At 35.0% G+C, this 144,179-nt stretch overlaps 2 pseudogenes; both read left to right on the forward strand.

Moving 5' to 3' along the window:
• The first annotated feature begins 26,968 nt into the window (after window positions 1-26,968).
• Window positions 26,969-103,193, forward strand: LOC149142943 (alpha-bisabolene synthase-like; annotated as a pseudogene).
• LOC149142944 (alpha-bisabolene synthase pseudogene) lies at window positions 28,937-29,423 on the forward strand (annotated as a pseudogene).
• Window positions 103,194-144,179: the final 40,986 nt, after the last annotated feature.

A 144,179-nucleotide genomic window follows, 5' to 3' on the forward strand; every position in this document is an offset into this window, starting at 1 on the left:
AACTTCTATTGTTGCCCCCCCTTGACTTATGAGAATTTTGGTCAAATCTCCTTTCGTGTTGTGAATCTTCTCTCTGATTGATGCTTTTATTGTTCCTACCTCTTCCTCTTGATTTTAATCCTCTTCTTCCTCATGACATAGAAGCCTATAATTTGAATGCATTTTCAAAAGATTCCTCATTCATGTTTATTTGTGATTCATGGGATAACAAGGTTGTAACATGGTTGACCATGGATCACCATGGTTGTCATAATGTGACGTTGGACTAAGAGACAATATTTCTCACAATCTGACCATGGTTGACTTTCATCCCTTGGGTTTATAATCAATTTGGTTTTTAGTTCTAATCCCTTAGGTTTATTATTTCCTCCAGTTTATAATATTTATCTTAAAATTTATACACCTTGAGCTTATAATATTAATCCCTTGAATTTAATATTATTTCCTTAGATTTATAAATTTATTTATAAATTTTAAATTGAAATATAATTATAATTTAAATGTTCATGTAAAGTAACATTATTTCTTTTCTTTTTTCTTTTTGACTTTAAATTTAAATAAACATCAATAAAAAGTTAATTTAAAATTTAAATAAATACTTTTTTGCTTTAAATTTACATTTTTAAAATTAAAATAATTATTACATAAATAATAAAAAAATTGATGTTAATTTTAAATTAATAACAATAGTTTTATCTTGTGGCTTATTTTAAACTAAAACAGCTTATTTTTTTTTGTAATTTTGAATATTAAAATATAATTACTATATACCTTCAAGTTATGAAGCCTAAAATGAACATTTATGAAAACTAAAATGAACATTGTGTGAAATTTCTAAAGTATTATAATCATCCTTTCAAAGAACGATTGTGCTAAACATAACAAGGTTATTTGTGATTTAAATCAATAGAGTATTAACTAAAGTGATTTTAAAGATGGCACTATGTCATATCTATCACCTTAAATTTGACAACTATTTAAAAATATATATATTTTTGAAGTGGACTTCTTTTTCATTGCCCTGTACCGAAGAAGATACGAAATTTGTTATTATCTTTCAAAAAAGTTTTTACAACCTATTTTTTAACGACAGATCTCGTCTTTCCATTAATTTTTAAAAATCATTTTAAAAATCATTTTTTTCGTCTCTTCAGGTTTAATATATTTTTAAAAAGAATCAATGCCGGTACATCCACCTGGGATTGATATAGAGTTGCCTATCTGCAAAATATTTAGCTTTCATACACTTATATTTTTCTATTTCCAATGTAATAAAAAACTATAATTTAAGCCATGATTATACCCGTTTCTATAAAAGAGATGAGGTCCAAAGACTTTCTTTTTCCTAATAACATAGACCAAATCTATTTTACTTCGTTTTATTTTATATAATTTATATAATATAATACTATATATAGTAATATAAATAAATAAATGTTTTATCTAATTTATATAATATAATACTCTATATATAGTAATATAAATAAATAAATGTAATTTTATTTTATGCATATTGCAATAAAATAAATTTAAATATAGAAATGTGATTTATATTTTTTATTAAGATTCATGTAACTATAGAAATTAAAATAATAATTGATCTATGTAATCATTATATTTAAAATATTATATTTAAATTTAATTAATATATATAAATTAATATTTATATATATATAATATGATAATAGTTTCTATAGGAAAATAATGAAAATTCAGGTATTATTCGAAAGAATTCAAATGAAGTTTTTGGAAATTCAAATTACAACTATTAAGTTTTAGAATTTTTAAGTGCTACAAGGGTTTTAGATACTACTTAACCTACTTCAATATAAACCATAATTCAAACACTCAGTGGGATTTCTTAAAAAAAATCATTAGAGAAAAAGTGGCCATCCTTAGTCAACCCCCTATATATATGTGTGGGTGTGTAATCACATATATTATTAACACAACCACATTAAGAAAATGTGATTGATATATGCAAAAGCCTATAGTTATGATTATTATTATTAATTACAACATCTCATGGATCTGGAGGGACAGTCGCATTCACTCTTTTCCTTTATCGCTTAGCATATTAGGCATACGAAGGGACACAGTCACATTCACTCTTTAACTTTCTCTACATTCCATGAGTAGCAATCATTTTGACGAAGCTTTACCGTGCATTAGGTGGATAATTGATTCCAACACTTTAAGAATGTCTCGCATATGGTATGACCGCAATCTTTGTCTCACATATGAGCTGAGATGAAAAGAATGCACAAAAAAGGAGCAAGGTAACCATCATTACTGAAGTCATGTTACCTAAATACTCATTCTTCACTAAACATATCCACAAATCGTTATCTCAAAACTAGATTTACCCATGGTAGGACTAATTTCATAATTCAAAATTTCAGGATTTGAGGACTAATTTCATAATTCGACTGTACGGCAACCTCAATCGACTCGCATGGCTAACCTAAAATAGACATCGATGGATTTTTCCTTAATCTTTTCTCTCAAGCTGACAAATTTGGAATGTTCATCTAGGGCACGAGAATCCTACCATAATCTCTTAATACCTTATGTATGGGAGGAAGTAATGAGATGCGTCAAATAAAACCATAAGGAAGGAGCGATTCTTGGTTGGAAACACATACACGGGCTCCTGGACTCTGGAAATTAGGCGATCAGTGAGGTTGAGCTTGTGAATAGTTTCCTTAATAACAGTGCTGAAAAACTATTCGGTGATAGGAGGTTTTAGACAGTAGGCTATGCGAAAAACAAATCCACACTCGCCGCATCTTCCTACCTTGCGAGGTTGCTAGGGCATGGTGTCCAATAGTGAAAACATATTATTATGCAGATCGTCTGGATCTATGGCTCCAAGAAATTGCATTTATCAATAATTTTGGAAGCTATGTTGGAGTGGACTGAAGAGGACTATAAAAAACATTCCATCCAATTAAATCTGCATTACAAACACCACCCTAGACAGCTCTCACAGGTGCATACGTTTCCACTTACTCTCCTCTTGTTAAGTTTTTCTTATTTCCATTATGAGTACTTCTCCTCACTTTTCTAAACCCCCCTCTAGGAAAGGGAGACCAAGTAACATTACCCTAGAAAGTATTTATGAGTACATTGAATCTTTAGAAAGATGAAGAGAAGAAAGAGAAAATCATTTTAAGCTAGAACTAACTACCATGTTTGACAGTAACAACAAATCGTTATAAAATAAAATACTCTCACTCAAGGCTGAACTCCAAGGGACGAAAGGTAGAATTCAAGAAATTGAACATATCAAACAAGAAATGGTTAAAGAAAATGACACTTTGAAAAGCGCGATTAAAAATATAAAAGAACAACTACATAGTAATTCAGCCCTGAATAATACAGAGAATAAATTAAATATTGAACCCATAAAAGAATAAACTAATAAACTAATTGTTTTCGATCATGAGCGCCACAAAAGATACGTACACCTTATAATTTCTGATATAAAAGAACAAAATAATGAAGACACATTAGAACTAGTTAAAGAAGAATTAAAGACAAAATCTCAAATCCAAACAACTTATCTCACCGAAGAAATAAGGGTAGGAAATATACTTGAGCATAAACATAGACTAATCTGTGTCAAGGTCAGTTGTAATGATCATAAATTAGATATACTTAGGAAATCCCCAAGCCTAAAAGGAATGTGAATCTTTATAAATGATGATCTCATTCTAGAAGACCAAGTTGAACTTAGGAAAGAAGTATAAAATATCAAGGAGGCAAGAAAAGAGAGGAAATGGGCAATCATTAGGAATAAAAAAGTTATTATTAGAGATGAGTCCCAAACACAAGTGATAAATAGGGAATAGCATCACTCTGAATCCTCTTCTGAAATTGTCATGGTTTTCCATTATGTAGAGGTCCTATGTTAACTTGGATCCCGAGTGATATTGATCTTACTCGTTTAGTTGAAACTTGGTAGCATGACGAATCTAGAGTCCCTCACCTTGAAGGGTTCACTCTTTGGTCTGTCTGGAATAAGAAATCCTCCAGGATAGGTTTTGGTGGTATAGCTTGTTATATTAGGGAGTATGTTTCCTCTCACATCTGACTTCATAAAAATGACCCCTTCAACTAGTACATTTGGATTGAGATCTATGATTCTACAACCAATAGGATTTTTCCTGTGATCTATTATTTCGCCCTTATCAACTCTACATCTTACAAGAAAAACAACCTCAATAATAATTTTCCTTTCAATAACTTACAAAAATACATCTACAACTTAAGGAATGAGGGCAATATCCTTTTTCTTGGGGAATTTAATGCTCGAACTTCTACTAACTAAGTTATTATGTTAAGTAACAACTCTAACCCTAACCCCTTGTGGCTTGATGAAGATGGTAACTTAGCCAATATATTTAAGAGAAAATATGAAGACATAATTGAGAACTTATTCGGCACTGAACTCCTTAAACTTTGTATTTCCCAAGACCTAATTATTTGTAATGTTATTAATAAATGGCCTCTCTCTAGTCAGATGACCTGTCTCCATGGGCTGGGTAGCAGTGTCATGGATTATGCGATTTATGACATCCATTTCCTCAACCATATTACAAACGTTGGTATGAGCCTGACTCTGACCACAGACGTTTTTATTTATCCCTCAATCTTTCTATGCAGGAGAACAATGAAAGCAACAGTCACATTCACTTCAATAGAAGTATGGTTGACCTTTTCATAAAATATTTGGAAAAGGATTTAGGCTCCCAAACTTATAATAACAACATTCCTAAAATCTATTACCATTTTACTACTACCCCTTCCACCACCATTAGAAAATTCTCTACTAAGACTTCGTATAAGAAAAATAATAGCACTTCCAATCCTTGGTATGACAAAGACTATAAAATTGCCAGGAAGGCAATCAGAGATGCCCCTAATGAAATCACTAAGCTCCAAAGTATAACTATATACAAATCTCTCATTAAGAGGAAGAAGAGGTCATATATTAATAAGAGACAATACAATCTTCTCCACCTTTCTAATGTTGCACCTAGAAAGTTTTGGCGGAATGTGCTTGTTCATAAAACTAAATATAATCATTATATCCCCCTAGAAAATTGGGATAACTATCTTAAGAAGTATAACTCTTCGAACACCATGGCCATCATATTAAACACTCCTATTAAGGATGATAATTTTTATTTAGAAGACATTGAGTCTATGATTAATAAACTCACTAATGGGAAAGCCAAGGATATTGAAGGTTACCAAGCTCAAATCTTTAAAATGGGAAAATCTATCTTCATTCCTCATCTCCACAAGCTTCTCAATTTGGTTGTATAGCACGGATTCCCTAAGCTTTGGATGCAAAGCCTTATTGTGCCTATCTTTAAAAATGGGGACAAAAGTGTTCCCTCTAACTACATGACCATTATGATTATCCACATCCTAGCCCAGCTTTATGGGCTCATTCTGGAAAAAAAGCTTAGCCTTTGGCTTGAGAACTAGGGTAAAAGAGCTAAAGGGCAAGTTGGTTTTAGGAGACATCACTTGACCATCGACCACCTTTTCACTCTTAGGATCATCACAGATGAATGTCTCCTAAAACTCCCACATGCGCCTCAAGTGTGTATGTCATCAAGATGCACAGTCTTGGCTCAACCTTTGGGGGATTAAGGAGGAGATCATCATGGGAAGCAAGGACAGTATCAAAGATACTATTACCTCCAGTTTTAAGGATAAGATGTGGGATGCTAAGGAGTTGGAGGGTAAAAGGAAGCTAAGGTACTACAAGGAGGTGATCAACCCCACCCTTGATAACCAGAATTATCTCCCTATGTTGACTAGCACTAAGAAGAAAATGAACATCTCTAAGATTAGAACTAACTCTCATGACTTCCCGAGTGAGACCGGGAGGTGGTCTACTCCCAAGACTCTTTGGGATGATAGAATTTGTCATATTTGTGATACTAAGAAGGTGGAAGATGAAAAGAACTTATTTTTAGACTACTCGACTCTTGCCCACATCCACTCTCAATTCCCTATCATTAGTCACACCTCCAACCTTCTTGACTTATTAAGACAACCCAACTATAGTGATCTTGGAATGCTTCTTTGATAGACCACATTGGTCTTAGTGGACATTAATCATCATCATCATCAATATTATTATTTTTATTGTTAATTAAACTTAATAACATTATTAATTAATTAATAGTAATAATAATTCATTCATTCATTATAATAAATTAATTAATTAAATAATTCATTTTTATTTCATTCATTCATTAAATGATTAATTAATTCATTTATTATTAATATAAAAGTTGTTAATTAAATTTAGTAGTATTATTAATTAATTAATATTAATAAGAAATAATTAATTTTTAAATAAAATTCAAAATATTTATTATTTTTTTAAATTATGTTAAAAATAGTAAATTAATTTAATTTGATTCATCAAATTAATAAAAATATGATAAATTTTAAATATCAAAATTCTTAATGATGAATAATATTTTTAATGTTTGAATATATAGGTGGGCAAGCATAGAAAGATGATGACCCAAAAGTGGCAATGGGGTCATTGGGAATGTATAGACGCAAGAAAACGTGCACCTTGATAGAAAACACACATGTGATTGGGCATCCATGTTTGGCAAGGATCAACCTGCCAATCAAGACGCCAACTCAACATCTTATTCTTTAACATATTGGGGCCACAGAATGATTTTTAGGAGATATTGGGAAAAAATGTTGATTCTGAATCTACATCGAACACCAAATCAACACCATACATTATCTATGGATTTTAGGTAACCATTCATTTTTTTTTAATTTGATTTAAAATTGGAAAAAATACCTAAATAGTACCCTAAACACTATCACTATATTGAACTGCAGCAATATGGAACATAATAAAACTCAAACCCACCATCAGAAAACCAAAATTTAGAGCAACCAAACTTGAACCAAGAATCAAGAAATCCAAGTGATGAAATTGATGCATTCTTGGCTACTTTGAGGTCACAAATTCAAGATGTCCTAATCACCAAAGAAACTTCACAATTGTTGCTTACAAGTTCAAAAAGTCAACTGTATCATCCATCTTCAAATCTCAAATCCAGTTAACCAATATTTCTAATTACAGGGATAGAACGTATGGACAAAACAAAACTAGTATGAGTAAAGACCAAATCAAATACCTCAGCATTATTAAACAAGGTTTCTTTTCTTTGTTCATTAACCCAAGAACTAACCAACCTTTACTAGTTGACAAAAATTTCATTTATATGGACTGGTACACTCACCAACCATTTTTAGACCATTGGATCGATAGGTGGTTTATAGTATTTGATAAACCTCTCTGTAATTATAGTGAGGTACCTCTATATTTTTTGAGGAATTTATGGTCTTGGTTCTATCTAGGACTCCACGTCAACTACTTTGACATGCGATAATTCTAGCTGTTGGGTTTTGGGTCCACATAGGATAAACAAAATCCTATGTGAAAACTAGCACTAGGTCCTTGTCCACCTAGTCAACGGCTTAACCCCCCTATTCAACATCCTCTGGTAATTAACAACATTATGAAACCCATACAAAAATACCACGTTTAATCAGACCTGGGTGCAACATGGTAGGTTGGTAGCATCATCGCACCAGGAGCCACACATAGTTGATGTTGAGTGAGGGATTGGCCCATCCACTATTATAGCACAAGTTGAAAAGAATGGCCCACATGGAAGCTCACTTGAGCCTCATACATGTACTGTCTACAAAAAAATGTGTTATGGGAGCAATAATATATATATATATATATATAGAGAGAGAGAGAGAGAGAGAGAGAGAGAGATGTTGTTTGAAGTTGTTATGCCCTCATAAGACTTCTCCCACCCCTAGATATGCATTAGTGCTAGTTTCTGCACTAATATTGCAGTTGATATTGCTTACTCATTTTGTGTACTGCATAGTCAACTATTGTGAATTAAAACCATCCCTCCTTGCACAAATTTTGCATGTTTACTCCATAATATATATTCTTTTAGGTTGGGTACAATTTTAGTGTCTATTTAATTTTTTTTATAGACTATGATGAAACTAGGTGAGGAGCCAACCCCACCTGGGGTAGACATCTGTTCCTCTTCCCAGGTGGGGCTGGCTCCTCACCTGGTGTCATCGTAGTCTATAAAAAAATTAAACAATAACCACAATTATACCCAACCTAAAAGAATATATATTATGGAGTAAAAACATGCCAAATTTTTGCAAGGAGGGATAGTTTTAATTCACTATAGTTGACTATGCAGTACAAAAAATGAGTAAGCAACGTCAACTGCAATATTAGTGGCAGAAACTAGCACTAATGCATATCTAGGGGTGGGAGGGGTCTTATGAGGGCATACCAACTTCAAACAATATCAATATATATATATATATATATATATATATATCACCTCCCACCCCTAGATATGCATTATTGCTAGTTTCTGCCACTAATATTGCAGTTGACATTGCTTACTCATTTTGTATACTACATAGTCAACTATAGTGAATTAAAACTATCCCTCCTTGCAAAAACTTGTCATATTTTTACTCCACAATATATATTATTTTAGGTTGGCTATAATTTTAGTGTTTGTTTAATTTTTTTATAGACTACGAATGACACTAGGTGAGGAGCCAACCCCACCTAGGGTAGACATATGCTCCTATTTCTAGGTGTCATGTGTCAAATTAGATTTTGTTTAAATTTTGATTTCAATATTATATTTCGGTTTACTATTTGAAATATTAAAAATCTATATACATGTTCTTTTGTTTTCTCATTTTTCCATTCTTACCCCTACATATCATTCACCACCATCCACTATTTTCCCATTAGTTATCCATCATAATCATCACATTTCAACAATGTTCGGAATGTAGCGTACCTCGACTTGGAAGCTTCAATAATTAGTATGAAACAAGGTTGTTTATCATCATTTATCTCCACCACATTTTCCATCCCATCTACCCACAAGTACTACATCCATAGACCATATGGTAGCACCACCAATACCCTCCGAACTCCATTTTCCCTTTGCCCCCCCCCACCCCATTTCAACTACCATTGTTCTATATCCGATTGTTTCTCTAGATAGAACCCATTTTGTCCCTTGACCATAAATGCATGATGATAGTTTAGCGGATGTAATAGTAGATGTTGCCTCTATGCAGGTTGTGAAACCAACTGTACCATCCCGCTAATGAATATCCGTCATTGAGGGAGACATTCATGGTGAGATAATTCATTGATGATTAGTTTTATTTATGATGAAATAAAATGATATTTTTTCTTTTATTCTTTATGACGATTTTAGGCATTATGAGCGAATTATAGCCCTGCTCTAATTGGAGCCACCCGTTTTGTGGAAAATTCTATTGTTATTCCTACCTTCCTCGACTGATCCCATTTTGGTTAGACTCCATTGTTTGTTAGTCTTGCTCTCAGTGAATTCTTCCATAAAATAAATCTAGAATATTATGTGTCATATGGTAGTCTCTCTACATGCTTCAAAAATTGAGTGACTACCTTCCTACAATCTTTGTCCAGGATTGATTCCTATAATTACAATTTCCTTCTTTTTGGGTAAATTGGATTGGAAGAAGTTTGACACTCTACATCCACAAATTGTAGTTTGCGAAGAGGAAAACCTCCCATCCAAGGCACATGCAGCACCAACATTATCTAGAAGTCATGACTCGCTCTTCCATTAACCGGTGCGTTGATAGCTCCTACCACAGTAGTTTCATTTCAATATGAATATTAGACCCAAGAATATATATTATGAATTGTGTATTGAGATACATTGTTGAATACTGCAATGTTATGCATTTTGAATTTTATTAATGGTGTAACGCCCCCTCCCACATTTACTCGCTTTAACAAGATCTCCAGGGTAAACATGAGTTGATTGCTACTATCACATGACCTAAATTCCAATTTCTAGTGATGGAAGTGGGGACTACAAAACAACAACTTATTGGCATCCCTTAGTGACTACAGATCACTCAAAATCCTATCAACCATCCCAAGTGATCAATCCCTAAGTTGGAACTCTTTTTCACTGACTTAACACCCAAATCACGCCCTTGACACTTTGTGCATGCATTTATGAGGCTCCAACCACACCCATAAGCCTACCTACATGCAGTTATGACACAAATTCCTTAGTTCAGTGCATCCGTTCATGCTATCTACACCACTTTTTTAGGATAGATTCCAGAACGCTATCCAGAACTGCTTGAAACATTCTAGAATTGTGACAATGACGGTAACAATGCTAAACAATCAAAAATTGAGAAAGATCTTGACCAATACATGTCTAATGCAAGATATACATTTTGTCAAACAAATGGAAAACATATAAGCTATAGGTAATGAATGCATATCTGATCATAAACCCTCAAAATTCATCTGAGAATCACCTAGAGGCTCAATTCCCTCTCAAGATAGATGAAACAACACTTGTTATGCCATGCATTTATTAACCATCCAGTAACTTATCAAATCATGAACAAAAGCCATAGCTAGAGTACATCATAAAACTATGCATATAACCAATATATAACCATAATATAAATTATGACAAACCAGACATAATGTCACCATAACAACCAGTACAAGTGTTCATGGATCACAATAGGAAAATAGTTAATATTAACATATGGAAATTCCAACCAAGTCAGGGACTTCCATGCACCACCTGACCATAGATTGGGTTAAACCACATCTCTCTTTCTGCTAATCACCAGTGCACCATATTGTAAGCATGAATGTGGGATAATAATGATCAAACCAAAATAAAACCAACCAGTGCTTCTAGAGGCCAAACCACCTCAACCCTCTAGCACAATGATATCACCTATACAGTCCAAAAATAACTAAAATAAACTTGTTTGGTCTCTAACCAAGTTGTCCAATGCTCCACGAACTAGTAACTCAACCCACAACCTCCATGGAACCTGAGTTGTTTCAGGGCTGTAGAGCGTTTGTCCCAACCCACAGGCTCTAGGGACTAGTAACTCAACTGACAACCTCTAATGAACCCATGTTGTTCCGGGGCTCCAGAGAAGTTGTTCCAACCCAAGGCAATAGGAAATATGAGAAATAATCAGAAAAGCAAATGGGGAACCCACTACACCATGGTCATCTAGGAAATGGCAAGGCAAGGTTGAAACCACTGTCAATCTAGGCAAAATCTCCATGCAAATGAAAACACAAAACCAAGGAACCAAATGCGTATACCATGCATCCAAAAACTAGCAATGAAATCACACATGCAATCTATTACCTACAAAGTAAGCATATTGTAGCTATTGATCCAACTGTCTCCTTGCACTTTCTTACTTTCCTTGCTTGCTTTCTTCAAATCTACGTGAATGCTAGAGTGCTCCAAGTTTGCAAGAGTATGAGAGAATGAGAGTTTGGAAGGATAAAGTGAAAACTGAACTAAATAAAAGTTAAGCCAAAATATAAACCAAAAGTTGTGAACTATTTCTTTGTGCCCTTTTTTTTTATCTTTGATGTCTCCTTTTTCTTCATTTTCCTCTAATTTCCCTTGTAGGCAAATTTGTGTCTCTTCACCCTACTTTTCTCTTATTTTTCTTTATTTTCATATTTAAAAGTCATGTATTGCCTCTTTTACTTTGCCAATTCCCATAGCCATAAATAAACCACAAGTGATGCTCACTATAATTTTTTCCCACCATTCAACTTGGAATACGTGTCGCATGACCTTGGTCTGATTTTATTTACATGGAAAATCAACCAGTGGTTGTTATAGATGGCATGGTTGTGCGTTGAAGTTTGAGTTGTGGGTTTTATTATATGTGGGTTGAGTTTTGTATTGAACATTGAGTTATGTGAATTATAGTTGAACATTAAAGTTTTATGTGTTAAGCCTTGAATGCCAAAGTAGTGAGTGTTGTATTGGAGCTGGTATGTGCATCAAACTCTAGTATGTTCATTTAACATATTTCTCTCCACATTGAATTGTGTGGGTAACCCCTGCATTGAAGGTATTTGACATATATGGTTTGTTCTCTATGTATACAATGGCATTGGTACATATTATATGTTGGTTAGAAATCTCTATATGCGCTAGTGCGGTAAGTGTTGAGATCTTGTAGATTCCATGGGATCTATTGGCAAAGCACTAGACTTGAATGAGTTAACACAAAGTATGATTGGGAATATGTGATGTTAATTTTTATTTTGAATATATATTTTATGTTGGTAATTTCGTAATAAACTAGACATCTCTTATTCTTGCAAAGAATCAAAGAGAGCCAGTCACATGCAGTGGAGCCCTCAAACGGAAAACAAAAATAGAGTCATGAAATATAAAAGTCTCCATGTTAGTCATTCCAAATGCTGCATAATGTAATATTGGCCTAGCCTCATCAAGGGAGAAATATTTTTGCACTTTAGTCATTTTAATGTTATATCAAAGGAACAAAAAAATTTGAATTATCCAGAAGTCTAGTCAATTGTGTCTCTACCTGTGATTAATCGAACTTGTGCCATTCATATTAATATTTCATAAAATTCTGACAACTTCACTCTATGTGTCTAACGATATTTTATTCCTAGAGTTGTCACCTCACTTTACATGTACAACGACCTTTTATTCCTGGACTTGTCCATTGGACTAGATTTTTGTTGGATGCCAAAGAACATACCTCTATGACGGAAACTCCAGGAGAGTCAATAAATTTTTGGAGGTGCCAGAAATTCCATTATGATGCCTTCACTAAAGGTATGCCTACAAGTAGGCTTATTTCAATACAAGGGCATAGTTTGGTTATAACTGTAAGAAGTTAATTCATGCATTATCATTTTCTTTGTCAGGTTATGTTTTTACTTTACATTATGCTATTGTAATTAACCATCTGAATAATCTTATTAAGAAAGGAGAAAAGTGCTTTATGTCGCCAAAAATTATTCTATATTGGAAAAATAAAAAATTCAACAGAATATGACATCTCATTTTTCAGTTTGTATTATTACAAAAATGGCTAGATTTCATGGAGCATCAGAGTTACTAAATCCTCTAATACTCTACATTGATGGTATGGTAGAAGTTAGTGAAGTCACTCTCAGAGAAATTCAAACCTATGTGAAGGATGCATATGAAAAGTGAATTTTCAATTTGAATCAAAACTACAACGAGATGAGCTATAGCAACATAGACATCATTATGAACTTATTTTTGTTTATGATAATACTATGTTTGAGTTTGAGATGGACTCCCATCAACTATCAGAAAAGGATGAAATCAATGAAGTTAAGATTCGCAATTAGTGCCCACCGTAGGAAGAGATTTGCATGAAAATTTTCATGTTCAATCTGTACTTCCCAAGCCCATCATCAGACCTTTGGAAGAGATTTCCAATAAAATAAGAAAAAGAAGTCTTGGATATGACAAGGATGCGTGCTTTCATACTCCAAACTATTCCAATCCCATTCAATTCCAAAGTGTTGGGTTCCTTCATGGTGGTTCATCTTCACCTATTTATGTTCCTCTTACACAACAACATATTTTCAAATGGAAACATCATAATCGAGTTGGCCATGTGAAAGATAATTAATTTTATATTCACCCATGTGAGCATTGTCGTCATCACACTCACCATTCAAATAGATGCTTCAGAAATAAGCCTACTGCAACAATGAAGATTCACCTTAGATCGGTCACATATTGGAAATGGGCTTCAATAGCCAAGAGGATATTTTGATCATATCATAGCATTTTTTCTCGAGTATTAAAAAGTATTGTAGTTGAGTTTACTTCATCTTCTGACCTTGTATATGATAGGGGGGAACAGACGATCATCTACAAGCTTCAAATATACATCAAAGGAGGCTGAGTTGAAACTTGAACCAATTGTCTGAGCCTATAGCCAAAGACAACCATACCCAGATTCAGAGTTGTATCCAAAGACAGAGTCCCCTGGGCATTCCTTTGGTTGGTGACCTTTCTAAATCCACCGTACGTTGAGACCTCCATTTTTAGGTTGAGGGTTTCCCTTTTTTCCGCAGGTTGAGACCTCCCTTTTTGAGATTGATGGTCTCCCTCCTCGAAGAATTAGGGACACCTCCTTTAGCAGAATACTAACAACTTATTTCCATATTTGGAGCTGTTACATGAACTGCACTAAGCATTCTAGGTTGAGACCCCAATGGTCTCCCTTTTCAAAAAAATAGAGAGCACTTCCTCTAGTAGAAGACTTTAGCTTCTTGCCAGATTTGGAAGAGTTCCAAGAACCGCACTAAGAATTCCAGTGTTGATGGTCATCCTTAAACCATCACTGATTGAGACCTCAAGTTCTCCCACCTTATACCTTTATCTCGATGAGAAAATTCAGCGTATTGTTGTCATGCATTATTATATTTTTGTATTATATCTCTCTTCTTGGACTCATATATTCCCCTTCAAATTAAGGGGGTGAATGTTGGACACCTAATCTACTAAGGGTTGTGGTGTGGAATGTGAAAGGTATTTGGAGTCGAAGAGACCACTTGGATTATGGAAACCAAGGGACATTATACAATCTATAATGTACATTATTGTGAATAGTAATGTATTAAATACTTATATTAATTTGTTGCATATTTTTTGTGCATGTGTTTAACAAAAGAGGTTGGGGGTGTGGATGAGGATGACACCCTTGTGACTAAGTATATCATCTTCAATGAGTTCCTTGGGATTGAATTATAAAGTATTAATTTGTAAGTGTATAGTTTATTATGGAAAAAAGACTAATGAGAATGTTGTTTCTTTGTGCAATCCCCATGAAAGAAAACATATCCCAAAAGAAAAGAAAAAATGAGCTCTTTCTTCTAGTAAGAGGAGAAAGATATTTCATTACATTTTAGTTGGTTTATTTTTTTTTAATTCCTTTAAACATTTTTAATTTATTTTTTAAATTTTTCTGGTTTGGAAAAGATGTTCTTCTTAATTATTTAATTTCTTAGATTTTTTTTCATGTTTTTCATTATTTTATTTTATTACATCATTTTATAAGAGTTTCTTTTAATGATATTTTGTTCACCAATGATGATTTTATAAGTCACAGCTATAAATATATTGCACTTTTAGTGCCCCAATAAAAATGGGGCAAGTTGTCTTATGCTAAGATCTCAAAAGAGTTATACTTTTAGCCTTTAAACATTTTCTCTTGGTAGAATGACTCATTGATTTAGATGTTGATTTTACATCTTTTTTAGTCATGATATTTGGATTATGGTTGAAATTTGTTGAAATTTTAAGGTTTTTTGTGCTTTATTTGGTTTAATTCCATGGTTGGGAAATGTCAGAATTTCAAAGATTTTTGGAGTCATGCTATTTTATCTTTAACACCATGGTTGAATTTTATTGGAATTTTAAGATTTTTCATGATCATGATTTTGGTTTTTACTGCCATGAATGAAAAATGTTGGAATTTTGATCCAAACAAAGGGTAACACAACACCACTTTTCAATTTTGTGGTTTTTTTTCATGTTTTTTTGTTTAACAGAATGGGATATTTTGGGCTAGATCTCTCGTTTTGATGTCATAATTCTCGTTAGGTTGGTAACATTATTTGTATTGTTGAAAGTGTTTTGACTGGGTTTTTAAGGACATATTAATTAGGAATATTCCTAGTGGCACATGTGGTTGATGATCCTAAACAAATTGTAACAAGTTTTATCCCTTAGGGCACACTTCTCCAAGCGTATACCAAATCTAAAAATCACTTTATTACAATAATTAATGTAATAGAAATATGATTTTTATATTCAAGTTCTATAATATAGCTTGATAATTTTAGCCCTATGTTATATCAAATCAACATGAATGATAAATATTCGAAATTAATTAATCATGAAGGCATTACAAGAAGGAAAATCAAATTTGCAATCACACAATTTTGGCTAGAAAGATACTTTATACATATATAGAAGAAATGAAATACATGTGAACGAATTTGTCAAAAAATGGGTATAGTTCCCTTTTAACATTAGTAATATAAAATCATGAAAACCCCAACCACCAGTAAATATCCACAAAAATCTAACATCAACACCAACAAGTCCTCCCTTGGATTCAACAAGTTTTTATCACATACGCTCTTCACACTCACATTGCTTTCTTCCTTAGGGTTTACAAACCCTGTCCATCTTGCATCACACAAGTGGATGGAAAGACGAATCTAGTCCTAGTCTCCATATATGCTTGTCTATAGTAGGGTTTGTGTACTCAAGTCCTTGTCCTTCAACTCTTGCATTAACATAAGCAACAACCTTCCATGGAATATCACGAAAGATATAACAACCAACTTCTATTCTAAGAAAGACATCTCACTATGCTTAAGACTCATCAATTTCATCTCACCGTGAAATTTCCTAACCTCACATCCCATAAGAACAAGGTTTTAAAATAATTCAAGGTGTTATCTCCACATTGCATGTCTTTTAGTAGGTTAGAAAATCTAATAGTGTAATAAGATATATCATTGTCATGATCGGGTATCATACCAAATCCATGTCCTTCTCTAGGGTCTACATGCATATTATTAAATGATAACATCAAATGATCAAACCTAAAATTCACATAAAATAAACCAAAACATCTTTCTCTCCCCTTTTCTTATTATAGGGTTTTCTCATGCACCCTAATTTCATACTAATAGGGTTACCTCTTTAGCTTGAGGTCTTTCTCTTTGCAAGACTTTCCTAATACAATGCAATGAATATGATGAAAAAATATACAACGACTTTGTCCTCCTTAGATATGCAATAGGTGATTGAGGCTAACATAATAAGGGCATAATTCCATACAAGTTAAAACCCATCCAATCATGATCCTCCTTGGGTTCAACACCCTCCTCTATGATGGTGCACTCTCTAACAAGTTGTTATTCCAACACTTCCTCTTCCACGGTTTACTATCCAAGTGTCGTCATGCAAGATGATTCTCCTCTAACTATGATCCACATGTCCCCAATGCTATTTTCATTTTATTAATAGATTTATAACCACATTTTACCACATTAATAAGCCCCCCATTGTTTTGGGTAGCTTAATTATTTTACTAAATGCTCATTTTTTCCCACTACATTTCCATTCACATCATAAAAATATATTGTCATGCACTAGCTATATTTGTCAATAATTGCCCAAATACATGTAAGAGAAATTGTTGGGTTTGCAGATGGGGAGTGTTATACCTATCATCCCTCCCCTGCAATAGTGGCTTCCTTATTATTCTTTCTCATATATGATAATTAATGTACTACTATAAATCACTTAATAAGAAGTTACACAAAATTACACCATTTTATGCATTCGAAAGGAGGATCTTGTTGTTGCTATATTATGTGTGTAATAAATTTTCCAATTTCTTTTAATGGTTTATACCATACAATATTTTCATTCTAATACTCACATATGCCTTCCCATGCAAGGTCTATTCTACAATCTACCCTTATGTCATATTCATGCATGTCCCATATAATTATGATACCATACCACTCAACTATTATTGCAATGTCATGGAACATGTTACTTGAGCCACTTTCACCTTAACCTAGATGTGGGACCTCACTAAGATGTCTAGTACCTAGGTGGGTTCCTTCGATACCTTCTCTCGTTGGTCTCTATTCCTTCACATATTTTGTCCAAGAGTGTAAAAACGAAAACGAGTAGCAAAAATTATTTTTGTAAGATTTGGAAATGGTTTTAGTCCAAGGCCCATGCGATCACAATACGCATGATTGCTCGAGTGGGTGTTTTACAAAATCCATACCCTTGTGAAAAAAATTCATTGGCCTTTACTAAGAAAAAACATGGCTTTAAAGTACCTCGATAAATCATTTTTTTCCTATGAAATCCTAAGAAGGGAGTGCCCCTAGATGTAACTTAGTGAGGAGAGTCAAACAAAATTGAGAGACTACCAATCTAAGTCCAAATTTGTATTTTTTGGCTAGTTGCGTCTCACTAGCTCCAGCCATTCAAGACATATTGTGAATTTTATTTGTGGGTATAAAAATCAACCAAGTATAAAAAATTATTTCCCTAATATTTTTAAAGTGTGTTTGGCCAAGGCCCATGTGTGCACGCTATTCATGATTTCTCAAGCAAATGTTTTTCAAAATCCACCTCTTTATACAAAATCTGCATTGGTCTTTATTGAACAAAACCATATCTTCAAAGATCCTTAATAAATAAAGTTTCCGCATGGAATCTTAAGATCGGGCATGACGCTATCTCTCACATGGTATTAGGATTCCAACAAAATCAACAATTTTCCTATCTGGGTCCCAATTTGTATTTTATGGCTAGCTACATCTCACTTGCTAGAGCCACTCAGGGACATATTGTGAATTTTGTCCCTGGGCATGAAAACCAAATCAAGCTACAAAAATAAGTTTTGTAAAATTTAAGGGTTGTGTTTGGGAATGGCCTATAAGATCACACTACCCACAATTTCTCGAGCTAGTATTTCGCAAAATCCAACCCATTTTGCAAAATTTACATTGATTTTTACTAAACAAAACCCTAGGTCTGAAGATCTTCAAATAAATCAAATTTTTAACTATGGAGTCTCATGAGGGGGCATCCCTAGCTATAACAATGTGTGAATATTCCAACAAAATCGATGGTTTTCCCATCCAAGTCTCAATTTGAATTTTATGGTGAGCTTTAAGTTGATTCCAAGTGTCATTTGGGGACATACCATGATTTTTTTCTATTGGTGTAAAAACCAAATCAAGTGGTAGAAACAAGTTTCATAATATAATGCATTTGTGTTTTGACAAGGTCCACATGAGCACACTACCCATGATGCCTCATGTCATCATTTTGGAAAATTCAACCATTTATGGAAATGTTGGATTAATCCTTACTGAAAAAACCCTAACATCGAATATTCTCAAATAAATCAATTTTTGACCTACGAAGCCATGAGGGAAGGGTTATCATAGTTATAATTTAGTGTTAGGAGTCCAACAGAACCATCAACTTTCCCATTTGATTCCAAATTTGATTTTTATGGTGAGTTGCAACTCACTTCCAAGATCCATTTAAGGAAAATTTGTAATTTATTTTTGGGTTTCTAAAAACAAAAACCGAGATGCAAAAAGGGGTTTTGTGAGATTAAGCATTTGTGCTTATCCAAGGCCCATATGAGTGTGCTAACCATGATAAATCGAGTGTGTTTTGAAAATCCAACCCATTGTCCAAATTTTGCATTAATTTGTATTGAACAAAACCTAGCTTTGAAGATCCTCAAATAACTCAATTTTCAACCTATGGTGTCATAGGGGGAGTGGGGTGTCCCTAATTATAACCCAATTCTAGGAGTCCAATGGAACTAATAATTTTTCCATTCAAGTCCCAGTTTGAATTTTATGGTGATTTGAAACCTGCTTCCAAGAGGCATTTAGGGACATATTATGAATTTTGTCTAGGTGTACAAAAAAAACCTACAAGTAGAGATGGTTTTTGTAAGCTCAATAATTTTTGTTTGGCTAGGGGTCATGTAGAACACTATCCACAACAAATTGAGCAAGAATTTTTCAAAATCCAATCCCTTGTGCAAATTTTGCATTGATATTTGTTAGAAAGAAACCTAGCTTTTAATATCATCAAATAAAACATTTTTTTACTGATGGAGTCATTATGGGCAAGGGGGAAGTGTCCCTAGTTGTAATCCAATGTTAGGAGTCCAACAAAAATGATCGTTTTTCCATCCTAGTTCTCGGTTTGAATTTTATGGCAAATTGTAATTCACTTCCAAGAGATAGCTAGGGACGTACTATGAATTTTTTCCATGGGAAAAAAATAGAAAAACAACAAAATTGAGTTTTTTTATCTTTGAAAATTGTGCTTCTGCAAAGGCCCATGTGAGCATACTACCCATGATCTCTCAAGTGATTTTTTTTCAAATTCAAACCCATTTTAAAAAAATTGCATTGGTCTTTACTAAACAAAACCTAGCTTTGGAGATCCTAAAATAAATCATTTTTTATTGATGGAGTCCTAGGAGGTGGCTGTCCCTAGTTGTAATCTAGTGCCATGTGTCTAATGGAATTGTTAGTTTTCTCACCTGAGTCTTGATTTTAATTTTATGGTGAGTTGCAACTCGCTTCTAAGACCTATTTAAGGACATGTTCTGAATATTTTCTAAGGGTATAAAAAACAAACCAAGCAATAGAAATAAGTCTCATAAGATCATGCATTTTTATCTGGCCAAGGGCCGTGTGAGCACACTACCCATGATTTATCGAGAAATCATTTTGAAAAATCCAACCACCTTAGAAAATGTTGCATTAATCTCTACTAAAAAATTCCTATCTCTGAATATTTGTCAATAGATAAATTTTCAACCTATGGTGTCATGTGGGGGTGGAGGGGGGGGGGGGGGGGGGGGGGGGCGGTGGGGTGGGTTTCCATAACTATAAATAGTTGTTGGGTGTCAAATGAAATGGAAGATTTCCCCACCCAAATCCTAGTTTTAATTTTATCATGAGTTGCAACTCACTTCCAAAATTCATTTAGGAACAATTTGTGATTTTTTTCTAGTGGTATAAAAACCAAACCAAGTTGTAGAAATGAGTTTCATAGGCTCAAGAATTTGTGTTTGTCCAAGGGCCATGTGAGCATGCTATGAAAGATCACTCGAGTAAACATTTCATAGGCTCAAGAATTTGTGTTTGTCCAAGGGCCATGTGAGCACACTATGTAAGATCACTCGAGTAAACATTTTGCAAAATCCAAGCCCTTATGAAAATTTTGTATTGATCTTTAATGAGAAAAATCATAGTTTTGAATATCCTCAAATAAATCATTTTTTTACCTATGAAGTCATAGGGGGTAGGGAGTGTCACTAGTTATAACCCATGCTAGAAGTGAAACAAAAATGATAGTTTCCCAATTTGAGAATCGATTTGAATTTTAGATTTACTTGCAGCTTGCTTCTAAGATCCTTCGAGGGACATATAATGAATTTTTTCTAGGGGTATAAAAACCAAACCAATTAGCAGAAGTGACTTTTGCAAGATCAAACATTCATTTTTGACTAAGGATAAGAAGAGCACACTGCCCATGATTTCTTCACCAATAATTTTACATAATCCAACCCCTTGTGCAAATTTTATATTGAGCTTTAGTTAAAAAAACCCTAACTCAGAATATCCTCAAATAAATCAATTTTTGACCGATAGAGTCATGGGAGATTGTCCCTAGTTGTAACTATATGTTAGGAGTCTAACAAAACTGAAAATTTCTCCATTTGAGTACCATTTTGAATTTTATTGTAAGTTGCAACTTGCTTCCAAGACACATTTAGGCACATAGGATTTTTTCGCAGGTATGAAAGCCAAACAGAACAGAAAAAATTAGTTTTTTAAGCTCAAGCATTTGTGTTTGGCTAATTCCCATGTGAGCGCACTACGCATAATCACTCGAGTAAGCATTTTTCAAAATCCAACTCCTTGTTCAAATCTTGCATTTATCTTTATTAAACGAAACCCTCTATCTAAAGGTCCTCAAATAAATCAATTTTTGATCTATAGAGGCATAGGAGGAGGTGTCCATAGTTGTAACTTGGTGCCAAGGGTCCAAAAAAATGGAAATTTTTCCCATTTGATTCCCATTTTGAATTTTACGATGAGTTTCAACTTGCTTTGAATACCCACATAGGGACATATTGTGAATTTTGTCTTTGGGTATAAAAACAAACCAAATAGTAGAAATGAGTTTCATAAACTCTAGCATTTCCATTTGGCCAAGGCATATCCAAGCACACAATCCACGATCACTCAAGCTAGTTGTGGGGATCAAAGTTAAAATAAATTTGGAGATTTACATAAAAGTGGAAAACTCATTATGCAATTTGAAAACCCTATTTTTGTGAAATTTGAAAACCCTCATTTTTTGGATTTTGAAATCCTTCATAATGGAATATGGAAAATCAGACATAGTCAGTTCAAATTTGAGTTCATTATTAGAAAATGAAATTAAACACAACATATTGACCTTGCACCATAACTTAGTAATATCTGACGATGTATATTGAAGTGGAATTTGAAAACCCTAGTTTTGTGCAATTTGAAAACCTTATCTTTGTGGAATTTGAAAACTCTAGTAAGATGGAATTTGATGGAATGAAATTGTATGGATGAAATTGTTCTTTATACAATTTTGACTAATTTATACCAAACAAGTCATCATATACACCCATAAGTGACACACATAACTAACATAGTTAAGTGATTTCCCATACTAAATGTCCATAAGTGATACTCTTCAAAGTGAGACACATAGTCAACATCCCACAAGACACCTAGCATAAACAATTTGGTTCATGATACACCATATTAGGTGTCACATATAAGTGATGCACCTTAAATAATATGACATGAGTGATGCACATAAGCAATTAACAATGACCATTGACACATATTCTTTGATTCACATAAGGGATGCACCATAAGTGAAACATAATTAATGTTCTTACATGAGACACCTAATTCACACCTGATAAGAAACACGCGTTCTAAATTGATCATTGTATATATATATAACTTTCAATTTAAATTTAAAAAGAAATTACTTAGAAGACAAATAATAATAATAATAATAATATATATTCAAATAAAAAAATAAAAATGACAAAGCAATACCCATTAATAAGTTATTCTAAATTTGATTATTTATCTATATAATTTTCAATTTAAATATTAAAATAAATTAGTTTGAAGACAAAATATAATAATAAGCTATATATTTTTCAATAAAATATTATGTTCTTATTAATATCACCACTAAATGTCCATTGTGAATAATTTCATATATATATATATATATATATATATATATAATAATTACTCTATGATTTATATAATTTAAATTACACCCTATTAACTTTATTAATTAATGCATTAATAATAATAACTATAACCTAAAAATTAATTATAATACAATTATTATATCTATTTTTATTAATTAATATATTAACTTAAGATTACAAATCATTTTTATAATAAATATTATTTGTAAAATATAGAAACCCATCTAAAACATACACCTAAAAGAGACCTTCCATATATATAAAATATACATAACAATTTAAACAAAAAATGATTTATGTGACATTAATCAGGCCACACTCAACTTTAATGCTCCACAATTGTAATATAAAAAATATTATAAAATAATATTAAATAAAAAAGTAAGTACAAAAATAAAAATATTTTTTAAAGAATAGATGGTACACTATAATAATTATAGTACATATGTCATGTCATTATAGTACATATTGATATAATAAGGATTGTACAAATTGTACACATGTCATTTTTACATATTTTTCTTAAATTTATAATTTTTAAAATAATTTTTTTGTCCAAAAATTGAAAAATAAAGCCTATAAAAATGGTCTATTAAATAATTTAGACCAATCAAAAATAGAAATTTTGAATTTAAAAAATTCTAAAAAGAATTTTAATTTTGGGAAAAATCAATTTAATATAATATTTTTTTAGAAACTTTATAAAACTTTCCAAAAAAATTATAAAACAAAAATTCAATGCATTTTTAATTGTAAAGTGATTACAATATAACCTGGTATAATAATTTTTTCTTGATTTTTCACTACCCATGCTATGCCATTTTTGAAATTCATAAATGATGTTTCCAAGCCACATTCATCATAAACACCATTGTTTAGAGATCTAAAAGATAAGCTAAGAACCATACTCAATGTGTTTATTTGCTGCAAACTATAAAAGTCAAGTGTCTCAATTTGACATGCTACAAACTCTTTGTTTCATTAGTTTGACCAACAAAAGCATGTAACACGGGGGATTTACTAGGGGAGCAATACCATACCACGTGCATTCATATTGGGGGGATATATATTGAGAAAAAAATGACATAATATATTGGGGCATACATAGGGGGTAAAAGGTTTCTATATTGACAAGTAGAAAAAATTGAACTCAAAATTAATGAAAAAAAAAGGAGATAAAAAATGTTAAGGAAAAAATGGATACCTACAATATCTAGTGAAATTAGGGTTTTTGTTAATTAGGAAGGTGTTTTGGGTTCGTATTGGTAGGAGGTTAAATAATGTCACTTTTAGAAATATTTTCCAATATGTAGTCAAATTAAGAGTATTGTTTAGTAATTGAATTTGATAAAATTAGAAAACATATACAACTTATCACAAACATCAACATATCTAGTAAGCACACGATTGAATGTTTTCATAAAATATTTTATTACAAAATGGATGGACTAAATTTCTATAATATTAGGTTATATAGTGGAGAACAAGAAAATTTGTACTTAGAATTAGTAAAGGATAAACATAATTTATCATACCAATTTCAACATAAATGCCACTAGGATTACAGATACAATACATTATTACCCCTTAATATAGATTTAAAAAAAAAAAAAATCATAAATTTTGTCTATATTTAAGATATTAAACAATGAAGATAATAGAAATAAGTTTCATAAGATCATGCATTTTTATCTGGCCAAGGTCTGTGTGAGCACACTACCCATGATTTATCAAGAGATCATTTTGAAAAATCCAACCACCTTAGAAAATGTTGCATTAATCTCTACTAAAAAATTTCCTATCTCTGAATATTTGTAAATAGATAAATTTTCAACCTATGGTGTCATGGGGAGAGGGCGGAGGTAGGGGTTTCCAAAACTATAACTAGTTGTTGAGTGTTAAATGAAATGGAAAATTTCCCCACCCAAATCCTAGTTTTATTTCTATCATGAGTTGCAACTCACTTCCAAAATTCATTTAGGAACAATTTGTGATTTTTTTCTAGTGGTATAAAAACCAAACCAATTTGTAGAAATGAGTTTCATAGGCTCAAGAATTTGTGTTTGTCCGAGGGCCATGTGAGCACACTATGCAAGATCACTCGAGTAAACATTTTGCAAAATCCAAGCCCTTATGAAAATTTTGTATTGATCTTTAATGAGAAAAATCATAGTTTTGAATATCCTCAAATAAATCATTTTTTTACCTATGAAGTCATAGGGGGTAGGGAGTGTCACTAGTTATAACCCATGCTAGAAGTGAAACAAAATGATAGTTTCCCAATTTGAGAATCAATTTGAATTTTAGAGTTACTTGCAACTTGCTTCTAAGATCCTTCGAGGGACATAGTGAATTTTTTCTAGGGGTATAAAAACCAAACTAATTAGCAGAAATGAGTTTTGCAAGATTCAAACATTCATTTTTGGCTAGGGATAAGAAGATCACAAGATTCAAACATTCATTTTTGGCTAGGGATAAGAAGCTCACACTGCCCATGATTTCTTCACCAATAATTTTACATAATCCAACCCCTTGTGCAAATTTTACATTGATCTTTAGTTTAAAAAACCCTAACTCTGAATATCCTCAAATAAATCAATTTTTGACCTATAGAGTCATGGGAGATTGTCCCTAGCTGTAACTCTATGTTAGGAGTCTAACAAAACTAAAAATTTCTCCATTTGAGTACGATTTTGAATTTTATTGTAAGTTGCAACTTGCTTCCAAGAGACATTTAGGGACATAGGATTTTTTTCGCATGTATGAAAACCAAACTGAATAGAAAAAATGAGTTTTCTAAGCTCAAGCATTTGTATTTGGCTAATTCCCATGTGAGCGCACTACGCATAATCACTTGAGTGAGCATTTTTCAAAATCTAACTCCTTGTTCAAATCTTGCATTTATCTTTATTAAACAAAACCCTCTATCTAAAGATCCTCAAATAAATCAATTTTTGATCTATAGAGGCCTAGGAGGAGGTGTCCATAGTTGTAACCTGGTGCCAAGGGTCCAATGAAATGAAAATTTTTCCCATTTGATTCCCATTTTGAATTTTAGGATGAGTTTCAACTTGCTTTGAATACCCATATAAGGACATATTGTGAATTTTGTCTTTAGGTATAAAAACAAACCAAATAATAGAAATCAGTTTCATAAACTCTAGCATTTCCATTTGGCCAAGGCATATCCAAGCACACAATCCACGATCACTCAAGCTACTTGTGGGGATCAAAGTTAAAATAAATTTGGAGATTTACATAAAGTAATTATACCGGCAGATTAAGGGTGTTAATATTATTTTAATTACTAAAGTTTGGATTTGGAAATATGACATTGAAGTAGAACAATAAGAGAAAAACTGTGCGGGAAATTTAGCTGAAGGACGTTATGATATAAGTTATAGCTCGAAATAGCAAAGCGTGATTTCAAAACTAGAATTCCTAGATTTTGCTTCTAGTCGCGTGACGAAATGAATGACATAGGAATAGGCGAGTGAGTGGCAATGCGATGAGAATGGCGCGTAAAATAATTACGTCGTGCCCCTCGACTTTGATTTGAAAATAACAAAAGAAATGTTTCAATCTCGTGCGCAGAAAATAATTCACAAATGGACAAACTCGACTTTGATTTAATAATACCAAAAGAAATGTTTCAATCTCGTGGGCAGGAAATAATTTATAATCTTGGATATTCATATAAACTCTCACCTAATTTATCATCGTCACCATTAATACCCTTAGGCATTTAGCGCAGCAGTGACGTCAGTTAATGATGGTGATCGATTAATGCTATAAAGGTGGAAATAGGAACTTCCCCATTAATATTCGTATAAACTCTCCCCTTGGGAATTTAGCGAAGCAGTGACGTCAGTTACGTAATTTAAGCCTATTTACGGTACTTTCCTTTTGTCCGCTTCGCGTGCAACTTACTTCCATGATTCTATTTCTCAAGCGTTGGCCCTCTATATATAGATAGTACTAAAGTTGTCAGTCAAGTTCAAATCAGTGTATCTAGAAGCCAAGCCAATCAATCAAAAATTTGTTTGCCATTACAACTCTGCATTTAATTAGTCTTAGCCACTTCCAAGAATTTCAAATGGCTAGCGTTTCTGTTAAAGCGGGAGCAGCTTCTACGGTGTCTTGTGGATTGGCCAGCAACAACTTGATCCGAAGGATGGCCAATCCTCATCCCAATGTTTGGGGTTATGACTTCGTACATTCTCTTAAATCGCCTTACAATGTCAGTAAATTCTTTGTCTCATTCAATTCACTGCACAATTTTTCTATAACCATTTTATAGCATTTCATTTCTGATCAAATGAATTATACATAATTGTAACGCTGATCATGACTATGCACGCGACGTGCATCATTAGACGGCTGGGGCGGATGGCTTTCGCTCCCCCCAGCTGGGATCGAATCCTGCGGCAGTGTTTCTGTGGACCGCGTTTTGGTCATCTGCTGGCTTCGGCCATATGCTGTAAAAATCTGTTGGCTTCGACCCTATGTTGTAAAAATCTGCTGGCCTCGACCATATGTTGATTTTCCCTCTGAAAAAAAAAATGCTGATCATGACCAGTGATTATTGGATTGTGTCATTTGAACAGGATTCTAGTTACAGAGAACGTGCGGAGACACTTATTAGCGAGCTTAAGGTGATGCTTAGTGCTGCGATTGGAGGTGGAGAATCAATGATTACTCCATCTGTTTATGACACATCATGGGTAGCCAGGGCGCCTTCCATTGATGGCTCTGCTTGCCCTCAATTTCCCCAGACAGTTGAATGGATTTTGAAAAATCAATTAAAAGATGGTTCATGGGGGACTGAGTCGCACTTTCCATTATCCGACCGCCTGCTTGCCACTCTTTCATGTGTGCTTGCACTCCATAAATGGAAAGTTGCGGATGTGCAAGTAGAGCAGGGTAAGAATTAATAGAATTAATGAGCAACTTGTAGGATTTCAGATCATCATCATAAGTGTTTTTAATTAATCTATTCACATAATCACTGATTTTTATTTTTAAGTTTTTAGGGTTTGGAATCGATTTACACTAATCTTATCTCTATAAAAATCTCTAAAACTCAGTGTAAAAAAATATAAACAATATAAAAACAAGTCTCACCACCCACCAACTTCAATTTCATACTTCAAATCCATTTACAATATCCGCACACTTATACTATTATAGAACTTGCAACAACCTGATGATGTAATTTCCATTAATCTAGACCCTGATGTGCATGGTAATGTATGCAGGTATTGAATTTATAAAGAAAAATATGCAAGTAATAAAGGACGAAGGAGATCAAGACAACTTCGTCACATATTTTGAGATCATTTTTCCTTCTTTGTTGAGAGAAGCTCAATTTCTCCACCTCGCACTTCCTTACGACCTGCCTTATATACGTCTGCTGCAAACGAAACGGCAGAAGAGATTAGCCAAGTCAGAGTTCCTCCTCCTAATTCATGTATTGTTTATTTAACACAAAAATTGTACCATATTTCTTGCCATGCATATTCTAATAAATGGATGTTAATTTTGGTTCGCAGTCTCTCGAGGGACGAAATTCATGGCGGAACATTGTTGTCATCTTTGGAGGGCATACAAGATATGGTCGACTGGGAAGCAATAGTTGATGTTCAAAGCCAAGATGGGTCTTTCTCAGGCTCACCTGCTTCTACTGCCTGCGTCTTCATGCACACTAGAGACATGAAATGCCTTGAGTTCTTGAACAGCGTGCTGACTAAGTTTGGCAGTAGTTCTGGTAAGTATTACCTGAGCCTGTCACCACCATTTTCCGTTTACTTCATTTTAAAATATTGATTTATTACCCCTTCCTTTTTCTGTTTAATTTTCACATTTTAATATATTGATTTTATCCCTCCACACTCCAGTTCCATGCCTGTATCTAGTAGATCTGATGGAACGCCTCCTGATCGTGGATAATGTTGAACGCCTTGGAATCGACAGACATTTTGAGAAGGAAATCAAGGAACCCTGTATTAATTGAATAACATGGGGTTTGATACTGATTTTTATATTAATATCTGGATCCATTGATATGGAACAGTGGGAGGATTATCTTGTGGGTTATTACGAAGAAGCTGAGTGGTTAGCTGCTGAGTATGTGCCATCACTTCCATCGGTCAACGTATACTTCTGCTGAGTGGAGTGTTGATAATGGACGGGCAACTGCTGTCGCAAGAGGCGTTGGAGAAAGTGGACTATCAGGGAGACGTGTTCTTACAGAGCTGAATAACCTCGTATCTCACCTGGCGGATGACACAAAGACATATAAAGCCGAGAAGGCTCGTGGAGAATTGGCTTCCAGCGTTGAATGTTACATGAAAGATCACCGTGGATGTAAAGAAGAGGAGGCTCTGAATCACATCTATGGCATTCTCGAGGCGGCAGTGAAAGAGCTGACAAGGGAGTTTCTGAAGGCCGACGATCATGTGCCATTGGCGTGCAAGAAGATGATTGATGAGACGAGGCTGACGATGGCGATATTCAAGGACGGAGATGGGTTTCCAAATGGCAAGAGCTAACCAGCCATACATTGGGTATTAAATGCCCCTATGTAGGCTGGCCAGCTATGTATGTCATGGAGGCACATCATAAACTCCGACGGAAGACCACGGAGACCTTTCCGGCAGCCGGTGCGGGACCCACCATACGACCCAAAACATAATAACATAATTCCAAAACTGCATTTCGCGCGCCAGAACGAAATCGTGACCTAGCCGAAACTCTGCAACCCAGAACCACTGTGCTCTGCAACCCACAACCCGCCGGACTGAAGCGCTGCAACCCGCAATCACTGTGCTCTGCAACCCGCAACCCACCGGACTGAAGCGCTGCAACCCGCAATCACTGTGCTCTGCAACCCGCAACCCGCCGGACTGAAGCGCTGCAACCCGCCGGACTGAAGCTCTGTTCAACCGAGGACATACATCTTCCCCTCAGCAGGCTGGTTCATACACATAAACTTTGGTAGGTATGCAGTATAGGTTTACGGATTTACAGTTTCTTGCAGAGTAAATGCACAGGAATTAAAATGCTGCAGCCTCGGCGGCCAAATGCCTTTATTAACATGCCGAGGATTGCAATGCATGGTTTCTTTTCTTCTGGCAGTGTACAGAAATTCGAAAATTTAATTTCAGAATTCTCTTCGACTTCCGGCTTATATATTTTATCTACTGTGTTTTCTTGATTCAAAAGAAATGTTTAGCCAAAAATTTACAGATCCAGAAGGGATTTTGCAGTTAAAAAGAATCCAAACAGAATAAGAAGCAAAATGTGTACTGCAATTCGAAACCATAGTAATATGAAATCATAACCTTCCAAATATACAGTAATAATATTGATAGTAAAAGTGAGATCACTTTCTGTATTATCAGCAGTGCTCACATAACACATTAATAAAAATAGTCGAAATGCCATCTTCAAAATCTCATCTTAAACAAAATAATTTTCATTTTTTTTTTAATTTTAATTCTTTAGAGTTAATATTTATTGGGATGTGAATTAATAATCTCTCACAAGCCATCAATCCAAAATTCTATAAACATCTACCTTGGCTTATAACATTCTGTGGCCAAATCTGGCATATAACAAGTTCAGATTACATTCCTTAGGTCACGTACTGATATATCTGGTTATTTTGATATATGCAGGCTTTGGTCATTAAGAAACCTTCCTTGCTTTTACATTATGTGAAGAATACTGGCATTTCTACATTTAACATGCATTCATCCCAACATACAAAGTGACAAGTTCCTGCCCCATAGGATTTCTCCATCCATATATAAAATTAAACACATTCGAGTTAAAGTTTGTTCTATATGCCCAAAGTCTTATCACTGATATTTGATTTTCTGTTATTTTTCAAGGATGTGCATTCAGACTTGAGGTAGCATAAAAATAATCAATTTCAATCAGGATATTTTGTCATGTTAAAGTATTCTGACATGAATCTATTTTGTTGTTGTCACTATGCAGTGCTTATAAGCCCACGGAATGGTGGAAAAGTGGACACTGTGCATTGAAGTATCATGCCGCCCCAATCCGGGTCCAGCATCTTTAAAAATTGTCCTTCACAATGGGGCAAAAAATCATGTGATTTATAGAATATGGGAAGTGCAGGGAAAGACAACCAATAACGAAGCATACTACATTACACTTGTTGCAGGTTTAAAAGAGGCAAAACACAATGGGGTGAATAACATAACAGTGCTGACAAACTCAGAATTAATCTGTAATCACATGGAAGGCATCTACAATGTTCGCGCAGACAATTTGAAGCCCCTCTACAGAGAGGCAAAAATCTGGAGTGCTCGATTTAATTCTTTTTCGATAAAGCACGTTGCGGAGATCCATAAAATCTCTACTGATCTAATGGTTGGAGCAATCTCAAGTGTAGATGCAGGTGCCAGAGATGATTCAGGATCATCGTTCATTCCACTGGCAAACATTGATCAGCATCAATATAGGTCTCGACTATGTGTATACACCATGGTTGTCATTTTTATTGGGATTCTCATACCGTGGTTCTTTCAGTAAAGTACTCGTTAATGTACTTTTTTTTGGTTTTGTAATATCATTCACCTTAGATGTCCAATCATGTCATAACTGAATTCATGTGTCCAATTATGTACATTATATTTGAGGTGAACTAATTATTCTTAACCTACTGGTGATTCTGAAGGCCATCCACAAGTTGGCAAATGTGTGGATCAATGCTTTCAGTGCATATGAATATGTGAATGTTTGATTGGTTTTAATTATGTCCATTTAATATTTTTCAAACTTGACTAGACTACTATTGGACATGGAATTATAACTCCTCAGCTTAATAATATGTATGCACAATCTTCTTCAAGCATCATTCATGATTGCCTATTAATACTTGGAGGGTACCAAAGGCTCATAGTTACCTTGTTATCTACACCTGTTAATTCCTTCCACATACTTGCAGCTGCTCCATAAAACAACACAACTATCTGCTCAAGCAATCTGATTTCCTTCATTTGAAGCATTTTTGTTGAGTAGGGTTTGCAACACACAAGCAATTCTAGGTAATGTATCCTTTCTTTTCCTTGCTTTCCATACTATATGCACTCACCACATATTTATTTCCTTCAACTTGTTGCTTGACACGAAGTTGGAATCCTTAACACCTACATATAAACTTAGAATGCTGATCACTTGGAACATGTAAGTATTAATTCTCTTTTTGTTTCTTTAAGGACAACTGTTTTATAGCCAGGTTCAAGCATGTTTGCAAACCTCTGGTCGTCTAATGATAACCATTCTTCGACATTTGGGTGAGACAACCGTCACAACTGAACTTTAGTAACATTCATGTTAGACCTCTTATTTCTTGTAGGTTAATCAACCTCCATGCATAATTACGCTACACTCTCAGTGCATGGATGCTCACATTATCATGGAATAGCATTAATGATCCACAACTTCGTTAGAATAAATTTATGCAAGAATACATTTCATACATAGAGACTACTCACTTAGCTCAAAGAGTCCACTTATTTCCTTTCAACGTGTCAATTTACTTGTTCTTCCTAGAAGTGGGGAAACAGCAACCAAATGGTAATAGTTTGTTTACCTTCAATGGCAATCTTCCCTGATCTTGCTGGTTCTTCATGAAATGTTTTCCAAAGGGGTAAGACTACACACTCAAAAGAAGCATGAAAATGCATCATAAATTCGTATGTGTCATATAATAAGAAAATACATGATAGCCTGTGAAAAGGCTCATGCTCAAGTGAGATAAACAATGGATCGGATTAGCTATTGATGAGGCCAAAACATACAAATTGTCAACTCTTAAATCAGAATTCTAATCTAGGTAAGAAAGAACAGAAAAGGCTTCCTTCTCTGTCCAAACACAGAGTCATGTCTTGTGCAGAGGCCCCACAATCTGCTCTAATACCACATTGAAAAACATCGTAAGCACCAAAAATGAAAAGAGGGGCATTGCATTTATGTCTTCAAATAATAGAGCCTATAGATAGTTGAAATATGTTCATAACCTTTATTGCAGTTACATAGTTCCTTCATGTCATTACCTATTTCTGACCTAATTTTACACTATCATTACCCACTAAATTAAATAAATTTGAATGTTCAACTGCTCTGCCAAAATAAAAGTTATATTCACCTATCTGTTATTTTGTGAAATAAGATAGGAAATTTTTTGAGTTATAAAGATGAGCAGTGTTCAAGGCAAGCGCAGAGCATTACACATGGATGTGCTTTATGAATAGAAACCCTGAAAACATAAGCAGAATCATAATATGTATTGAATCTGTTAGATGCGAATGAGTTGTAGCAAAAGAAGCTTCATTTAATTGGAGCAGTGGTAACCATAATTCAATGCTTGTGTAAAATATTTGTATGGTTATTGTATTTTAGGTATATCGTTTTGCACATATTTCTAATGTCTCTCTTCAAAGATGTACTATTTTATCATTGATGTAACATATAAACTCGTTAATATGCTGCTATGGTATGTTGGATGCTATTTTTCTTGAAGTTTTTGGCAGAGGATGTTGTTTTTAATATATTGTCCTGTGCACACCACTTGTGTCTCTATTAAACTATATGCTTATTTCCATTGTATATCACATTTATCTATGCCATCATTCCACACAGAATTCTGAAAGATAAATCTGTACCATGTTGGAGGCCTCTATCATTCCACAATGTATAAACTTCTTACTACGGTATGTTGGGTGCTGTTTTTCTCTTGATGTTGTTTCTGGCGCACGAAATAAAAAGTAGTGTAATGCTAAATCAAAAACCATAATAAGATGGCATTTTAATAAAAAAGTAGTGTAATGCAACCCATTCACTTGTAGGTTATTATGGATTACATTATGATTCATAAAACCAGCACATTGGATGCTACGTTTCTTGATGTCATTTTTGGTGTTTTGGTGCGCACAATATAAATTGTGCAATGTTAAATCAAAAACCATAATAAAATGACGTTATATCAATAGTAACCACAGATTTTCTAGTTTAATTACTTGATGCTTCTTTGTTACAATAGTCCAGCAGCAATCCATTTTCCCTGGTCTGTGTGAGGTCATTCATGGATTACATAAAATATGAATCGTCAAAATATAATAAAATCCATTCTTAATAGTTTTTTTAATGACAAAGCACCCCATGGATCCAATCAAATTAATGTGAAACCAACTGTGTAACGTAATACACTATTCAACCATTTTGACTTTTTTACTTCAGAAGTAGCAGTTGATCATAAATATTCTTGCTTCAACTGAAAGCGGGTTTATGATTGATATGGTATATCATTCTTCCTTTTATAATCTTAAACATGCAGAAACATAGAAAAAAATGCACCATACACAGTAATTTCAATTACATACTGACAATACGATCAAAGAGATCAGCTATAAAATCTATAAAATGAAGGTTAAAATAATTTGCAATGGAGCATCCATTGCAGTGATTATCATAATCGATTGTTTAACCACTGTTTAATTGAAATTATATGTTCACCGAATCAGGTAATTCCTTTCCCACCAACCAATGTAACTTTGCTCCATTGCAGTGATTATCAATCCACACTTCTTAAAGGCAAATGGTGCAAGTGCAGACAGCAAGTTAGCATAAAGCATTGCCAACAAATTTCACCAACCACTAAGAAGTTCAAGTTATTCAAAACTGTCCCAAGAGATTCACACATAATTTCTCACTGAATCAGGTTCTAAAAGGAATTATGTTCCCTGTCAACCTTTTAAATTCGCAAGATTTTCGAAACTGCTCTGTAATTTTCTGAATTGCTTTGCTTTGTATACCGCTTGAATATCCATCCACGTTCATCAGATACTCACCAGAAGAATATCCATCCTCGGCCTTGGAAATGACACACACATCTGCAAATGTTTATGGGATATGTGATTTTCGTGGTACATGTTTAAAGGCAACATTATAGAGTTGTGTATAAAGGATCCATGAACTACCTGCAGTGGTCCCAAGCTAAAGGTGAGAAAGTCATTAAATGATGACAACTTTGTAGAGGAGCATGGTGGGCCCCAGTATTGTAGCAATAATGCTACAACTCCTGGAACTCCCTTCTTTAATTTTATCAACCCGGTAGTTCGTAACAAACTTGGAAGCGACGGTGCTGTATGCACAAGTACTAGCTCTTGCCGCAGCTGTCACTTGGTCAGCTGGCACAAGTCCGCTAGGGGCTCAAGCCAACTTCTATGAGCTCTTAGAAGAAGATTTTTAACTGATGGACGAAAGCTAACTCAAAGGAAGCTAATCTACTTGCGGAAAGAAACTGAAAGCCAAAAAGAAACACAAACCCTAGCAAACCCTAATTCTACCAGCTAGTCCTACCGATGCAAAGGAGAGCATGCAAACTACCGAAAGAGATGCCATTACTTCTAAGAAGTTAAAATGCATGTGTCTAAGTTATCAATATCTGAAGAAAACATCTTTTTGTATTTTTGTTTAAGTTATTAGAATTATCATGCATGTGCTTTTAACTAGTTTTCCACTGTGCAGGGATGGATCAAGGGATGAAATGCTTTGGGAAAGGTTGGGATGCTACAGAGAGGGTTTAAGGGATCCCTAACATTCTTTCTGAGAGTTTCACAAAGTCTGGATGACATGCAGCCGTGTTTATGAACTTCTACAGGAAGTCTGCAGGGGTTTCTACAGGATGTTCTGCAATTCTTCTACAGGATGTTTCAAAATGGGATGTTTGAGGATGGATGGTTGATGGAAGATGCATGGATGGTTATGGAGGTAGGATGGGGGTCTGAAGTGACCCAGGAACTGATGGATGGAGTGGTGAGATGATGTGGAAGGATGACTTGCATCAACGAAGGTGTAGGCAATGGAAAAGCAAGAAGGTAGGGTTTCGTGGCAAAAGAGCAGATGGGAGATGAGGAAACAGACTTGGTGATGGAGGAGCTGATCTAGACGAGGCTCAGATGAACGAGGAGGTGATGAAGGTGATAGAGATGCCCTGCACAATGCTCATTCAAACGAATCAATGAATCCTTGTAAACAAACCAAGTCCTAGCTAACTTAATCCAACTGTCAATGAAATGAATAAACAACAACTTTGTTTGGAAAGAGAACCATGTACATCACGTGAGTAAGAACATTCAAAAAGATCTAACTGCATGACAAACTCCTACCAATCGATTCTAACCATAAAAAGCTACTTTAACCATCACAAAAAACCAAAATAAAAAAGCAAGATCTAAGAGCAGATTTCATTTTAAGAACGCAGCAAACACATAAAGATAAACAAGGGAGGTACTGAGCGCTTGAGATGGGCCCAACCCCAAGAGCTACAGCCTCCCAAGAGAGATTTAGAGCTGGTGCAAAGCTGGATTCATCTTTATTAATCAAGAATGAAGAGTTACATCAAAACTGTCCACAAGGAGAGCTTGAGAATGAGCTGAAAGCAAAGCTAGTCTATTGCACACAAATCGAATTACAAAATGACTACAACAAAGCTATGAAATGACTAATTACTAGCTACTATCTACTGGCTAACTAGCTAACCAAATTGACTAACTGAAATGAGGCCTTAAGCCCTCTTATTTATACAAATTGAGGACCCAACAGTCCTCCTAAAATTTAGGGACTTGGCTGCCCAAAACTTGTAGTTAACAGCAGTCCTACTTGACTTGCTTGGCTGCCCTTGTGCTCATTGATTTGGTGGCCTTTGAACTCTGAGCTGATGGTGGAGAATTCGAGGTAAGGGCCCATAAATGAGGGGGACACCTTCCTACAAATCCTCTAGCTTGTTCTCCCACGAATTTGGCTGCCAAGTGCTCATTAAGACCTTCAATTTTGTCTCCAAGTTGACCAAAAAGGCTACACAAAGCACCCATTAGACTTGTTGGCATAATGACTAACCAAATTCACTCTATTAACATAAATATAATCAAAAACATGCAATAAACTAATGAGAATGGTGGATTAAGTCAAATTAGGAGGTTGAATGAGCCCAAATAATTGTACATTTTTGGGGCTCATCATCACCCCCCTACTAAAAGTGTTGCTCATCCTCTGAGCAACCAATCTCTCTCCTCGTCTTTGATGGCCCTGGTGGCTTCTTTGGCTAACATCTCGGCTGATTTCTCCTTTGGCTTCCCTCTTTTCAAACTTCCTGTAGAAACAGTTCGCTGGCTTCCTATAGAAACAGTCCTCTATCTTCCTGTAGAAGCAGTCTGCTAACTATTCTCTGTCTTCCTGTAGAAACAGACAACACCATTGTATCCTACTTGGCTGTGGGCGATTCTCCTTTCAGCTTGGCTGCTTGCAACTCTGAGCTAGTGCGATTTGATTAAGGAATATTTGAATGAGTGAGGATTTAATGAGGAGGATCTATCTCCTATGATCTCTCCTCCTTATCTCATTCAAGTTCCTGCTCTTAATTAGCCAAAACTGCCATGATTTTCTCCCAAAAACTCAATGACGAGGCTCATCAATATGCTGATAGGCCTGATGGATATGCTGAGAAACAAATTGGTGGTGGTGTAGAGGCTGGTACTTGAGGCCTTGGACTATGATATGTTCGCCATGCAACTGAACCTTCTTCCATCTCTCTTTATACCATTCAAGCTCTGCCATGCTACTTTGTTTTACGCTTAATTCAATGGCTAGCTTGTCAACATTTGTGTTATACCCTTTTTCAGCTTCTCTAGCTTTTCGTAGGGCCAGCTGTGCATGATCATTCTGAGCTCCAACGTCAATAGCTTCAAGCTGCAATAAAATACCCCTCTAAGTGCCGGTGCATTTTGATCTTTGCAGAGGCATTCTTTCCAGCACACAATAACTTCATATACAGGGTGATATTGGAAAATGAAGTAGCAGTATTCCCGAGTAGCAGATGGACACAATAAGATAAATCCAATGTTTTTATAAGTCCACATGGCTGAGACGTTTTGTTCAGCATAGGAAGGCACCTTGAAGATTCTGGGAGATATTTCAGATTTGAAAAAGTTCAAATCAGATTTTGAACAGGGTGCATAATTATACCAGCTTACAGAGGAGCACTTCCATGAGACTTTTGACCTTTCTTTTCTTTTTCCTTTTTTGTTGTTTTTGAATCAAAGTCAGAGTCTAAACCAACACATATATTTCAATACGTATGGTGCAAGCCCTGCAAACAAATCAACAGTCATGGTGGATTATAATACATGTAGAAAACACAAATATGAGCATTTTATTTTATTGGTGTTGTTCTTGTATGATTGGGCAGATTTGAAGTTGAAGAGACACTGTTTTGAGAGAAGTGGATGCCGTTTTCCCATCAGTTCCAGATCAAAAAATGAAAGGCATCTTTATGTTGGTCTATGTAGCCCCTGATTTCACATGTCTAGGTGCAGTTCTTTAACCAATTTATATGGTATTTGAGTGCTGTTTGAAGAGGAGCATATGAGGCGCTTTTTGGAAGACCAAGCACAATATCTTCACCAGGAGATGAGGCACATCTGATAGGAGTTATAACCAGCAGCCTGGGCACATTTCCCAGGGTTGTTATGTGCCTTAGTTACAACATAAAAGGGAGCATTCTTAACCATTGTTTCTGATGCCTGCTGACTGGGTAGAGGGAGCGCACTACTTCAGATCTGCTTTACCCATTTGCTGTGATGCCTCTTGTTTCAGGCATTAAAACTGATTCTATTAGCAAGTGTTTTTCAAGCAAATTCATGCATGGTCACCCTCCAATTCAAAACAACTCAATTCACCACTCTTTTGAAGTATATCATACATGGAAGAGTGTGTTCGATCCTACCTTTCTCGGGACTCCAAATTTGATGAAGAAAAGTCCGGGCTTCTCTGGTCCAGAATGTTGTGCCATACTTCCTGTAGGAGACCCCACCCGTTTGCTGTAGAATGCTATTCTACCTTTGATTGAGCCCGATACACTAGAGAAATTCGAACCAGGCCGCAAAGCTCCATGGAGGTTGATAGGTTAACCGATTGTGGGAGCAGAGGATGCATACTTCAGCTAAGAATGTCACAAATGCAAATTAATCAGCGGATGGTGAGAGTCAGCCGAGCAATTTTTTAATTACGGCATGATTTGTGGTGAGGGAGTGAAGTGGCCAAGTGTACGTGGCCACATGCAACTAGAAGTTTTGTTCCTGAACTCTGTGTTTTCCCCCTGTAATCACTGCCGTGAATTGAACTGAAGTTTAAACAACCAACACTCCTTGTTGCTTTAATTTTCACGTAAGTCAGCTATCCACGTGTACTGCGTGACTTCCAGCTGAGTGCTAGAGAAGACAATCGGTTGAGCCTTGCTAATCCGTGGCTTAATTCCACCATTCCATCAATTCATGCAGTTTTCAAATTAAATTTATGCAATAGAAGAATGAGTTTGTCACATACCTCGAAGTTGAATGGCTGCCGTGAGCTGCTGTGGCCTGTCATTGCTGCATGCATTGGTTTTTCTGATTGCATGTGGCTTGGCTGCTAATATTTGATTGCTTTTCCTTGTGCAGGTGTCCTCTGGCCGGATCTGAGCTGCATGCAATTGTTTCCACGTTCAGATCTGCACCTTCAAGCTGCTGCTGCTGCATGGTCACAAAACCAGAACTTGTTTTCGCCATTGCTCTCAAACGGTAAACCGGATTGATCTGAAACTCGGTGAGCATGTTCCTATCATCATTATGCATCTCCCATAACAAAATCATGATCAATGGATGCACGGATTTCGAGAAAAATGGAAAATGGCTGAAGATTTCAGAGGTCGATTTATCGGAAACCGTGCATCGAAATCGGCTGAAACTGCGTGGGTAGGTTACCATCACTCACATGCATATCCCCATGAAACAGGTTTTGAAACGGATGCACGGATATGGAGAAAATGAAAAAATGGCTGATGGTGATGGAAGCTGATTTCTTGGAAACCGTGCACTAGAATTGGCTGAAACTGCTCAAGCATGTTTCCATCACCCTTGTACAATTCCCCATAAAACGGTTTGTCAAATGGATGCATGGTTTTCAAGTTATGGCAAAAACAAATTTTGTTCTATGGATTTTTGCTTCAAGGCACTTTGCATGTGTTTGCATGGAAGGGAAAACTGAGCTTGGGCTATGATGCAGGTATGGAGATGATGGAGGAGGAGTTGGAAGATTGCATGAGGACTTCTGAACCCTTGAGGAAGCTACCATGTTCGCCAAACCACTTTTTGAAATCCATGTCTAGTTTCCCACAATTTCTACAGGAAGTTCCTGTAGAAGCACAATGAGAAGCACAAGGAGGTGGAAAAAATGATGGAGAAAGACAAGGGATGGACACACAAGTGCTTGTAGGCCTAATCAACAGATTCCCACCATCAAATTCCATTTTAGACTTGAATTTGGTTCGTCCAAATGTTCTACAGGATGTTTCCTGTAGAAATACAGAGCTTCCTGTAGAAGGCACAAGAAAGATTCCTTTAACCTTGATTTGAGTGCTCCTCCTGTCATGAAACGTCCTTCTTGCAACCTGCAATTAGCCAATGGAAATTAGTTTTATTTTATTTTTCTTTTTCTCTTTTTTTTTTTTGAAAAACAACTAGGGCGCCTCATGGAGGTTTTCACCCTAATTGCCTGCCCTGGGCGCCTCCAAGGGAGGTTTTCACCCAGAGATCTTATTCTCTTTTCTCTTTTTTTCCAACACATTGACCGCCTCATGGAGGTTTTCAATCAATGAGCCAATCTAAGGCGCCTCCGAGAAGGTTTTCACCTTAGATTTCTATTTTCCTCTTTTTTCATTTTTTTTTTTTTTTTTTTTTTTTTTTTTTTTTTCTCTACCCTACCCTACTTGAAAAACAAAATCATTTTCAAGTATAAGAATACTTCCAATGGAGCCATGTGCACATCGAGATTAGAGAAAAAATGATGTGAAGGCTCGAAATGCATGCTTGGACAAGTATCCAGATCTCAGAGACCAAATGATCTGGCGTTGAAGGGATCAAACAAAGCTGAGGAAGAGAGTACTGCTGCAACTTAGTGACTGTCTGGAACCATGTCTCAATATAGCTTTGATATCTTTGGTCCTTTTGCTGATCTAGATCATTCTTCATGTCACCTTCTATCATGACCTTCTCATCTTCCTCTTTTTGCTGATCTTTCTCTTGAATACATGGAAGATTTGATGGTAACCATGAGGAAGCTTTCTTGATCTCTGATTCTGATCTCTTCTCTTCATCAAGTGCAGCCCATGGTTCTTTGATCTCCTCTTTTGAATCTTCTTTTGCTGGATGTGATTCTTCAATGCTTTCAAGATGATCTCTTTTTTGCAATTCTTTTCCTGAGCTATGGTGAAGATCACTGAGCTCAAAAGGAGTCATTTGCACATGTTGTGCCTCAGCTTTGCAATTGGGTTGAGCTGCTCCATGGTATGGTTTTTGAAATGGTGGTATGGGTAGTTGAGTGGAGGTGTGAAATTGAGATGGAGATGGATGGCATTATGGTTGGGTAGGCATTTGGGGTTGCCTTGGTGGAGGAGGAGGCGATGGTTGTGGATGAGCAGGTGGTGGAGGATAATGAGCGGGATGAGAGTTGTACTGGGGCCTCCACTCCTGATAAGGTGCATTCCACTAAGGCTGTGGTTGAGCATAAGAGTGAAATGAATGAGCAACTGGTAGGGCATAATATGGATCTGTGAAGGAACAAGGAGAATATGACCAAGGAGGAGGTGTAGACCAGGAAGGATGAGCAGGGGTACCCCAAGAAGACATGAAAGTGGCTTGATAGGGGTCATAATAGGTCTCGGATATCCCTTGCATTTCCTGCTAATAAGATCTAGGTTCATGTGGCCTCCTTTGGTTCATATAATAGAGTGATTCAGTGGCTCCTTTGGCTCTCTGATATGCAGCTTTGATTCTGGGTAAGGAAGGGCACTGATCTGTAGGATGGTATTCTTCACAGACAAAACACACTTCTATGGAGTACAATGGACATTCGTTCCTAGGATGCTTTCAAGTGCACCTAGGACAAAAAATGGCCAAAGCCCTCTTGGCTTCTTCTTGCCTCTTTTGGATCTGCAAGGTATCCAGTTGCATGGAAAGAAACTGCCTCATATCACTCTTGAAGCCTTTGATCTGATTTTCAAATTCGTCTTTGGACAAGATGTTGCTCCCAACATTTCTGCTTGTAGCCATTCGCTCCAGAGGAATGGTTTCTTCTTCTTCTTCCCTAGAGGTTCTTTAAATATGCCTTGATGTCCACCCAGGGGTTCTTCAATCACAACCATCGAAGAAGAGAGAATCTTGGCTGTGTGAAGCAGTGGGGGCGTTGTGCAATCATTTTTCTAACTTATCTCTACTCCTACAAAGCATGAAATGAAATCTTTTTGGTTGATTTTTTTATTTTTCTACTTCTACCTGAAAAACTGAAATAGATTGAACTGCAACTAACTATCTTGCTGAAACGAAAATGCGGAATTGAAATGAAAGCAGGAAAGGACTAATCTATTGGCTCAAATGAAATTTCAAGAATGAAATGCTAGTCTACGCTTGCAGAATTGAAATTCTAATCTACGCTTGCAGAAATGAAATTGCGGAATTGAAATGCTAATCTATGAAAGCGGGAAATGCTAATCTATGAAAGCGGGAAATGCTAATCTACTTTTGTATAAATGAAATTGCATAATGGAAATGAAATAAACTACTTAGCAGAAGATTGTAGTGGAAAATAGAAGAAAATCGACAATCACCAATACTCTGACGCTTCCCCGGCAACGGCGCCAAAAAGATGGTGGGCCCCAGTATTGTAGCAATAATGCTACAACTCTTGGAACTCCCTTCTTTAATTTTATCAACCCGGTAGTTCGTAACAAACTTGGAAGCGACGGTGCTGTATGCACAAGTACTAGCTCTTGCCACAGCTGTCACTTGGTCAGCTGGCACAAGTCCGCTAGGGGCTCAAGCCAACTTCTATGAGCTCTTAGAAGAAGCTTTTTAACTGATGGACGAAAGCTAACTCAAAGGAAGCTAATCTACTTGCGGAAAGAAACTGAAAGCCAAAAAGAAACACAAACCCTAGCAAACCCTAATTCTACCAGCTAGTCCTACCGATGCAAAGGAGAGCATGCAAACTACCGAAAGAGATGCCATTACTTCTAAGAAGTTAAAATGCATGTGTCTAAGTTATCAATATCTGAAGAAAACATCTTTTTGTATTTTTGTTTAAGTTATTAGAATTATCATGCATGTGCTTTTAACTAGTTTTCCACTGTGCAGGGATGGATCAAGGGATGAAATGCTTTGGGAAAGGTTGGGATGGTACAGAGAGGGTCTAAGGGATCCCTAACATTCTTTCTGAGAGTTTCACAAAGTCTGGATGACATGCAGCCGTGTTTATGAACTTCTACAGGAAGTCTGCAGGGGTTTCTACAGGATGTTCTGCAATTCTTCTACAGGATGTTTCAAAATGGGATGTTTGAGGATGGATGGTTGATGGAAGATGCATGGATGGTTATGGAGGTAGGATGGGGGTCTGAAGTGACCCAGGAACTGATGGATGGAGTGGTGAGATGATGTGGAAGGCTGACTTGCATCAACGAAGGTGTAGGCAATGGAAAAGCAAGAAGGTAGGGTTTCGTGGCAAAAGAGCAGATGGGAGATGAGGAAACAGACTTGGTGATGGAGGAGCTAATCTAGACGAGGCTCAGATGAACGAGGAAGTGATGAAGGTGATAGAGATGCCCTGCACAATGCTCATTCAAACGAATCAATGAATCCTTGCAAACAAATCAAGTCCTAGCTAACTTAATCCAACTGTCAATGAAATGAATAAACAACAGCTTTGTTTGGAAAGAGAACCATGTACATCACGTGAGTAAGAACATTCAAAAAGATCTAACTGCATGACAAACTCCTACCAATCGATTCTAACCATAAAAAGCTACTTTAACCATCACAAACAACCAAAATAACAAAGCAAGATCTAAGAGCAGATTTCATTTTAAGAACGCAGCAAACACATAAAGATAAACAAGGGAGGTACTGAGCGCTTGAGATGGGCCCAACCCTAAGAGCTACAGCCTCCCAAGAGAGATTTAGAGCTGGTGCAAAGCTGCATTCATCTTTATTAATCAAGAATGAAGAGTTACATCAAAACTGTCCACAAGGAGAGCTTGAGAATGAGCAGAAAGCAAAGCTAGTCTATCGCACACAAATTGAATTACAAAATGACTACAACAAAGCTATGAAATGACTAATTACTAGCTACTATCTACTGGATAACTAGCTAACCAAATTGACTAACTGAAATGAGGCCTTAAGCCCTCTTATTTATACAAATTGAGGACCCAACAGTCCTCCTAAAATTTAGTGACTTGGCTGCCCAAGACTTGTAGTTAACTGCAGTCCTACTTGACTTGCTTGGCTGCCCTTGTGCTCATTGATTTGGTGGCCTTTGAACTCCGAGCTGATGGTGGAGAATTCGAGGTAAGGGCCCATAAATGAGGGGGACACCTTCCTGCAAATCCTCTAGCTTGTTCTCCCACGAATTTGGCTGCCAAGTGCTCATTAAGACCTTCAATTTTGTCTCCAAGTTGACCAAAAAGGCTACACAAAGCACCCATTAGACTTGTTGGCATAATGACTAACCAAATTCACTCTATTAACATAAATATAATAAAAAACATGCAATAAACTAATGAGAATGGTGGATTAAGTCAAATTAGGAGGTTGAATGAGCCCAAATAATTGTACATTTTTGGGGCTCATCAGAGCAGCAGCAAATAAGTAATGGAATTGGAATGCTGCAAATCAGAATAATTAACTCTTAAAGACAGAAATTAAGGAGCCCTGCGGTGCATTGCAGCCATTTTGGATTGCATAAAAGCGGTACCTTTAATGATATTATTATGAATAGCAATTGTTGGGGATGGTTTCATGCATTGCTGTTGCAGTTAAAGTTGCTTGGTCTTATTTCAGTTTTTAATGCGGTTGCCACAGTGGTTGAAGGAGCATTGCCAAGCCAAAGAACAGTAACCTCAATGGAGAAGCAATGCAGGAGTGTTAATAGTAATAAATGTTATGGGTGGTGTATTTGAGTGTATCTATGTATCATTTCAGTGCAGAAGAGAGCAGGTAAAAGATGGATATCAAACTTAAATGGCTGTTGGAATGAGTAGATTTTATGTTATGCTCAGTTTGGAACTTGAATGCCTCAGATTAGAAGATCCAGGACATCCTTTAGATTTTAGTTTCTAAGAGGGTCTATCACCATGCAAATAATAATAATATAAACTAGAAACTGTGTAATCAATGGTTTTCCATCCCATGCATTAATCTCTGAATGTGTCACTAGCAAAAAACATTGATTGCATCCAATGGACATTTTTGTCCTAATAGCTGAAGAGATGAAAACGACCTTGAATGAATAGCATAACCAGAGTTTTTTAGAACGTGGTTAGACCTTCAAAGGGCTAACCAGAAGAATATTTGCTGAGATTATGAAATTTGTAAATATAATGTTAACACTGAACAATAGACCTAGCTTATGTGAACTAGAAATTGGTACATGTACAGCTCTTTTACAACATAATGGGTCCTTTCTTAGGAAACCCCATCTCTGTAGTCTGTATAAACCTTGGAAATGTACAGAGATTGAAAATGGAGATACATGCTTATAACCAGAAAATCAATGAATCTGGTGATAAATTCTCAATAAATCAAAGATGGAGGGCCAAATCAGGTTGTGAATCAACCAGCATTCCAGAAGACTGCCTAACTGGAGACCTTGGAGACTGAAACCCTACATTCAAATCTGGTGGAATCGAATTTGAAAATTCAGATGTCTGTTGAGAAGGTTGTTTTGAAGGTAAAGACTTCCATAGTTGTTTTTGAGATTGGGATGTATCAGCTCCCATTGGTATCTGCCTGCAATTAAAAGGACTCTGTGTGGTTGAATTTGGCAATTCTAACATCGAGTTTACACCTCCCTGAGAAGTGGCATGAGATGACAGATTCTAAGGATGCATCCAGCTCAGCTGTGAATGCATATACAGAGGCATGTCCATGGGTGCCTGCTGTTGAATAAATTGAGGAACACTACTAGAAATGCCTGATAGTTTTGTATCACCATATGGTTCCCTGGCCACACAATTGGAATTACCATCCAACCTTCTATCAAAACCAGTGCTGCCAGAAGTTTTTGTCTGGACACTTGAAACAGGTTGCACATGTTCAGCTGGTTTGGTAGATGCCCATTGCATAAGTCGGTTACTTCTGGAGACAATCTCAAGCAATTTTGACTGGGATACATCTGAGGTAAATTTTGCACCTGCCAGATTGACTTCACTGGATTTAACAATTGATGAAGCTGATTTCAACTCACTCTGTTTGACTCCTTGCAAAGGCGTTTGGAAATTTATATTGTTGGCTGACTGTGAACTCATAGATAGAGGAACAGGTAACCCAGTAGATTGAGACAGAGATACTAGTCCTGTAGATTGAGAAATTGTTGCCACACTCGACAGTGCAGAGGCTTGATCATTTGTTGCTTGATTAGCTGCACAAAGATTTAATTTAGCCTTGGTTGCAGTAAAGTCACTTGAAACTGTACTTGTCTGAGCCAAGGTATGTTGATCCTTGATCTCCTCACGCAATAACAAAGCACCAGGAGGAGCTTCAGCTGTAACAAAAAAGAAAAAAACACGTTGTTATGCAATCGCATTGAAGGCAATGAAGATAATAATATTTTGAATTTCACATTAAATGGTAGATCAATTAATATTTCCATAACAGTATTTTGCAAAATAGAACCTTGTACCCTTCTAGATGTGTGGTCCAGATTGATTTCTTTTGTAGAAGAAATCTCCAATTGTTCATTCAGGCTTCTTTTCCTTCCACGACACCGTCCAACCTTTAGAAACTGTGGTCCATATTTTCTTGATTTCAACGCAGGAACACTTTGCCCCCCTTTTTTTTGTTGGGCTCAAGAAACTATGTTGCCTCTTGGTAGTGACCTTGGATGGAGTTAGAACATCAAATTTCTTATTATTGTACTCTTGGCTGACATTTTTTACCAATTTATTTATTGCATATCCCTGCTCCAAAGATTTGGGTGTTATTTGTAATAAACCCCTCAATATCTTATGAGTTGATGACATCACAAGTTCAATTTCCTCATCGATTGTTCGGGCACTATCTTGCCTTACAATGGTTGAATCAGTGGAAGGAGAAGCTGGAAGGCTCATTTCAATTTCTGGGCTCATTGCAAACGATTCATTTAAATCAAGTAAATATCCAGGTCTTTCTGTAATAGACTTATAGACATTAGGCAATTCATTGCCACTTGAAACCTTACTAGTCACTACCATCTCAACTTTTAGAATATGCTTGCAAATATTGCCATTTAGGGCCCATTTGCAATTACAAAAGTGTAGGTTCTTCCCTTTATAGATGACATGATACCATGTATCACGAGTTGCCGTAGTTTGGCTACGAACCAAATACTCACTTTCCTTGTTTCCATCAGCCATACAATCTTCATCTGGGATATTCTTTGCTTTGCACTTACTTAAATTTATTTGTTGCTCAATTTTTGAAGCTCGGACAAAACCAACATTTTTTAGACGTTGCATGTGAATGTAATACAACTCAACCTTTTTTAATAAAAGGTGCAACAACCAATCCACCCTTCTATGGGACGCATTATTCTTCTCACAGAGGTACCTTTGCTTTAGATACCGGTTATAAGATTCGATAGCATTATTAGTATCCTGGTTGGAATGTGGGAAGTCCCTATATGCTTTTGCCCACATATCTGGAAAAAAAACATATATTAGATGCGAAAAAACAATAGAAAATGGTGAATTACAAAATAAATTGATAAAATGCAACCTTAGGAAACTTACATAGCTTGTTGTTGTTTAACCAGTTGGTTGCAAAATAATCCAAAAACACATTTTCTTCTTTGAATTCATCAAAGAAACTTTGAATTTCATGTTGCACAGATGCATCATCTTCACACGAATGCATGATTAATTCCAGAGCATGGAAGATACGGACTTTATTTTCCTTTCCCCTGACTTTCGTTCCAACATTTTTCAACCAGGCTCTACGGACATGCCATACACACAACAATAGTGTACAGTTTGTGCAAGTCCTGAAATAATATAACATTATAAGAGAATATCCTTGAACATTATTGCTTTTTAGCTCTTCTAAAAAGAAAAAACTGGTTCACCTTAATGCCTCGATTTCTGTTGCTGCATCATCTGTGATGACAGCTCGGACATGCCAATCTGGGTTTTCCTTTTTCCCATTTGCAAATAATTGCGACATCCATTTACAAATATCAGGAGTACCATTCCGTGATGATATTACCCATGCCACTGGAATCCCATTGTGATGATCATAAAAAGCCATTATGGTGTACAGTTGATACTGCATTACAATAAGAAAACAAGATTATAAGCATATAAGAGGACAACATTGAAATAAAGTAGAATAAATGAAGTTTTGGTAAATATGTTTACCCCATATTTGTTAGTGCTAAAAGTGGAGTCCATTGATAACATGTTGTTGTGTGAGTATCTCACCATCATTGAAAGCATCCACTTAGTTTGTATGCCTATAATGAAAGGAATGTTTTTAACAACATCTTGTTGTTGGTAGAAGAAAAAGCTCTCTGGGCACTCACTAACCCAACAATCCACACTCATTGGATCATTTTCATGCTTCACATACTCTATCCTCTTGATATTATTGTACATGTTTGACACATCCTTTCTTGTCATGAAAGAATCTCGAGGTGCCCATGTGAAAAGCTCACCAGATCCATACCTTAAATCAAAGATAAATTTTTCCCAGATCATCGTAGCATTAAAACCATCACGAACCAAATCTTCAACAATAGTTCGTATATGCTGTGTTAAATGCGGCGCAAAATTGAATTTCTTGGGCATGTCATTTGCCTCATTTCCATGACAAACCACATTTTTGTCATCAATATGTCTGCATGCTGTATATATTAGAACGGCATCATTTGGTCTAATAGCAAGTCGTCACATAATAAAGTGACACTGACAACCAACTTTGATGCTGTGATGTGGAAGACGTTTCTTAGTTGTGGATCCAGGTTCAGCCACATTGCTGGATTGTACACGATTTGGACCATAGTCACACCTATATATGTGATAAAAAATTCACCAAAAATTAAATAAAATATTTATGCATGTTTGACATAGTGAACTTAAAATCAAAATTATATATATATATATATATATATATATATATATATATATATATATATATATATATATATATATATATATATATATATATATATAGAGAGAGAGAGAGAGAGAGAGAGAGAAAGAGAGAGACTCACACAACATATTCTAGATATGTTGAATAATTTGTCCTCTTGATATCCTTCACATCTTTAATTTTTCGAATTTTAGCAACAAATTGAGTAGGTGCGGGTTCCCTCATTTTCTCTCCCCTTATAAAATCCTCAAGTCGACAATATAGAATAATTGCGACTTGGTCTCCTGCTACTTCTGTCCATGTCAAATCTTCCGTTGAAAACTCTATCATCCCTTCTGGGTCCTCAACCTCCAACTCATTGATCAATTCCCACTTCCTCATTCTTCAAATCCCTATACAAATGAGGGAACACGAATATTGACTAAACATATGGGCAACAGTTCATACTATGAATATTGAACACCACTTGAAATGCAATTTTTTGTAGTTTGTAGAATTTACACTGAAGACCCCACCAGATATAAACACATTTACATCATAATTCCCTATCTCCCCTTCAATATTTCCTACCCATGCACAAAACATTATTATAGACTTTCAAATGCTTCATCTTGGTATAATCAATACATTGCTGAAAGAAACATAATAACATGCAAAATCTGTTGCAAAGAAAAAACTGTTATACAACTTTAATCAGTTTGTTCCACTTTGTTATGCTCAGATGAAGTCCAAAACAATTACATAACAAAGTGTCCATATGATATGCATGTTATTTTTTTAGAAGCTTATGATTGAATATCCTAATGGAGAGTACGCTTTAACTGGCATTGCATTCAAGGGCTGGCAGTTAAGATTACAGCTGGGCTTGGCATTTTTGGGAAAGATGTAGAATCTTTCAAAATTGTAGCCAAGTGGTTAAGCTGGCTATTTTTGCCTACACAAGGCGGGACAACTTGTATATTTCTTGATATATATTTGTTCAGTAGTGAAATATAAGATACATCATCTACAATTCACTTGAAGCACATTCTTGTGAAGCACATTCCTGTGACCTCCAAGTTCGAGACCATAAACTTTTATAATGGCTATTCTAATCTCTGGGGTCCTCAGCATCAGCAAGTGTCAGAGGATGAGTCCTCTACCACAATTTGGCTTGACAACTCTTCAGGTTAATTTTGTTTGGTTTATCCTTCGGTAGAATAACTAATTTTTGCATGAAATGTGATGCAGTCTAAAGAGTGTTTGTCTCCCTCCCTGACCTTGGATGTTAGCCATGGTTTTGGATTCTCCTTAACTCATCAGTTAGCTCTGGTATTCTTTCTGATCCAAGAGATCTGCTGTTGAATAATTTCAGGTAGTGGATTCAAGTCTTTGGAGGCCTATAAGTCCGGATTCTTCAGTGCTGCTATTAAGCTACAGGCAGGTTATATAGCTGGAGTCATCGCAACACTCTATGTAAGTTGCATTTCAGCGTTAAATTATATTTTCCTGGAACTTGGTTTGTTGATGAGGATTGTTGCTAAGTTCTCTAAGTTCATTCTCAGTGGCTGCCCTATTTCAGACTCCACATGCTCAGCCTCATTCTCCAATTCTCTCATTTCAACTGGAACAAGAGGCCTAACGAGCCAAGAGAGATCGAGGATGAAGTCAATTCAGAGAAACAATTTGGTTTACAACTAATGCAAGGACCGAGAACGCTATCCCACTCACCTGCCTAGATATAAATTTGTGAGAGACTAGAGTTTGAATCTTGAAAACCATTCTCTGTTTATTTATGGCCATCTATAATATAGGCCGTTGAAGAGTGCTTCTGTATGGGTGTGTAAGGAAATTTTCCATTGCAGCTGGTGAAATAAATTTGCAGCTCATGGAGTACAGATGCCCAAAGCTCCATAGGAGTTGGGTTGAAATAGTTGATTTCCTTATTGTTGGTAATTGCTTGGAGGGCTATGTAAAACTTGTCCGGTGATGTGTTCAGTGCATGAAAACAGTTTGATCTTTAATTCAAAGACTACTGAAGAAGGCTCTTCCAGTAGTTATGTTTTGTATGCCAAACCCACACAAACCCAAAATGCGAGTGATAAAGGCTAGAAAAATGAAAAAGGAAGAGTTTTATTTTATTATGAAAGTAAGATGCTTTGATTTTGTAAGATTCGAGTGCACCTTGACTACCTACAGAAACCTAGTTTTACTATATTGTAGATGCTGGCAAAAGAGTTCAGTGACTCAAAGATCTGAAAACCATTTTTTATGCAATTTTCTTATCCACTGTGCTACGGTATTTTATCATGCAACATACACATCTATAAAAATCTGATCTTTCTTTTCGAATGTAGATGCAAACAGACCAGCACCTGGTTGGGCTAAACTGCATAGAATTGCACTAGGTGCTGCAAGGGGTCTAGCGTACCTTCACACTTGCTTGGAAACGCTTATCATACATGGCAATCTCAAGTCCAAGAACATACTCATAGATGATAATTATGAGGCCCATCTTTCTGACTTTGGTCTTCACTTACTTATGAATCCGGGTACAAAACTGGCAATGCTAGAAGCTTCTGCTTCTCAAGGTTATAAAGCACCTGAACTGCTCAAGATGAACAAGGCAAACACAAAAACAGATATTTATAGTTTTGGTATTATATTACTTGAAATTCTCACTGGCAGAAGACCAATTGAAAGGGACTCATCCAATCAAATTATTGGTCTACCAACAGTTGTGAAGAATGCAGTGCTTGAAGAAAGGATTTTAGATCTCTTTGACCTTTCCATTCTGGGAGGAGGAATGAGAAGCCCGATGGATGAAGGGCTCCTTCGAGTTCTTCAGCTTGCAATGGGTTGCTGTGCACCTTCTCCCTTTGTTAGACCAGATATCAAAGAGGTGATAAGACAACTTGAGAAGATTTACCCTCTTCCTCAGTCCCCTACATATTCTCTTTCTTCACATTACACTTCGGATGATAGAAGCAGTAGAGAATTTGTGTTGTAATGGAGAGAGGCAAAATGGCATTGGTTTATCCCTATACATATTTTTTGGAATTTATATTGAAACCTACCATGCCTCAGCTAGCGGAGCAAAATGAAGGATATTTCTGTTATTTGAGAGGTAAATCCAACATCACCGAGGATTATTTGCTTTGGGGATTTTCACCTACCAAAGTTTCTATTTTGAAAAGTTTTGGGAGCCTTAAAAATATTTCAAGGATTTGAATATAGATGTAGATTGTGATTTCTTAGAAATCCATACTGTTGAATATAGATGTAGATTGTGATTTCTTAGAAATCCATACTGTTGATTATGGGCAAATCCTTGAAATATTACATCTTGTTGATTGACAAGAAAATTACACCAAAATTCAAAGTTAGTATATAGAAAAATTAATCTTTAGAACTACTCCTCCATATGGAAGGATCATATGCCCTTCTGAAAGAGGTCTATATTCCACAAATGCCTTCAACAAAGCCAAGTTTTGTTGTTTCTTTTATGATAACTCCAAATTTCTGTAAAAGGTATAGTTTCATAAATTTAGTGGCTTCAGAGTAAATTTGTTTTGCAAATGTGCAACTAAAAGTGTAAAGTGCAGATTTTATATACAAGTTTAATTTTGGATCGTCCCAAAAATAACTGAACCTCAAAATAAATATCATGTGAATCTCAGAATGAATGGTGCCTCTCAATCTCCACCTGAATTATGGTGTGCTAAATAGGTTAAGAAGGCATTAAGGTGGAAATCTGAAACTTTTGCTATGTTCAAGGGAAGGTTGCTTGAAGAGACTTGGATACCTTGGAGTTGGTTTGTATTTCAGCACAGAGAAGTTACCAGATTGAGAAATGGGAAACTGAACAGAGTGAAAAATCAGGCTAGAGGGTTTCGTGAGATAAGAAATATGAACCCTCATCCACATATGTTATGCATATAAAATCGATTAGTTCTGTTCCGATGAAGTGTCAAGATGGGAACAGGACTAAGATCGGGAATGAGATCCATTTGATGTCCTTGCCATCGAACCCGATTGCTTGTTTGGCAAGTTTTGTCACAGTAAGTACCTTCATAGTGTTCATCCCAAAATGGAGGAATCGTTTTTTGGTAATTTGGACCAAAGGAATCATGTTCTCAATGGTGGGCATCCAAGAACCCCTTTCTATCAAGCGTTCCTGAAACTAGCGAAGCCGGTGTGGCTTGTGCATAGACGGGCATTCTGCTTTGATCCCAAGGTCAATATTTTTCAGGTCAGGAAAGGCACCGACTTCTCTGAGGTGTATATGCGATTCCTGTATTCTACAGGGATTTGGCCACTTTTGGCTGAGCTGGCCTGCGAGTTCAGCTGGTTTTCGCGAATCTGCTGGGTAGTGCAGGGTTTTAGCGGCAGGAAGGCTTGTGGAGGGCATTGGATACCAGTTGTAGCGCAGAACTGGCATCTGCAGCTAGGTCCATGGAGAAATGTAAAAGCAAGATTTAGGGTTCACGTATGACCCATTCTCAGGATGTAGGGTTCACGTAGGGTTTACAACTTTCCTGTGCCCCTGAAATCCAAAATCTTTAAAACAGATTTAAAACAAAATGAATGTTTTATGTCCAGAAGATTCTCTAAATACAGATCTAAGTATGGTTTAAAACCACGATTTGTCATTTGCAGAGACGGATATGGCACCAGGAATATACCAGGAGGTAACAGAGATTTCGCGCAGTCGTTTGCAGAGACGGATATGGCACCAGGAATATACCAGGAGGTAACAGAGCTCTTGCGCAGTCGGTTGCAGCGCTTCAGTCCGGCGGGTTGCGGGTTGCAGAGCACAGTGATTGCGGGTTGTAGTGCTTCAGTCCGGCGGGTTGTGGGTTGCAGAGCACAGTGGTTCTGGGTTGCAGAGTTTCGGCTGGGTCACGATTTCGTTCTGGCGCGCGAAATGCAGTTTTGGAATTATGTTATTATGTTTTGGGCCGTATGGTGGGTCCCGCACCGGCTGCCGGAAAGGTCTCCGTGGTCGCCCGCCGGAGTTTATGATGTGCCTCCATGACATACATAGCTGGCCAGCCTACATAGGGGCATTTAATACCCAATGTATGGTTGGTTAGCTCTTGCCTTTCCAAATGGGAGGTGAAGGATCACATCAAAGAGTGTCTTATCGAACCGCTCCCACTCTAACGGACTGATATGACAATGATTGATTCGATGTAGAGGCTGTGGAGAGAAAACAAATAATTCCGTGTTGTATCGTGGAATTTCCCGTTCCTTCTCTTTCTAAAGCCATCGTTACCTTTCCATATATATCCGAAAGCCATTGTTAGCCTTCCACATAAACCTTCCCGTATGAAATATCATGCTAATGATTAATTTATTTTGTATGCTGGGCGATGTGAATCAATTACAAAATAGGAAAGAATATTAAATCAATCATGCTCATTATCAGTAGAATTACATAAATAATAAATAAATGTCGTTAATAAATGATTATAAATATATAATAATTATATTTATAAATACACATTAATACTTATATAAATCTATATAAACTTCTATATATAGTATTTTCTATTTATATATATGAAATGTACATTATTGTATACAGCGGTATATTAATGTATTTAAATATGAATTAATATATTAATGCATTTAAATGTATATTGTGTATTAATGTATGTATATTATTGTTATGCACACTAATGTATATTAATTAAAATACATTGATATATAGTAATGTATATTAACATACATTAATTTATTAGCAAAACCACATTAAAAATATTAATGTGGTTGATATAGCTAAGGGCTTTATTTGTATATACTAATGAAAAATTTATAACAATAAAAATAACAAGGGATTAATACCAAAAATGTTGGGGTTTATAATCCCTTGAGTTTTAATATTAATATCTTGGATTTATAACCCCTTGGGTTTATAATATCAATCCCTTGGGTTTAATATAAAACTAGAAGGGATTATAAACTGGAGGTAGCAATATTAACCCAAGGAATTAACACAAAAAATCAAAGGAATTATAAACCCAAGGGAATAATATTAATACAAGGGATTAATACTAAAAACCTTGAGGTTTATAATGTGTTAGTAAATGTGGTTGATATATGTCAATTATTATGATTATTATTACTATTATTATAATTATAATTATAATTGTTATTATTACTACTATTAATTAATATTATTAGTAATAAAGCTAAGGAAATAATACTAAGGGGTTAATACTAAACCCTATGAATAATATTACACCCTAGGAAGGTGAACCCTTAGATTAATATACCCAATGGATTAATATTATAAACTAAAGGTTATAATAAGCCCAGGGAATTAATACTAAAAACCCAAGGGATTATAAACCCAAGGAAGAAATATTAAGACTAAGGGATCAACCCACGGGATTAATGTTATAAACCATATGTATATAAAAGCTAAGATAAATACTATAAACCCTAAAATAAACATGGTTGACTATGTTTTACCATGGTTGATTTTCATATTGATACAATATTTGTCACAATGTGACATTTTCTTGTGGTTTCTCATGGTTGATTTTCATATTGAGACAATCTTTTTCACAATGTTACAATGAACCATGGTTCCACATGGTTGATTATGAATATAAACCCTAAAGATTTATATTAAACCCTAGGGTTAATATTATAAACCTTATGAATAATATTATACCCTAGGAATATGAACCCTTATATTCATAAACCCAAGGGATTCATTCTAAAATGCCAGGGTATTATAAACCCAAGGGAACAATATTAAACCTAAGGGATTAATATTATAAACTCAAGGTATATAAACCCTAAGATAAATATTATAAATCCAAGGGAATAACAAGCCCAAGGGATAAATATTAAAAACAAAAGGGAATACAATACCAAGGGAATAATATAAAATCCATGCGATAACTACTATAAACCCAAGATATATAAACACTAAGAAAAATATTATAAACCCTAAAATATACATGGTTGACCATGGTTTATTTTCATATTAACAAAATCTCTGTGATAATGTGACGCTGGACTATGGTTAATTATGATTGGTTTTCATACTGACACAACATTTCTCACAATGCAAAATTGGACACTCGTTGACTATGGTTGATTTTCATATTGAGACAATATTTGTCACAATGTGATTTTGGCTCATGGACCTGAGGGATAAACCAAAAAAAATACAATTATAAACCTTAGGTATATAAATCCTAATATGAATACTATAAACCCCGAAATAAACATGGTTGAGCATGCTTTACCATGGTTTATTTTCATTTTGAGACAATCTTTCTCATAGTGTGACATTGGACCATGGTTGTGCATGGTTGACCATCATTATAAACCTAAGGGATTTATATTAAACCTTAGGATTAATATTATAAACTTTATGAATGCTATTATACCCTAGGAATATGAACCCGTAGATTGATAAACCCAAGGGATTGATATTATAAACCCAAGGGATTAATACTAAAAATCGAAAGGATTATAAACCTAAGGGAATAATATTAAACCCAAGGGATAAGTGTTATAAATCTAAGGCATATAAACCCCAAGATAAAAACTACAAACCCTAAAATAAACATGATTAACCATGGTTGACGACAACTCATTTTCATATTGACAAAAATTTTGTCACAATGGGATGTTTGATTATGGTTGACCATGATTTATTTTAATATTGAGACAACCTTTCTCACAATGTGATGTTGGACTATGGTTGACCATGTTTATTTTCATATTGAGACAACCTTTCTCACAATGCGACGTTGGACTATGCTTGACCATGGTTGACTATGGTTGATTTTCAGGTTGAGAGAATCTTTGGGTTTAATATCATTCCCTTGGATTTATAATCCCCTGGGTTTTTACTATTAATCTGTTGGGTTTACTATTTCGTTGCGTTAATAATATTTACCATCCATAGTTTTAATTATGCTTTGGTTTCGTGTCATACAATTTCTACATTGTCTATTTATAAACCATATTTCATTATATAATTCATGAGAAGTATTACTTTTAAGGAATAAATATTCTTCTGCCTTTTTAGAAGTATAGTTTTCACCTTTTTCGTTAAGATAAATTTTGTTCTTTCTGCATGCATGTACATAATGACCCATCTTATTACAATAATAGCACTTGATTTTTCATTTCTCATACCTTTGATATGATTTTAAACTTCTATTGCTTCCCCTCCTTGAATTGTGAGGATTTTGATCAAATCTCCTTTCTTGTTGTGAATATTTTCTCCGATTGTTGCTTCTATTGTTCCTACCTCTTCTTCTTGATTTTGGTCCTCTTCTTCCTCATGACATAGAAGCCTCTAAGTTGAATGCATTTCTGAAATATTCTTCATGCTTGTTTATTTGTGATTCATGGGATAACAATGTTGGAACATGGTTGACCATGGATGACCATGGTTGTCACAATGTGACATTGGACCAAGAGGAAGTATTTGCCATAATGTGACAATGGTTATTGACCATGGTTGACCATGGGATTAATATTATAAACCCTCGGTATATAAACCATAAGATAAATAATATAAACCGTAAAATAAACATGATTGGCCATGTTTTACCATGGTTGATTTTCATATTGAGGCAATCTTTGTCACAATGTGACATTTGACCATGGTTGACCACAGTTGTTTTTCATATTGAGACAATCATTTTCACAATGTGACAATGAAACATGGTTGTTCATGGTTGACCATGATTATAAACCTAAGGGATTTATATTTAACCTTATTATATTAAACCAAATGGATAAATATTATAAACCCAAGGTATCTAAACCCTAAGATAAATACTATAAACCCAAAAATAAACATGGTTGACCATGGTTGATTTTCATATTGACAAACTATTTGTCACAATGTGATATTGGACTATGGCTCACCATGATTGATTTTCATGGTGGGACAACCTTTCTCACAATTCAATGTTGGACAATGCCTGACCATGTTTGACCATGGTTGATTTTCATATTGAGACAATCCTTGTTAATTCGCGACATTGAGCCATGGACCCAAGGGATTAATATTATAAACCCTAGGTATGTTAAACTTAAGACAAATGTCATAAACCCAAAAATAAACATGGTTGACCATTTTTTACCATCGTTGATTTTTGTATTGAGACAATATTTATCACAATGCACATTTGACCATGGTTGACCATGGTTGATTTTCATATTGAGACAATCTTTGTTACAATGTGGCAATGGACCGTAGTTGTGTATGGTTGATCATGAATATAGACCCTAGGGATTTATATTAAACGTTAGGATTAATATTATAAACCTTATGAATAATATTATACCCTAGAAATATGAACTCTTATATTGATAAACCTCATGGATTGATATTAAAAAAACGAAGGGATGAATTCTAAAACCCCAAGGTACTTTAAACCCAAGGGAACACTATCAAACCTAAGGGATTAATATTATAAACTCAAGGTATATAAACTCTAAGATAAATATTAAAAGTCCATTGGAATAAGATGCCTAAGGGATGAATAATTAAAACCCAAGGGAATAATATTAAACCCAAGAGATAAATATTATAAACCTAAAGTATATAAACCCTAAGATAAGTATTATAAACCCAAAGTATATAAACCCTAAGATAAATATTATAAACCAAAAAATAAACATGGTTGACCATGGTTGATTTTCATATTAACAAAATATTTGTCATGATGTGACGCTGGACTATGGTTAACCATGATTGGTTTCCATATTCAGACAACATTTCTCACAATGCGACATTGGAAAATGGTTGACCAAGGTTGATTTTCATATTGAGACAATCTTTGTCACAATGTGAAATTGGACCATGGCCCCAAGGGATAAACCCAACTGATTAAAATTATAAACACCAGGTATATAAACCCTAAGAAAAATACTATAAACCCTAAAAGAAACATGGTTTAGCATGTTTTACCATGGTTTATTTTCATATTGAGACAATCTTTCTCACAATATGACATCAGACCCTGGTTGTGCATGGTTGACCGTGATTATAAATCCAAGGGATTTATATTTGTAGAAAATCCACGTAGATGCAAGCTGATAATTGTAACATGCTAAAACAATATACTTGAATATACTTTACCTATTGCGGAAACCAATTATGATCGCGAAATCACAAAGTAAGAAAGAGAAAGAATTTCAATCGTACACAACATAAATATTTTATGGGGAATGCCACAACTAAAAACCTTGTTATCTTTATTTTACATAAGTCAGAAAATATGAGAATATTACAATTCTTTTCTCAGGCTTGAGAAACATGTGCACTATCTCTACCTATCTCACTGATTCCTAGATAAGCCTCGCTCAATACTTAACGAATTTTCTACCCTCTAGGATCCTCATTTCCTTGCATTGTTTCCTTGGGTAATTAGGCCCTATTAATTAGGGAGATTCCTAACCATAAATATCCAATTCATCTAAGGTCTTCCTTTGACTTCATGCACCACTTGCACAATTTGGATGATTATACAAATGATAGTACACTACCCTTGAACTCCAATCTGAATCGAGTGTTTATCAGAACTAACATGCATGAGTTATTTATGAGTGAATCATCAGTTAATTGGTTTAACACATGAAGTGACATCCCACTGTCTAACCTCATACTACGATTGACCATGGTTGATGATGGTTGACCAGGGTTGATCATGGTTGACTGTGGTTGACCATGGTGGACTATGGTTGATTTTCATATTGAGACAATCTTTGTGTTTAATATCATTCCCTTGGGTTTATAAGCCCTTGGGTTTTTACTATTAATATGTTGGGTTTATATTCCCTTGGGTTTATAATACTTATCATCCATAGTTTTAATTATGATTTGGTTTCCTTTCTCAAGAATTTCATCAGATAATTCTTGAGAAGTATTACATGTAAGGAATGAATATTCTTCTCACTTTTCAGAAGTATATTTTGCACCTTTTTCGTTAAGATAAACTTTGTTTTTTCTGCATTCATGTACATAATGACCCATCTTATTACAATAATAACACTTAATTTTTTATTTTTCATACCTTTGATATGATTGCAAACTTCTATTGTTGCCCCCCTTGAGTTATGAGAATTTTGATCAAATCTCCTTTCTTGTTGTGAATCTTCTCTCTCATTGTTGCTTCTATTGTCTCTACCTCTTCCTCTTGATTTTTATCCTCTTCTTCCTCATGACATAGAAGCCTATAATTTGAATGCATTTTCGAAAGATTCCTCATTCATGTTTATTTGTGATTCATGGGATAACAAGGTTGGAACATGGTTGACCACGGATGACCATGGTTGTCACAATGTGACGTTGGACTAAGAGACAATATTTCTCACAATCTGACTATGGTTGACTTTCATCCCTTGGGTTTATAATCAATTTGGTTTTTAGTTCTAATCCCTTAGGTTTATTATTTCTTCCGGTTTATAATATTTATCTTAAAATTTATACACCTTGAGATTATAATATTAATCCCTTGAATTTAATATCATTTCCTTGGGTTTATAAATTTTATTTATAAATTTCAAATAGAAATATAATTATAATTTAAATGTTCATGTAAAATAACATTATTTCTTTTTTCTTCTTTTTCACTTTTTAACTTTAAATTTAAATAAACATTACTAAAAGTTAATTTAAAATTTAAATAAATATTTTTTCCTTTACATTTAATTTTTAAAATTAAAATAATTATTACATAAATAATAAAAAAATTGATTTTAATTTTAAATTAATAAGCATAGTTATATCTTCTGGCTTATTTTAAACTAAAACAGCTAATTGTTTTTTTTTTAATTTGACAACTATTTAAACAATATATATTTCTGAAGTGGACTTCTTTTTCATTGCCCTGTACCGAAGAAGATGCGAAATTTGTTATGTACCGAAGAAGATCTCCTGTACGGATTAAAACTATATAAATTTTGTGTAACTGATTCATGTAACCGTAGGAGCTCACTGAATTTAAACACCATGATCGTCACGATCTCGTCTTTCCATTAATTTTTAAAAATCAATTGATTTTTAAAATCAAATTTTTCGTCTCTTCCGATTTAATATATTAAAAAAAATCAACGCCTATACATCCACCTGTGTTTTAAAATCAATTTTTTCGTCTCTTCAGATTTAATATATTTAAAAAAAAAATCAACGCCTATACATGGAGACGGTAGGAACTGATTCATGTAACCGTAGGAGCTGACTGAATTTAAACACCATCATCGTCGCGATCTCGTCTTTCCATTTAATATATTTAAAAAAAAAATCAACGCCTATACATCCACCTGGGATTGATATAGAGATACCTGGGATTGATATAGAGATGCCTATCTGCAAAATATTTAGCTGTCATACACTTGTATTTTTCTATTTCTAAGGTCTTTCTTTTTTCTAATAACATAGACCAATTCTATATTACTTCGTTTTATTTTATATAATTTATATAATATAATACTCTATATATATAGTAATATAAATGAATAAATGTAAATATAGAAATGTGATATATATTTTTATTAAGATTCATGTAACTATATAAATTAAAATAATATTTGATGTATGTAATCATTATATTTTAAAATATTATATTTAAATTTAATTAATATATATATATATATATATATATAATTAATATGATAATAATTTTTATAGGAAAATAAAGAAAATACAGGTATTATTCGAAAAAATTTAAAGGAAGTTTTCAGAAATTCAAATTACAACTATTACGGCTGTTCTCCAATCCGTTCGCAGCTGGCAGAGGTTGTTACGGCTGTGGCAGAGGATGTTACGGCTGTCCCAGTAAATGAAGAGCTGCACGCAGGATCTGATCAGGATGGCATTCATGTTAATGGGTCAGCGGGGTTAGATCTACGCGGAGGCTCGGATGAGATGTTAGACGGAGAGAGATCGCGCTGGTCCAGTTTTCGTTACGTACGTAGTGATCGGGCCGCTGGTGAAGTGAAATCGATGTTTCCAAATGCATTTCTCCTGGAAAGTGCTGCGGTGGATAAGGGGAGCATTTCGGTTGGCAATGATACCGTGTGTAGCCCTGTAAGTTATAATGACCCTCATTCGCGCAGGAATGGATTAAGTGTTAGTGCTATTGCGAATAGAGAAACGATTAAACATAATATTATTAAAGATTGTGATAATAGGAATATAGATGTAAATATGAATAGTAATGAAAATAAAGTCGATTCTACGAATTGTAATTTTATTAAAGTTTGTAATACTAATAATAATCGGAGTAATAAAGTTTTGGGTGGGATTGATACCGTTTGTTGTAAGTCTGATAAAGGGAGCCTTTCCGTTGGCAATGATACCGTGTGTAGCCCTTCGAGTGATGATGACCTGTCGCGCAGGAATGTATTAAGTGTTAATGCGAATAGAGAATTGATTAATCATAATATTATTAAAGATTGTGATAATAGGAATATAGATGTAAATAGCATTGGTAATAAAAATGAAGTCGATTCTACTAATTGTAATGTTATTAAAGTTTGTAATATTAATAGTAATCGTAGTAATAAAGTTTTGGGTGGGATTGATACCGTTTTTTGTAAGTCTGATATTATGGGTAGATCGGGGGAAAATTCGAGTTCCCTACCTAGGGGCAATAAGGTGGTGAATATGTCGAGCTTTTCCTTTCCGCCTGCGGTTTTTAATCTTTTAGGTAAAGGTCTTAATTTTGCCTTAGCACCTAGAAAAATCCCGATTGAGGACATCATTTGCGATGTTGAATTTGGTATTAAGAACCTTCCTGATAAGATTAAAGACACGATTAGGCAAGATTGTGCCGTTACCCTGAGGAGAGCTAAGCCTCCCCGTAGCAATATCAGCAAGGCTGAGTTTGAGGCTTTGAAGAGCTTGAACGGTAATCGTGATGTTGTGGTCTTGAAAGCGGATAAAGGTGGGGCTGCCGTTATCATGGATAGAAAGGATTACAGAAGTAAGATGCTTGACCATCTTTGTAATAGTGGGAGTTATAAGAAGCTTTCGAAGAATCCCCTCAAGAAGGTTTCCAGAGCGGTCGCTCTTGCAATCAAGTCGTGCAATTCCACGATTCCTCTTGCCCAGAAACTTATTGAGGGAAACCCCATCACTCCTAGGATTTATGGTCTCCCTAAGATCCATAAGGATGGGGTCCCCCTAAGACCCATTGTCAATACCATCGGTGGTCCGACTTACCTCCTGGCCAAGTTCCTCGCTGCAAAGTTGAGACCCTTGGTTGGGAAAACTGAGTCCTTTGTAAAAGACTCAGCTTCGTTTATTGAGGATCTTAAGAAAATTAGTCTTGAGCCCGAGGACATTTTGGTAAGTTTCGACGTGGTCTCTCTTTATACTTGCATTCCTATCGATGAGGCAATGATGGTTATTAATAAGCTAACTGACCCTGATACGGCTAAGTTGGTTGAGCTTTGCCTTACCTCTACCTTTTTCAGCTTCGAGGGAGAATTCTATGAGCAGACTTGCGGAGTTGCCATGGGCTCCCCCTTGTCCCCTGTCGTGGCTAATCTCTTCATGGAGGAGTTTGAGTCTAAGGCTTTGGCCTCCTCTCGCCTCTTACCAAAGCTTTGGAAGAGATTCGTTGATGACACGGGTGTTGTCTGGTCTCATGGTCCTGACGAGCTGGATCGTTTCTTCCATCACCTCAATAACCAATCCGCCGCCATTAAATTCACAATGGAAAAAGAAGATAATGGCTGTCTTCCGTTCTTGGATGTTCTCATCTCTAAGAAAGTGGATGGTTCCTTTTCTCATCAGGTGTATAGAAAGAAGACGCATACTGAGCAATACTTGCATGCTTCGTCGCATCATTTCCCTGCTCAGAAGTTAGGGGTTCTTAGCACGCTTGCCACCCGTGCTGTTAGAATTTCGGATAAGGAGAGCCTGGAGAAGGAGAAGGCTCACCTCCTAGAAGTCTTTGAGAAGAACGGTTTCAATAGGCACCTCGGTCAAAAAGCCTTCCTCAGGGCCAAGAAGGAGCCTTCTATCCGTAAGGTTCCTAATGATCGTATCATGGGTGTGAACATCCCTTACATCCAAGGAACCACGGACAGGATTGCGAGGATTCTGAAGAAGTATGGTGTTACCACAACTTTTAGACCTCTCAAGACTATCCGTGGCTCCCTCAGGTCTGTAAAAGACCCGATTGACCCTAAGGACATGAAAGGGGTCTATGTAATTCCCTGTTCCTGTGGGACCCCTTATATTGGTGAGACTGGTCGCTCTATCAATCAGCGGATTAGCGAGCATTCGGCTGACTTAAGACATGGTAGGACCAAGTCCTCTGCCCTGGCTGAGCATGCAGGGAAAACTATGCATCATGTATGTATAGAGGATGCTCAAGTCATTGCCAAAGTTGCGCATTTTCACCATCGCAAATTTAGAGAGGCCCTGGAGATCGAGAAAAGGCCGAACAATCTTAATAGGGATGATGGCTGGAAGATTAGTAGTTGTTGGGTCCCAGCCTTATCTTCCTAGCCTTTTTGCTTTGTCTTAGGGTTTCTGTCTCCCCCTTCCTTCAATTTTTCTTTTGGCTGATTTGTCCATTATTATGGAGCGTTCTAGTCTTTAATTAGTTAGAAATTAGTTTCGGGCGAATTAATGTATTATCCTTAACCCGTTTCCATTGATTTGATTTCTTCCTTAATTTCATTATTTATACATTTATTATTATTTCTAGTATAGCCTTAGAATTGGGTCTTCCCTTTAACTATTGCCTAAAAAAACCCTTTTTAGACCTTATAAAGAATAATATATTTCCTAATGACCTAAGTAAATATTGGACCATCAATATCGGACTTTACCTAGTATATCTTAATTCTATGAATGATAATGTTTTGTTTGAAATTGTAAATTATTAAGTAGATATAGATTTGTTATAAACATATATTATTTAATGAACCTTTATATTTAATAAGGAATAGGATGTATTTTAAAGAACTAAATAGTGAGGGATCTAGCTTACCAATGGACCATTGAATGATTATTTCACAAGTTCCTAGTGTAACTAAATTATAAAAGAATAGTGATTTATTATCATTCTAAATAGTATTGGAATAATATCGAATAGAAATTATTTATTATTTATTATGAGATATAATGAACATTATAATTAAAATAATAATATATTAATAACATAATGAACTTTAATCTTTTTGAAATAAATGAATACTGATTAGATAATGTTTATTAATAGATATTTGACCATTAGGTGTAAAGGATAAAATTGGTTATACTATTAGTAAAAAAAAAAAAAAAAAGAGCTTTATCAACCCTATAGGTAATAATATATTTACCTAAGGGCTTATTTACCTTTAATTTTCCTATTAAAAAGTATTGAAACATTATTTTAAATTATGATGTACCAACAAAATTAGTTATGCTAGTGGACTTTACCTAATATATCTAAATTCTAGGAATAATGATGCTTGAAATTATAAATTATTAAGATTTTAATAAACATATATTATTTTTATTTTAATGAACCTTTATATTATGAAATAATAATGATTTATTAACTTAAATAATATTAAATATAGATTATTTATTATATGTTATGGGATATAATGACCATTATAATTTAAATAATAATATTTGGATTCCCTTAGGATTTGAGATATTAATATATCTAATTAAGCTATTTATAAAAATATTAATTATCGAATTTTGTGGTTGACCAGGATCATTGGGTCAAAATTTAGCCGTTAGCATTATAGCTGTTGGAGTCTCTGCACACTCTATTTAATCAAGCATAATCCAGATTGGTGCTTCAACTTGTCCTGACGATGAACCACACTGGTTGGTTCGAAACGCGTCGACAAAAGATTGTTTATGTGATTTTGCCGAAGATATCTAAACAACTATTAAGTTTTAGAATTTTTAAGTGCTACAATGGTTTTAGATGCTATTTAACCTATTTCAATATAAACAATGATTCAAACACTCCCTTAGTCAGATTTCTTAAAAATCAATAGAGAAAAGGTGGCCATCCTTAATCAACCCCCTATATATATATGTGTGGGTGTGTAATCACATATATTACTAACACAACCACATTAAAAAAATGTGATTGATATACCCAAAAGCCTATAGTTATGATTATGATTATTAATTACAACATCTCACGGATCCGGAGGGACAGTCACATTCACTCTTCTCCTTTATCGCTTAGCATCTTAGGCATACGAAGGGACACAGTCATATTCACTTGTTACGTTTCTCTACATTCCACGAGTAGCAACCGTTTTGACGAAGCTTTACCTTGCGTTAGGTGGATAATTGATTCCAGCACTTTAGGAGTGTCTCGCATAAGGTATGACCGCAATCTTTGTCTCGCATATGAGTTGAGATGAAAAGAATGCACAAAAAAGGAGCAAGGTAACCATCATTACTGAAGTCATGTTACCTAAATGCTCGTTATTCACTAAACATATCCACAAACCGTTATCTCAAAACCAGATTTACCCATGGTAGGACTAATTTCATAATTCAAAATTTTAGGATTTGAGGAGTAATTTCAAAATTTGACTGTACGGCAACCTCAACCGACTCGCATGGTTCATCAAAAATAGACATCGATGGATTTTTCCTTCATCTCTTCTCTCAAGTTGACAAATTTGGAATGTTCATCTAGGGCACAAGAATAATACCATAATCTCTTAATACCTGATATATGGGAGGAAGTAACGAGATTCATCAAATAAAACCATAAGGAAGGAGGGATTCTTGGTTGGAAACAAATACATGGGCTCCTGGACTCTGTGAATTAGGCCATTAGTGAGGTTGAGCCTGTGAATAGTTTCCTTAATAACAGTTCTGAAAAACTCACCGCATCTTCCTACCTTGCAAGGTTGCTCGGGCATGGTGTCTAATAGTCAAAAGATATTATTCTGCAGATTGTCTGGATCTATGGTTCCAAGAAATTGCATTTATGCATAATTTTGGAAGCTCTGTTGGAGTGTATCGAATAGGACTATAAAAAACATTCCATCCAATTAAATATGCATTACAAACACCACTCTAGACAGCTCTCTCAGGTGCATACATTTCCTCTTACTCTCCTCTTGTTAACTTTTTCTTATTTCCATTATGATTACTTCTCCTCACTTTTCTAAACCCCCCTCTAGGAAAGGGAGACCAAGTAACATTACCCTAGAAAGTATTTATGAGTACGTTGAATCTTTAGAAACATGAAGAGAAGAAAGAGAAAATCATTTTAAGCTAGAATCAACTACCATGTTTGACAGTAACCATAAATCATTATAAAATAAAATACTCTCACTCAAGACTGAACTCCAAGGAATGAAAGGTAGAATTCAAGAAATTGAACATAGCAAACAAGAAATGGTTAAAGAAAATTACACTCTATAAAATGAGATTAAAAATATAAAAGAACAACTACATAGTAATTCAGCCCTAGATAATATAGAGAATAAATTAGATATTGAACCCAATGAAAGAATAAATTTATAAACTAATTGTTCTCAATCATAAGCGCCACAAAAGCGGCGTACACCTTATAATTTCTGATATAAAAGAACAAAATAATGAAGACACATTAGAACCAGTTAAAGAAGAATTAAAGACAAAATCTCAAATCTAGACGACTTATCTCACCGAAGAAATAAGGGTAGGAAATATACTTGAGCATAAACATAGACTAATCTGTGTCAAGGTCAGTTGTAATGACCATAAATTATATATACTTAGGAAATCCCCAAGCCTAAAAGGAACGCGAATCTTTATAAATGATGATCTCATTCTAGAAGACCAAGTTGAACTTAGGAAAGAAGTATAAAATATCAAGGAGGCAAGAAAAGAGAGGAAATGGGCAGTCATTAGGAATCAAAAAGTTATTATTAGAGATGAGTCCCAAACACGAGTGATAAATAGGGAATAGCATCACTTTGAATCCTCTTCCAGAATTGTCATGGATTTCTATTGTGTAGAGGTCCTATGTTAACTTGGATCCCGAGTATGACGGCTAAACGCCTACAGACAGGAACGCCCATCAGCAAAGCCACCAAGCATTGGAGGCTTGCCAAAGCTACGGAAAACATAGCAGAGCTCATTACGGAGATGAAAGGTTTAACCTTCCAGACAATCAGGAGAAAGGCGAATGGTCTAGCTGACCATTTGGCAAACTATGGAGCAGACAACCCAAACATTGCCATGGACAGGTGCTGGCCGGAGATCGACGACCCAATCATAAAGGAAGCATGCGAACAGCTGGCAGCGAAGGATTTAATCCAGGCTACCCAACCTTAATCGGGGAAGGCACTTGGCCCCGGTCTCGGAATCGCAAGGAAATCGGCAGGGATTATCAGCCCAAGTCTCTCTATGGGATGATTGGACATATGAAAAGGTGGAGCTCCTGGCGGCAGCTGCTCTCGCAGATGGGCGATCATCACGATTCAAGAGACGGGATCCATTACATCAGATACCGTCCTATCAGTACGTATGGTGAGGGTAAATGTGCAACTTGATAGAACACACGCACGTGCTTGGGCATCCAAGTTCACCAAGGATCGACCTGCCAATCAAGATGCCAACTCGACATCTTATTCTTTAACACATTGGGGCCACACAATGATTTTTAGGAGATATTGGGAAAAACTGTTGATTCCGAATCTACATCGAACAACAAATCAACACCATACATTATCTATGGATTTTAGGTAACCATTCATTTTTTTTAATTTGATTTAAAATTGAAAAAAATACCTAAATAGTACCCTAAGCACTATCACTATATTGAACTGCAGCAATATGGAACATAATGAAACTCAAACCCACCATCACAAAACCAAAATTTAGAGCAACCAAACTTGAACCAAGAATCAAGAAATCCAAGTGATGAAATTGATGCATTCTTGGCTACTTTGAGGTCACAAATTCAAGATATCCAAATCACCAAAGAAACTTCACAATTGTTTCTTGCAAGTGCAAAAAGTCAATTGTATCATCCATCTCCAAATCTCAAATCTAGTTAATGAATATTTCTAATTATAGGGATAGAATGTATGAACAAAACAAATCTAGTATGAATAAAGACCAAATCAAATACTTCAACATTATTAAACAAGGTTTCTTGTCTTTGTTCATTAACCCAAGAACTATCCAACCTTTACTAGTTGACAAAAACTGCATTTATATGGACTGGTACACTTATCAACCATTTTTAGACCATTGGATCCATAGGTGGTTTATAGTATTTGATAAACCTGTCTGTAATTATAGTGAGGTACCTCTATATTTTTTGAGGAATATATGGTCGTGGTTTTAGCTAGGACTCCACGACAACTACTTTGACATGCGATAAGTCTAGCAATTGGGTTTTGGGTCCGCATAGGATGGACAAAATCCTATGTGCAAACTAGCACTAGGTCCTTGTCCACCTAGTCAAAGGCTTAACCTCCCTATTCAACATCCTCTGGAAATTAACAACATTATGAAACCCATACAAAAATACGGTGTTTAATCAGACCTGAGTGCAGCATGGTAGGTTGGTAGCATCATCGCACAAGGAGCTACCAATAGTTGATGTTGAGTGAGGGATTGGACCATCCCCTGTTATAGCACAAGTTGAAAAGAATAGCCCACATGGAAGCTCACTTGAGCCTCATACATGTACTGTCTACGAAAAATGTTTTATGGGATCAATAATATATATATATATATATATTTGTGTGTGTGTGTGTGTGTGTGTTTTGAAGTTGTTATGCCCTCATAAGACTCCTCCCACCCCTAGATATGCATTAGTGCTAGTTTCTGCCACTAATATTGCAGTTGATATTGCTTACTCATTTTCTGTACTACATAGTCAACTATTGTGAATTAAAACTATCCCTCCTTGCACAAATTTGGCATGTTTTTACTCCATAATATATATTCTTTTAGGTTGGGTACAATTGTAGTGTCTATTTTTTTTTTTTATATAGACTATGATGAAACTAGGTGAGGAGCCAACCCCACCTGTGGTAGACATATGTTCCTCTTCCCAGGTGGGGCTGGCTCCTCACCTGGTGTCATCGTAGTCTATAAAAAAATTAAACAAGAACCACAATTATACCCAACCTAAAAGAATATATATTATGGAGTAAAAACATGCCAAATTTTTGCAAGGAGGGATAGTTTTAATTCACCGTAGTTGACTATGCAGTACACAAAATGAGTAAGCAATGTCAACTGCAATATTAGTGGCAAAAACTAGCACTAATGCATTATTGCTAGTTTTTGCCACTAATGTTGCAGTTGACATTGCTTACTCATTTTGTGTATTGCATAGTCAACTATAGTGAATTAAAACTATCCCTCCTTGTCAAAAACTTGTCATATTTTTACTCCACAATATATATTATTTTAGGTTGGGTATAATTTTAGTGTTTGTTTGATTTTTTTATAGACTACGAATGACACTAGGTGAGGAGTCAACCCCACCTGGGGTAGACATATGTTCCTCTTTCTAGGTGTCATGTGTCAAATTAGATTTTTTTTAAATTTTGATTTCAATATTATATTTTGGTTTACTGTTTGAAATATTAAAAATGTATATACATGTTCTTTTGTTTTCTCATTTTTCCATTCTTAACCCTATGTATCATTCACCACCATCCACTATTTTCCCATTAGTTATCCATCATAATCATCACATTTCAGCAATGTTTGGTCTGTAGCATACCTTGACTTGGAAGCTTCAATAATTAGTACGACCCAAGGTTGTTTATCATCATTTTGTTGGGTGTGGATCCTGATTATCTTCTATATTCAAAGGTATCGCCACATTGGACCCCAGTTCGAAATGGGGGCGGCAACGCCGCCCGTAAAATATTCGCTGTAGGGGGGGTCCAGGGTGGGCGGTTGTGACCTTTGGGAGCCCCCCCCCCCCTGGCGGGGGGTTCGGGAGCAGCGCCTCCGAAGCTAAAAACAACTGTAAAATTGCCTTGTAAAAGTATAGTAATTTCTAGTCAATCTGGGCCGTTCATTAGGCAGATGATCTGAGGGTAGAACTTATGTTTAGTTTAGGGCTTTTTGCCCTAGAAGGAAACCCCTCTCTTTGTATGAGGGAATTGTATTTGAGGCTATGTGATAGATGTGTATTCTGTGAGTGGGAAATAGAGAGGTGAGACTGTGAGAGAAAACAGAGGATATTACAGCGGATCTGCTGTAGGTTGTGTCTCTTCATTTTGCTGGATAATAGAAAGGAAGGACTGGCTATTCGTGGTGGACGTAGCCCAAACTGGGTGAACCACGTATATCTGTGTCTCTCTTGTTTTATGCGCTTTCTGTGTTTATATTTCTGCAATATTTTATGTGCTCCATTGCTCCATAATATATAATTTTCTAACTGGTATCAGAGCCGAAGGTCTATTTGGCTAATAAAATCGCAGGAAAGAAGGGTTCCTGGTTCGAGTTGGAGCGATGGCGAAAGATGGTAAGTTTAGGGTCGAGAAATTTAATGGCCAAAAATTCTCGTTGTGGAAGATGGAGATGGAAGATTATCTGTATCAGAAAGATCTATACCTACCATTGGGCGGAAAATCAAATATGCCGACGAGTATGACAGACGAAGAATGGAACCTTCTCGATAGAAAGGCACTTGGAACAATACGGTTGTGCCTTGCTGCGTCAGTCACCTTCAACATTTCGAAAGAAACCATGATAGAGGGTTTGATTCAGACGTTGTGAAAACTATATGAAAAACCCTCGACCTCAAACAAGGTATTTCATATGAAACAGTTATTTAATATGAAGATGTCGGAAGGTGGATTTGTTGCAGACCATTTAAATTATTTTAATACAGTTACAAGTCAGTTAAGTTCTGTAGGGGTAAACTTTGATGATGAAGTTAGAGCTCTGTTATTCTTGTGATCATTACTAGAAAGTTGGAATAGTTTGGTAATGGCCATTAGTAACTCCGTTTCTGGATCTAGTACTTTAAAGTTTGATGATGTTGTCGGTGCTATCCTTAGCAAGGAAATGCGACGGAAAAGTTCCGGTGAGACATCAGGAAATGCTTTGAGTGCAGAGTCTAGAGGAAGAAAAATGGAAAGAGGAAAGAGCTCAGGATATCGCAGTAAATCAAGGAAAGGCAGATCCAAGTCCAGATCGGGGATATTGTGCTGTAAATGTGGAAAGAAAGGACACCTAAAGAAAGACTGTAGATATCAGAAGGGAAAAGAAGGAGATGCATAGCAAGAAAGCAATCATGAAGCAAATGTGACAGGTGAGGTGTTACAAGATGCTCTGATTCTTTCTTTCGAAAATATTACTGATTCCTGGGTGGTAGATTCAGGGGCTTCATTCCATGCCACAACTGATAAGAAATACTTTCATGACTATGTTCAAGGAGATTTTGGACAAGTTCGTCTGGGTGATGATAAACCCTCTAAAATCGTTGGAATGGGTAAGGTTCTTGTAAAACAGCAGAATGGAAACCAATGGCTATTAAAGGAGGTAAGGCATGTTCCAGATCTAAAGAAAAATCTGATTTCAACAGCGCAGTTAGGTGGTGAAGGTTGTGTGACAACTTTCACAGATAAAGCTTGGAAGGTCACCAAAGGAGCCTTGGTAATAGAAAAAGGTGAAAAGGTTGGTACATTGTATTTATGCAATGGTATTTCTAACTCTGTTAATGCTTTAACTTCCAGAGGAGCAGATGCAGCATTATGGCATCATAGGCTCGGACACATGAGTGAAAAGGGGATGAAGATTCTTCACTCAAGGAATTTGTTGCCGGGTTTGAAGAATGTTGATTTGGACTTTTGTGAGAATTGCATTTATGGAAAACAGAAGAGAGTCAGATTTCTCAGAGTTGGGAAAGAAAAGAAGAATGAAAAATTAGAGCTTGTGCATACAGATGTATGGGGACCTACTCAGGTATCATCTCTCTATGGCTCTCGTTATTATGTTACTTTTATTGATGATGCAACTAGAAAAACTTGGATTTATTGTATTAAGAATAAATCTGATGTATTTGATACTTTCAAGAAATGGAAAGCATTGGTTGAGATTGAGACAGGAAAGAAATTGAAGTGTCTTAGATCAGACAATGGAGGTGAATATTGCAACAAAGAGTTTGATAGGTACTGTTCAGAGCATGGAATTTGTAGAGAGAAGACAGTTCCAAGAACAGCACAAGAAAATGGTGTGTCAGAAAGGATGATCAAGACAATCATGGAGCGTGCAAGGTGCATGAGATTGCATGCAGGATTGCCTTTACAGTTTTGGGAAGATGCTGTAGATACTGTTTATCTAATAAACAAAGGGCCTTCAAGTTCCTTGGATGGTGGTGTTCCAAAGGAAGCATGGACAAGTAAAAGGTAAACTACTCTATTTTAAAGCCTTTTGGTTGTGAGGCCTTTGTCCATATTGATAAAGAAAATAGAACAAAGCATGAGGCAAAGTCAAAGAAATGTACCTTTATTGGATATGGTGTTAAGGATTTTGGTTATCGCTTATATGATTACGAAAATCACAAAATCATTAGGAGCAGAGATGTAATATTCAATGAAAAGGTCTTCTATAAGAATCCGTTGTAGGAAAAGAAACAGGAAAAGGAAAACAAGGAATATGCAGTTCTTGATGAAATCACTGAAAAGGTAAAGGTGCCTGAAAATAATAATAATCAACAACCACAACAAAAAAAAACCACCACAACAACAACATGCACCCCAAACACCTGAAAGTGGTGTTAGAAGATCTACCAGGATAAGTAGACCCCCTGAACGATACTCTCCTTCATTATATTATTTATTGTTGACTGATTCCGGTGAACCCGAATGTTATGAAGAAGCAATGCAGGTTGAAAGCAAGAAGAAGTGGGAGGTAGCCATGGAAGAAGAGATGGAATCCTTAATGCATAAGCAGACTTGGGATTTAGTCAGGTTGCCTGTAGGAAAAACTACATTGAAGAATAAATGGGTTTACAGGCTGAAGGAAGAAGATGGAGGAAAACAGAGGTATAAAGCTAGACTTGTTGTGAAGGGGTTTGCACAGAAGAAAGGTATTTATTTTGATGAAATATTTTCTCCTGTTGTTAAAATGACTTCATCAGAACTATTTTAAGTCTTGTAGCAACTAAAGATTTGCATCTTGAGCAGTTAGATGTAAAGACAACCTTTCTCCATGGGGATTTGGAGGAAGAGATATATATGCAGCAGCCACAAGGATATGAGGTGAAAGGGAAGGAGAAACTAGTGTGCAGGTTGAAGAAGAGCTTGTATGGCTTAAAACAGGCTCCAAGGCAGTGGTATCTAAAATTTGATAAGTTTATGTCCGAACAAGGTTATACTAGATGTCACTCTGATCATTGTGTTTATTTGAAAAAGCAAAATGATGGCAACTATATTATATTGTTATTGTATGTAGATGACATGCTTGTTGCAGGATCTAACATGAAGGAAATAAATGTGCTCAAAAGAAAATTGGCAAATTCATTTGCAATGAAGGATTTGGGAGCTTCAAAACAAATCCTTGGTATGAGAATAACTAGAGACAGGAAAAATCGTAAATTAACATTGTCTCAGAATGAGTACATACAAAAGGTGTTGAAAAGATTTAACATGCACAATGCAAAACCAGTTAGTACACCTTTTGCTAGCCATTTCAAACTTAGCAAGGAAATGTGCCCAAAGACCCAAGAAGACATGGATTATATGTCTAAAGTTCTATATGCATCAGCAGTTGGAAGCTTAATGTATGCAAAGGTATCGCCACATTGGACCCCAGTTCGAAATGGGGGCGGCAATGCCGCCCGTAAAATATTCGCTGTAGGGGGGGTCCAAGGGGGGCAGTTGCGACCTTTGGGAGTCCCCCCCTGGCGGGGGGTTCGGGGGTAGCGCCCCCGAAGCTAAAAACATCTGTAAAATTTCCTTGTAAAAGTATAGTAATTTCTAGTCAATCTGGGTCGTTCATTAGGCGGATGATCTGCCGGTAGAACTTGTGTTTAGTTTAGGGTTTTTTGCCCTAGAAGGCAACCCCTCTCTTTGTATGAGGGCATTGTGTTTGAGGCTGTGTGATAGATGTGTATTCTGTGAGTGGGAAATAGAGAGGTGAGACTGTGAGAGAAAATAGAGGATATTACAGCGGATCTGCTGTAGGTTGTGTCGCTTCATTTTGCTGGATAATAGAAAGGAAGGACTGGCTGTTCGGGGTGGACGTAGCCCAAACTAGGTGAACCACGTATATCTGTGTCTCTCTTGTTTTATGCGCTTTCTGTGTTTATATTTATGCAATATTTTATGTGCTCCATTGCTCCATAATATATAATTTTCTAACACATTTATCTCCACCACATTTTCCATCCCATCTACCCACAAGGGCTACATCCATAGACCATATGGTAGCACCACCAATACCCTCCGAACTCCATTTTCCCTCTGCCCCCCCACCCCATTTCAACTACCATTGTTCCATATCCAATTATTTCTCTAGATAGTTCCCATTTTGTCCCTTGACCATAAACGCATGACAGTAGTTTAGTGGATGCAATAGTAGATGTTGCCTCTATGTAGGTTGTGAAACCAACTGTACCATCCCGCTAATGAATATCCGTCATTGAGGGAGATATTCATGGTGAGATAATTCGTTGATGATTTGTTTTATTTATGATGAAATAAAATGAGTTTTTTTCTTTTATTATCATGATGATTTTAGGCATTATTAGCAAATAATAGCCCTGCTCTAATTTGAGCCACTCGTTTTGTGGAAAATTATACTATTATTCCTACCTTCCTCGACTGATACCATTTTGGTGAGACTCCATTGTTTGTTAGTCTTGCACTCAGTGAATTCTTCCATAAAATAAAGATAGAATATTATGTGTCATATGGCAGTCTCTCTACATGCTTCAAAAATTGAGTGACTACCTCCCTACAATCTTTGTCCAGGATTGATTCCTATAATTACAATTTCCTTCTTTTTGGGTAAATTGGATTCGAAGAAGATTAACACTCTACATCCACAAATTGCAGTTTGTGAAGAGGAAAACCTCCCATCCAAGGCACATGTAGCACCAACATTGTCTAGAAGTCATGACTCGCTCTTCCGTTAACTGATGCATTGATAACTCCTACCACAGTAGTTTCATTTCAATATGAATATTAGACCCAAGAATATTTATTATGAATTGTGTATTGAGATACATTTTTGAATACTTCAATGCTATGCATTTTGAATTTTATTAATGGTGTAACGCCCCCTCCCACATTTACTAACTTTAACAAGATCTCCAAGGTAAACATGAGCTAATTGCTACTATGACATGACCTAAACTCCCATTTTCAGTGATGGAAGTGGGGACTACAAACCAACAACTTATTGGAATCCCTTAGTGGCTACAGATCACTGAAAATCCTATCAACCATCCCAAGTGATCAATCCCTAAGATGGAACTCTTTTTCACTGACTTAACACCCCAATCATGCCCCAGACACTTTGTGGATGCATTTATGAGGCTCCAACCACACCCATAAGCCTGCCTACATGCAGTTATGACACAAATTCCTTAGTTCAGTGCATCCGTTCACGGGATCTATGCAAAATTTTTAGGATAGATTCTAGAACACTATCTAGAACTTCCTGAAACATTCTAGAATCATGACAATGATGATAACAATGCTAAACAATCAAAACTTGAACAAGATCTTGACCAATACATGTCTAATGCAAGATATACATCTTGTCAAACAAATGGAAAACATATAAACTATAGGTAATGAATGCATATCTGATCATAAACTCTCAAAATTCATCTGAGAATCAACTAGAAGGCTCAATTCCCTCCCAAGATAGATGAAACAACACTTGTTATCCCATGCATTTATTAACCATCTAGTAACTTATCAAATCATGAACAAAAGCCATAGCTAGAGCACATCATAAAACTATGCATATAACAAATATATAACCATAATAGAAATTATGACAAACTAGACATAATATCACCATAACAACCAGTACAAGTGTTCATGGATCACAATAGGAAAATAGTTAATATTAACATATGGAAATTCCAACCAAGTCTGGGACTTCCATGCACCACCTGACCATAGATTGGGCTAAACCACATATCTCTTTCAGCTAATCACAAATGCACCATATTGTAAGCATGAATGTGGGATAATAATGATCAAACCAAAATGAAACTAATCAGTGCTTCTAGATGCCAAAGCACCTCAATCCGCTAACACAATGATCTCACCTATATGGTCCAAAAATAACTAAAATAAACTAGTTTTGTCTCTGACCAAGTTGTCCAATGCTCCAAGAACTAGTAACTCAACCCATAACCTCCATGGAACCTGAGTTGTTTCAGGGCTGTAGAGCATTTGTCCCAACCCACAGGCTCTAGGGACTAGTAACTCAACCGAAAACCTCTAATGAACCAATGTTGTTCTGGGACACCAGAGAAGTTGTTCCAACCTAAGGCAATAGGAAATCTGAGAAATAATCAGAAAACCAAATGGGAACCTACTACACCTTGGTTATCTAGGAAATGGTAAGGCAAGGTTGAAACCACTATCAATCCAGGCAAAATCTCCATGCAAATGAAAAAACAAAACCAAGGATCCAAATGCATATACCATGCATCCAAAAACTAGCAATGAAATCAAACATGAAATCTATTACCTACAAAGTAAGCATATTGTAGCTATTGATCCAACTGTCTCCTTGCACTTTCTTACTTTCCTTGCTTGCTTTGTTCAAATATATGTGAATGCTAGAGTGCTCCAAGTTTGCAAGAGTATGAGAGAACGAGAGTTTGGAAGGATAAAGTGAAAACTAAACTAACTAAAATCTAAGCCAAAATATAAACCAAAAGTTGTGAACTCTTTCTTTATGCCCTTTTTTTATCATTGATGTCTCCTTTTTCTTCATTTTCCTCTAATTTCCCTTATAGGCATATTTGTGTCTCTTCACCTTAAATTTCTCTTAATTTTCTTTATTTTCATATTTAAAAGTCATGTATTGCCTCTTTTACTTTGCCAATTTCCATAGCCATAAAGAAACCACAAGTGATGCTCACTATAATTTTTTTCCCACCATTCAACTTGGAATACGTGTCCCATGAGCTTGGTGTGATTTTATTTACATGGAAGATCAACCAGGGGTTGTTATAGATGGCATGGTTGTTCGTTGAAGTTTGAGTTGTGGGTTTTATTATATGTGCATTGAGTTTTGTATTGAACATTGAGTTATGTGAATTATAGTTGAACACTGAAGTTTTATGTGTTAAGCCTTGAATGCCAAAGTAGTGAGTGTTGTATTGGAGTTGGTATGTGCATCAAACTCTAGTATGTTCATTTAACATATTTCTCTCCGCATTGAATTGTGTGGGTAACCCCTGCGTTGAATGTATTTGACATATATGGTTTTTTCTCTATGTATACATTGGCATTGGTACATATTATATGTTGGTTAGAAATCTCTATATGCGCTAGTGCGGTAAGTGTCGAGATCTTGTAGATTCCATGGGATCTGTTGGCAAAGCACTAGACTTCAATGTGTTAAAACAAAGTATAATTGGGAATATGTGATGGTAATTTTTATTTTGAATATATATTTTGTGTTGGTAATTTCACAATAACCTAGACATCTCTTATTCTTCCAAAGAATCAAAGAGAGTCAGTCACATGCAGTGGAGCCCTCAAACGGAAAACAAAAATAGAGTCGTGAAATATAAAAGTCTCCATGTTAGTCATTCTAAATATTGCATAATGTAATATTGGCCTAGCCTCATCAAGGGAGAAATATTGTTGAACTTTAGTCATTTTAATTTTATATCAAAGGAACAAAAAAATTTGAATTATCCAGAAGTCTAGTCAATTGTGTCTCTACCTGTGATTAATCGAACTTGCGTCATTCATATTAATATTTCATAAATTTTGACAACTTCACTCTATGTGTCCAACGATGTTTTCTTCCTAGAGTTGTCACCTCACTTTACATGTACAACGACATTTTGTTCCTGGACTTGTCCATTGGACTGGATTTTTGTTGGATGCTAAAGAATATACCTCTATGATGGAAACTCCAAGAGGGTCAATAAATTTTTGGAGAAGCCAGAAATTCCATTATGATGCCTTCACTAAAGGTATGCCTGCAGGTAGGCTTATTTCAATACACGGGCATAGTTTGGTTCTAACTGTAAGAAGTTAATTCATGCATTATCATTTTCTTTGTCAGGTTATGTTTTTTACTTTACATTATTCTATTGTAATTAACTTTCTGAATAATCTTATTAAGAAAGGAGAAAAGTGCTTTATGTTGCCAACAATTATTCTATATTGGAAAAATAAAAAATTCAACAGAATATGACATCTCATTGGAATCTCATTTTTCAGTTTGTATTATTACAAACATGGATAGATTTCATGAAGCATCAGAGTTACTAAATACTCTAACACTCTACATTGTTGATGGTATGGTAGAAGTCAATGAAGTCACTCTCACAGACATTCAAACCTATGTGAAGTATGCACATGAAAAGATGAATTTTCAATTTGGATCACAACTACAACGAGATGAGCTATAGCAACATAGACATCATTATGAACTTCTTTTTGTTTAGAATAATCCTCTGTTTGAGTTTGAGATGGACTCCCATCAACTGTTAGAAAGGGATGAAATCAATGAAGTTAAGAGTCACAATTAGTGCCCACTGTAGGAAGAGATTTTCATGAAAATTTTCATGTTCAGTCTGTACTTCCCAAGCCCATCATCAGACCTTTGAAAGAGATTTCCAATAACATAAGAAAAAGCAGTCTTGGATATGACAAGGATGCGTGCTTTCATACTCCAAACTATTCCAATCCCATTCAATTCCAAAGTGTTGGGTTCCTTCATGATGGTTCATCTTCACCAATTTATGTTCCTCTTACACAACACCATATTTTCAAATGGAAGCATTGTAATCGAGTTGGCCATGTGAAAGATAATTATTTTTATATTCACCCATGTGAGCATTGTCGTCATCACACTCACCATTCAAATAGATGCTTCAGAAATAAGCCTACTGCAACAATAAAGATTCACCTTAGATTGGTCACATATTGGAAATGGGCTTCAATAGCCAAGAGGATATTTGGATCATATCATAGCATTTTTTCTTGAGTATTAAAAAGTATTATAGTTGAGTTTACTTCATCTTCTCACCTTGTATATGATAGGGGGGAACTACTGATCATCTACAAGCTTCAAATATACATCAAACGAGGTTGAGTTGAAACTTGAACCAATTGTCTGAGCCTACAGCCAAAGACAACCATACCTAGATTCAGAGTTGTATCCAAAGACAAAGAGTCCCCTGGGCATGCCTTTGGTTGGTGACCTTTCTAAATCCACCGTACGTTGAGACCTCCCTTTTTGAGGTTGATGGTCTCCCTCCTCAAAGCATTAGGGACAGCTCCTCTAGCAGAATACTAACAACTTATTTCCATATTTGGAGTTGTTACATGAATTGCACTAAGCATTCTAGGTTGAGACCCTAATGGTCTCCCTTTTCAAAAAACTAGAGAGCACTTCCTCTAGCAGAAGACTTTAGCTTCTTGCCAGATTTAGAAGAGTTCCAAGAACCGCACTAAGAATTCCAAGTGTTGGTGGTCATCCTTAAACCATCACTGATTGAGACCTCGAGTTGTCCCACCTTATACCTCTATCTCGATGAGAAAAATCAGCGTATTGTTTTCATGCATTATTATATTTTTGTATTATATCTCTCTTCTTGGACTCATATATTCCCCTTCAAATTAAGAGGGTGAATGTTGGACACCTAATTTACTAAGGGTCGTGGTGTGGAATGTGAAAGGTATTTGGAGTCCAAGATACCACTTGGATTATTGAAACCAAGGGACATTATACAATCTATAATGTATATTATTGTGAATAGTAATGTATTAAATACTTATATTAATTTGTTGCATACTTTTTGTGCATGTTTTTAACAAAAGAGGTCGGGGGTGTGGATGAGGATGACACCCTTGTGACTAAGTATACCATTTTCAATCAGTTCCTTGGGATTGAATTAGAAAGTATTACTTTGTAAGTGTATACTTTATTATGGAAAAAAGACTAATGAGAATATTGTTTCTTTGTGCAATCCCCATTGAAAGAAAACATATCCCAAAAGAAAAGAAAAAATGATCTCTTTCTTCTAGTAAGAGGAGAAAGATATTTCATTACATTTTAGTTAGTTTATTTTTTTTAATTGCTTTAAACATTTTTAATTTATTTTTTAAATTTTTCAAGTTTGGAAAAGATGTTCTTCTTAATTATTTAATTTCTTAGAATTTCTTTTTTTTTTGCATGTTTTCCATTATTTTATTTTATTTTGCATTACATCATTTTAGAAGAGTTTCTTTTCATGATATTTTGCTCACAAATGATGATTTTATAAGCCATAGCTATAAATATATCGCACTTTTAGTGCCCCAATAAAAATGGGTCAAGTTGTCTTAGGCTTAGATCTCAAAAGAGCTATACTTTTAGCCTTTAAACATTTTCTCTTGGTAGAATGAATCTTTGATTTAGTTATTGATTTTACGTATTTTTTAGTCATGATATTTGGATTATAGTTGAAATATGTTGAAATTTTAAGGTTTTTTGTGATTTATTTGGTTTAATTCCATGGTTGGGAAATGTTATAATTTCAAAGTTTTTAGGAGTCATGCTATTTTAGCTTTAACACCATGGTTGAATTTTATTGGAATTTTAATATTTTTCATGATAATTATTTTGGTTTTTAATGCCATGAATGAAAATCGTTGGAATTTTGATCCAAACAAAGGGTAATACAACACCACTTTTTAATTTTGTGGTGTTTTTTAATGTTTTTTGTTTAAGAAAATGGGATCTTTTGGGCTAGAGCTCTCATTTTGATGTCATAATTCTCGTTAGGTTGGTAACATTATTTTTATTTTTGAAAGTGTTTTGACTGGGTTTTTAAGGACATATTAATCAGGAATATTCCTAGTGGCACATGTGGTTGATGATCCTAAACAAATTGTAACAAGTTTTATCCCTTAGGGCACACTTCTCCAAGCATATACCAAATCAAAAAATCACTTTATTACAATAATTTATGTAATAGAAATATGATTTTTATATTCAAGTTCTATAATATAGCTTGATAGTTTCAGCCCTCTGTTATATCAAATGAACATGAATGATCAATCTTAGAAATTAATTAATCATGAAGACATTGCAAGAAGGAAAATCAAATTTGTCAAAAAATGGGTATAGTGCCTCTTTTAACATTAGTAATATAAAATCATGAAAACCTTAACCACCATTAAATATCCACAAAATCTAGCATCAACACCAACAAGTCCTCTCTTGGATTCAACAAGTTTTTATCACATACACTCTTCACACTCACATTGTTTTCTTCCTTAGGGTTTACAAACGCTATCCATCTTGCATCACACAAGTGGATGGAAAGACGAATCTAGTCCTAGTCTCCATATATGCTTGTTTATAGTAGGGTTTGTGTACTCAAGTCCTTGTCCCTTAACTCTTGCATTAACATAAGCAACAACCTTCCATGGAATATCATGAAAGATATAATAACCAACTTCTATTCTAAGAAAGAAATATCACCATGCTTAAGACTCATCAATTTCATCTCATCGTGAAATTTCCTAACCTCACATCCCATAAGAACAAGGTTCTAAAATAATTCAAGGTGTTATCTCCACATTCCATGTCTTTTAGTAGGTTAGAAAATCTAATAGTGTAATAAGATATATCATTGTCATGATCCGGTATCATACCAAATCCATGTTCTTCTCTACTGTCTACATGCATATTATTAAATGATAACATCAAATGATCAAACCTAAAATTGACATAAAAGAAACCAAAACATATTTCTCTCCCCTTTTCTTATTCTAGGGTTTTCTCATGCACCCTAATTTCATACTAATAGGGTTACCTCCTTAGCTTGAGGTCTTTCTCTTTGCAAGACTTTTCTAATAAAATGCAGTGAATATAGTACAATGATGAAAAAATATACAACGATTTGTCCTCCTTAGATATGTAATCGGTGATTGAGGCTAACATAATAAGGGCATAATTCCATACAAGTTAAAACCCATCCAATCATGATCCTCCTTGGGATCAACACCCTCCTCTATGATGGTGCACTCTCTAACAAGTTGTTATTCCAACACTTCCTCTTCCATGGTTTACTATCCAAGTGTCCTCATGCAAGATGATTCTCCTCTAACTATGATCCACATGTCCCCAATGTTATTTTCATTTTATTAATAGATTTATAGCCACATTTGACCACATTAAGAAGCCCCACATTGTTTTGGGTAGCTTAATTATTTTACTAAATGCTCATTTTTTTACACTACATTTCCATTCACATCATAAAAATAAATTGTCATGCACTAGCTATATTTGTCAACGATTGCCAAAATACATGTAAGAGAAATTGTTGGGTTTGGAGATGGGGAGTATTATACCTATCATCCCTCCCTTGCAATAGTGGCTTCGTTATTATTCTTTCTCATATATGATCATTAATGTACTGCTATAAATCATTTAATAAGAAGTTACACAAAATTACACCATTTTATGCATTCGAAAGGAGGATCTTGTTGTTGCTATATTATGTGTGTAATAAATTTTCCAATTTTTTTTAATGGTTTATACCATACAATATTTTCATTCTAATACTCACATCTGCCTTCCCATGCAAGGTCTATTCTACAATCTACCCTTATGTCATATTCATGCATGTCCCATATAATTATGATAACATACCACTCAACTATTATTGCAATGTCATGGAACATGTTACTTGAGCCACTTTCACCTTAACCTAGATGTGGGACCTCACTAGGATGTCTAGTACCTAGGTGGGTTCCTTCGATACCTTCTCTAATTGGTCTCTAGTCCTTCACACATTTTGTCTAAGAGTGTAAAAATGCAAACAAGTAGCAAAAATTACTTTTGTAAGATTTGGAAATGGTTTTAGTCCAAGGCCCATGTAGTCACAATACACATGATTGCTTGAGTGGGTGTTTTACAAAATCCATACCCTTGTGAAAAAGTTTCATTGGCCTTTACTAAGAGAAAACATGGCTTTAAAGTACCTCAATAAATCATTCTTTTCCTATGAAATCCTAAGAAGGGAGTGCCCCTAGATGTAACTTAGTGAGGAGAGTCAAACAAAATTGAGAGACTACCAATCTAAGTCCAAATTTGTATTTTTTGGCTAGTTGCATCTCACTAGCTCAAGCCATTCAAGACATATTGTGAATTTTATTTGTGGGTATAAAAATCAACCAAGTGTCAAGAAATTATTTCCCTAATATTTTTAGTGTGTTTGGCCAAGGCCCATATGTGCACGCTATTCACGATTTCTCAAGCAAATGTTTTGCAAAATCCACCTCTTTATACAAAATTTGCATTGGTCTTTATTGAACAAAACCATATCCTCAAAGATCCTCAATAAATAAAGTTTCCCCATAGAATCTTAAGATCGGGCATGACACTATCTCTCACATGGTGTTAAGATTCTAACGAAATCAACGATTTTCCTATTTGGTTCCCAATTTGTATTTTATGGCTAGCTACATCTCACTTGCTAGAGCCATTCAGGGACATATTGTGAATTTTGTCCCTGGACATGAAAACCAAATCAAGCTACAAAAATAATTTTTCTAAAATTTAAAGGTTGTGTTTGGGAATGGCCTATAAGATCACACTGCCCACAATTTCTCGAGCTAGTGTTTTGTAAAATCCAACCCCTTTTGCAAAATTTACATTGATTTTTACTGAAAAAAACCCTAGGTCTGAAGATATTCAAATAAATCAAATTTTTAACTATGGATTCCCATGAGGGGGCATCCATAGCTATAGCAATCTGTGAATATTCCAACAAAATTGATGTTTTTCCCATCCAAGTCTCAATTTGAATTTTATGGTGAGTTTTAACTTGATTCCAAGTCTCATTTGGGGACATACCATGATTTTTTTCTATGGGTGTAAAAACCAAATCAAGTGGTAGAAACAAGTTTCATAATATAATGCATTTGTGTTTGGCCAAGGCCCATGTGATCACACTAACCATGATGCCTCGTGTAATCATTTAGGAAAATTCAACCATTTATGCAAATGTTGCATTAATCCTTACTAAAAAAACCCTAACATTTAATATTCTCAAATAAATTAATTTTTTACCTATGAAGTCATGAGGGAAGGGGTTTTCATAGTTATAATTTAGTGTTAGGAGTCCAACAGAACCAACAATTTTCCCATTTGATTCCAAATTTGATTTTTATGGTGAGTTGCAACTCACTTCCAAGATCCATTTAAGGAAAATTTGTAGTTTATTTTTAGGTGTCTAAAAACAAGAACCGAGATGCAAAAATGGGTTATGTGAGATTAAGCATTTGTGCTTATCCAAGGCCCATATGAGCGTGCTAACCATGATAAATCGAGTGTGTTTTGAAAATCCGAACCATTGTGAAAATTTTGCATTAACTTGTATTGAACAAAACCTAGCTTTTAAGATCCTCAATAAGTCAATTTTCAACCTATGGTGTCATAGGGGTAGTGGGGTATCCCTAATTATAACCCAATTCTAGGAGTCCAATGGAACTAACAGTTTTTCCATTCAAGTACCAGTTTGAATTTTATGGTGATTTGTAACCTGCTTCCAAGAGGCATTTAGGGACATATTATGAATTTTGTCTAGGTGTACGAAAAAAAAACTACAAGTAGAGATGGTTTTTGTAAGCTCAATAATTTTTGTTTGGCTAAGGCTCATGTAGAACACTACCCACAACAAATTGAGCAAGAATTTTTCCAAATCCAATCCCTTGTGCAAATTTTGCATTGATATTTGTTAGAAAGAAACCTAGATTTTAATATCATCAAATAAAACATTTTTTCACTGATGGAGTCATTATGGGTAGGGGAGAAGCGTCCCTAGTTGTAATCCAATGTTAGGAGTGCAACAAAAATGATGGTTTTTCCATCCTAGTTCTCAGTTTGAATTTTTTGGCAAATTGCAATTCACTTCCAAGAGATAGTTAGGGACATACTATGAATTTTTTCCATGTGAAAAAATAAAAGAAAAAAAACAACAAAAATGAGTTTTTTTATCTTTGAAAATTGTGCTTCTGCAAAGGTCCATGTGAGCACACTGCCCATGATCTCTCAAGTGATTTCTTTTTCAAATTCCAACCCCTTTTAAAAAGATTGCATTGGTCTTTACTGAACAAAACCTAGCTTTGGAGATCCTAAAATAAATCATTTTTTATTGATGGAGTCCTAGGAGGTGGGTATCCCTAGTTGTAACCTAGTGCCATGTGTCTAATGGAATTGTTAGTTTTCTCACATGAGTCTTTGGGGGGCGGGGTGTGTGAGCGGGGGGGGTGGTTTCCATAACTATAACTGGTTGTTGAGTGTCAAATGAAATGGAAAATTTACCCACCCAAATCCTAGTTTTAATTTTATCATGAGTTGCAACTCACTTCCAAAATTCCTTTAGGAAAAATTTGTGATTTTTTTCTAGTGGTATAAAAACCAAACAAAGTTGTAGAAATCAATTTCATAGGCTCAAGATTTTTTTTTTATCCAAGGGCAATGTGAGCACGCTATGCAAGATCACTTGAGTAAACATTTTTCAAAATCCAAGCCCTTATGAAAATTCTGTATTGATCTTTAATGAGAAAAATCATAGTTTTGGATATCCTCAAATAAATCATTTTTTTTTACCTATGAATTCATAGGGGGTAGGGAGTGTCACTAGTTATAACCCATGCTAGAAGTGAAACAAAAATGATAGTTTCCCAATTTGAGAATTGATTTGAATTTTAGAGTTACTTGCAACTTGCTTCTAAGATCATTCGAGGGACATATAGTGAATTTTTTCTTGGGGAATAAAAACCAAACCAATTAGTAGAAATGAGTTTTGCAAGATCAAACATTCATTTTTGGCTAAGGATAAGAAGATCACACTGCCCATGATTTCTTGACCAATAACTTTACATAATCCAACCCCTTGTTCAAATTCTACATTGATCTTTAGTTTAAAAAACCCTAACTCTGAATGTCCTCAAATAAATCAATTTTTGACCTATAGAGTCATGGGAGATTATCCCTAGTTGTAACTCTATGTTAGGAGTCTAACAAAACTGAAAATTTCTCCATCTGAGTACCATTTTGAATTTTAATGTAAGTTGCAACTTGCTTCCAAGGGACATTTAGGGAGATAGGATTTTTTTGCAGGTATGAAAACCAAACTGAACAGAAAAAATGAGTTTTCTAAGCTCAAGCTTTTGTGTTTAGCTAATTCCCATGTGAGCGCACTACACATAATCACTTGAGTGAGCATTTTTCAAAATCCAACTCCTTGTTCAATCTTGCATTTATATTTATTAAACAAAACCCTCTATCTAAAGATCCTCAAATAAATCAATTTTTGATCTATAGTGGCATAGGAGGAGGTGTCCATAGTTGTAACCTGGTGCCAAGGGTCTAACGAAATGGAAATTTTTCCCATTTGATTCCCATTTTGAATTTTACGATGAGTTTCAACTTGCTTTGAATACCCATATAGGGATATATTGTGAATTTTTTCTTTGGGTATAAAAACAAACCAAATAGTAGAAATGAGTTTCATGAACTCTAACATTTCCATTTGGCTAAGGCATATCCAAGCACACAATCCACGATCACTCAAGCTAGTTTTGGGGATCAAAGTTAAAATAAATTTGGAGATTTACATAAAAGTGGAAAACTCATTATGCAATTTGAAAAACCTTTTTTCTTTAAATTTGAAAACCCTCATTTTTTGGATTTTGAAATCCTTAGTAATGGAATATGGAAAATCAGACATAGTCAGTTCAAATTTGAGTGCATTATTAGAAAATGAAATTAAACACAGCATACTGACGTTGCACCATAACTTAGTAATATCTGACGATGTATATTGAAGTGGAATTTGAAAACCCTAGTTTTGTGCAATTTGAAAACCTTATCTTTGTGGAATTTGAAAACTCTAGTAAGATGGAATTTGACAGAATGAAATCGTATGGATGAAATTGTTGTTTATACAATTTTGAGTAATTTATACCCAACATGTCATCATATACACCCATAAGTGACACACACAACTAACATAATTAAGTGATTTCCCATACTAAATGTCCATAAGTGATACTCTTCAAAGTGAGACACATAGTCATCATCCCACAAGATACCTACCATAAACAATTTGGTTCATGATACACCATATTAGGTGTCACATATAAGTGACGCACCTTAAATAATATGACATGAGTGATGCACATAGGCAATTAACAGTGACCATTGACACATATTCTTTGATTCACATAAGGGATGCACCATAAGTGAGACATAATTAATGTTCTTACATTAGACACCTAATTCACACGTGATAAGAAACACATGTTCTAAATTGATCAATGTATATATATAATTTTCAAATTAAGTTTAAAAAGAAATTACTTAGAAGACAAATAATAATAATAATAATATATATTCAAATAAAAAAATAAAAATGACAAAGCAATACCCATTAATAAGTTATTCTAAATTTGATTCAATAAAATATTATGTTGTTATTAAGATCACCACTAAATGTCCATTGTGAATATATATATATATATATATATATATATATATATATATATATATATATATATATATATATATAGATATAGATATAGATATAGATATAATAATTAGTCTATGATTTATATAATTTAAATTACATCCTATTGACTTTATTAATTAATGCATTAATAATAATCACTATAACCTAAAAATTAATTATAATATTAATTAATATATTAACTTAAGAGTACAAATCATTTTTATAATAAATATTATTTGTAAAATATAGAAACCCATCTAAAACATACACGTAAAAGAGACCTTCCATATATATAAAATATACATAACAATTTAAACAAAAAATGATTCATGTAACATTAGTGAGGGCACACTCACCTTTAATACTCCATAATTGTAATATAAAAAATATTATAAAATAATATTAAATAAAAAAATTAAGTACAAAAATAAAAATATTTTTTAAAGAATAGGTGGTACACTATAATAATTATAGTACATGTCATTATAGTAGAGTTTGATATAATAAGGGTTGTACAGATTGTACACATCATTTTTACATATTTTCCTTAAATTTATAATTTTTAAAATAATTTTCTTGTACTAAATTTCAAAAATAAAGCCCATAAAAATGGTCTATTAAATAATTTAGATCAATCAAAAATAGAAATTTTGAATTTAAAAAATTCTAAAAAGAATTTTAATTTTGGGAAAAATCAATTTAATATAATATTTTTTTAGAAACTATATAAAACTTTCCAAAAAAATTCTAAAACAAAAGGTCAATGAATTTTTTATTGTAAAGTGATTACAATATAACCTGGTATAATAATTTTTTCTTGATTTTTCACTACCCATGCTATGCCATTTTTGAAATTCATAAATGATGTTTCCAAGGCTCATTCATCATAAACACCATTGTTTAGAGATCTAAAAGACAAGCTAAGAACCATGCTCAATGTGTTTATTTGCTGCAAACTATAAAAGTCAAGTGTCTTAATTTGACATGCTACAAACTCTTTGTTTCATTAGTTTGACCAACAAAGGCATGGAACACGGGGGATTTACTAGGAAAGCAATACCATACCACGTGCATTCATATTGGGGGATATATATTGAGAAAAAAATGACATAATATATTGGGGCATACAGAGGGGATAAAATGTTTTTATATTGGCAAGTAGAAAAATTTGAACTCAAAATTAAGGAAAAAAATATAAAAGGAGATAAAAAATGTTAAGGAAAAAATGGATACCTACAATATCTAGTGAATGTAGGGTTTTTGTTAATTAGGAAGGTGTTTTGGGTTTGTATTGGTAGGAGGTTAAATAATGTCACTTTTAAAGATATTTTCCAATAGGTAGTCAAAGTAAGAGTATTGTTTAGTAATTGAAATTGATAAAATTAGAAAACATATACAACTTATCATAAACATCAACATATCTAGTAAGCATGCCATTGAATGTTTTCATAAAATATTTTATTAGAAAATGGATGGAATAAATTTCTATAATATTAGGTTATATAGTGGAGAACGAGAAAATTTGTACTTAGAATTAGTAAATGAAATGGAAAATTTCCCCACCCAAATCCTAGTTTTAATTTTATCATGAGTTGGAACTCACTTCCAAAATTCATTTAGGAACAATTTGTGATTTTTTTCTAGTGGTATAAAAACTAAACAAAGTTGTAGAAATGAGTTTCATAGGCTCAAGAATTTGTGTTTGTCCAAGGGCCATTTGAGCACGCTATGCAAAATCAGTGGAGTAAACATTTTGCAAAATCCAAGCCCTTATGAAAATTTTGTATTGATCTTTAATGAGAAAAATCATAGTTTTGAATATCCTCTAATAAATCATTTTTTTACCTATGAAGTTACAGGGGGTAGGGAGTGTCACTAGTTATAACCCATGATAGAAGTGAAACAAAAATGATAGTTTCCCAATTTGAGAATAAATTTGAATTTTAGAGTTACTTGCAACTTGCTTCTAAGATCCTTCGAGGGAGATATAGTGAATTTTTTCTAGGGGTATAAAAACCAAACCAATTAGCAGAAATGAGTTTTGCATGATCAAACATTCATTTTTGGCTAGGGGTAAGAAGATCACACTGCCCATGATTTCTTCACCAATAATTTTACATAATCCAACCCCTTGTGCAAATTTTACTTTGATCTTTAGTTAAAAAACCCTAACTCTTAATATCCTCAAATAAATCAATTTTGACCTATAGAGTCATGGGAGATTGTCCCTAGCTATAACTATATGTTAGGAGTCTAACAAAACTGAAAATTTCTCCATTTGAGTACCATTTTGAAATTTATTGTAAGTTGCAACTTGCTTCCAAGAGACATTTAGAGACATAGGATTTTTTTCGCAGGTATGAAAACCAAACTGAATCGAAAAAATGAGTTTTCTAAGCTCAAGCATTTGTGTATGGCTAATTCCCATGTGAGCGCACTATGCATAATCACTCGAGTGAGCATTTTTCAAAATCCAACTCCTTGTTCAAATCCTACATTTATCTTTATTAAACAAAACCCTCTATCTAAATATCCTCTAATAAATCAATTTTTGATCTATAGAGGCCTAGGAGGAGGTGTCCATAGTTGTAACCTGGTGCCAAGGGTCCAACAAAATGGAAAATTTTCCCATTTGATTCCCATTTTAAATTTTACAACGAATTTCAACTTAATTTGAATACCCATATAGGAACATATTGTAAATTTTGTCTTGGGTATAAAAACAAACCAAATAGCAGAAATGAGTTTCATAAACTCTAGCATTTCCATTTGGGCAAGGCATATTCAAGCACACAATCCACGATCAACTTGCTTTGAATACCCATATAGGAACATATTGTAAATTTTGTCTTGGGGTATAAAAACAAACCAAATAGTAGAAATGAGTTTCATAAACTCTAGCATTTCCATTTGGGCAAGGCATATCCAAGCACACAATCCACAATCACTCAAGGTAGTTGTGGGGATCAAAGTTAAAATAAATTTGGAGATTTACATAAAGTAATTATACCGGCAGATTAAGGGTGTTAATATTATTTTAATTACTAAATTTTTGATTTGGAAATATGACATTGAAGCAGAACAATAAGACAAAAGTTGTGCAGGAAATTTAGCTGAAGGGTGTTATGATATAAGTTATAGCTCGAAATAGCAAAGCATGATTTGGATATGATAATAATAGAAAAGTAAATTGTAAAGTTTGATTTCAAAACTAGAATTCCTAGATTTTGCTTCTAGTTGCGTGACGAAATGAATGACATAGGAATAGGGGAGTGAGTGGAAATGTGATGAGAATGGCACATAAAATAATTACGTCGTGCCCATCGACTTTGATTTAAAAAAACCAAAAGAAATGTTTCAATCTCGCGCACAGAAAATAATTCAGAAATGGACAAACTCGACTTTGATTTAATAATACCAAAAGAAATGTTTCAATCTCGTGGGCAGGAAATAATCCATAGCGTAGCAGTGACGTCAGTTATGTAATTTAAGCCTACTTTTAGTTAATCATGGTCACCAATTAATGCTATAGAGGTGGAAATAGGAACTTCCCCAATTAATATTCGTATAAACTCTCCCCTTCAGAATTTAGCGAAGCAGTGACGTCAGTTACGTAATTCGCGTGCAACTTACTTACTTCAATGATTCTATTTCTCAAATCTGGAAGCGTTCGCCCTATATATATAGATAGTACTAAAGTTGTCAGTCAAGTTCAAATCAGTGTATCTAGAAGCCAAGCCAATCAATCAAAAATTTGTTTGCCATTACAACTCTGTATTTAATTAGTCTTAGCCACTTCGAAGAATTTCAAATGGCTAGTGTTTTTGTTAAAGCGGGAGTAGCTTCTACTGTGTCTTGTGGATTGGCCAGCAACAACTTGATCCGAAGGACGGCCAATCCTCATCGCAATGTCTGGGGTTATGACTTCGTACATTCTCTTAAATCGCCTTACAATGTCAGTAAATTCTTCCTCTCATTCAATTCACTGCACAATTTTTCTATGACCTTTTATCTCATTTCATTTCTGATCAAATGAATTATACATATATTGTAACGCTGATCATGACCAGTGATTATTGGATTGTGTCATTTGAACAAGATTCTAGTTTTTTTTTTTCTATATTAAGACTAACCTACGTACCCACGGGAGATTTGAACCGGTGACCTATCGCAAGGAGTGCCTTAACAGCGCACCCATTCACCGTCAATCCAAACCCCCGTGGGCTTTGAACAAGATTCTAGTTACAGAGAACGTGCAGAGACACTTATTAGCGAGCTTAAGGTGATGCTTAGTGCTGCAATTGGAGGTGGAGAATCAATGATTACTCCATTTGCTTATGATGCCAGGGTGCCTTCCATTGATGGCTCTTCTTGCCCTTGATTTCCCCAGACAGTTGAATGGATTTTGTAAAATCAATTAAAAGATGGTTCATGGGGGACTGAGTCGTACTTCCTATTATCCAACCACTGTTGAAAATATAATTCCAACTGCCGCCCAGTCAAACAACATTTAACTCAGCAAAACCACCATGAGTTTATTGCACCGCTTTTCACAAGTTGGTGGTATTCTCTCAAATGCCCCCGATACAATCACCATTTGACGCGTGTCCCCTGTACGTTTTGTAAAACAGATTTTCATCGGGACGTATTGTTCATTTAGTTTGGGCAAGCGATATCCGTTGGATTGGAAGGAAGGTAGATCACTGTTGATTGAAACTGAAGTTGCATACAGCGCTGCACCATTTGGACATAGCGTGAAGTTTTGGGTTTGACCAAAGTTTACTGCAGTAAAGTAATTAATGGTATTTACATTAGTTCGTAGATTGTAGGTGAATTGCTTCAATTTTAATGTTTTTTTTATGCACGGAAGTATGGAAAATTAAAAGAAAGGTATGGTCATTTTTTTGTTAAAAAATATACGCAATGTAATATGTTATTTTTGAGGTGTGTATTGTAATGCAAGGGAAGAAACGCACAGCAGTGAGAAAAAAAAACAGAGCAGAGGGCGAATGTAACTTTTTGTTAAAAAGGGAAATGCAATGTAAATGCAGCAGCGTGAGGGAAATATATGCAGCAGCGCATATGTATTCTTGTTGATTGAAATGTAATGTGAAGAATGGATATGTAAGATTTTTTTTATTTATAGCAGTAAATGTAAATGAAAAATTTACACACAACAGTGTAAATCTTTTCAAAAGGAGACAGAGTAATTTTTTTTTAAGTTCTTGGTGAATCCGTCTGAGAGAGAGGAAGAAATATGTAACAGGCAGTTTATTAATGAATAGAGAGTTTTATGTGTGTTGCTGAAACTCTGTTCTCTGGATAATTTTTTTTTGCTTCCCTGTGTTAAAGATCCTGTGGAGAAAACAGAGCATTGTTCTATGTCAGTTTATTTGTTTTGGAATTTACCAGAAAATTCCCAACAGTGGTATCAGAGCCAATTTTAGGCTCTTTGAAGGTGTCAAAGAAGCTTAAGGAAGGTTCTTTTGCTGCAATAGCTTCTCCAGCAGAGTGAAGACTCATTCAAGAAAGGATCCAGGTATTTCTCAAAGTTTTTTGTCTAGCTGTTGAAGACAGTCAGTGTTTTTTAAATACACAGTCAAATATTTGAAGCATAGCTGAGAGTGCAAGGAATGGCTGGCTCCAGCACTAGCATGGGTATTTTTAATACTCAACTCCCACAGTTTAATGGGAAAAAATATGACTATTGGGAAATAACCATGAGAGCCCTATTTGCCTCACAAGTTTTATGGGAACTTGTTGAATATGGGTTTGAAGAACCAGGAGATGAAGATGAGTTTAATAGATTAACTCAGGCAGAAAAAGAACTATTGAAGAGCAATAAGAAAAGGATTCAAAAGCCCTTGTATTTTTATATCAAGTAGTGCATGAGAGTGTGTTTCCAAGGATAGCAGCAGCCAAGACATACAAAGAAGCATGGCAAACTCTCAAGACAGGCTATCAAGGCATGGAGAAAGTGAAGACAATAAAACTACAATTGTTGAGGAGAGATTTTGAGAATCTGTGCATGAAGGAGTGAGACAATATTGACTCATTCTTCACACATGTGATTGGTCTGGTCACACAAATAAGGTCTCATGGAGAAACTCTTGAAGAAAGGAGGATTGTGGAGAAACTATTGAGGGTCCTACCCTCAAAGTTCGATGTGATTGTCACCACCATAGAAGAGACAAAGGATCTCACAAACTTTTTAGTTGATGAACTTCATGCATCACTAATAAAACATGAGCAGAGGTTGAGTATAAATGAAAACTCATCTCTAGAATAATCCTTTAAGACCCAGATGTCCTTTGGAAGAGGAAGAGGTCAAGGCAGACGAAACAAGAGAGGAAGAGGCAGAAGCCAAAACAAAGGTGGAAGAAACAGTCCAGCAAATGCTCAAGGAAGAGGCAGCAATCCAAATCAGAACCAAGGCCAAGGCAAGAGCCAACAAAGTGGACAACATCATGCTCAAGGACAAAGGTATGAAAAATCCAATGTCCAATGTTACTACTGTAAAAAATATGGGCATTATGCAAATGAATCTAGGAAGAAGCAGCATGATATGAATAATAGATCTAGTGCAAATATCACTGGGGAAAATATCAGCCAAGATAATGTGCTTTTAGCTTGTAACATGGCTGAAACAAACAGTGATGATATATGGTTTCTAGACTCCGGTTGCAGTAACCATATGACAGGAAACATAGCCTTGTTTTCCAATTTAGATCAAAGTGTGAAGTCACAAGTCACACTTGGGACTGATAGTAAAGTTTCTGTTATGGGAAAAGGAGAAGTAAAAATATTTACAAAGAAAGGTGAAAAGAAAACCATAGAAGATGTCTATTATGTTCCTAGAATGAAGTGTAACCTCTTAATTATTGGACAGCTTGTTCAAAAGGGGTACAATGTTTTCTTTGTGAATGATGTATGCACCATCATGGATAGAGCACCCAGCAAACGATGTATTGCTGAAGTGAAGATGACGAGGAATAGGATGTTCCCTCTCAGAATAAGGGCAGATTTGAAAAACAAAGAAGTAATTGCAACAGTTACCCAAGAGGCTTTCCAAAGCGTACCAAAGGATGAAAATTGGTTGTGGCACTTGAGATTTGGACATCTCAACTTTGGAGGTCTTAACTTGTTGAGTAGAAAAGGAATGGTAAGAGGATTACAATTGATAGAGAAATCAGACAGCCTTTGTGAAGGTTGTATCTTGGGGAAACGATAGAGAGAAAGTTTTCCATCAGGGAAAAGCATAAGGGCAAAAGCACCCTTAGAGACTGTCCACTCAGATTTATGTGTACCGATGCAAACCCCATCATTAGTAGGCAGCCAATATTTTCTAACATTCATTGATGATTTCACTAGAAAGACTTGGGCTTATTTTCTAAAGAACAAAAGTGAAGTGTTTGAAAAATTTCGAAATTTCAAAGCACTTGTAGAAAACCAAAGCGGGCTGCATATCAAAGTTTTGAGAACTGATAGAGGAGGTGAGTATATCTCCAAGGAATTCCTACGGTTTTGTAGAGAAAATGGAATTCATAAGCAATTTACAGCTAGGTACACCCCGCAGCAAAATGGAGTTGCTGAAAGGAAGAACAAGACAATCATGGATATGGCGAGGAGCATGTTGAAGGCAAAGCATTTGCCAAATGATTATTGGGCTGAAGCTGTACACTGTGCAGTATATATTTTGAATAGGTGTCCTACAAAAGCAGTGATGAACAAAGTGCCAGAAGAAGCATGGAGTGGGAGAAAGCAAGGAGTCACCCACATGAAAGTTTTTGGATGTGTGGCTTATGCACACATTCCAGATCAGCTAAGGAAGAAGTTGGACAGCAAAGGGGAGAAATGTATTTTCATTGGATACAATGAGGAGTCCAAAGGTTATAGGTTGTATATCTGATCTACCAAGAAGTTTTTTGTGAGCAGAGATGTTCAATTCATTGAGGAGGAAGCTTGGGATGGAAGCATAGAGAAAATAGTGAATGTTAAAAACTGTTTGTCTCATGATGAAGATGATGAGGAGATGGCTGAAATACATCCCCAAACAGTAGCACCAACACAAGGGCAGCAAGAGACACCCTTGAGGAAAATTGAAAGTGCTTCTCCAAGCACACCACAAGGAGGAAATTCAAGTGCGTCTTCAAGCACTTGTACACCAAATGAAAGAGGTAAGAAGTTCAGAAATTTAAGTAACATTTATGATGAAGGTATGAATTCTTTGTTTGATTTATATTGTCATGTTGATGACCCTATTCATTTTGAAGATGCAATTAAGGATAGGAAATGGATAGAAGCTATGGATGAGGAGATCAATGCCATAGAAAGAAACAAGACATGGGATTTGGTTGAACTACCAAAAGGAAAAGAAGTCATTGGAGTCAAATGGGTTTACAAGACCAAGAGTAATGTTGAAGGCAAGATAGAAAGACACAAGGCAAGACTTGTTGTCAAAGGATATAAGCAGCAGTATGGGAGAGACTATGAGAAAACGTTTGCACCGGTTGCAAGAATGGAAACTGTGAGAGCAGTGTTGTCCATAGCAGCACAAAAGAAGTGGAAAGTTTACCAAATGGACGTGAAGTCATCATTCCTAAATGGTGTGTTAAAGGAGGAGGTTTACATTGAACAACCTCTAGGCTATGAAAAGGAAGGCCAAGAGCACAAAGTGTGCAGATTGAAGAAAGCTCTTTATGGGCTGAAGCAAGCACCAAGAGCATGGTACAGTAGGATAGATTCCTATCTACTGGAAAATGGATTTGAAAAGTGTGAGGGAGAACCCACCCTCTACATCAAAGGAAGGATGGTAAAATACCAATTTTTGTGTTATATGTTGATGGTGTTATTTTCATAGGTAATGATGATTATCTCATTGAAAATTTCAAAACAGTTATGAAAGAAGAATTTGAAATGACTGACATGGGTTTGCTGAGATACTTCTTAGGAATAAAAGTAGATCAAAGTGAAAATGGAATTTTTATTTCACAAGAAAAATATGTTAACGAAGTATTGGAGAGATTCAATATGCAGGACAACAAGGCAGCAATCACTCCCATAGTGATGGGATTAAAGCTCAGCAAAGAGGACAACAACAAGGATTGTGATCCTAGCTTGTATAAGAGCATAGTTGGCAGCCTAATGTATTTGATTGCGACTAGGCCAGATATAATGTTTGTTGTTAGTTTAATTTCTAGATTCATGGAGAGGCCAAAAGAAGCACATTGGCAGGCAACAAAAAGAATTCTGAGGTATGTTAAAGGTACTAAAAGGTTTGGCATTTTATATACTACTTCAGAATGTTCATATTTAATTAGATACACTGATAGTGATTGGGCTGGAAGTGTAGATGATCAGAAAAGCACATCCGGTTATGTCTTTCACATGGGTTCAGGAGCCATTTCATGGGCTTCTAAAAGCAGCCTATTGTAGCATTGTCTACAGCAGAGGCAGAATATGTGGCAGCTACAGAAGCAGCATGTCAAGCAGTTTGGATGAGAAGAATGTTAAGGAGCTTAGGCCAAGAGAAGGCAAAAGGAACGATAATTTTTTGTGACAATAGCTCAGCTATTTCATTATCCAAGAATTCGGTGTTTCATAAGAGAACGAAACACATTGACACAAGGTTTCATTACATCACGGAATTGGTAAACAATACAGAAATTGTCTTAGAACATTGCAGGACTCAGGAACATGTTCCAGACATTCTGACAAAGCCATTGGACTAGAAAAGCTCTGAATTTTTGAGAAAATGTCTGGGTATGACTGATAACCCAGCAGTTGAAATTAAAGGGGAGTGTTGAAAATATAACTCCAACTGCTGCCCAATCAAACAACATTTAATTCAACAAAACCGCCATGAGTTTATTGCACCGCTTTTCACAAGTTGGTGGTATTCTCTCAAATACCCCCGATACAATCACCATTTGACGTGTGTCCCCTGTACATTTTGCAAAACATATTTTCATCGGGACGTATTGTTCATTTAGTTTGGGCAAGCGATATCCGTTGGATTGGAAGGAAGGCAGATCATTGTTGATTGAAGCTGAAGTTGCATACAACACTACACCATTTGGACATAGTGTGAAGTTTTGGGTTTGATCGCAGTTTACTGCAGTAAAGAAATTATTGGTATTTACGTTAGTTCGTAGATTGTAGGTGAAATGCTTCAATTTTAATGTTTTTTTTATGAAAGGAAGTATGGCAAATTAAAAGAAAGGTATGGTCATTTTTCTGTTAAAAAATGTACGCAATGTAATGTCTTTTTTTTGAGGTGTGTATTGTAATGCAAGGGAAGAAACGCACAGCAGTGCGAAACAAAAACAGAGCACAGGGTGAATGTAACTTTTTGTTAAAAAGGGAAATGCAATGTAAATGCAGCAGCATGAGGGAAATATATGCAGCAGCGCATATGTATTTTTTTATTGAAATGTAATGGGAAGAATGGATACGTAAGATTTTTTTTATTTACAGCAGTAAATGTAAATGAAAAATTCACACACAGCAGTGTAAATCTTTTCAAAAGGAGACAAAGTAATTTTTTTTGAAGTTCTTGGTGAATCCCTCTGAGAGAGAGGAAGAAATATGTAACAGGCAGTTTATTAATGAATAGAAATTTTTATGTGTGTTGCTGAAACTCTGTTCTCTGGAGAATTTTTTTTTGCTTCCCTGTGTTAAAGATCCTATGGAGAAAATAGAGCATTGTTCTCTGTTCAGTTTATTTGTTTTGGAATTTACCAGAAAATTCCCAACAACCGCCTGCTTGCCACTCTTTCATGTGTGCTTGCACTCCATAAATGGAAAGTTGCGGATGTGCAAGTAGAGCAGGGAAAGAATTAATAGAATTAATGAGCAACTTGTAGGATTTCAGATCATCATCATCATAAGTGTTTTTAATTAATCTATTCACATAATCATGAAAGCAAGTTTTATCACTGATTTTTATTTTTAAGGTTTTAGGGTTTGGAATCGATTTACAGTAATCTCATCTCTATACGAATCTCTAAAACTCAGTGTAAAAAAATATAAACAATATAAAAACAAGTCCCACCACCCGCCAACTTCAATTTCATACTTCAAATCAATTTACAACATCTGCACACTTATACTATTATAGAACTTGCAACAACCTGATGATGTAATTTCCATTAATCTAGACCCTGATGTGCATGGTAATGTATGCAGGTATTGAATTCATAAAGAAAAATATGCAAATAATAAAGGACGAAGGAGATCAAGACAGCTTGGTCATAGATTTTGAGATCATTTTTCCTTATTTGTTGAGAGAAGCTCAATTTCTCCACCTCGCACTTCCTTACGACCTGCCTTATATACATCTGCTGCAAACGAAACGGCAGAAGAGATTAGCCAAGTCAGAGTTCCTCCTCTTAATTCATGCATTGTTTATTTAACACAAAAATTGTACCATATTTCTTGCCATTCATATTCTAATAAATGGATGTTAATTTTGGTTCGCATCTCGAGGGACGAAATTCATGGCGGAACATTGTTGTCATCTTTGGAGGGCATACAAGATATGGTCGACTGGGAAACAATAGTTGATGTTCAAAGCCAAGATGAGTCTTTCTCAGGCTCACCTGCTTCTACTGCCTGCGTCTTCATGCACACTGGAGACATGAAATGCCTTGAGTTATTGAACAACGTTCTGACTAAGTTTGGCAGTAATTCTGGTAAGTATTACTTGAGCCTGTCACCACCATTTTCCGTTTACTTCTTCATTTTAAAATATTGATTTATTACCCCTTCCTTTTTCCTTTTAATTTTCACATTTTAATATATTGATTTTATCCCTCCACACTCCAGTTCCATGCCTGTATCCAATAGATCTGATGGAACACCTCCTTATCGTGGATAATGTTGAACGCCTTGGAATCGACAGACATTTTGAAAAGGAAATCAATGAATCCTTGGATTATGTTTACAGGTATCAACAGAAAATTATATTTTACTAGTGTAAGGATCCATATTTCCTCTGAAAAATGTTGAACGTGGATAATGTTGAACGCCTTGGAATCGACAGACATTTTGAAAAAGAAATCAAGGAATCTCTGGATTATGTTTACAAGTATCAATAGAAAATTATATTTTACTAGCGTAAGGATCCATATTTCCTCTGAAAAATCCTTGTGTAAAATTGGCAAAATCTATCTCTTACAGAGATTGGAATGATCGAGGAATTGGGTGGGGAAGCGTGAACCCCATAGCAGATCTTGAGACCACTGCTTTGGGATTTCGGCTGTTTTGGCTGCATCAATACAATGTATCTCCTTGTAGGTATCAATTTTAATTAATTTTCTATCTATAATAGCAGAAAGTATGCCCTGGATTTTCAGAGACATATTCATCAACTGTTCCATGCTCTAACATTTGAACATTGTTTTATTAACAGTCGTTTTCGAGAACTTCAAAGATGTCGATGGGCAAATCCTTTGCTCGATCGGTCACTTCAACAAAGATGTAGCAAGCATGTTGAGCCTTTATAGAGCTTCCCAACTAGTATTTCCAGGAGAAAACATTTTGGATGAAGCTAAAAGCTTCACTATTCAATATTTGAAATAAGCTCTTGAGAAAAGCGAGACTCTGAGCACATGGAACCATAGGGAAAACCTAAGAGAAGAGGTAACTACACACAACATACATATACTTGTTGCTTGTTTGCTTGATACAAAGGATTGGGTGAATTCCTCATCATTATGAGATTTAATATTTTTTTTTCCTTTGCCACTGCCAGATTAAATACGCAGTGAAGACTTCATGGCATGCCAGTGTCCCCAGAGTGGAAGCAAAGAGATAATGTCAAGTGTATCGTCCAGATTATGTACTCTAATGAAAAAGCGTTTACAAGTAATTTTGTGCATTATATAATAATTGCATAACATGTGCTTTCGTTTCTTCCTCATAAATATAACACTATATATTATGGGACTGAGAGGGTCCTGCATATTCTAATTTCAGGCTGCCCTACGTGAATAATGAAAAGATTTTGGAGTTGGCAAAGTTGGACTTCAACATTGTCCAGTCCATCCACCAAGAAGAGATGAAGAATGTGTCCAGGTAACTAATTATAGTTGTAATAAAGAAAATTATAACCGTTTCACCTACAAAATTTAAGCCATCTCGATCATTGGATGTCTTGATTGTGCCTGATTCTGCATGCACATGACATCACAGTTGGTTTAGAGATTCTGGGTTGCCTCTCTTCACCTTTGCTTGGGAGAGGCCTCTAGAATTCTACTTCTTAATAGCGATGGGTACATATGAGCCCCAGTATGCCAAATGCAGATTCCTCTTTACTAAAGTTGCTTGTTTGTAGACTGTTCTGGATGATATGTACGACACATATGGAACCCTTGATGAATTGAAGCTATTCATTGAGGCTGTCAGAAGGTAGGGACATGTCATCACGATTGGATCGCATTGCATTGCAGACCACTTTGTTTCTATTACATGATGCTGTAGCTAATCAAACACAAGGTTATACAAATTAAGGGATAAGTTCAACATCCTATATGATTATGATGATAATTAAGTTATGTTGGCTCAACATTTTCAGGTGGGACCTTCCTTATAAAGAAAACCTTCCAGACTATATGAAACTATGTTAAAAAATCTATTATGACATAGTTCATGAAGTTGCTTGGGAGGTAGAGAAGGAACAGGGGCATGAATTGGTTAGCTTTTTCAGAAAAGGAGTAAGTAAAATTGAATTGTTTCGTTAATACATGCATACAAGGCTTTTAAGTAGAAAGGATTTTTAAGACGAAAGGATCTCGGTATTAGTTGATTAACATGTGGTTTGATAGTGATTTTTATGTTAATATCTGGATAAATTGATATTGAACAGTGGGAGGATTATCTTCTGGGTTATTACGAAGAACCTGAGTGGTTAGCTGCTGAGTATGTGCCTAGCTTGGACGAGTACATCAAGAATGGGATCACTTCCATCGGTCAACGTTTACTTCTGCTGAGTGGAGTGTTGATAATGGACGGGCAAAATTTGTTGCAAGAGGCATTGGAGAAAGTGGACTATCCAGGGATACGTGTTCTTACAGATCAGAATAACCTCATTTCTCGCCTCGCGGATGACACAAAGACATATAAAGCCAAGAAGGCTCATGGAGAATTGGCTTCTAGCATTGAATGTAACATGAAAGATCACCCTGGATGTAAAGAAGATGAGGCTCTGAATCACATCTATGGCATTCTCGAGGTGACAATGAAGGAGCTGACAAGGGAGTTTCTGAAGGTCGACGATCATGTGCCATTGGCGTGCAAGAAGATGATTTTTGATGAGACGAGGGTGACGATGGTGATATTCAAGGATGGAGATGGGTTTGGCATTTCCAAATGGGAGGTGAAGGATCACATCAAAGAGTGCCTTATCGAACCGCTCCCACTCTAACAGACTAATATGACAATGACCGATTCGATGTAGAGGCTGTGGAGAGAAAACAAATAATTCAGTGTTGTATCGTGCAATTTCCCGTTCCTTCTCTTTCTAAAGCCATATTTACCTTTCCATATATATCCAAAAGCCATTGTTAGCCTTCCACATAAACCTTCCCGTATGAAATATTATGCTAATGATTAATTTATTTTGTATGCTAGGTGATGTGAATCAATTAAAAAATAGGAAAGAATATTAAATCAATCATGCTCATTATCAGTAGAATTACATAAATAATAAACAAATGTGGTTAATAAATGATTATAAATATATAATAATTATATTTATAAATACACATTAATACTTATATAAATCTATATAAACTTCTATATATAATATTTTCTATTTATATATATGAAATGTACATTATTGTATATAGTAGTATATTAATGTATTTAAATATGAATTAATATATTAATGCATTTAAATGTATATTGTGTATTAATGTATGTATATTATTGTTATGCACACTAATGTATATTAATTATAGTACATTGATATATAGTAATGTATATTAACATACATTAATTTATTAGAAAAACCACATTAAAAATATTAATGTGGTTGATATATGTCAATTATTATGATTATTATTACTATTATTATTATTATAATTATAATTATAATTTTTATTATTACTACTATTAATTAATATTATTAGTATTAAAGCCAAGGAAATAATACTAAGGGGTTAACACTAAACCCTATGAATAATATTACACCCTAGGAAAGTGAACCCTTAGATTAATATACCCAATGGATTAATATTATAAACTAACGGTTATAATAAACCCAGGGAATTAATACTAAAAACCCAAGGGATTATAAATCCAAGGAAGAAATATTAAGACTAAGGGATCAACCCAGGGAATTAATATTATAAGCCATATGTATATAAAAGCTAAGATAAATACTATAAACCCTAAAATAAACATGGTTGGTGAGAAAATCTTTGGCATAATGCAACATTTTACCATGGTTCATTATGGTTGATTTCTATATTGAGACAATATTTATCACAATGTGGAACATGGTTGTGTATGGTTGACTGTGATTATAAACCTAAGAGATTTATATTAAACCTTAATATATTAAACTCAAGGGATAAATATTATAAACCTAAGATATATAAACCCCATGGTTGACCATGGTTGATTTTCATATTGAAAATTTGTTTGTCAGAATGTGACATTGGACTATGGTTGACCATGATTGGTTTTCATATTGAGACAACCTTTCTCACAATGAAACGTTGGGAAATGGTTAACCGTGTTTGACCCTAGGTATGCAAAATCCTAAGAAAAATACTATAAACCCTAAAATAAACATGGTTGACTATGTTTTACCATGGTTGATTTTCATATTGATACAATATTTGTCACAATGCGACATTTGCTTGTGGTTTCTCATGGTTGATTTTCATATTGAGACAATCTTTTTCACAATGTGACAACGAACCATGGTTCCACATGGTTGATTATGAATATAAACCCTAAGGATTTATATTAAACCCTAGGGTTAATATTATAAACCCTATGAAAAATATTATACCCTAGGAATATGAACCCTTATATTCATAAACCCAAGGGATTCATTCTAAAATGCCAAGGTATTATAAACCCAAGGGAACAATATTAATCCTAAGGGATTAATATTATAAACCCAAGGTAGATAAACCCTAGGATAGATATTATAAATCCAAGGGAATAACAAGCCCAAGGGATAAATATTAAAAACAAAAGGGAATATAATACCAAGGGAATAATATAAAATCCAAGCAATAACTACTATAAACCCAAGATATATAAACACTAAGAAAAATATTATAAACCCTAAAATAGACATGGTTGACCATGGTTTATTTTCATATTAACCAAATCTCTGTGATAATGTGACGCTGGACTATGGTTAATTATGATTGATTTTCATATTGACACAACATTTCTCACAATGCAAAATTGGACAATGGTTGACTATGGTTTATTTTCATATTGAGACAGTATTTGTCACAATGTGATGTTGGATCATGGACCTGAGGGATAAACCCAAAAAATTGCAATTATAAACCTTAGGTATATAAATCCTAATACAAATACTATAAACCCTAAAATAAACATGGTTGAGCACGTTTTACCATGGTTTATTTTCATTTTGAGACAATATTTCTCACAGTGTGACATTAGACCAAGGTTGTGCATGGTTGACCATCATTATAAACCTAAGGTATTTATATTAAACCTTAGGATTAATATTATAAACTTTATGAATGCTATTATACCCTATGAATATGAACCCTTAGATTGATAAACACAAGGGATTGATATTATAAACCCAATGGATTAATACTAAAAATCCAAGGGATTATAAATCTAAGGGAATAATATTAAACCCAAGTAAGTGTTATAAACCTAAGGTATATAAACCCCAAGATAAAAACTACAAACCCTAAAATAAACATGATTAACCATGGTTGACGACGACTGATTTTCATATTGACAAAATCTTTGTCACAATGGGATGTTTGATTATGGTTGACCATGATTTATTTTAATATTGAGACAACCTTTCTCACAATGTGACGTTGGACTATGATTGACCATGTCTATTTTCATATTGAGACAACCATTCTCACAATGCGACGTTGGACTATGCTTGACCATGGTTGACTATGGTTGATTTTCAGGTTGAGAGAATCTTTGGGTTTAATATCATTCCCTTGGATTTATAATCCCGTGGGTTTTTACTATTAATTTGTTGGGTTTACTATTTCGATGTGTTAATAATATTTACCATCCATTGTTTTAATTATGCTTTGGTTTTGTGTCATACAATTTCTACATTGTCTATTTATAAACCATATTTCATTAAATAATTCATGAGAAGTATTACTTTTAAGGAATAAATATTCTTCTGTCTTTTTAGAAGTATAGTTTTCACCTTTTCCGTTAAGCTAAATTTTGTTCTTTCTGCATGCATGTACATAATGACCCATCTTATTACAATAATAACACTTGATTTTTCATTTCTCATACCTTTGATATGATTTTAAACTTCCATTGTTTCCCCTCCTTGACTTGTGAGGATTTTGATGAGATCTCCTTTCTTGTTCCGAATCTTTTCTCCGATTGTTGCTTCTATTGTTCCTACCTCTTCTTCTTGATTTTGGTCCTCTTCTTCCTCATGACATAGAAGCCTCTAAGTTGAATGCATTTTTGAAATATTCTTCATGCTTGTTTGTTTGCGATTCATGGGATAACAATGTTGGAACATGGTTGACCATGGATGACCATGGTTGTAACAATGTGAAATTGGACCAAGAGGAAGTATTTGCCATAATGTGACAATGGTTATTGACCATGGTTGACCATGGGATTAATATTATAAACCCTGGGTATATAAACCATAAGATAAATAATATAAACCATAAAATAAACATGATTGGCCATGTTTTACCATGGTTGATTTTCATATTGAGGCAATCTTTGTCACAATGTGACATTTGACCATGGTTGACCACAGTTGGTTTTCATATTGAGACTATCATTTTCACAATGTGACAATGAAACATGGTTGTTCATGGTTGGCCATGATTATAAACCTAAGGGATTTATATTTAACCTTATTATATTAAACCTAATGGATAAATATTATAAACCCAAGGTATCAAAACCCTAAGATAAATAATATAAACCCAAAAATAAACATGGTTGACCATGGTTGATTTTCATATTGACAAAATATTTGTAACAATGTGACATTGGACTATGGCTCACCATGATTGATTTTCATGGTGGGACAACCTTTCTCACAATTGAATGTTGGACAATGCCTGACCATGTTTGACCATGGTTGATTTTCATATTGAGACAATCTTTGTTACATTGCAACATTGAGCCATGGACCCAAGGGATTAATATTATAAACCCTAGGTATGTTAAACTTAAGACAAATGTCATAAACCCAAAAATAAACATGGTTGACCATGTTTTACCATCGTTGATTTTTGTATTGAGACAATATTTATCACAATGCACATTTGACCATGGTTGACCATGGTTGATTTTCATATTGAGACAATCTTTGTCACAATGTGGCAATGGACCGTAGTTGTGTATGGTTGATCATGAATATAAACCATAGGGATTTATATTAAACCTTAGGATTAATATTATAAACCTTATGAATAATATTATACCCTAGAAATATGAATGCTTATATTGATAAACCTCACGGATTGATATTAAAAAAATGAAGGGATGAATTCTAAAACCCCAAGGTACTTTAAACCCAAGGGAACAATATTAAATCTAAGGGATTAATATTATAAACTCAAGGTATATAAACTCTAAGATAAATATTAAAAGTCCATTGGAATAATATGCCTAAGGGATGAATACTGAAAACCCAAGGGAATAATATTAAACCCAAGGGATAAATATTATAAACCTAAAGTATATAAACCCTAAGATAAATATTATAAACCCAAAGTATATAAACCCTAAGATAAGTATTATAAACCCAAAAATAAACATGGTTGACCATGGTTGATTTTCATATTAACAAAATATCTGTCATGATGTGACGCTGGAATATGGTTAACCATGATTGGTTTCCATATTCAGACAACATTTCTCATAATGCGACATTGGAAAATGGTTGACCAAGGTTGATTTTCATATTGAGACAATCTTTGTCACAATGTGAAATTGGACCATGGACCCAAGGGATAAACCCAATTGATTAAAATTATAAACACCGGGTATATAAATCCTAAGTAAAATACTATAAACCCTAAAAGAAACATGGTTTAGCATGTTTTACCATGGTTTATTTTCATATTGAGACAATCCTTTTCACAATATGACATCAGACCCTGGTTGTGCATGGTTGACCGTGATTATAAATCCAAGGGATTTATATTTGTAGAAAATCCACGTAGATGCAAGCTAATAATTGTAACATGCTAAAACAATATACTTGAATATACTCTGCCTATTGCGGAAAGCAATTATGATCGCGAAATCATAAAGTAAGAAAGAGAAAGAATTTCAATCATACACAACAGAAATATTTTATGGGGAAAGCCACAACTAAAAACCTTGTTATCTTTATTTTACATAAGTCAGAAAATATGAGAATATTACAATTCTTTTCTCAGGCTTGAGAAACATGTGCACTATCTCTACCTATCTCACTGATTCCTAGATAAGCCTCGCTCAATACTTAACCAATTTGCTACCCTCTAGGATCCTCATTTCCTTGCATTGTTTCCTTGGGTAATTAGGCCCTATTAATTAGGGAGATTCCTAACCATAAATATCCAATTCATCTAAGGTCTTCCTTTGACTTCATGCACAACCTGTACAATTTGGATGATTATACAAATGAGAGTACACTGCCCTTGAACTCCAATCTGAATCGAGTGTTTATCAGAACTAACATGCATGAGTTATTTATGAGTGAATCATCAGTTAATTGGTTTAACACATGAAATGACATCCCACTGTCTAACCTCATACTACGATTGACCATGGTTGATGATGCGTGACCAGGGTTGATCATGGTTGACTATGGCTGACCATGGTGGACTGTGGTTGATTTTCATATTGAGACAATCTTTGGGTTTAATATCATTCCCTTGGGTTTATAAGCCCTTGGGTTTTTACTATTAATATGTTGGGTTTATATTCCCTTGGGTTTATAATACTTATCATCCATAGTTTTCATTATGATTTGGTTTCCTTTCATATGTTTGCTACATTCTCTATTTACAAACCATATTCATCAGATAATTCTTGAGAAGTATTACATGTAAGGAATGAATATTCTTCTCACTTTTCAGAAGTATATTTTGCACCTTTTTCGTTAAGATAAACTTTGTTCTTTCTACTTTCATGTACATAATGACCCATCTTATTACAATATTAACACTTAATTTTTTATTTTTCATACCTTTGATATGATTGCAAACTTCTATTGTTGCCCCCCTTGACTTATGAGAATTTTGATCAAATCTCCTTTCTTGTTGTAAATCTTCTCTCTGATTGTTGCTTCTATTGTTCCTACCTCTTCCTCTTGATTTTTATCCTCTTCTTCCTCATGACATAGAAGCCTATAATTTGAATGCATTTTCGAAAGATTCCTCATTCGTGTTTATTTGTGATTCATGGGATAACAAGGTTGGAACATGGTTGACCATGGATGACCATGGTTGTCACAATGTGACGTTGGACTAAGAGACAATATTTCTCACAATCTGACTATGGTTGACTTTCATCCCTTGGGTTTATAATCAATTTGGTTTTTAGTTCTAATCCCTTAGGTTTATTATTTCTTCCAGTTTATAATATTTATCTTAAAATTTATACACCTTGAGATTATAATATTAATCCCTTGAATTTAATATTATTTCCTTGGGTTTATAAATTTTATTTATAAATTTCAAATAGAAATATAATTATAATTTAAATGTTCATGTAAAATAACATTATTTCTTTTCTCTTTTTTTTTCACTTTTTAACTTTAAATTTAAATAAACATTACTAAAAGTTAATTTAAAATTTAAATAAATATTTTTTCCTTTACCTTTACATTTTTAAAATTAAAATAATTATTACATAAATAATAAAAAATTATTTTAATTTTAAATTAATAACCATAGTTATATCTTCTGGCTTATTTTAAACTAAAACAGCTAATTGTTTTTTTAAATTTGACAACTATTAAAACAGCTAATTGTTTTTTTTTTAATTGACGACTATTTAAACAATATATATTTTTGAAGTTGACTTCTTTTTCATTGGCCTGTACCGAAGAAGATGCGAAATTTGTTATTTACTTTTCAAAAAAGTTTGTGTCATGCATGGAGACGGTAGGAGCTGACTGAATTTAAACACCATGATCGTCGCGATCTCGTCTTTCCATTTAATATATTTAAAAAAAAAATCAACGCCTGTACATCCACCTGGGATTGATATAGAGATGCCTATCTGCAAAATATTTAGCTGTCATACACTTGTATTTTTCTATTTCTAAGGACTTTCTTTTTTCTAATAACACACACGAATTCTATATTACTTCATTTTATCTTATATAGTTTATATAATATAATTCTATATATATATATATATATATATATATATATATATAAAAATATAAATAAATAAATGTAAATATTATAATGGATAGAGAATAAAGGTTGTAATATTATAAAATATTAAATAATAAAAAGGATAATAAATAAATAAATGTAATTTTATTTTATGCATTGCAATAAAATAGATTTAAATAATAATGATACACAAATAATAAAAATATAAAAACTCAAATATAATAAAATAAATATATTTTTGCTTTATGTATATTTCATTAAAATAAATCAAAACAATAATAATGTAGTTATAATATTTTAAATATATAATTAATAAACCTAAAAAATTTAGTAAATATATTACTAAAAATAAAAATAAATTTAAATATAGAAATGTGATATATATTTTTATTAAGATTCATGTAGCTATATAAATTAAAATAATATTTGATGTATGTAATCATTATATTTTAAAATATTATATTCAAATTTAATATATATATATATATAAATAATATGGTAATAGTTTTTATAGGAAAATAAAGAAAATTTAGGTATTATTCGAAAAAATTCAAAGGAAGTTTTTGGAAATTCAAATTACAACTATTAAGTTTTAGAATTTTTAAATGCTACAATGGTTTTAGATGCTATTTAACCTATTTCAATATAAACAATGATTCAAACACTCCCTTAGTCAGATTTCTTAAAAATCACTAGAGAAAAGGTGGCCATCCTTAGTCAACCCCCTATATATATGTGTGGGTGTGTAATCACATATATTACTAACACAACCACATTAAAAAAATGTGATTGATATACCCAAAAGCCTATAGTTATGATTATGATTATTAATTACAACATCTCACGGATCCGGAGGGACAGTCACATTCACTCTTCTCCTTTATCGCTTAGCATCGTAGGCATACGAAGGGACACAATCACATTCACTCATTACATTTCTCTACATTCCACGAGTAGCAACCGTTTTGACGAAGCTTTACCTTGCGTTAGGTGGATAATTGATTCCAGCACTTTAGGAGTGTCTCGCATACGGTATGACTGCAATCTTTGTCTCGCATATGAGTTGAGATGAAAAGAATGCACAAAAAAGGAGCAAGGTAACCATCATTACTGAAGTCGTGTTACCTAAATTCTCGTTATTCACTAAACATATCCACAAATCGTTATCTCAAAACCAGATTTACCCATGGTAGGACTAATTTCATAATTCAAAATTTCAGGATTTGAGGACTAATTTCATAATTCGACTATACGGCAATCGCAACCGACTCGCATGGTTGACCAAAGACAGACATCGATGGATTTTTCCTTCATCTCTTCTCTCAAGCTGACAAATTTGGAATGTTCATCTAGTGCACAAGAATCCTACCATAATCTCTTAATACCTGATGTATGGGAGGAAGTAACAAGATGCGTCAAATAAAACCATAAGGAAGGAGGGATTCTTGGTTGGAAACACATACATGGGCTCCTGGACTCTGGGAATTAGGCCACTAGTGAGGTTGAGCCTGTGAACAATTTCCTTAATAACATTTCTGAAAAACTATTTAGTGACAGGAGGTTTTATACAGTAGGTTGTGCGAAAAACAAATCCACGCTCACCACATCTTCCTACCTTGCATGGTTGCTAGGGCATGGTGTCTAATAGTGAAAACATATTATTCTGCAGATCGTCTGAATCTATGGTTCTAAGAAATTGCATTTATGCATAATTTTGGAACCTTTGTTGGAGTGGACCGAACAGGACTATAAAAACATTCCATCCAATTAAATCTGCATTACAAACACCACTCTAGACAGCTCTCACAGGTGCATACATTTCCACTTACTCTCCTCTTGTTAAGTTTTTCTTATTTCCATTATGAGTACTTCTCCTCACTTTTCTAAACTTCCCTCTAGGAAAGGGAGACCAAGTAACATTACCCTAGAAAGTATTTATGAGTACATTGAATCTTTAGAAAAATGAAGAGAAGAAAGAGAAAATCATTTTAAGCTAGAATTAACTACCATGTTTGACAGTAACCATAAATCGTTATAAAATAAAATACTCTCACTCAAGACTGAACTCCAAGGAATGAAAGGTAGAATTCAAGAAATTGAACATAGCAAACAAGAAATGGTTAAAGAAAATTACACTCTGAAAAACGAGATTAAAAATATAAAAGAACAACTACATAGTAATTCAGCCCTAAATAATATAGAGAATAAATTAGATATTGAACCCATAAAAGAATAAATTATAAACTAATTGTTCTCGATCATGAGCACCACAAAAGCGTCGTACACCTTATAATTTCTGATATAAAAGAACAAAATAATGAAGACACATTAGAACCAGTTAAGGAAGAATTAAAGACAGAATCTCAAATCCAAACGACTTATCTCACCGAAGAAATAAGGGTAGGAAATATGCTTGAGCATAAACATAGACTAATCTGTGTCAAAGTCAGTTGTAATGACCATAAATTAGATATACTTAGGAAATCCTCAAGCCTAAAAGGAACGCGAATCTTTATAAATGATGATCTCATTCTAGAAGACCAAGTTGAACTTAGGAAAGAAGTATAAAATATCAAGGAGGCAAGAAAAGAGAGGAAATGGGCAATCATTAGGAATCAAAAAGTTATTATTAGAGATGAGTCCCAAACACGAGTGATAAATAGGGAATAGCATCACTCTGAATCCTCTTCTGGAATTGTCATGGTTTTCTACTGTGTAGAGGTCGTATGTTAACTTGGATACCAAGTGATATTGATCTTATTTGTTTAGTTGAAACTTGGGAGCATGACGAATCTAGAATCCCTCACCTTAAAGGGTTCACTCTTTGGTCTGTCTAGAATAAGAAAACCTCTAGGAGAGGTTTTGGTGGTATAGCTTGTTAACTTCATAAAAGTAACCCCTTCAAACAATAGATTTGGATTGACATCTATGATTCTACAACCAATAGGATTTTTCCTGCGATTTATTATTTCGCCCTTATCAACTCTACATCATATAAGAAAAACAACCTCGATAATAATTTTCCTTTCAATACCTTACAAAAAGACATCTACAACTTAAGAAATGAGGACAATATCCTTTTTATTGGGGAATTTAATGCTCGAACTTCTACTAACTAAGTTATTATGTTAAGTAACAACTCTAACTCTGACCCCTTGTGGCTTGATGAGGATGGTAACTTAGCCAATAGATTTAAGAGAAAATATGAAGACATAATCGAGAACTTATTCGGCACCGAACTCCTTAAACTTTGTAGTTCCCAGCACCTAATTATTTGTAATGGTATTAATAAATGGCCTCTCTTTAGGCAGATGACCTGTCTCCACAGGTTGGGTAGTAGCGTAGTGGATTATGCGATTTCTGATATCCATGTCCTCAACCATATTAAAAACGTTTATATTTTTAATGGGTATGAGCCTGACTTTAACCACAAATGTTTGTCTTTATCCTTCAATATTTCTATGCAAGATAACAATGAAAGCAAAAGTCTCATTCACTTCGACAGAAGTATGGCTGACCTTTTCTTAAAATATTTGGAAGAGGATTTAGGCTCCCCAAGTCATAATAACAACATTGATAAAATCTATTACCATTTTACTACTACCCTTTCCACCACCATTAGCAAAGTATCTACTAAGACTTTGTATAAGAAAAATAATAGCACTTCCAATCCTTGGAATGACAAAGACTATAAAATTGCCAGGAAAGAAATCAGAGACGCCCCTAATGAAATTGCTAAGATCAAGAATATAAGTATATACAAATCTCTCACTAAGAGGAAGAAGAGGTCATATACTAATAAGAGACAATAGCATCTTCTCCACCTTTCTAAAGTTGCACCTAGAAAGTTTTAGCGGAATGTGCTTGTTCGTAAAACTAAAGATAATCATTATATCCACCTAGAAAATTGTGATAGCTATCTTAAGAAGTATGACTCTTTGGACACCATGGGCATCATATTAAACACTCCTATTAAGGATGATATTTTTTCTTTAGAAGACAATGAGTCTAGGATTAATAAGCTCGCTAATGGGAAAGCTAAAGATATTGAAGGTTACCAAGCTGAGATCTTTAAAATGGGAAAATATATCCTCATTCCTAACCTCCACAAGCTTCTCAATTTGGTTGTAAAGCATGGATTCCCTAAGCTTTGGACACAAAGTCTTATTGTGCCTATATTAAAAAATGGGGACAAAAGTGTTCCCTCTAACTACATGGCCATTATGATTATCCACATCCTAGCCAAGCTTTATGGGATCATTCTAGAAAAAAAGCTTAGCCTTTGGCTTGAGAACAAGGGTAAAAGAGGTAAAGGGAAAGTAGCTTTTAGGAGACATCACTTGACCATCGACCACCTTTTCACCCTGAGGATCATCACATAGGAATGTCTCAATAGTAAAACTGATCTCTTATGTTGTTTGTGGAATTTAGAAAATCTTTCAATAATGTCCCCCAAGATAAGCTCTAGGAGAGGCTTGAAGAGATCATGGTTCCTCCTTAAATAAGGATTGTTGTGATTTGGCTCTATGAGACTTTCATTTCCAAGCTTAAGGCCAATGACATATGGTCTAAAGATATTAAATGTAATATCGAGGTTAAGAAAGGTTGTACCCTTTCCCCTACCCTTTTTGGTATTTACATCGATAAACTAGCTAAGGAGTGTCTAGAAACTACGAGCTGTAAAGGCACCAAGCTTGCTCGTATTATCATTACTCTTCTCCTTTATGTTGATGATATCATTATTCTTACAAGGAGCCATGATGACCTAGACGAGTAGCTTAAGACTCTTCATGTCTACTGCTCCAAGACAGGTATGACTGTTAATACCAACAAGACTAAAGTCACGATCATAAAATCGCAAAAGATCACCCATGGTAGTTTTTCTATGACAACCATTGTCTTGAGCAGGTGTCTTCTTATAAATATTTGGCTATTGACATTCCTTATCATCTCAATTGGAATCATAGCATCGAGAAAAGAATTATTGGAGGTTGGAAAGCTTATTATGAGCTTGAAAACAATTGTAAGTCAACTGATTTGACATTTGGATTAAAGAAAGGTTCCTCTTTGAGACTCTCATCACCTGTCTTATCTTATGCAGATGTGAAGTTTCGGGGTGTAGTATATCTAGGGAGTCATGGAGAAAAAAATGAGACGATCCAAAAGAAATTCATAACTTATAACCTCAAGATCAAGGGAAATACTCCCTATCCTATCCTCTTGATCGCAGCTGGTCTCTCCCCCATTGAAATTGCAACTATGTTTAAATATCTTATGTATAAGAAGAAGCTTCATAATATGGAATCTAAGAGGCTCCCAAAAATTGCTTCTATCTTTAGTCAAAACCCCCACATGTGCCTCAAGTGCGTATGTCATCAAGATGCATAGTCTTGGCTCAACCTTCGGGGGATTAAGGAGGAGATCATCATGGGAAGCAAGGACATTATCAAAGATACTATTACCTCTATTTTTAAGGACAAGATGTGGGATGCTAAGGAGTTGGAGGGTAAAAGGAAGCCAAGGTACTACAAGGAGGTGATCAGCCCCACCCTTGATAACCAGAATTATCTCTCTAAGTTGACTAGCACTATGAAGAAAATGAACATCACTAAGATTAGAACTAACTCTCATGACTTCCCGAGTGAGACCGGGAGGTGGTCTACTCCCAAGACTCTCTGGGATGATAGAATTTGTCATATTTGTGATACTAAGAAGGTGGAAGATGAAAAGAACTTATTTTTCGACTACTCGACTCTTGCCCAGATCCACTCTCAATTCCCTATCATTAGTCACACCTCCAATCTTCTTGACTTATTAAGACAACCCAACTATAGTGATCTTGGAATGCTTCTTTGATAGACCACATTGGGCTTAGTGGACATTAATCATCATCATCATCAATATTATTATTTTTATTGTTAATTAAATTTAATAACATTATTAATTAATTAATATTAATAATAACTCATTCATTCATTAAATATTAAATTAATTAAATAAATAATTCATTTTTATTTCATTCATTCATTAAATGATTAATTGGCTAATTTATTATTAATATAAAATTTTTTCATTAAATTTAATAGTATTATTAATTAATTAAGATTAATAAGAAATAATTAATTTTTAAATAAAATTTAGAATATTTATTATTTTTTTAAATTATGTTAAAAATAGTAAATTAATTTAATTTTATTCATGAAATTAATAAAAATAAGATAAATTTTAAATATCAAAATTCTTAATGATGGAAAATATTTTTAATGTTTGAATATATAGGTGGGCGAGCACACAAAGATGACGACCCAAAAGTGGCAATGGGGTCATTGGGAGTGTAAATGTGCAACTTGATAGAACACACACATGTGCTTGGGCATCCAAGTTCACCCAGGATCGACCTGCCAATCAGATGCCAACTCGACATCTTATTCTTTAACATATTGGGGCCACACAACGATTTTTAAAAGATATTGGGAAAAACTGTTGATTCCGAATCTACATCGAACACCAAATCAACACCATACATTATCTATGGATTTTAGGTAACCATTCATTTATTTTTTTAAATTTGATTTAAAATTGGAAAAAATACCTAAATAGTACCCTAAACACTATTACTATATTGAACTGTAGCAATATGGAACATAATGAAACTCAAACCCACCATCACAAAACCAAAATTTAGAGCAACCAAACTTGAACCAAGAATCAAGAAATCCAAGTGATGAAATTGATGCATTCTTGGCTACTTTGAGGTCACAAATTCAAGATATCCAAATCACCAAAGAAACTTCAAAATTGTTTCTTACAAGTCCAAAAAGTCAATTGTATCATCCATCTCCAAATCTCAAATCCAGTTAACCAATATTTCTAATTACAGGGATAGAATGTATGAACAAAACAAATCTAGTATGAAAAAAGACCAAATCAAATACCTCAACATTATTAAACAAGGTTTCTTGTCTTCGTTGATTAACCCAAGAACTAGCCAACCTTTACTAGTTGACAAAAACTGGATTTATATGGACTGGTACACTTACCAACCATTTTTAGACCATTGGATTGATAGGTGGTTTATAGTATTTGATAAACCTGTCTGTAATTTTAGTGAGGTACCTCTATATTTGTTGAGGAATATATGGTCGTCGTTTTAGCTAGGACTCCACGACAACTACTCTGACATGCGATAATTCTAGCAATTGGGTTTTGGGTCCGCATAGGATGGACAAAATCCTATGTGCAAACTAGCACTAGGTCCTTGTCCACCTAGTCAAAGGCTTAACCCCCCTATTCAACATCCTCTGGAAATTAACAACATTATGAAACCCATACAACAATACGGTGTTTAATCAGACCTGAGTGCAGCATGGTAGGTTGGTAGCATCATCGCACAAGGAGCTACCAATAGTTGATGTTGAGTGAGGGATTGGACCATCCCCTGTTATAGCACAAGTTGAAAAGAATAGCCCACATGGAAGCTCACTTGAGCCTCATACATGTACTGTCTACGAATTTTTTTTTATGGGATCAATAATATATATATATATATATATATATATATAGATATATATATATCTGTGTGTGTGTGTGTGTGTGTGTGTGTGTGTGTGTGTGTTTTGAAGTTGTTATGCCCTCATAAGACTCCTCCCACCCCTAGATATTCATTAGTGCTAGTTTCTGCCACTAATATTGCAGTTGATATTGCTTACTCATTTTGTGTACTGCATAGTCAACTATTGTGAATTAAAACTATCCCTCCTTGCACAAATTTGTCATGTTTTTACTCCACAATATATATTCTTTTACGTTGGGTACAATTGTAGTGTCTATTTAATTTTTTTTATAGACTACGATGAAACTAGGTGAGGAGCCAACCCCACCTGGGGTAGACATATGTTCCTCTTCCCAGGTGGGACTGGCTCCTCACCTGGTGTCATCATAGTCTATAAAAAAATCAAACAAGCACCACAATTATACCCAACCTAAAAGAACATATATTATGGAGTAAAAACATGCCAAATTTTTGCAAGGAGGGATAGTTTTAATTCACCATAGTTGACTATGCAGTACACAAAATGAGTAAGATTTGTCAACTGCAATATTAGTGGCAAAAACTAGCACTAATGCATTATTGCTAGTTTCTGCCACTAATATTGCAGTTGACATTGCTTACTCATTTTATATACTACATAGTCAACTATAGTGAATTAAAACTATCCCTCCTTGCAAAAAACTTGTCATATTTTTACTCCACAATATATATTATTTTAGGTTGGGTATAATTTTAGTGTTTGTTTAATTTTTTTATAGACTACGAATGACACTAGGTGAGGAGTCAACCCCACCTGGGGTAGAAATATGTTCCTCTTTCTAGGTGTCATGTGTCAAATTAGATTTTGTTTAAATTTCGATTTCAATATTATATTTTGGTTTACTATTTGAAATATTAAAAATGTATATACATGTTCTTTTGTTTTCTCATTTTTCCATTCTTAACCCTACATATCATTCACCACCATCCACTATTTTCCCATTAGTTATCCATCATAATCATCACATTTCAACAATGTTTGGTCTGTAGCGTACCTCGACTTGGAAGCTTCAATAATTAGTACAACCCAAGGTTTTGTATCATCATTTATCTCCACCACATTTTCCATCCCATCTACCCACAAGGGCTACATCCATAGACCATATGGTAGCACCACCAATACCCTCCGAACTCCATTTCCCCTCTGCCCCCCCACCCCATTTCAACTACCATTGTTCCATATCTGATTATTTCTATAGATAGCTCCCATTTTGTCCCTTGACCATAAACGCATGATGGTAGTTTAGTGGATGCAATAGTAGATGTTGCCTCTATGTAGGTTGTGAAACCAACTGTACCATTCCGCTAATGAATATCCATCATTGAGGGAGACATCCATGGTGAGATAATTCACTGATGATTTGTTTTATTTATGATGAAATAAAATGAATTTTTTTCTTTTATTATTTATGATGATTTTAGGAATTATGAGCGAATAATAGCCCTGCTCTAATTTGAGCCACTTGTTTTGTGGAAAATTATACTGTTATTCCTACCTTCCTCGACTAATACCATTTTGGTGAGACTCCGTTGTTTGTTAGTCTTGCACTCAGTGAATTCTTCCATAAAATAAAGATAGAATATTATGTGTCATACGGAAGTCTCTCTACATGCTTCAAAAATTGAGTGACTACCTCCCTACCGTCTTTGTCCAGGATTGATTCTTGTAATTACAATTTCCTTCCTTTTGGGTAAATTGGATTTGAGGAATCTTAACAGTCTACATCCACAAATTGTAGTTTGCGAAGAGGAAACCTCCCATCTATGGCACATGCATCACCAACATTGTCTAGAAGTCATGACTCTCTCTTCCATTAACTCATGCATTGATAACTCCTACCGCAGCAGTTTCATTTCAATATGAATATTAGACCCACGAATATTTATTATGAATTGTGTATTGAGATACATTTTTGAATACTGCAATGCTATGCATTTTGAATTTTATTAATGGTGTAATGCCCCCTCCCACATTTACTCACTTTAACAAGATCTTCAAGGTAAACATGCGCTGATTGCTACTATGACATGACCTAAACTCCCATTTTCAGTGACGGAAGTGGGGACTACAAACCAACAACTTATTGGCATCCCTTGGTGACTACAGATCACTCAAAATCCTATCAACCATCCCAAGTGATCAATCCCTAAGATGGAACCCTTTTTCACTGACTTAACACCCCAATCATGCCCCTGACACTTTGTGCATGCATTTATGAGGCTCCAACCACACCCATAAGCCTGCCTACATGCAGTTATGACACAAATTCCTTAGTTCAGTGCATCCGTTCACGGGATCTATGCAAAATTTTTAGGATAGATTCTAGAATGCTATCTAGAACTACCTGAAACATTCTAGAATCATGACAATGATGATAACAATGCTAAACAATCAAAACTTGAACAAGATCTTGACCAATACATGTCTAATTCAAGATATACATCTTGTCAAACAAATGGAAAACATATAAAACTAGCAATTTATTCTGCTCCGACCGCATCTGGTTGTTCTTTGACTCCGACATATTCATTTATTGGTCGTGGTCCTTTCTCAGTTCGAGATGGAAGGTCCCAATCGAATTCAGTCAGGGAAGTGGTCCGGGTGGACCTCAGATTGCTCCACCAGTCCAGCATGAAAACCAATCATGTCACTTCAAAACCGAACGACACCAATAAAGAAAGGGCACGGAGATCCATGCATGGGCCCGTAACTCGAAGTGAAATTCTTCTTGGTTCATCAAAGTTCTGAGAATCAAACAAGGGATAATCCAATGGGTCACGTGCACTCAGTACCCATAATGCTAGTTATCATCAAGGTCCCGGAGGGGCTTGCGCTTCCTAGTGCAAGGAACGTAGAGCTATAGGTAATGAATGCATATCTGATCATAAACTCTCAAAATTCATCTGAGAATCACCTAGAAGGCTCAATTCGCTCTCAAGATAGATGAAACAACACTTGTTATCCCATGCATTTATTAACCATCTAGTAACTTATCAAATCATGAACAAAATCCATAGCTAGAGCACATCATAAAATTATGCATATAACCAATATATAAACATAATAGAAATTATGACAAACTAGACATAATATCACCATAACAACCAGTAAAAGTGTTCATGGATCACAATAGGAAAATTGTTAATATTAACATATGGAAATTCCAACCAATTCAGGGACTAGTAACTCAACCGACAACCTCTAATGAACCAATGTTTTTCCGAGGCTCCAGAGAATTTGTTCCAACCTAAGGCAATAGGAAATCTGAGAAATAATCAAAAAACCAAATGGGAACCTACTACACCTTGGTTATCTAGGAAATGGCAAGGCAAGGTTGAAACCACTATCAATCCAGGTAAAATCTCCATGCAAATGAAAAAACAAAACCAAGGATCCAAATGCATATACCATGCATCCAAAAACTAGCAATGAAATCAAACATGAAATCTATTACCTACAAAGTAAGCATATTGTAGCTATTGATCCAACTATCTCCTTGCACATTCTTACCTTCCTTGCTTGCTTTCTTCAAATCTATGTGAATTCTATAGTGCTCAAAGTTTGCAAGAGTATGAGAGAACGAGAGTTTGGAAGGACAAAGTGAAAACTAAACTGACTAAAAGCTAAGCCAAAATATAAACCAAAAGTTGTGAGCTATTTATTTATGCCCTTTTTTTATCATTGATATCTCCTTTTTCTTCATTTTCCTCTAATTTCCCTTGCAGGCAAATTTATGTCTCTTCACCTTACGTTTCTCTTATTTTTCTTTATTTTCATATTTAAAAGTCATGTATTGACTCTTTTACTTTTCCAATTTCCATAGCCATAAATAAACCACAAGTGATGCTCACTATAATTTTTTTCCCACCATTCAACTTGGAATACGTGTCCCATGACCTTGGTCTGATTTTATTTACATGGAAAATCCACCAGGGGTTGTTATAGATGGCATGGTAGTGTGTTGAAGTTTGAGTTGTGGGTTTTATTATATGTGCATTGAGTTTTGTATTGAACATTGAGTTATGTGAATTATAGTTGAACACTGAAGTTTTATGTGTTAAGCCTTGAATGCCAAAGTAGTGAGTGTTGTATTGGAGTTGGTATGTGCATCAAACTCCAGTATGTTCATTTAACATATTTCTCTCCGCATTAAATTGTGTGGGTAACCCCTGCGTTGAATGTATTTGACATATATGGTTTGTTCTCTATGTATACATTGGCATTGGTACATATTATATGTTGGTTAGAAATCTCTATATGCGCTAGTGCGGTAAGTGTCGAGATCTTGTAGATTCCATGGGATCTATTGGCAAAGCACTAGACTTGAATGAGTTAACACAAAGTATAATTGGGAATATGTGATGGTAATTTTTATTTTGAATATATATTTTATGTTGGTAATTTCGCAATAAACTAGACATCTCCTATTCTTGCAAAGAATCAAAGAGAGTCAGTCACATGCAGTCGAGCCCTCAAACAGAAAACAAAAATAGAGTCGTGAAATATAAAAGTCTCCATGTTAGTCATTCCAAATACTGCATAATGTAATATTGGCCTAGCCTCATCAAGGGAGAAATATTGTTGAACCTTAGTCATTTTCATGTTATATCAAAGGAACAAAAAAATTTGAATTATCCAGAAGTCCAGTCAATTGTGTCTCTACCTGTGATTAATCGAATCTGTGCCATTCATATTAATATTTCATAAATTCTGACAACTTCACTCTATGTGTCCAACGATGTTTTATTCCTAGAGTTGTCACCTCACTTTACATGTACAACGACATTTTATTCCTGGACTTGTCCATTGGACTGGATTTTTGTTGGATGCCAAAGAATATACCTCTATGATGGAAACTCCAGGAGGGTCAATAAATTTTTGGAGGTGCAAGAAATTCCATTACGATGCCTTCACTAAAGGTATGCCTGCAAGTAGGCTTATTTTAATACAAGGGCATAGTTTGGTTCTAACTGTAAGAAGTTAATTCATGCATTATCATTTTCTTTGTCAGGTTATGTTTTTTACTTTACATTATTCTATTGTAATTAACTTTCTGAATAATCTTATTAAGAAAGGAGAAAAGTGCTTTATGTTGCCAACAATTATTCTATATTGGAAAAATAAAAAATTCAACAGAATATGACATCTCATTGGCATCTCATTTTTCAGTTTGTATTATTACAAACATGGATAGATTTCATGAAGCATCAGAGTTAATAAATACTCTAACACTCTCCATTGTTGATGGTATGGTAGAAGTCAGTGAATTCACTCTCATAGACATTCAAACCTATGTGAAGTATGCACATGAAAAGATGAATTTTCAATTTGAATCACAACTACAACGAGATGAGCTATAGCAACATAGACATCATTATGAACTTCTTTTTGTTTAGAATAATCCTCTATTTGAGTTTGAGATGGACTCCCATCAACTGTTAGAAAAGTATGAAATCAATGAATTTAAGATTCACAATTAGTGCCCACTGTAGGAAGAGATTTGCATGAAAATTTTCATGTTCAGTCTGTACTTCCCAAGCCCATCATCAGACCTTTGGAAGAGATTTCCAATAACATAAGAAAAAGTAGTCTTGGATATGACAAGGATGCATGCTTTCATACTCCAAGTTATTCCAATCCCATTCAATTCCAAAGTGTTGGGTTCCTTCATGATGGTTCATCTTCACCAATTTATGTTCCTCTTACACAACACCATATTTTCAAATGGAAACATTTTAATCGAGTTGCCCATGTGAAAGATAATTATTTTATATTCACCCATGTGAGCATTGTCTTCATCACACTCACCATTCAAATAGATGCTTCAGAAATAAGCCTACTGCAACAACAAAGATTCACCTTAGGTTGATCACATATTGGAAATGGGCTTCAATAGCCAAGAGGATATTTTGATCATATCATAGCATTTTTTCTCGAGTATTAAAAAGTATTATAGTTGAGTTTACTTCATCTTCTCACCTTGTATATGATAGGGGGGAGTTAATGATCATCTACAAGCTTCAAATATACTTCAAACGAGGTTGAGTTGAAACTTGAACTAATTGTTTGAGCCTATAGCCAAAGACAACCATACCTAGATTCAGAGTTGTATCCAAAGGTAGAGAGTTTTAGGATATTCCGACACATAGGATATAGTTAAGTTCAACTTGGTCTAGTGTAGAGTTAGGTATAGAGTTAGGTAAAGTGTGTTTCTTTACCGTTGTACATTTTGTAACTTACAGTCTGACGGTCACGACATGTAGTGATCCGACGGTTCATTCTCTCCTCGGTATTACCGACACTTGATCGGTGGCTTGACACCCGATTGGTCCATGAGTTCTATTTAAAGCGCATGGAGGGTCTTTGTTTGGGTAATCCGTGCATGAGAGAAGATTATGTAAATTTTCATTCTTTGATTAATAAATTGCCTGTAGTACCCACGTTGGGACAGGTCGTGGACTCTTTCCCTCCTTGGACTTTGAGGGTTTTAACCACGTCAAAAATACTGGTGTATTGATTTGAGATCTGGTTGTGAGCAATTTCCTTTTGGTGTTCTTTCTGAGGAACTTACCCTGTAAATTCCTACATGGTATCAGAGCTATTTGAGGGCCGCGTCCGTTGGTGATCCAAATCTGAAGCCGGTAGAACTGCATGCGGCTGTCGTTTCCTAGATCTGCTGTTTCTGAATGCTTTCGGGCCGAGAGGACTGCTCTGTTGTGTTCGGAGCATCTGTTCCAGTGAGGAACCCCTTTCGTTTCACGCGAAAAGGTTTCCGGTAGCCCTAGCTGCGTCATTTTTCAGATCGGGAGGTATACAGTGTTTTTTTGCAGTTTACTGTTATTTTCTCTCTGCTTATTTCGGTTTCGGTTTATTTAGCCCTTTTTTTTTAACCGGATCTATACCTTTCATTTCTGCGTATGCTCTTTGCCCTGCGACTCTGTGCGATCTGGGCAAATCAGAAACAGAAAGGAAGGATTTTTCTCATGCGTATGCTCTTTTCCCTGCACCTTAGTGTGATCTCGGAAAATCAGAAACATTGAGAAAAATATTTAGTTTTTCGGCTAAAGCTAACTTTGAGATTTTTTTTAAAAATTTCTAGTTTTTTGGCTAAAGCTAACTTCGAGCCGCAAGGTTCGTTTTTCTTTGCATATTCGTGTTGGGTTTTGTGTTTTGTGTTTTGTAGGGAAAAAGAGCTTTCTCAAGGCAAGCACGCAAACCAAGGCCCCCCCTTTCTCTCTCTCTCTCTCTCTCTCTCTCAAATTTTTTGTATAGATCAATTGGTTCAAAGCTATTTTAAGAGAGTAGAGGTCTTGGGTTCAAGTCTCCATTTTGTGGGGGCGGATTTTTTCATTCCCGCACATTCGCGCACTTTGCCGGCAACTTCAACAATTTTTTTTTTCAAAAAGCCATAACTTCTTCATCCGGAAGCCTTTTTCAGAGCCGTTTTTTTTAAAACCCCCTATTTTTTCGAGATCTATCCATTGGAACACTTACTTTCAGCATCTTCAGCTTCAGTTTTTTTAAAAATGGAAAGTCCATGCCAAGTCATTCTTGACAGCACTAACTACTTCCAATGGGTAGCCTACATGGAAGATTTACTTAGAAGTAAAGGTCTCTTCAGAATAGCCACAGACCAAGAGAAGAAACCAAAAGATGAAGACAAGGCTGCAAAATGGGAAAATAGACAAGATCAAGCACGTGGTTTGATAGGGATGTCTATTTCTCCTGATCTTAGATTCCACATTGCAGACCTTGAGACTCTTCATGAAGCATTAGAAAAAATCACTAAAATTTTGGGATTAAAAATGAAATTAGAGCCCATCAACTTGAAAATGAGTTGCTTACTTTGGATCCTAATAATTTTTCTTGCATTGAAGATTTCTTGTCCAAATTCAAGACCCTTAGATATCTCTTGGAAGGTGTTAAAGTTAAGAAAGAAGATGGTAACCTTATTTATTCCATCCTTACTAAGTTGGGACCAGCCTACTCTGTATTTGTTTCCACTTTCCATTCTACAAGGGAAGCTTTCATTTGTCAAGGAAAAGACTACAAGGCCCCTTCCTTTGACTCCTTTTGTGATTCCTTAATAAGAGAACAAGAAAAACTCTTACACCTTGGTCTTCTTAATCTTGGAAACTCTTCCACGAAAGCGTTAGCCGCCCAGCAGCAACCAAATTCAAAGAATCCTAAGAAGTCATATCCTCAAAAGAATGGTCCTAAACCAACTCAGCCTCAAAATGAAAGATCATTTCAGCAAAATGATAAGACCAATAAAAACAAATGGAAGAAGACTGATAGACATTGTAACTTTTGTAATCGAGATGGCCACTTAGAATCTAAATGCTTTAAGAAGATGGAAGCCTTGGAAGCCGCAATGAAGAAACATAACATCCATGTGGAGCCTACTTCAACTTCAACTTCCGGAATGGCACTTTCTGCATGTCGTTGTCAATCATCTCAGTCTGGTTATGCATTAAATGTATCTTCTTCTTCTTCTCATTCTCATGAGTGGCTCATTGATTCTGGAGCCTCTTATCACATGGCCAAAAACCAAGCCATGTTTTCTTCTTTAAATGATTGTAACACCAAAAATATATATGTTGGTGATGATAGATCTCTTAATGTTGTAGGGACTGGAACTGTTCATCTAGACAATGGTCAGTTTAATGATGTATTATGTGTTCCAACCTTATCCTGCAACCTTCTATCTGTCTATCAGATAACTCATTCAGGTGAAGGTAAAATTGTTGAATTTTCACCTCATGATGTTGTAATCAAGGATCTAAAAGATCCTAAACAGATTCTAGCTACTGGTCTTGCTGATGATTCCACAAGGTTGTATAAGTTTCACAACTTTGGGTCATCAAATCTTCCCTCAGTATTTGTTGCTCATAATGATGAAGTGAGCAAACTTTGGCATGAGCGATTTGGTCACTTAAACTATCGCTCCCTTCAGCATCTATGTAAAGAAAATATGGTGACAGGTCTTCCTATGGTATCTTGCAGAGATGGTGTTTGTTCCGGATGTGTACTCGGAAAACATCATCGGGACAGTTTTGACAAACGTGCCTCTTGGCACGCCTCAGCCCCTTTACAGCTTGTGCACAGTGATTTATGTGGTCCTCTTCCTGTTGCTTCATTCTCTGGCTGCAAGTACTTCTTAACTTTCATTGATGATTTCTCCAGACGCACTTGGGTATACTTCTTAAAACTCAAGAGCGAAGTATTTAACACATTTTTGGCCTTCAAAGCCTTTGTTGAAAAACAATCTGGACATCAAATTCTTAAGCTAAGAACTGATAATGGTGGAGAATATGTTAAAAACACATTCATCAACTTTTGCACCGAAAATGGAATTCAAATGCAACATACTGTTCCATACACTCCACAACAAAATGGTGTAGCTGAAAGGAAAAATCGCACCTTAAAGGAAATGGCTAATTGTATGCTGCAATCTAAAGGACTCAGTCTTAGTTTTTGGGCCGAAGCAATTAATTGTGCAAATTATATAATCAATCGCACTCCTACTAAGGTTCTAGAGAATATCACTCCAGAAGAAGCTTGGAGTTCCATTAAACCAGATGTAAGTCACTTTCGTGTGTTTGGAAGTGAAGCATGGGCCCATATTCCAGATGAAAAGCATAAAGCTTTAGAACCTAAGAGTGAGAAATGTACTTTTGTTGGATATTCTGAAGATGTAAAAGGTTATAGACTTATTCCATTTAAGTCCAAAAATGTTATCATTAGAAGAGATGTAAAATTTGATGAAAATAAATCGGCCTGCGAGCCTAGTCCGGCGGATGTGCCACCTCTTCCTATCTCTTCTACTTTTGAAAACATTTCTTCTTCAGATGATGAAAGTGAGGATGATAATCCTCCCCCACCTTCTCAGGATCCTCAACTTCCAAGATGGGTCCGTGCTACTCGGGATGCAGCAGGTGATCTTGCCGGTGATCCTACAGATCAGCGACGTACACGTTCTCAGTTTGAAAGAGCCTCTTCTTTACTGGCTCAAGCTCCAGTAAATCATGATCCTGACACTTTTGCAGAAGCTTCAGGCCATCCACATTGGGAAGCAGCTATGAATGAAGAATATCATTCATTGATGACAAATGATACATGGGATCTTGTTCCTCTACCAAAGGGACGCAAACTTGTTAGATGTAAATGGGTTTACAGAACCAAGTATGGACCAGATGGGAAAGTTGATAAACATAAAGCTCGTCTCATTGCTAAGGGCTTTTCACAGGTTGAAGGCATTGACTACACTGAAACCTTCTCCCCTGTTGCCAAAATGAACTCTATCCGCCTTGTTCTTTCCCTTGCTGCCTCTTTAAAATGGGAAGTCCATCAGATGGATGTTAAATCTGCCTTCTTGCATGGGGACTTGCAGGAAGAAATCTATATGGAACAACCCATTGGCTTCATACAAACAGACTCCAGCCTTGTTTGTCGACTTAAGAAATCCCTTTATGGCCTCAAGCAAGCTCCTCGGGCTTGGTATGCCAAAATGGATAGCTTTCTTTTAGAATCTGGCTTTTCTAGGTGTCATTCTGACAATACTGTCTACACCAAGAAAGTGGGCAACTCTCTTATCATCCTTGTTCTTTATGTTGATGATCTTATTCTTACTGGTAGTGATCCCAACCTTATAAACCATGTGAAGTCCAGCCTTAAAAAGAAATTTGAAATGACAGACTTAGGACACTTACACTATTTTCTCGGTCTTCAAGTCTTGCAATCCAAGAGGGTATTTTCCTTTCCCAGTCCAAGTATGCTTGTGATATTCTTCGTCATTTTCACATGGAAGACTGTAAGCCAGCCCCTTCTCCCTTTCAGTCTGGAGTCAAACTTTCAGTCTCTTGTACTTCTCCTGAAGTTGATGCTACCTTATACCGTCAACTTGTAGGAAAACTCTTGTATTTAACCCATACTCGTCCTGATCTTTCCTTTGTTGTTGGCCTTGTTGCTCGTTTTATGCAAAACCCCCGTGAAAGTCATTGGAAAGCAGCTAAAAGAATACTTCGTTATGTTCGAGGTACAGTACAGTTTGGGATTCATTACAGTGCCAAAGCAGCTCCTCTATTAGTTGGTTTCACTGATTCTGATTGGGCTGGTGACCCTGATGATCGGAAGTCTACTGCCGGTTATGTCTTCACTCTTGGTTCAGGACCTATTACATGGGCTTGTAAGAAACAGGCTGCCATTTCTCTTTCGTCAGCAGAAGCAGAGTATCGTGGTGCCGTGGAAGCTAGTAAGGAAGCCTTGTGGCTTCGTCAGATCCTATCAGAGTTTGGCTTTGAGCAGCAGCATCCAACCACACTTTGGTGTGATAATCAAAGTGCCATTCAGCTATGCAAAGATCCAGTCCAGCATCAACGCAGCAAACACATTGAACTACACATGCACTTCATCAGAAAGCTCATTCCTGACCATGTTCTTGAAGTGCAATATTGTCCAACAGATGATCAGGTTGCAGACATCTTACTAAGTTGGTAACCTTATTTATTCCATCCTTACTAAGTTGGGACCAGCCTACTCTGTATTTGTTTCCACTTTCCATTCTACAAGGGAAGCTTTCATTTGTCAAGGAAAAGACTGCAAGGCCCCTTCCTTTGACTCCTTTTGTGATTCCTTAATAAGAGAACAAGAAAAACTCTTACACCTTGGTCTTCTTAATCTTGGAAACTCTTCCACGAAAGCGTTAGCCGCCCAGCAGCAACCAAATTCAAAGAATCCTAAGAAGTCATATCCTCAAAAGAATGGTCCTAAACCAACTCAGCCTCAAAATGAAAGATCATTTCAGCAAAATGATAAGACCAATAAAAACAAATGGAAGAAGACTGATAGACATTGTAACTTTTGTAATCGAGATGGCCACTTAGAATCTAAATGCTTTAAGAAGATGGAAGCCTTGGAAGCCGCAATGAAGAAACATAACATCCATGTGGAGCCTACTTCAACTTCAACTTCTCGAATGGCACTTTCTGCATGTCGTTGTCAATCATCTCAGTCTGGTTATGCATTAAATGTATCTTCTTCTTCTTCTCATTCTCATGAGTGGCTCATTGATTCTGGAGCCTCTTATCACATGGCCAAAAACCAAGCCATGTTTTCTTCTTTAAATGATTGTAACACCAAAAATATATATGTTGGTGATGATAGATCTCTTAATGTTGTAGGGACTGGAACTGTTCATCTAGACAATGGTCAGTTTAATGATGTATTATGTGTTCCAACCTTATCCTGCAACCTTCTATCTGTCTATCAGATAACTCATTCAGGTGAAGGTAAAATTGTTGAATTTTCACCTCATGATGTTGTAATCAAGGATCTAAAAGATCCTAAACAGATTCTAGCTACTGGTCTTGCTGATGATTCCACAAGGTTGTATAAGTTTCACAACTTTGGGTCATCAAATCTTCCCTCAGTATTTGTTGCTCATAATGATGAAGTGAGCAAACTTTGGCATGAGCGATTTGGTCACTTAAACTATCGCTCCCTTCAGCATCTATGTAAAGAAAATATGGTGACAGGTCTTCCTATGGTATCTTGCAGAGATGGTGTTTGTTCCGGATGTGTACTCGGAAAACATCATCGGGACAGTTTTGACAAACGTGCCTCTTGGCACGCCTCAGCCCCTTTACAGCTTGTGCACAGTGATTTATGTGGTCCTCTTCCTGTTGCTTCATTCTCTGGCTGCAAGTACTTCTTAACTTTCATTGATGATTTCTCCAGACGCACTTGGGTATACTTCTTAAAACTCAAGAGTGAAGTATTTAACACATTTTTGGCCTTCAAAGCCTTTGTTGAAAAACAATCTGGACATCAAATTCTTAAGCTAAGAACTGATAATGGTGGAGAATATGTTAAAAACACATTCATCAACTTTTGCACCGAAAATGGAATTCAAATGCAACATACTGTTCCATACACTCCACAACAAAATGGTGTAGCTGAAAGGAAAAATCGCACCTTAAAGGAAATGGCTAATTGTATGCTGCAATCTAAAGGACTCAGTCTTAGTTTTTGGGCCGAAGCAATTAATTGTGCAAATTATATAATCAATCGCACTCCTACTAAGGTTCTAGAGAATATCACTCCAGAAGAAGCTTGGAGTTCCATTAAACCAGATGTAAGTCACTTTCGTGTGTTTGGAAGTGAAGCATGGGCCCATATTCCAGATGAAAAGCATAAAGCTTTAGAACCTAAGAGTGAGAAATGTACTTTTGTTGGATATTCTGAAGATGTAAAAGGTTATAGACTTATTCCATTTAAGTCCAAAAATGTTATCATTAGAAGAGATGTAAAATTTGATGAAAATAAATCGGCCTGCGAGCCTAGTCCGGCGGATGTGCCACCTCTTCCTATCTCTTCTACTTTTGAAAACATTTCTTCTTCAGATGATGAAAGTGAGGATGATAATCCTCCCCCACCTTCTCAGGATCCTCAACTTCCAAGATGGGTCCGTGCTACTCGGGATGCAGCAGGTGATCTTGCCGGTGATCCTACAGATCAGCGACGTACACGTTCTCAGTTTGAAAGAGCCTCTTCTTTACTGGCTCAAGCTCCAGTAAATCATGATCCTGACACTTTTGCAGAAGCTTCAGGCCATCCACATTGGGAAGCAGCTATGAATGAAGAATATCATTCATTGATGACAAATGATACATGGGATCTTGTTCCTCTACCAAAGGGACGCAAACTTGTTAGATGTAAATGGGTTTACAGAACCAAGTATGGACCAGATGGGAAAGTTGATAAACATAAAGCTCGTCTCGTTGCTAAGGGCTTTTCACAGGTTGAAGGCATTGACTACACTGAAACCTTCTCCCCTGTTGCCAAAATGAACTCTATCCGCCTTGTTCTTTCCCTTGCTGCCTCTTTAAAATGGGAAGTCCATCAGATGGATGTTAAATCTGCCTTCTTGCATGGGGACTTGCAGGAAGAAATCTATATGGAAAAACCCATTGGCTTCATACAAACAGACTCCAGCCTTGTTTGTCGACTTAAGAAATCCCTTTATGGCCTCAAGCAAGCTCCTCGGGCTTGGTATGCCAAAATGGATAGCTTTCTTTTAGAATCTGGCTTTTCTAGGTGTCATTCTGACAATACTGTCTACACCAAGAAAGTGGGCAACTCTCTTATCATCCTTGTTCTTTATGTTGATGATCTTATTCTTACTGGTAGTGATCCCAACCTTATAAACCATGTGAAGTCCAGCCTTAAAAAGAAATTTGAAATGACAGACTTAGGACACTTACACTATTTTCTCGGTCTTCAAGTCTTGCAATCCACAGAGGGTATTTTCCTTTCCCAGTCCAAGTATGCTTGTGATATTCTTCGTCATTTTCACATGGAAGACTGTAAGCCAGCCCCTTCTCCCTTTCAGTCTGGAGTCAAACTTTCAGTCTCTTGTACTTCTCCTGAAGTTGATGCTACCTTATACCGTCAACTTGTAGGAAAACTCTTGTATTTAACCCATACTCGTCCTGATCTTTCCTTTGCTGTTGGCCTTGTTGCTCGTTTTATGCAAAACCCCCGTGAAAGTCATTGGAAAGCAGCTAAAAGAATACTTCGTTATGTTCGAGGTACAGTTCAGTTTGGGATTCATTACAGTGCCAAAGCAGCTCCTCTATTAGTTGGTTTCACTGATTCTGATTGGGCTGGTGACCCTGATGATCGGAAGTCTACTGCCGGTTATGTCTTCACTCTTGGTTCAGGACCTATTACATGGGCTTGTAAGAAACAGGCTGCCATTTCTCTTTCATCAGCAGAAGCAGAGTATCGTGGTGCCGTGGAAGCTAGTAAGGAAGCCTTGTGGCTTCGTCAGATCCTATCAGAGTTTGGCTTTGAGCAGCAGCATCCAACCACACTTTGGTGTGATAATCAAAGTGCCATTCAGCTATGCAAAGATCCAGTCCAGCATCAGCGCAGCAAACACATTGAACTACACATGCACTTCATCAGAAAGCTCATTCATGACCATGTTCTTGAAGTGCAATATTGTCCAACAGATGATCAGGTTGCAGACATCTTCACAAAGGCTCTCACAGAGGCGAAGTTCACTAAACTTCGATATATGCTTGGAGTTCAGGAAGTTGTCACTAAGGGGGGATAGGCTCTAGTGCCTCCTTCCTTCTCCTATTGTGTCATATTTGTAAATCCTTCAATCCTATCCCAAGTTGTTCTTAAGGGGGGATGTTAGGATATTCCGACACATAGGATATAGTTAAGTTCAACTTGGTCTAGTGTAGAGTTAGGTATAGAGTTAGGTAAAGTGTGTTTCTTTACCGTTGTACATTTTGTAACTTACAATCCGACGGTCACGATATGTAGTGATCCGACGGTTCATTCTGTCCTCGGTATTACCGACACTTGATCTGTGGCTTGACACCTGATTGGTCCATGAGTTCTATTTAAAGTGCATGGAGGGTCTTTGTTCGGGTAATCCGTGCATGAGAGAAGCTTATGTAAATTTTCATTCTTTGATTAATAAATTGCCTGTAATACCCACGTTGGGACAGGCCGTGGACTGTTTCCCTCCTTGCACTTTGAGGGTTTTAACCACGTCAAAAATACTGGTGTATTGATTTGAGATCTGGTTGTGAGCGGTGTCCTTTTGGTGTTCTTTCTGAGGAACTTACCTTGTAAATTCCTACAGAGAGTCCCCTGGGCATGCCTTTGGTTGGTGACCTTTCTAAATCCACCGTACGTTGAGACCTCCTTTTTTGAGGTTGATGGTCTCCCTCCTCAAAGCATTAGGGACACCTCCTCTAGCAAAATACTAACAACTTATTTCCATATTTGGATTTGTTACATGAACTGCACTAAGCTTTCTAGGTTGAGACCCTAATGGTCTCCCTTTTCAAAAAACTAGAGAGCACTTCCTCTAGCATAAGACTTTAGCTTCTTGCCAAATTTGGAAGAGTTCCAGGAACCACACTAAAAATTCCAAGTGTTGTTGGTCATCCTTAAACCATCACTGATTGAGACCTCGAGTTCTCCCACCTTATACCTTTATCTCGATGAGAAAATTCAGCATATTGTTTTCATGGATTATTATATTTTTGTATTATATCTGTCTTCTTGGACTCATATATTCCCCTTCAAATTAAGGGGTTGAATGTTGGACACCTAATTTACTAGGGGTTGTGGTGTGGAATGCGAAAGGTATTTGGAGTCCAAGAGACCACTTGGATTATCGCAAACCAAGGGACATTATACAATCTAAAATGTATATTATTGTGAATAGTAATGTATTAAATACTTATATTAATTTGTTGCATACTTTTTGTGCATGTTTTTAACAAAAGAGTTTGGGGGTGTGGATGAGGATGACACCCTTGTGACTAAGTATATCATCTTCAATGAGTTCCTTGGGATTGAATTCTAAAGTATTAATTTGTAAGTGTATAATGTATTATGGAACAAAGACTAATGAGAATGTTGTTCCTTTGTGCAATCCCCATTGAAAGAAAACATATCCCAAAAGAAAAGAAAAAATGAGCTCTTTCTTCTAGTAAGAAGAGAAAGATATTTCATTACATTTTAGTTGGTTTACTTTTTTTAATTGCTTTAAACATTTTTAATTTATTTTTTAAATTTTTCTGGTTTGCAAAAGATGTTCTTCTTAATTATTTAATTTCTTAGATTTTTTTTTTTTTTTTTTGCATGTTTTCCATTATTTTATTTTATTTTGCATTACATAATTTTATAAGAGTTTCTTTTCATGATATTTTATTCACCAATGATGATTTTATAAACCATAGCTATAAATATATTGCAATTTTAGTGCCCCAATAAAAATGGGTCAAGTTGTGTTACGCTAAGATCTCAAAAGAGCTATACTTTTAGCCTTAAACATTTTCTCTTGGTAGAATGACTCTTTGATTTAGTTATTGATTTTACATGTTTTTTAGTCATGATATTTGAATTATGGTTGAAATATGTTGAAATTTTAAGGTTTTTTGTGCTTTATTTGGTTTAATTACATGGTTGGGAAATGTTAGAATTTCAAAGTTTTTTGGAGTCATGCTATTTTAGCTTTAACACCATGGTTTAATTTTATTGGAATTTTAAGATTTTTCATGATCATTATTTTGGTTTTTAATGCCATGAATGAAAAACGTTGGAATTTTGACCCAAACAAAGGGTAATACAACACCATTTTTCAATTTTGTGGTGTTTTTTCATGTTTTTTGTTTAACAAAATGGAATCTTTTGGGCTAGAGCTCTCATTTTGATGTCAAAATTCTCGTTAGGTTGGTAACATTATTTGTATTTTTGAAAGTGTTTTGACTAGGTTTTTAAGGACATATTATTCAGGAATATTCCTAGTGGGACATGTTGTTGATGATCCTAAACAAATTGTAACAAGTTTTATCCCTTAGGGCACACTTCTCCAAGCATATACCAAATCTAAAAATCACTTTATTACAATAATTTATGTAATAGAAATATTATTTTTATATTCAAGTTCTATAATATAGCTTGATAATTTCAGCCCTATGTTATATCAAATCATCATGAATGATCAATCTTGGAAATTAATTAATCATGAAGACATTGCAGGAAGGAAAATCAAATTTGCAATCACACAATTTTGGCAAGAAATATACTTTATGAATATATATAAGAAATGAAATACATGTGAACGAATTTGTCAAAAAATGGGTATAGTGACTCTTTTAACATTATTAATATAAAATCATGAAAACCTTAACCACCATTAAATATCCACAAAATTTGGCATCAACACCAACAAGTCCTCCCTTGGATTCAACAAGTTTTTATCACATACGCTCTTCACACTCACATTGTTTTCTTCCTTAGGGTTTACAAACCCTATCCATCTTGCATCACACAAGTGGATGGAAAGACGAATCTAGTCCTAGTCTCCATATATGCTTGTCTATAGTAGGGTTTGTGTACTCAATTCCTTGTCCTTTAACTCTTGCATTAACATAAGCAACAACCTTCCATGGAATATCACGAAAGATATAATAACCAACTTCTATTCTAAGAAAGACATCTCACCATGCTTAAGACTCATCAATTTCATCTCATCATGAAATTTCCTAACCTCACATCCCATAAGAACAAGGTTCTAAAATAATTCAAGGTGTTATCTCCACATTCCATGTCTTTTAGTAGGTTAGAAAATCTAATAGTGTAATAAGATATATCATTGTCATGATCGGGTATCATACCAAATCCATGTTCTTCTCTACAGTCTACATGCATATTATTAAATGATAACATCAAATGATCAAACCTAAAATTCACATAAAAGAAACCAAAACATCTTTCTCTCCCCTTTTCTTATTCTAGGGTTTTCTCATGCACCTTTATTTCATACTAATAGGGTTACCTCCTTAGCTTGAGGACTTTCTCTTTGCAAGACTTTTCTAATACAATGCAGTGAATATAGTACAATGATGAAAAAATATACAACGATTTGTCCTCCTTAGATATGAAATCGGTGATTGAGGCTAACATAATAAGGGCATAATTCCATACAAGTTGAAACCCATCCAATCATCATCCTCCTTGGGATGAACACCCTCCTCTATGATGGTTCACTCTCTAACAAGTTGTTATTCCAACACTTCCTCTTCCATGGCTTACTATCCAAGTGTCCTCCTCCAAGATGATTCTCCTCTAACTATGATCCACATGTCCCCAATCTTATTTTCATTTTATTAATAGGTTTATAACCACATTTTACCACATTAAGAAGCCCCCCATTGTTTTGGGTAGCTTAATTATTTTACTAAATGCTCATTTTTTTACACTACATTTCCATTCACATCATAAAAATATATTCTCATGCACTACCTATATTTGTCAACAATTGCCCAAATACATGTAAGAGAAATTGTTGGGTTTGCATATGGGGAGTGTTATACCTATCATCCCTCCCTTGCAATAGTGGCTTCGTTATTATTCTTTCTCATATATGATCACTAATGTACCACTATAAATCATTTAATAAGAAGTTACACAAAATTACACCATTTTATGCATTCGAGAGGAGGATCTTGTTGTTGCTATATTATGTGTGTAATAAATTTTCCAATTTTTTTTAATGGTTTATACCATACAATATTTTCATTCTAATACTCACATATGCCTTCCCATGCGAGGTCTATTCTACAATCTACCCTTATTTCATATTCATGCATGTCCCATATACTTATGATACCATACCACTCAACTATTATTGCAATGTCATGGAACATGTTACTTGAGCCAGTTTCACATTAACCTAGATGTGGGACCTCACTAGGATGTCTAGTACCTAGGTGGGTTCCTTCGATACCTTCTCTCATTGGTCTCTATTCCTTCACACATTTTGTCCAAGAGTGTAAAAACGCAAACGAGTAGCAAAAATTACTTTTGTAAGATTTGGAAATGGTTTTAGTCCAAGGCGCATGTAGTCACAATACACATGATTGCTTGAGTAGGTGTTTTACAAAATCCATACCCTTGTGAAAAAATTTCATTGGCCTTTACTAAGAAAAAACATGGCTTTAAAGTACCTCAATAAATCATTTTTTTCCTATGAAATCCTAAGAAGGGAGTGCGCCTAGATGTAACTTAGTGAGGAGAGTCAAACAAAATTGAGAGACTACCAATCTGAGTCCAAATTTGTATTTTTTGGCTAGTTGCATCTCACTAGCTCAAGCCATTCAAGACATATTGTGAATTTTCTTTGTGGGTATAAAAATCAACCAAGTATCAAGAAATTATTTCCCTAATATTTTAGTGTGTTTGGCCAAGGCACATGTGTGCATGCTATTCACGATTTCTCAAGCAAATGTTTTGCAAAATCCACCTCTTTATACAAAATTTGCATTGGTCTTTATTGAACAAAACCATATCTTCAAAGATCCTCAATAAATAAAGTTTCCCCATCGAATCTTAAGATCGAGCATGACGCTATCTCTCACATGGTGTTAGGATTCTAATGAAATCAACGATTTTCCTATTTGAGACCCAATTTGTATTTTATGGCTAGCTACATCTCACTTGCTAGAGCCATTCAGGGACATATTGTGAATTTTGTCCCTGGACATGAAATCCAAATCAAGCTACAAAAATAAGTTTTCTAAAATTTAAAGGTTGTGTTTGCGAATGGCCTATAAGATCACACTTCCCACAATTTCTCGAGCTAGTGTTTTGCAAAATCCAACCCCTTTTGCAAAATTTACATTGATTTTTACTGAACAAAACCCGAGGTCTGCAGATATTCAAATAAATCAAATTTTCAACTATGGACTCCCATGAGGGGGCATCCCTAGCTATAACAATATGTGAATATTCCAACAAAATTGATGTTTTTCCCATCCAAGTCTCAATTTGAGTTTTATGGTGAGTTTTAACTTGATTCCAAGTCTCATTTGGGGACATACCATGATTTTTTTCTATGGGTGTAAAAACCAAATCAAGTGCTAGAAACAAGTTTCATAATATAATGCATTTGTGTTTGGCCAAGGTCCATGTGACCACACTACCCATGATGCCTCATGTAATCATTTTGGAAAATTCAACCATTTATGCAAATGTTGCATTAATCCTTACTGAAAAACCCTAACATTGAATATTCTCAAATAAATTAATTTTTGACCTACGAAGTCATAAGGGAAGGGGTTTTCATAGTTATAATTTAGTGTTAGGAGTCCAACAGAACCAACAATTTTCCCATTTGATTCCAAATTTGATTTTTATGGTGAGTTGCAACTCACTTCGAAGATCCATTTAAGGAAAATTTGTAATTTGTTTTTAGGTGTCTAAAAACAAGAACCGAGATGCAAAAATGGGTTATGTGAGATTAAGCATTTGTGCTTATCCAAGGCCCATATGAGCGTGCTAACCATGATAAATCGAGTGTGTTTTGAAAATCGAACCATTGTGCAAATTTTGCATTAATTTGTATTGAACAAAACCTAGCTTTGAAGATCCTCAAATAAGTCAATTTTCAACCTATGGTGTCATAGGGGGAGTGGGGTATCTCTAATTATAACCCAATTCTAGGAGTCCAATGGAACTAACAGTTTTTCCATTCAAGTCCCAGTTTGGATTTTATGGCGATTTGTAACATGCTTCCAACAGGCATTTAGGGACATATTATGAATTTTGTCTAGGTGTAAAAAAAAAACCTACAAGTAGAGATGGTTTTTGTAAACTCAATAATTTTTGCTTGGCTAAAGCTCATGTAGAACCCTACCCACAACAAATTGAGCAAGAATTTTCAAAATCCAATCCCTTGTGCAAATTTTGCATTGATATTTGTTAGAAAGAAACCTAGATTTTAATATCATCAAATAAAACATTTTTTTTACTGATGGAGTCATTATGGGCAAGGGGGAAGTGTCCCTAGTTGTAATCCAATGTTAGGAGTGCAACAAAAATGATGGTTTTTCCATCCTAGTTCTCAGTTTGAATTTTATGGCAAATTGCAATTCACTTCCAAGAGATAGCAAGGGACATACTATGAATTTTTTCCATGTGAAAAAAAAGAAAGAAAAAAAAACAACAAAAATGAGTTTTTTTTTTTTTTTTATATATTTGAAAATTGTGCTTCTCCAAAGGCCCATGTTAGCACACTACCCATGATCTCTCAACTGATTTCTTTTTCAAATTCCAACCCCTTTTAAAAAAATTGCATTGGTCTTTACTGAACAAAACCTAGCTTTGGAGATCCTAAAATAAATCATTTTTTATTGATGGAGTCCTAGGAGGTGAGTATCCCTAGTTGTAACCTAGTTCCATGTGTCTAATGGAATTGTTAGTTTTCTCATCTGAGTCTTTGGGGGGGGGGGGGGGGGGGGGGGGGGTTCCATAACTATAACTAGTTGTTGAGTGTCAAATGAAATAGAAAATTTCCCCACCCAATTCCTAGTTTTAATTTTATCATGAGTTGCAACTCACTTCCAAAATTCATTTAGGAAAAATTTGTGATTTTTTTCTAGTGGTATAAAAACCAAACAAAGTTGTAGAAATCAGTTTCATAGGCACAAGAATTTTTGTTTATCCAAGGGCCATGTGAGCATGCTATGCAAGATCCCTTGAGTAAACATTTTGCAAAATCCAAGCCCTTATGAAAATTTTGTATTGATCTTTAATGAGAAAAATCATAGTTTTGGATATCCTCAAATAAATCATTTTTTACCTATGAAGTCATAGGGGGTAGGGAGTGTCACTAGTTATAACCCATGCTAGAAGTGAAACAAAAATGATAGTTTCCCAATTTGAGAATCAATTTGAATTTTAGAGTTACTTGCAACTTGCTTCTAAGATCATTCGAGGGACATATAGTGAATTTTTTCTAGGGGAATAAAAACCAAACCAATTAGCAGAAATGAGTTTTGCAAGATCAAACATTCATTTTTGGCTAAGGATAAGAAGAACACACTGCCCATGATTTCTTCACCAATAATTTTACATAATCCAACCCCTTGTACAAATTTTACATTGATATTTAGTTAAAAAAACCCTAACTCTGAATATCCTCAAATAAATCAATTTTTGACCTATAGAGTCATGGGAGATTGTCCCTAGTAGTAACTCTATGTTAGGAGTCTAACAAAACTGAAAATTTCTCCATTTGAGTACCATTTTGAATTTTAATGTAAGTTGCAACTTACTTCCAAGAGACATTTAGGGAGATAGGTTTTTTTCGCAGGTATGAAAACCAAACTGAACAGGAAAAAATGAGTTTTCTAAGATCAAGATTTTGTGTTTGCTAATTCCCATGTGAGCGCACTACACATAATCACTTGAGTGAGCATTTTTCAAAATCCAACTCCTTGTTCAATCTTGCATTTATCTTTATTAAACAAAACCCTCTATCTAAAGATCCTCAAATAAATCAATTTTTGATCTATAGCGGCATAGGAGGAGGTGTCCATAGTTGTAACCTGGTGCCAAGGGTCCTACGAAATGGAAATTTTTCCCATTTGATTCCCATTTTGAATTTTACGATGAGTTTCAACTTGCTTTGAATACCCATATAGGGATATATTGTGAATTTTTTCTTTGGGTATAAAAACAAACCAAATAGTAGAAATGAGTTTCATAAACTCTAACATTTCCATTTGGCTGAGGCATATCCAAGAACACAATCCACGATCAGTCAAGCTAGTTGTGGGGTCAAAGTTAAAATAAATTTGGAGATTTACGTAAAAGTGGAAAACTCATTATGCAATTTGAATTTATTTATTTTTTAATTTGAAAACCCTCATTTTTTGGATTCTGAAATCCTTAGTAATGGAATATGGAAAATCAGACATAGTCAGTTCAAATTTGAGTGCATTATTAGAAAATGAAATTAAACACAGCATATTGACCTTGCACCATAACTTAGTAATATCTGACGATGTATATTGAAGTGGAATTTGAAAACCCTAGTTTTGTGCAATTTGAAAACCTTATCTTTGTGGAATTTGAAAACTCTAGTAAGATGGAATTTGATGGAATGAAATCGTCTGGATGAAATTGTTGTTTATACAATTTTGACTAATTTATACCCAACAAGTCATCATATACACCCATAAGTGACACACATAACTAACATAGTTAAGTGATTTCCCATACTAAATGTCCATAAGTGATACTCTTCAAAGTGAGACACATAGTCAGCATCCCACAAGATACATACCATAAACAATTTGGTTCATGATACACCATATTAGGTGTCACATATAAGTGATGCACCTTAAATAATATGACATGAGTGATGCACATAAGCAATTAACAATGACCATTGACACATATTCTTTGATTCACATAAGGGATGCACCATAAGTGAGACATAATTAATGTTCTTACATTAGACACCTAATTCACACGTGATAAGAAACACATGTTCTAAATTGATCAATGTATATATATAATTTTCAATTTAAGTTTAAAAAGAAATTACTTAGAAGACAAATAATAATAATAATATATATATATTCAAATAAAAAAATAAAAATGACAAAGCAATACACATTAATAAGTTATTCTAAATTTGATTCTTAGTCTATATAATTTTCAATTTAAATATTAAAATAAATTAGTTAGAAGACAAAAAATAATAATAAGCTAGATATTTTTCAATAAAATATTATGTTGTTATTAATATCACCACTAAATGTCCATTGTGAATAATTATATATATATAATAATTAGTCTATGATTTATATAATTTAAATTACATCCTATTGATTTTATTAGTTAATGCATTAATAATAATAACTATAACCTAAAAATTAATTATAATACAATTACTATATCTATTTTGATTAATTAATATATTAACTTTCAAATACAAATTTTTGTAATATATCTTACTATCAATTTTATTAATTAATATATTAACTTAAGAGTACAAATCATTTTTATAATAAATATTATTTGTAAAATATAGAAACCCATCTAAAACATACACCTAAAAGAGACCTTCCATATATATAAAATATACATAACAATTTAAACAAAGAATGATTTATGTAACATTAGTGAGGGCACACTCACCTTTAATACTCCATAATTGTAATACAAAAAAATGTTATAAAATAATATTAAATAAAAAAAGTAAGTACAAAAATAAAAATATTTTTTAAACAATAGGTGGTACACTATAATAATTATACTACATGTCATTATAGTAGAGTTTGACATAATAAGGGTTGTACAAATTGTACACGTCATTTTTACATATTTTTCTTAAATTTATAATTTTTAAAATAATTTTCTTGTACGAAATTTCAAAAATAAAGCCCATAAAAATGGTCTATTAAATAATTTAGACCAATCAAAAATAGAAATTTTGAAATTAAAAAATTCTAAAAAGAATTTATATTATATTAAAAATCAATTTAATATAATATTTTTTTAGAAACTATATAAAACTTTCCAAAAAATTTATAAAACAAAAAGTCAATGCATTTTTTATTGTAAAGTGATTACAATATAACCTGGTATAATAATTTTTTCTTGATTTTTCACTACCCATGCTATGCCATTTTTGAAATTCATAAATGATGTTCCCAAGGCTCATTCATCATAAACACCATTGTTTAGAGATCTAAAAGACAAGCTAAGAACCATGCTTAATGTGTTTATTTGCTGCAAACTATAAAAGTCAAGTGTCTTAATTTGACATGCTACAAACTCTTTGTTTCATTAGTTTGACCAACAAAAGCATGGAACACGGGGGATTTACTAGGGAAGCAATACCATACCACGTGCATTCATATTGGGCGATATATATTGAGAAAAAATGACATAATATATTGGGGCATACAGAGGGGATAAAAGTTTTTTATATTGGCAAGTAGAAAAAATTGAACTCAAAATTAATGAAAAAAAATATAAAAGGAGATAAAAAATGTTAAGGAAAAAATGGATACCTACAATATCTAGTGAATGTAGGGTTTTTGTTAATTAGGAAGGTGTTTTGGGTTCATATTGGTAGGAGGTTAAATAATGTCACTTTTAAAGATATTTTCCAATATGTAGTCAAATTAAGAGTATTGTTTAGTAATTGAATTTGATAAAATTAGAAAACATATACAACTTATCATAAACATCAACATATCTAGTGAGCACGCCATTGAATGTTTTCATAAAATATTTTATTACAAAATGGATGGACTAAATTTCTATAATATTAGGTTATACAGTGGAGAACAAGAAAATTTGTACTTAGAATTAGTAAATGATAAACATCTTTTATCATACCAATTTCAACATAAATGCCACTAGGATTACTGATACAATACATTATTAGCCATTAATATAGATCCTTTTTTTTAAATTTAATCATAAATTTTGTGTATATTTAAGATATTAAACAATGAAGATCATAGAAATAAGTTTCGTAAGATCATGCATTTTTATCTGGCCAAGGTCTGTGTGAGCACACTAGCCATGATTTATCAAGAGATCATTTTGAAAAATCCAACCACCTTAGAAAATGTTGCATTAATCTCTACTAAAAAATTCCTATCTTTGAATATTTGTAAATAGATAAATTTTCAACCTATGGTGTCATGGGGGGGCGGGGTGGGGGTGTGTTCCATAACTATAACTAGTTGTTGAGTGTCAAATGAAATGGGAAATTTCCGCACCCAAATACTAGTTTTAATTTTATCATGAGTTGCAACTCACTTCCAAAATTCATTTAGGAACAATTTGTGATTTTTTTCTAGTGGTATAAAAACCAAACAAAGTGGTAGAAATGAG

Source organism: Pinus tabuliformis, chromosome X (genome assembly GCF_031772625.1).
Source record: "Pinus tabuliformis cultivar Carrire ecotype Pingquan chromosome X, CPIR1, whole genome shotgun sequence".
NCBI classification, from domain to species: domain Eukaryota; kingdom Viridiplantae; phylum Streptophyta; class Pinopsida; order Pinales; family Pinaceae; genus Pinus; species Pinus tabuliformis.